The sequence below is a fragment of the Bos taurus genome, chromosome 14 (assembly GCF_002263795.3).
Source record: "Bos taurus isolate L1 Dominette 01449 registration number 42190680 breed Hereford chromosome 14, ARS-UCD2.0, whole genome shotgun sequence".
In the NCBI taxonomy this organism is placed as follows: Eukaryota; Metazoa; Chordata; class Mammalia; order Artiodactyla; family Bovidae; genus Bos; species Bos taurus.
The window spans coordinates 69,855,524-69,999,702 of NC_037341.1; the positions used below are offsets into that span (position 1 = coordinate 69,855,524).

Sequence of the window (144,179 nt, forward strand, 5' to 3'; positions counted from 1 at the left end):
GGGAAGCCCTTGACCACTTTTAAAACATCAGTTCACTGATGTTTCCACTGTGTGCTTAGTCGCTCTGTTGCGTCTGACTCTTTGTGACCCCGTGGACTACAGCCCGCCAGGCTCCTCTGTCCATGGGGCTTCTCCAGGCAAAATACTGGAGTGGGTTACCATTTCCTCCTCCAGGGGATCTTCCCAACCCAGGGATCGAACTCAGGCCTCCCGCATTGCAGGCAGATTCTTAACCTCCTGGGCCACAGTTGGGTACCTAAAAAGAAGGGCTTCCCAGGTGTTGCAGTAGTGAAGAATCTGCCTGCAGGAGACTCAGAAGACCCAGTTAGATCCCTTTGTACGCAAGACCCCAAGGAGTGGGAAACAGCAATCCCCGCTGGCATGCTTGCCTGGAAAATTTCATGGACAGAGGAGCCTGGCAGGCTATAGTCCAGGGGGCTGGGCAGGACTGGGCAACTGAGCACTCACGAACCTAAAAGGAACCTATTAACAAAGTCGTCGAAATTCAGTTCAGTTCAGACGCTGAGTCGTGTCCGACTCTTTTCGACCCCATGAACCACAGTATGCCAGGCCTCCCTGTCTATCACCAACTCCCAGAGTTTACTCAGACTCATGTACACTGAGTCAGTGATGCCATCCAACCATCTCATTCTCTGTCATCCCCTTCTCCTCCTGCCCTCAATCTTTCCCAGCATCAGAGTCTTTTCCAATGAGTCAGCTCTTCGAATCAGGTGGCCAAAGTGTTGGAGTTTCAGCTTCAGCATCAGTCCTTCCAATGAACACCCAGGACTGATCTCCTTTAGGATGGACTGGTTGGATCTCCTTGCAGTCCAAGGGATTCTCAAGAGTCTTCTCCAACACCACAGTTCAAAAGCATCAATTCTTCGGTGCTCAGCTTTCTTCACAGCCCAACTCTCACATCCATACAGGACCACTGGAAAAACCATAACCTTGACTAGACGGACCTTTGTTGGCAAAGTAATGTCTCTGCTTTTGAATATGCAATCTAGGTTGGTCATAACTTTCCTTCCAAGGAGTAAGCATCTTTTAATTTCATGGCCACAGTCACCATCTTCAGTGATTTTGGAGCCCCCCAAAATAAAGTCAGCCACTGTTTCCCCATCTATTTGCCATGAAGTGATAGGACTGGATGCCATGATCTTAGTTTTCTGAATGTTGAGCTTTAAGCCAACTGTTTCACTCTCCTCTCACTTTCATCAAGGGGCTTTTTAGTTCCTCTTCACTTTCTGCCATAAGGGTGGTGTCATCTGCATATCTGAGGTTACTGATATTTCTCCTGGCAATCTTGATTCCAGCTTGTGCTTCTTCCAGCCCAGCGTTTCTCATGATGTACTCTGCTGCTGCTGCTGCTCCTGCTAGGTCCCTTCAGTTGTGTCCGACTCTGTGCGACCCCATAGACAGCAGCCCACCAGGCTCCCCCATCCCTGGGATTCTCCAGGCAAGAACACTGGAGTGGGTTGCCATTTCCTTCTCCAATGCATGAAAATGAAAAGTGATGTATTCTGCATAGAAGTTAAATAAGCAGGGTGAGAATATACAGCCTTGATGTACTCCTTTTCCTATTTGGAACCAGTCTGTTCTTCCATGTCCAGTTCTAACTGTTGCTTCCTGACCTGCGTACAGGTTTCTCAAGAGGCAGGTCAGGTGGTCTGGTATTCCCATCTCTTTCAGAATTGTCCACAGTTTATTGTGATCCACACAGTCAAAGGCATTGGCATAGTCAATAAAGCAGAAATAGATATTTTTCTGGAACTCTCTTGCTTTTTTGATGATCCAATGGATGTTGGCAATTTTATCTCTGGTTCCTCTGCCTTTTCTAAAACCAGGTTGAACATCTGGAAGTTTATGGTTCAGTATTGCTGAAGCCTGGCTTGGAGAATCTTGAGCATTACTTTACTAGCATGTGAGATGAGTGCAATTGTGCTATAGTTTGAGCATTCTTTGGTATTGCCTTTCTTTAGGATTGGAATGAAAACTGACCTTTTCCAGTCCTGTGGCCACTACTGAGTTTTCCAAATTTGCTGACATATTGAATGCAGCACTTTCACAGCATCATCTTTCAGGATTTGAAACAGCTCAACTGGAATTCCATTACCTCCACTAGCTTGGTTCCTAGTGATTCTTTCTAAGGCCCACTTGACGTCACATTCCAGGATGTCTGACTCTAGGTGAGTGATCGATCACACCGTCGTGATTATCTGGGTCGTGAAGATCTTGTTTGTACCTCATTCCTAAAGTAAGGCATAACTTAAGAGCTATAGGTTAAAAAAAAAAATCAATTATGTTTGTATACTATTTTTCGCAGCAGATACTGCTATTCAGACGACCATCAAACTGCACAAACATGTCCATGGAGACGTTCTCTTGATTTAAGAAATATGCTTTATGTGTCCTAGGATGTGGTCTGTAGCCTTAGCATCTACACCATATTTGAGTGTTGGCAGCAAACTTGCGAAAGTGAAAGAAAGTGAAGTCGCTCAGTCGTGTCCAACTCTTTGCGACCCCGTGGACTGTAGCCCACCAAGCTCCTCCGCCCATAGGATTCTCCATGAACCGCAATTCCGAAACCAAGTTGGAAGTGAGCGCTAGAGGAGACACACGAAGGCGCTTGCGCAGTTATGCCAACACGTCGTCCAATTAGAGACGAAGCGGTCACCTCGTCCAATTAGGCGGACCCGGAACTGCGGCAGGAAGCTACTGCGCACGCGCCAGGGACTTGTCCGCGATTGGCTGCGCTGAGGCGGGCGCCTTCAGATGCTCTGGCGTTGGGGGTGTCGCTGTCTACTTCGCGTAGTCCTGGTACCTGGGCCGTCGCTCCCTTCGGATTCTCGCCGGTGCGTCCCTGAAGGGGGGAGGCGTGTAACGCTGTGACAGGCTGTAGGCTTGTGTGGGACAAAGACGCGAGAGGCGCCGGAACGAGGCTCCGAAGGAGGCGGGAGGGCAGGAAGGCGGCGGCGTAGCCGTAGCCGCAGCCGCTTCCTGCGGGTCTGGGAGTGCCGATGGGGTCTCAAGTCTGAGGGGTCCTTGGCGGCCGGCCGTGGGGCGCTGGTGCCGGAGGGCGGGCCGTGGGGGCGCGTTTGTGGTGGGGAGGCCGCCAGGAGAGGCCACTCAGCGCGGTGGTGCCTCCGCTCCCGCCCTCCCGCTCACCTCCTGTGGCGCTTGGGTGTCTTTCTTCAGGATGCAGCTATACTCTCCTGCGCGGTATTAATTAGAATTGACTGAGTAATGGAAGAATTTTTTTGTTTAGCGGTGCCTCAAAAATCAAAGGAGCGACTTGAGCCACGAAGGGAAATACCGGTAACGCGTCTGCCTGCAACGGGGGAGACCCAAGTTCGATCCCTGGGTTAGGAAGATCCTCTGGAGAAGGAAATGGCAACCCACTCCAGTATTCTTGCCTGGAGAATCCCATGGACAGAGGAGCCTGGTGGGCTACAGTCCATGGAGTCGCAAAGAGTCGGACAGGACTGAGCGACTTCACCTTCTTTCTAATGGAGTTGGAAGGCGGAAAGCAGAAACAGCAGGGGAGGTGTGTTGTTGGTTCTTGACTGTTGTATTTGCATTCTTGCATCCTAGAGGTTTGATGATTCTCCTCCCACGCCCGCGTTAAAGCCAAACAGAATCCCTAGATTCTGGTCAATATCTCCTTTGTCCAACTTCATCTTTTGCTAGACCCTCTCTTGGGACCTTCCTCAGCTCTGGTCTCATAGAACGTTATGTGTGAGATATCTAATAGTAATTATCATAGATAGTAACATTACAGATAACATTGAGTGTTTGCTGTGTCAGACTTTATTGTAAGTACTTCAGGTATTTGATTTAACCCCCCGCCCGCCCCCAACCATCTTGGAGAAGGCAGTGGCAACCCACTCCAATACTCCTGCCTGGAAAACCCCATGGACAGAGGAGCCTGATGGGCTGCAGTCCATGGGGTCGCTAGGAATCCGACACGACTGAGCAACTTCACTTTCACTTTCAAGCACTGGAGAAGGAAATGGCAACCCACTCCAGTGTTCTTGCCTGGAGAATCCCAGGGATGGGGGAGCCTGGTGGACTGCCGTCTTTGGGGTCGCACAGAGTCAGACGAGACTGAAGCGACTTAGCAGCAGCAGCCAACCATCTTATGAATAATCATTATTTGTTGTCCTTGTATAGTTGCTAAATCCTGTCTGACCTCATGGTCTGAAGCCTGCCAGGCTTCTCTGTCCATGAGATTTTCCCTGGGGAAGAATAGTGGAGTGGGTTGACATTTCCTTCTCCAGGGGCTTTTTCCCGACCCAGGGATCGAACTCGCATCTCCTGCATTGCAGGCAGATTCTTTACTACTGAGCCACTGGGAAAGCCCAAAGAAGTTATGTAAACCGTTGAAGATCACATGATAGAAATGTCAGTCCATACTTATATTCAGGTATTGGCCTCAAAAACTGTATTCTTAACTGTTGCACAGTGCAGTGGATTAAATTGCCTGGTAATATAGGCCTTCTGATGTGTCATTAGCCTGAATTTGCTACTTTACTTGGGAGAACAGAAAAAGGCAGGTGTTAGAATATAACAGATGTTAGAGTATCACAGTTCAGTTCAGTTCAGTTCAGTCGCTCAGTCGTGTCTGACTCTTTTCGACCCCATGAATCGCAGCACGCCAGGCCTCCCTGTCCATCACCAACTCCCGGAGTTCACTTAGACTCACGTCCATCAAGTCAGTGATGCCATCCAGCTATCTCATCCTCTGTCGTCCCCTTCTCCTGCCCCCAATCCCTCCCAGCATCAGAGTCTTTTCCAATGAGTCAACTCGTCGCATGAGATGGCCAAAGTACTGGAGTTTCAGCCTTAGCATCATTCCTTCCAAAAAACACCCAGGACTGATAACCTTTAGAATGGACTGGTTGGATCTCCTTGCAGTCCAAGGGACTCTCAAGAGTCTTCTCCAACACCACAGTTCAAAAGCATCAATTTTTGGCACTCAGCTTTCTTCACAGTCCAACTTTCACATCCATACATGACCACTGGAAAAACCATAGCCTTGACTAGATGGACCTTTGTTGGCCAAGTAATGTCTCTGCTTTTGAATATGCTGTCTAGGTTGGTCATAACTTTCCTTCCAAGGAGTAAGCATCTTTTAATTTCATGGCCACAGTCACCATCTTCAGTGATTTTGGAGCCCCCCAAAATAAAGTCTGACACTGTTTCCTCTGTTTCCCCATCTATTTCCCATGAAGTGATGGGACTGGATGCCATGATCTTCGTCTTCTGAATGTTGAGCTTTAAGCCAACTTTTTCACTCTCCACTTTCACTTTCATCAAGAGGCTTTTTAGTTCCTCTTCACTTTCTGCCACACAGCAGAGTGCCAAATGGGAAAGGGCTCAGATAGCACTAATTTAAGAAGTAATAAGGACTCAGAAACATTTAGGGGGAAGTATACCAAAGCCTTTGACTGTGTGGATTACAATAAACTGTGGAAAATTCTGAAAGAGATGGGAGTACTAGACCACCTGACTTGCCTCTTGAGAAACCTATGTGCAGGTCAGGAAGCAGCAGTTGAACTGAACATGGAACAACAGATCAGATCAGATCAGTCGCTCAGTCGTGTCCGACTCTTTGCGACCCCATGAATCGCAGCATGCCAGGCCTCCCTGTCCATCACCAACTCCCGGAGTTCACTCAGACTCATGTCCATCGATTCAGTGATGCCATCCAGCCGTCTCATCCTCTGTTGTCCCCTTCTCCTCTTGCCCCCAATCCCTCCCAGCATCAGAGTCTTTTCCAATGAGTCAGTGGAACAACAGACTGGTTCCAAATAGGAAAAGGAGTACGTCAAGGCTGCATATTGTCACCCTGCTTATTTAACTTGTATGCAGAGTACATCGTGAGAAACGTTGGGCTGGAAGAAGCACAAGCTGGAATCAAGATTGCCAGGAGAAATATTAGTAACCTCAGATATGCAGATGACGCCACCGTTACGGCAGAAAGTGAAGAGGAACTAAAAAGCCTCTTGATGAAAGTGAAAGTGGAGAGTGAAAAAGTTGGCTTAAAGCTCAACATTCAGAAAGCTAAGATCATGGCATCTGGTCCCATCACTTCATGGGAAATAGATGGGGAAACAGTGGCTGACTTTATTTTTTGGGGCTCCAAAATCACTGCAGATGGTGATTGCAGCCATGAAATTAAAAGATGCTTACTCCTTGGAAGGAAAGTTATGACCAACCTAGATAGCATATTCAAAAGCAGAAACATTACTTTGCCAACAAAGGTCCATCTAGTCTAGGCTATGGTTTTTCCAGTGGTCATGTATGGATGTGAAAGTTGGACTGTGAAGAAAGCTGAGTGCCAAAAATTGATGCTTTTGAACTAGATGTTGGAGAAGACTCTTGAGAATCCCTTGGACTGCAAGGAGATCCATCGGGTCTATTCTGAGGGAGACCAGTCCTGGGTGTTCTTTGGAAGGACTGACGCTGAAGCTGAAACTCCAACACTTTGGCCACCAAGAGTTGACTCATTGGAAAAGACCCTGTTGCTGGGGAAGATTTAGGGCAGAAAGAGAAGGGGATGACAAAGGATGAGGTGGCTGGATGGCATCACCGACTCGATGGACATGAGTTTAGGTAAACTCTGGGAGTTGGTGATGGACAGGGAGGCCTGGCGTGCTGCGGTTCATGGGGTCTCAAAGAGTCAGACCCGACGGAGCAACTGCACTGACTGAACTGATACTGATGTCTAGCACTTCCTCAGTGTCATGGTGGTAAAGAATCCACCTGCCAAGCAGGAGACCGTGAGAGCTGTGTGTTCAGTCCTTTGATCAGGAAGTTCCTGTGAAGTATGAAATGGCAACCCCCTCCATATTTGTGCCTGGAAAATTCTATGGACAGAGGAGCCCGGGTGGCTACATTCCATGGGGTCGCAAAGAGTAGAACATGACTGAGCACACACACACAATGATATCTGCAGTTTACTCTGAAATGCATCATCAGCAAGTTAGATGACTTGGTGGATGCCTAAGGGCATATGTAAATGGCAGAGCTAGAAATCAAGCCAAGGCAGGCTGGCTCCAGAGTGTTTTCTTAATCCCCACTTTGCTGCTTTTCCCATACTTGCATTCTCATATTCATTAATATTTTCTTTAGTTTAGAGGATAAGGAGAAGGGTTGAAAAATTAGACATGATAGGATTTAGGTGTAGAAAAGTTTAAGGGTTTAAGATAGTGATTCTTAAATGTGAGATTTAGGAGCACCAGTGGCAATGCTTTTGGCCGAGATATTTGGAGAGCCTTTAGAAACTGTCAGCTGAGTCTTAGTAAAGCCATTAGTGGGTTTGACTAAACCAGGGCATTGAGGGTGAACAGCGCAGTGAAAGTGGTGTAGAACTGGCCTGCCTTGTTGAAGTGCCTAGTGAGTAAAATGGGTTCCTCAAATAGTTTTGAAGTTCGAGGGGAGTTCTCCGGCTTGGGACAATCTTTTCCAAATAAGCTTTAGCTGTAGAATGGTAGATTGTCTGTAAGGGGGAAGGCTTCAGTCCAGTGTGAAAATGTACAGACCATGACAAAAACATGTTTTTATCCATAAGATGAAGGAAGTTGTGTGAAATCCATTTGCCAGACCTCAAATGGTCCACTAGTCAGTTTAAAATATCTGGGAGAAGTACTCTCAGGTTCCCTGGGTTGTATTTTAAACAAGTGGGACAAGTGAGGTAGGCACTTTTTTGTGGCCTTGTTAATATTCCTCATAAACATTGATTCATGAACGCTATCATTTTGTCAGTAGACCAAGTGGTATTATGTACAGTGCTTGCAGTAGCAGTTCAGTCGCTCAGTTGGGTCCCACTCTTTGTGACCCCATGGACTGCAGCATGCCAGGCCTCCCTGTCCATTACCAACTCCCAGAGCTTATTCAAACTCATGTCCATTGCGTCAGTGATGCCATCCAACCATCTCATCCTCTGTCATCCCCTTCTCCTCCCACCTTCAATCTTTCCCAGCATCAGGGTCTTTTCAAATGAGTCAGTTCTTCGCATGAGGTGGCCAAAGTATTGGAGTTTCAGCTTCAACATCAGTCTTTCCAATGAATATTCAGGACTGATTTCCTTTAGGATGGATGGATTGGATCTCCTTGCAGTCCAAGGGACTCTTAAGAGTCTTCTCCAACACCACAGTTCAAAAGCATTGATTCAGAAGAATTGATGCTTTTGAACTGTGGTGTACAGTGCTTAGGAGAGGGAATTTTAGAGTCTTTAATAGACTGGGTAGTTATTTGGTCCAAACCAGAGCTTTCTTGATATTAAAATATCAAGCCATTAATTATTGAATTTCCAATCTTGTTTTTCGTTTTCTGAAGCCACTTGTTGGGCTTTTCTAGCCAGTTTTCTAAATTACCATTTAGAAGAATATCCATTGGGACTGTGAAAGAGCTTTGGCTGCTGTTGGTTCCTTTAAGGGTGGTATTTCTTGTGGAAATATCAACAGGGTGATTTCCCTTAGCTTTCAGAGTCAAGTTTAGCAGAATGTTAATAGTGGCTAACGTGGCAGGTAAGAGTAATGCATCCAGTCACTCCTGAACATAGGGACCTTTTAAAAATTTATTTCTCCTGAAGTAAGGAAGCCACATTGCTTCTACAACATTCCAAAATCTTGAGCTGCTCTGAAAGCATATCTACTATCAGTGTAAATATTGACAGTTTTGCCCTTGGCTAAAGTACAAGTTCAGTTTGTTGAGTTGAAGTAGTAAAGGTGCTACCTTGACTACTATCAAAAGGAGTTCCAATATTGTCACTCTCCCAGCCATCAGTGAACCATAAGATGTCAGTGTTACCCAAAGGAATTTTTTTGCAGATCATTCACAAGGAATCAGATGATCCCTCAGCGTTAAGCAGTCGTGAGGGACTTGGTTGATATAGGGGAGAAGAGTAGTGGGGAGGGTCAGCTTCTTACACTGTAGAAGTGTTATGTAAGGAGTGTTTAACAAAAGGACTTCGAGGCAGCTGACTTGGAAATGTTGAATTTAGGAGGATTTCTGCGTCATAAGTGTTAATGAGGATCCCACAACTATTTTCTTGATGGTCTTAACCAAAAGGCAGTGGTAGTAATGGTTGTAATACCCTATGGGTTGTTTGTGGTCCCCGTGTTTTTGGATGAGTATGCAAGGGCATTTCCTTCCTTTTCATACACAAAAAGGAAAAAGGAAATCTGATAATTAGAATGCCCAAGGGCAGGTGGGTTCATGAAACTTGTTTAAGGCCTTACAGACTATGTTTTCCGGTTCTTCCCATAAAATTGGTTCCTGTTGTTCTTTAGTAAAACATATGGAGGATTGGCCATAAGAAAAATTTAGAATGTTATCAAAGTGATAACCGACTAGCTTAAGAAAGCCTCATAGTTGACAGTTTTGGGTTTGGGCTTCCCTGGTGGCTCAGCTGCTAAAGAATCCACCTGCAATGCGGGAGACCTGGGTTCGATCCCTGGGTTGGGAAGACCCCCTGGAGAAGGGAATGGCTACCCACACTAGTATTCTAGCCTGGAGAAATCCATGGCATCGCAAAGAGTTGGACACGACTGAGTGACTTTCATTTTCACTTTGGGTTTGGGGAAACTTAGGCACCCCACTCCACTACTCTTGCCTGGAAAATCCTATGGACGGAGGAGCCTAGTAGGCTGCAGTCCATGGGGTCTCGAAGAGTCAAACACAACTGAGCCACTTCACTTTCACTTTTCACTTTCGTGCTTTGGAGAAGGAAATGGCAACCCACTCCAGTGTTCTTGCCTAAAGAATCCCAGGGACGGGGGAGCTGGGTAGACTGCCGTCTATGGGGTCGCACAGAGTCGGACACGACTGAAGCGACTAGCAGCAGCAGCAGCAGCAGTACACTATGAAGACTCTCTGGATCTATACACCGCCCTTGTTCTGATATCAGATGCCCTAAATAGTGAACCTGGCTTTGGGCAAACTACAATTTTTCCTTGGTGGTTTTATGTCTTATAAGGCTAAAACCTTTAGCAAGTGGATACTGTCTTCCATGGAGGCAGGTTGAGAGGGAGAGCAAAAAAGCAAGTCATTCACATATTACAACAGAGTAGAACCTGTGGGGAACTTTTTATCATACAGGTCAGCCTCTAGGGTTTATAAGAAATAAGGAGGACTCTCATTAAAACCTTGAGTTTTTACTGTCCAGGTGAGTTTTTTCTTCTCAAGTGAGGGCAAAAAGGCATTTCGTAGCTTCAGTCAACTGGAATGCTAAAGAATACACTGATAAATCAGTTACAGTAAATAATTTACTTCCAGTGAGAATGGATTTTAGTAGAGGGTTAGGAACAACAGCCAATGTGTCAAGAGATAGCAGTGTTGTTTATTGCTTGGAGGTTCTAGGGCAGCTCTACCTTTGGCCCTTCGGTTTTCTCACCAGTAAAACGGGAATGTTACAGGAGTATAACTAATACTAGGGTTTGTAAAGTTTGAGCCTTGTAATCTTCTGTTACGGGTTTTATGCTTTGAAGGGCTTCTTTACTTGTAGGGTATTAATTAATTTGGGGGCGGGGATTTGAAGGATCTATTAGGATCTTGATGGGAGTGCGTGTGTGCCTGCAAGCACTTACTAAGTCGCTTCAGTTGTGTCTGACTCTTTGCGACTCTGTGGACCGCAGCCTGCCAGCCTCCTCTGTCCTGGGGATTCTCCAGGTAAGAATGCTAGAATGGGTTGCCATGCCCTCCTGAGTATCTTCCTGACCAGGGATCGAATTGGCAGGCAGGTTCTTTACCACTAGCGCCACTTGTAAATATCTCCCTTGATGGGAGATGCACTGTGAATTTTGCCAACTTCAGGTATAGATTTTGCCCATAAGCATGGTGGTAGCTGATTCAATAGGGACAGATGATCTATGTTTTCTGAATCAGCTCTAGTAACATGAGAGATGAAGCAAATACAGGTTGTCAAAAGATAATTCCATTCACCTGGTTGGCTGCTTTACTACTATAAAAACTCTAGAATTATTTACCCTTTGGGAGAAAGAAGTTCTGGCATGAGACTTTTCTAAGGAAGGATCAACCTAATAAGTGGGTTTGGGCAGAGAAACTAAAGGGAAAAGGGTGTGTATCTCTCAAGTGACCTAAACAAAAGGGTATAGATTCAGAGACAGGAATCAATTGAAGTTCATTAGAGATCCCCACTATTTTCTGGGTGAACTGTGGGAGTTGGTGATGGACAGGGAGGCCTGGTGTGCTGCAATTCATGGGGTCGCAAAGAATCGGACACGGCTGAGCGACTGAACTGAACTGAGTACTCTGAGGCAGAGGCTCCTTTTTGTAGTGGTGTTGAACACTGAGAGTAAGGCTCTGATGTCCTTTAAGACTGGAAGAGACTCATCCTCAATCTGGCAAATGTTTCTCCAAACTTTTAAGAGGAAGAATTGGGAAGAACCCCTGTGGTTTCTCAGAATCCCTTCATTGACAGTTGGGAGAATGTTGGAAAGGCTGGTTAGAGGGCTAATGGCACCTGAAAGTGCTTAAATTTTAAGTCTCTTTCCAGTGTCCTGACTGTTTGAAGTTGTAGCAAAACTAGGAGGGCTTTGGTTTCATTTAGGGTCTAGACTTGAATTTATTTCCTGGACTTGAATATTAAGAATTTTGGCAGACTTTCTTTGAGGTGACTCATCTAGAGTGTGAAAGAGCTGGTTTGCTAGATTAGCTAAATCTGGAATAGGCATAGTTTTCCATCCTATCCTGGTCCATTTTATTAGAAGAGAAAGGTCCTGGTTCAGCCCATTAATGTACTTAGAGTTAAAAGCTACCTAGGTGGAATCAACATCTGAAGGAAAAAAACAGAGTTTTTTAAAAAAACAATTTAAAGTTGGAATAGTTATGAACAGATTCATCACATTTTTTTGTGCAAGCCTGAATTTTGTTCAGATTAACAGTCTTTGCAAAAGTCTGTGAAAATGACTGATGGAGTCACCTGGAGATTGCTTGAGCCTGACCATGTACGTTGGTGGACTGGTCTCCGGGTTGTAATTCTAGAGACCTTTCAGTATTTTCCCAATTAGTGTGTGTGTGTGTGTGTGTGTGTGTGTGTGTTCCTGCCACGCTTGCGTGGCTTGTGGAGTTTTAGTTTCCTGACCAGGGACTGAACCCCAGCCCTGACAGTGAGTGCACCCATTCCTAACCAGCGCACTGCCAGGGAATTCCTCCAAGTCAGCAGTTTTCTTACTGTGGGCCTGACTTCGCTGACACACGTATGAACCAGCTGATACAAGTTGGAGAAACCAGGTTGATAAGTTTGAATGACTATACTAAACTCCGATACAAACCTGTATCTTGGTTTACTTTTGGAAAATCTTTGACTATTGCTTGCAGTTTAGCTTTAGTTTAGGGTTTATAAGAAAGCAAGAGTTTATCCTCTGGGTCCTCAGAAAGCTTAATTTTAAAAGGCAGGTTCTGATATGTTCAGAGGAAAAGGGGATAGGAGACTTTCAGTGAAAAAGGGAAGTTCCACTGGAGAGTTATTACGGGGGAACTGAGGGTGAAGAGGAGGTGTAGGTGGTGTGGAAGGGAAGAGAGATGGTGCCAGAGGGCGGTCCTCAGCATGAGGGCTGAGGAAGAGGGGTAGAGGATTTTGAAGCTTTTTTACCTTTCTTTGTTTGCATCAGCTAAGATGTTATTTTGCAGAGAGACAATTTGAGGTTCCTGATAACATTTGGAAACCTCAGAATAGCAATCAAAATACTCATTTCCTTCAGTTTTGGGAATTTTAGAACTATGATTGTCCAGTTTGGTTTTAAGAAAAGTTAACTTTGGGAATTTCACAAGTTCCTTCTAATGGCCGTTGATGTTCTAAATTGCTTTTGGGTAGGTTGGTCCATTTACCTGGAAATGTGCGTGCAGAAGGACTGCAGTGTTTAAACATAAAATCGGCCAGAGTCCCTGTAGTGGTAGAGTGCACCCTCAAAATAATTTAGGTAACTGGGATCCCATTTCTCAGAGTTTTTTCTCTGGAGTGAAAGAATAAGTTTCAAAAGCCTAAACAGCTCAAATACCTTGTAGGTCTAATACCAGCCAGTTCTAAGGGGACAGCCCAGTCATGCAAGAGCCAAGCTAAAAGCTGCTCAGCAGAACTCTAGTGAACAGCCTAAATCTGTGGGAGCGAGCCCAAAGCTTTAATAGTGAAGTTCCACTAGAACAGCCCATTTCAAAGGGAATCTGGCCAAAGGTTGAACTGGCACATTTCCGGTAAAACAGCCCCTGTTCTAAAAGGGCTCAGGCTGGAGGCTAGTGCAGTTATAGTTGAAACAGCCTGCTTTTTAAAAGTGTCATGCCAAAGTGCCAAATGGGTACTCACAGACAGAACTAGGCCTTAAACAGAAAGAATGAGTTCCTGAAACAGATCCTGAATAAAACCTGGAGAGCTTCAAAACCCAAAGAGGATGTAAGCTCAGATCCAGGAGAAAGACTTACTCTCAAGCCCCAGGGTTTAAGAAGAAAAGCACTGGGCACCAGTGGACTCGGTGTGGGTCCTGCTCACCTGCCTTGTTTGCTCACCAGCCTTGGAGTCATCACGGGTCTTCTCTGGATCCCAGTCTTAAACAAATAGACTGCCAGTTATTTCTCCGGGTAAAATGGGTTTACTCGGGATCAGCAAACAATTGCAGTTTGTGGTTGGCAGTCATGGTGAGCCATGTGCAAAACCTGCACACCCAGGAGAGGAGAACACTTTTATGGGTGGGGGCAAGAATTGAGAAGGCTATTGTAGGACTTCCCTGGTAGTACAGTGGATATGAATTCGCCTGCCAGTGCAGGAAACATGGGTTCGATCCCTGGTCCAGGAAGATCCCACATGCTGTGAGGCAGCTAAGCCCCTGCAGCAGGACTGCTGGAGCCCACACGCTCTAGAGCCTGTGCTCCCGTTAGTAGAAGCCGCGCCAGTGAGAAGTTCATGCACCACAACAAAGAGTAGCCCCTGCTCGCTGCAACTAGAGAAAGCCTGTGCATAGCTGGAGACCCAGCCAAACCAAGAATAAATATAAAAGGGCTAGGGTAAACAGAGTCCATTGAAGGAATTGACAGTTTGAAGTCTAGTGACTTTTCTTTCATTTTTGGGGGAGGGGGCTGGCCCACGCACTGCGGCATGTGGGATTGTAGTTCCCTGACTAGAGTCCACCCTGACGCCTCCCCTCCACTCCCCTCCACAGTGGAAGTGCGGATTCTTAACCAGTGGATCACCAGGTAGGTCCCAGTAGGGACTTTTCATTGGCTGAGTTTTGACAGTTTTATTGGCTGAGTTTTTGCCAGGCAAGAAGAGGGTTCTTCTTCTAACTCTCGGTTGTTGCTATCATCATGTACTGGGAGAGCTTCTCCATCTGGCCTCTGGTCTGTATTTTAGTTGACATTTCTGTTAATTTTTATACTACTGCTGATCCCTCAAACTATATCCAGACTGATTATTTATCAGATACTCATGTATTTCCTCATTTTTACGTTGCTGAAAGTGGGAAAGGTCTAACCAGCAGTGATAGCATGTCCCAGCTTAATTGGCTGTAGTTCTTTTTTTCTTTGTAGAAAATTGGAAATACACAGTAAAGAAGTCAGAAGAAAATAAAAATTACTGGTACTTCTGACATCTAGATATAATGTTCATATTGTGGCATGTGTTTTTCTAGTCTTTTAGAACTCTCTATAGATGTGTAATTTTAAGTTAATAGTTCAATGTGTACGCTTAGATGAGTTTTAACAAACTTGTAACCACACTGCAATATGATGGAGCTTACCTTGATCACACCTAAAAGTTCCCCATGCCCCTTTGCATTCTAGTCTTTAGCACAAACTTACATACTATTTGTTTGTCTTTTTCTATCACTGAAATGTTGCTGAACATGTTTGGTAGCCATTTGTGAAATTAAAATTTACTGTTTTTAGAGCAGTTTTAGGTTTAGCAAGGTGGAGGGAGATGTTTTAGGTTTACAACATTAGGTTTAGGTGGAGATTTCCCATGTACCCATGCCTTCCCTTGTTACCAGCATCCCTCACCAGAATGGTACATTTGGTGTACATTACCATTGACACACATAAGCACCCAGAGTTCAGAGTTTACATTAGGATTCATTCTTGGCCTTGTACATTTTGTGTGTTTGGACAAACATGTAATGACATGTATCCATCATTAGGGCATTGTAAACTATACTTTCTCTGCCTTAAAAAATTTTGTGGTCTGCCTTTTCATCTCTGCCCCTCCCCTAACCCTTGGCAACTGCTGATCTTTTTACTCCATACTTTTGCCTCTGTAGTTTTCTAGGAAGTCACTTAGTTGGAATCATATAATATGTAGCCTTTTCAGATTGGCTTCTTTCATTTAGTAATAGCATTTATGGTTCCTCCATGTCTTTTCATGGCTTGACAGCTCTTTTTCTTTTCTTTCTTTTTTTTTTTTTTGTTAAGTGTTGAGTAACATTCCGTGGTCTGAATGCACAACAGTTTGTTTATTCATTCACCTGAGTGCTTGGTTGCTTTCAAGTTTTGGCAATAATGAATAAAGTTGTGATAAAACATTTTTATGCAGGTTTTTTCAACTCTTTGTTGAAAGGAGTTTATCCTATGATAAAAATACATTCAATTTTTTAAGAAAGTGCCAAAATGTCTTCCAAAGTGGCTGTACCATTTTGCATTCCCACCAGGAATGAATGAAAATTCCTGTTGCCCCACATCCTCACCGATGTTTGGTATTGTGTTTTGGATTTTCTTCATTTTTGATGACATATGATATGGAGCATCTTTCCATGTGCTTATTTGCTATTTGTATATCTTTTGTGATATGTCTTTTAAGATCTTTGGCCCACTTTTTAACTGGATTGTTTTTTTGTTGAGTTTTAAGATTTCTTTGTATATTTTGGATAATAGTCCTTTATCAGATGCATCTTTTGCAGGTATTTTCTCCTAGTGTGGCTTGTCTTTTCATTACCTTGACATTGTCTTTGCAAAGCACAAGTTTTAAATTTTAATGAAGTCTAGCTTATCAGTTATCTCTTTCATGGGATTTTTCCTTGGTGTTGTAGCTAAAAAGTCATCACCATACCCAAGGTCATCTAGATTTTCTTCTGTATTATCTTCTAGGAGTATTTTTGTTTTGTGTTTTACATGTAAGCCTATGATTCATTTTAAGTTAATTATTCTGAAGAGTGTAAAGTCTTGTTTCTAAGTTCATTTTCTTTGTGTGTGTGCGTGCATGCTAATTCACTTTAGTTGTGTCTGACTCTTTGTGACCCTATGGACTGTAGCCTGCCAGGCTCCTCTGTCCATGGGATTCTCCAGGCGAGAATACTGGAGTGGATTGCCATGCCCTCCTCCAGAGGATCTTCCCAATCCAGGGATTGAACCTGCTTCTCTTACGTTTCCTGCACTGGCAGGCAGGTTCTCTGCCACTAGCACCACCTTGTTGTTACTGAGCTGCTCAGTCGTGTCTGACCCTATGTGACCCCATGGACTGCAGCACGCCAGGCCTCCCTGTCCTTCACCATCTCCTGGAGTTTGCTCAAACTCATGTCCATTGAGTCGGTGATGTCATCCAGCCATCTCATCCTGTGTCGTCTCCTTCTCTTCCTTGCCTTCAGTCTTTCCCAGCATTAGGGTCTTTTCCAGTGAGTCAGCTCTTCGCATCAGGTGGCCAGAGTATTGGAGCTTCAGCATCAATCCTTCCAATGAATATTCGGGGTTGATTTCCTTCAATATTAACTGGTTTGATCTTGCTGTCCATGGGACTCTCAAGAATCTTCTCCAGCATCACAGTTCGAAAACATCAATTCAGCCAACATTTGCTGAATCATAGAGAAAGCAAAGGAATTCCAGAAAAACATCTATCTCTGTTTCATTGACTTCGCTAAAGCCTTTGACTATGTGGATAATAACAAACTATGGAAAACTTTTAAACAGATGGGAATACCAGACTGTCTTACTTGTTGCATGAGAAACCTGTATGCAGATCAAGAAGCAACAATTAGAACCTTATGTAGAACAATTGACTGGTTCAAAATTGAAAAAGTGGTATGACAAAGCTGTTTATTATCACACTGTTTATTTAACTTATACGCAGAGCACATCTTGTGAAATGCCACGCTGGGATGAGTTACAAGCTGGAATCAAGATTGCCAGGAGAAATATCAACAGCCTCAGATACGCAAATAATACCACTTTAATGACAAAGCGAAGAACTTAAGAGCCTCTTGATGAGGGTGAAAGAGGAGAGTGAAAAAGCTTAAAACTCAGTATTAAAAAAGACTTAAGATTGCGGCATCTGGTCCCATCAGTTCATGGCAAATAGAAGGGGAAAAGGGGGAATCAGTGACAGATTTCCTCTTCTTGTACTCTAAAATAACTGTGGATGGTGATTGCAGCCATCAGATTAGAAGACGATTGCTTCTTGGCAGGAAAACTATGACAAACTTAGACAGTGTATTAAAAAGTAAAGACAACACTTTACTGACGAAAGTCTGTATAGTCAAGGTCTTTCCAGTAGTTGTGTATGGATGTGAGAGCTGGACCATAAAGAAGGCAGAGTGCCGAAGAATTGATGCTTTTAAACTGTGATGGTGGAGAAGACTCTTGAGAGTCCCTTGGACAGCAAGTAGATCAAATTGGTTAATATTAAAAGAAATCAACCCTGAATATTCATTGGAAGGACTGACGCTGAAGCGTCAATACTTCCCACCTGATGGAAAGAGCCGATTCATTGAAAAAGACGCTGATGCTGGGAAAGATTGAAGGCAGAAGAGGAGGGCAACAGAGGATGAGATGGTTGAATGGCATCACCGACACAATGGACATGGGTTTGGGTGGACTCTGGGAGTTGGTGATGAACAGGGAGGCCTGGTGTGCTGCGGTTCATGGGGTCGCAAAGAGTCGGACACGACTGAGCGACTGGACTGAACTGAACTTGTGGTGGCCTCTCTTGTTACAGAGCATGGACTGTGGGCCATGCAGGCTTCAGTAGTTGCAGCTTGGGGGCTCTAGAGCGTGGTAGTTGCAGCTTGGGGGCTCTAGAGCATGGTAGTTGCAGCTTGGGGGCTCTAGAGCGTGGGCTCAGTAATTGTGGCGCTCAGGCTTTTAGTTGCTTTCAGTGACATGTGGAATCTTCCCAGACCAGACATTGAACCCATGTTCCTTGCACTGGCATGTGATTCTTAACCACTGGCTATCTCTCCATTTATTTAGTTCTTTGATTTTGCTCAGCAGAGTTTTTATAGTTTTTCCTTATATAGATCTTGTACATGCTTTGTTAGATTACCCTTAAATATTTCATTTTTGTGGGGTGCTAATGTAAATGGTATTATGTTTTTAAATTCAAATTCCACTTATTGCTGATAATGTTGGAAAATAATTGATTTTTGAGTTTTAATCTTGTATTTTTGCAACTTTGCTAAAATTGCTGTTTTTAGCCATTTTTTATTTGATGTATAAAAAAGTTTCTCATATCATTAAACATTCTTTTAAAATGTGATCCCCACCCCCCACGCCCCCCCATTCATGGCTGTAGAATTATTTATATAACAAATAGTGAATGCCTTCTTGTGTTGGTACTGGCAATATACTGATGATTGGAAGGTAAGACTTCATGCCTCATCCAGGAGTTTACAACTTGGGGGAATTAATAGGCAGTTTCATTACAGTGTGAAAAGTGCTTGGGTAGTAGACACATAGGAAGGATCTCTAATCCTTCTAATCCAGTCTTTGGGGGAGATAAAGGCGGCTCATAGTTAAGAGTCCTAAAGCATAAGTTGAAGTTCATCAGGCAAAGAAAAATGGTTAAAGGCTGTATCAGAGACCCAACACTGTGTAGGCAGTTTGTTCAAAGACCTAGAGTAAAAGAGAACATGGCTTGTTTGGGAAGTTGTAGCACTACATTTTAGTCATGTAGGAAGAGAGTGTATTCTATTTTATCCAGTACTCTGCTGTAGATATTTAAATTTTCCGTTTTTCTCCTACTATAAGTAATATTGGCATGAAAACCTTATACATAATTCTTTGAGTATATCTTTGCTAATTCCTTAGGGTAAATTTCCGGAAGTGTAATTTCTGGGTTAAGCAAATTATTTTGGTAGCCATGTACATCCTTATTGATACTTTATCTTGTGTATAGTTTTGTGAGATTGCTTTAAATTAGAGTGCTTGCTGCTGTCCATTGCAGAAGCATGATGTATGCTTGTAATGTTCTTGTCTTTTATCTGTCTCACCTGTCCTGTCCTGATGGAAAAAACATTGAGCAAAAGTTTGGAAACATGGTTCTTGTCTCTTGATTTATTTATTTAAAATACCTCACTGCTCTAAAAGGAAATAGGATAGTAAAAATTGAACTCTAAATGTATTCTTTCAATTGCCAGGATTTTATTCACTCATTCAAAAGTATTTGTTATGTATCTGGCTTTGTGGTTGATGCTGCTTACAAAATGGTTAAGAAAACAATGATTGCTCCCCGCATGCAGTTTATGGATTGGGGAATAGGAAAAAAGCCAACATGCTTAATATATGTATGTGAATAATTATGTTTTCTTTGATTTTGAAACTACTATCTAAATTACATTTAAGGCTTTATTGTTTTTATCTAATCTATAGTTTTATCAAAATTGGTACAATATATGTTCAGGTTTGTACCATATATTTTGAATCTTAATACATTTCAAAAGCCTTTTGTGATGGAAAATAAAATGTTTCCAACTGTTGAATTTGTTTTCTAAGGCTTTTTACAGGCTTATTCCCTTATATTTTTAAAGATGTCATGATTATAGTGATGATATATTTGGAGGTAGTTCTAATCAGACTTCTGATGAAATGACTTTTGGGTATTTTTCAGGTTAATACTGCTAAATATGAGACGATCAGCAGCACCAAGTCAGTTGCAAGGAAATCCCTTCAAAAAACCAAAGTTTATATCACCAGCAAGAAGTCATCCAAGTCCTAATGAAGAGGTTGCAAAACTGAATTCAGATATAAAGTTATTTGAGGTAAAAAAAAGAAATATAGAGAAGCATGTATTTTAAAAAATTGCCATTTAAACAGTTAACAATGTTCATTGCCTATAGGAGTTTTCAGTATCTCTGATAAATTCTTCTAAAAACCTTAGATGTAATGGCTAACTATATGTATTTGAAGGAATGGCATAAAGTAAACTTGGGTTAGGTCTATAAATAAACTTTTGGTAACAGTGAAAAATACCTCCACAAGGGAAGGGGTGGAGATTCTTGTTCAAGAAAAAAAGTTATTCTGGATCAGTGTTCTTTTTAAAGGTACCACATAAGTAAATGAAAACTTTGGATAAGGTAATTTAAAGAGAAAACATACATAAATAATGTTTTATATCACTGTTATGGAAACTTCCTTTCCTTTTTACTTATAAAAAGTAAGTGCTCAAAACAGTCTTAATATATATTCTTTGCTTCTAAGTTGAAGAATTATTTAAGTCTTAGGTATAATAGAAGGTTTATAAAGATTATATAGAGCATATGTAAAATGGACAGTCCACACTTTGGCTACTCTACAGTTCTTTGATTTATGTTTTGGAGATTGAAATCTACTAATATTTTTTCTTTTTTTTTATTATGGCAAAATATATATAGCATAAAATTTGCCATTTTACCATTTTTAAGTGTGCAGGTAAGTGGCATTAATTACATTTTCTTAATTGTTCAATAATCACCATTTTCTGTGTTTGAAACTTTACATAGAAACTTCATAACCATTAGGCAATAATTCCCTGTTCTCCCTTCCCTGGTCATCATTACTCTTTCTGCCTCCATGAATTTGATTACTCTAGGTACCTCATATGTAAGTGTAATCATAAATATTTGTCCTGTTGTGTCTGGCTTATTTCACTTAGCCTATGTTTTCTAGGATCATCCATGTTGTAGCAGATGTGAACATCAATGCTTTATGTGATTAAGTAATATTCAGTTGTTTCAGTTTAGTTCAGTTGCTGAGTCTTGTCTGACTCTTTGTGACCCCATGGACTGCAGCATGCCAGGCCTCCCTGTCCATCACCAACTCCCAGAGTTTACTCAAACTTATGTCCATTGAGTTGGTGATCTATCCAACCATCTCATCCTCTGTCATCCCCTTCTTCTCCTACCTTCAATCTTTCCTAGCATCAGGGTCTTTTCAAATGAGTTGGCTCTTTCCATCAGGTTGCCAAAGTATTGGAGTTTCAGCTTCAACATCAGTGCTTCCAGTGAACAATCAGGACTGATCTCCTTTAGGATAGACTGGTTGGATCTCTTTGCAGTCCAAGGGACTCTCTAGAGTCTTCTCCAACACCACAGTTCAAAAGCATCAATTCTTCAGTGCTCAGCTTTCTTTATAGTCCAACTCTCACATCTATACATGACTACTGGAAAAACCATAACCTTGACTAGACGGACCTTTGTTGGCAAAGTAATGTCTCTACTTTTTAATATGCTGTCTAGGTTGGTCATGGCTTTTCTTCCAAGGAGCAAGCGTCTTTTAATTTCATGGCTGCAGTCACCATCTGCAGTGATTTTGTAGCCCCCCAAAATAAAGTCAGGCACTGTTTCCACTGTTTCCCCATCTATTTCCCATGAAGTGATAGGACCAGATGCCATGATCTTAGTTTTCTGAATGTTGATTCAATTGTATGTACGTACATATATATATATGTATATATACACACATATATACATATACATACATACATATGTATATGTATATACACACATATATATTATATATGTATATACATATGCCATATTTTGTTCATTCATTCATTGATAGATCCTTGGTTTGTTTCTACGTTTTTTCTGTTATGAATAATGCTGATATGAACATTGGCATACACGTTTCTGTTTAGGTACCTGCTTTTAGTTCTCTTGTATATATATACCCAAGAGTGGAGTTGCTAGATGATACAGTAATTCTATGTTTAGTTTTTAAGGTACTACCAAATTGTTTTCCATAGGTACCGAACCATTTTACATTCCCACCAGTGATGTGTGAGGGTTCCAATTTCTCCACATCCTTAGCAACAATGGTTATTTTGTTTTTGTTGCTGTTTTTTTGATTATGGTCATCCTTGTTGTTGTGAAGTGGTATTCCACTGTGGTCTTGATTTATATTTTCCTAATGAGTAGTAATTCTGAGCATTTTTTCATGTGCTTATTGACCATATGCTTATCTTCTGTGGAGAAATGTCTTTTCACATCCTTTGAGGCTTTTAACTGTTTTTTTGTCTTTTTGTTGTTGAAAATATCTACTCATTCTTGACTCTGTTTTTTGGTCTGCATCTGTTTGTTTTATCCAACACTGCTTTAGAATTCTGGCCACAATGTAAGGAGAAAACTATGTAAGCATAGTTTTTCATTTTAAATATGGTTTCTTTTTATAAAAAGCAACTTTATTTAAATTAAATGCACATACCTGTAATCTACCTACTACAATTCAGTTGTATTTCATATGGTCAGAGTTGTGCAATGATCACCAAAATCAATTTCAGATCGTTTTAATCATTCCAGAAAGAGAGAGACTTCACATACATCAACCCATCCAAATCCCTCAGCCCTTTGTAATCACTAATATACTTTCTGTTTTATGTATTTATCTATTATGAACATTTCGTATAAATAGAGTCATATAACATGTGGCCTTTTATGACTCACTGTTTTCAGTTTCATAGTGTTTTTCAAGGCTCGTCCAGATTGTGGCATGTATCAGTAATTTATTTCTTTTTATTGCTGAATGTATTAGTTTCCTATTGCTGCTGTAACAGAGTACCAGAAATTTAGTGACTTAAAACAATGCAAATGTATTATCTTATAGTTCTGTAAGTCAGAAGCTCAACGTGGGTCACATAGGGCTAAGATCAATGTGTTGGCAGGGTCGCATTTATTTCTGGAGGTTTTAAGAGTGTTTCCTTTGCCTTTTCTAGTTTCTACGGGCCAACTGCAATCCTGGTGGCCCCCTTCTTAATTCTTTGAAAATTGGTAGTGGCAGTTTGATTCCTTTTATTGACATCTTTTTGCTTCTCTGAAACCGGAACTCATTTGGTTAGATTGGGCCGTCCTGGATAACTCAGGACAGTCTATTTCAAGGTCCTTAACCTTAATTGCATCTTTAAAGTCTCTTTTGCCACATAAGGTAACATTTCCACAGGTTCTGGGAATTAGGGTATGGACATCTTTGGGAGGCATTATTCTGCTTACCACACTGAGTAATATTTCATTGCATTAATATACCATATTTTATTATTCCATCTGTCAGTTGATGGATGTTTGAGTTGTTTCTGTTTTTAAAATTTATTAGGTATTATGAATAATGCTGATGAATATTCATGTGTAAATTGTTGTATAGACATATGTTTTCATTTCTCTTGGGTGCATTCTTAGGATGGAATTGCTGGGTCATATAATAATTCTGTGGTTAACCTTTTAATGCCATGGTGGCTGTACTGTTTCATTCCCATTATTAATGTATGAGGTTTCAGTCCTCCACGTGTTTATTGACACTTATTATTAGCTATTTGATTATAACCATACTTGGAAGGAAAGTTATGACCGACCTAGATAGCATATTCAAAAGCAGAGACATTACTTTGCCCACAAAGGTTCATCTAGTCAAGGCTATGGTTTTTCCTGTGGTCATGTATGGATGTGAGAGTTGGACTATGAAGAAGGCTGAGTGCTGAAGAATTGATGTTTTTGAACTGTGGTGTTGGAGAAGACTCTTGAGAGTCCCTTGGACTTCAAGGATATCCAACCAGTCCATTCTGAAGGAGATCAGCCCTGGGATTTCTTTGGAAGGAATGATGCTAAAGCTGAAATTCCGGTACTTTGGCCACCTCATGCGAAGAGTTGACTCATTGGAAAAGACTCTGATGCTGGGAGGGATTGGGGGCAGGAGGAGAAGGGGACGACAGAGGATGAAATGGCCAGATGGCATCGCTGACTCGATGGACATGAGTCTCAGTGAACTCCGGGAGTTGGTGATGGACAGGCAGGCCTGGCGTGCTGCGATTCATGGGGTCGCAAAGAGTCGGACACGACTGAGCGACTGATCTGATCTGATCTGATCTGATGGATGAAGTGGTATCTGACTAGGGGTTTTGATTTACTTTTCCTTGGTGGCTAATTTTGAGCGTTCTTCTATGTGCTTATTGGCCATTTGTATATCTTTTTTGGAAAATTGTTTATTCAGATCCTGTTTTTTTAAGTTGGATTATTTGCTTTTTATTACAGAGTTGTAAGAGTCTGTATAGGTTCTAAACATAGGTGCCTTATCAGATAAATGACTTGCAGATATTTTCACCTTGTTGTTGATTACCTTTCACTTTCTTGATGGTTTTGTCTGTAGCACGAACATTTTAAATTTTGATGAAGTCCAGTTTATCTGGGTTTTTCTTTTTTGGTGTTGGTAGTACTTGTGATTTTAGTGTTGTATATGAGAAGGTCATGAAGATTTACTGTGTTTTCTTCTAAGAGTTTTATAGTTTTAATTCTTCCATTTTAGTCTATGACCCATTTTGAAATGGTTTTTATGTATGGTGTCAGGTAGGAATCCAATTGTATCATTTTGCATGTGGATATCTAATTGTGTTCCAGGACCATTTTTTGAAAAGACGTTTTTTCCTCCATTGAATCATTTTGACACCCTTGTCTTTAGGTTTATTTTCTGATGGAGGTTCTAAGGACTAATTTGAAACCAAAACCACTGATTTATTCCTTTCCTCTTATAATTATTATCAAGAAGCTAAATAGTTTTCTTTAAATACTAATGAAGTAGGCATTTTTGAAACCTTACAGCTACTTTAAGTAAGGCAACATGTAAAACCTAAAAATATTAGGCTTAGCAGTCAACTTTACTGTTCCCTTTGTCTATTCCATCCTTAAATTTTTTCTTACATTGAATTAATCCATACCAAGAATGTATTGGTTTGGTGACTTCAGGGGTCTTTTATTTGAGTGGTCTGATAAAAATCTGGAACAAATCGAGCATCAAAATAAATGTACTAATGGATAATAACCCACTGAATAATATAGGAGTCTGAATCCATAGTAATATAACTAAATAAGTAGTAAACTCTTTCTCAGAGTGAAATGCTAAATCACAAAAATAAAGGTGATGGTGGTGTCGGAAAATATTATTGGGTTCCAAAACCCATCGGATTAATGGGTGAATGTTTCATCAGGAAATAGGATACTTGAATAGACTCAAGCATCTCCTTACAACATACTGTAAAGACAAGTAGAAAAATACTAACTTGGCGAGAATACCTGGTAGACACCACTTTAATCAAATGGCTGCCTCCAGTAATGGACAGATTGATATTTTGTGCCCTTAATATGGTGAACTATGATATTCCTTCCAAAATATGTAATCTGAAGCTCATCATTAGGAAACATCACACAATCCAAATAGGGGAACATTCTATAAAATAGTTGGCCTGTATTCTTCCAAAGTGTCAGAAATCACAAAAGATGAATAAAGGTGAGGAACTGTTCAGATGAAACTAAAGAAACTTGTTGACTAAATGTATTGTGTGATCTGGGATTGGATCCTTGCTCAGGGAAAAAAACTGTCAAAAGACATTGTTGGGGTAAGTGACCCCATTTGAATGTGGACTGTGGATTAGATAATATTTTACTACCATTGTTAAATTTTTGATTTTGATAGTTAACTGTGATTATGTAAGAGAGTGTCTTTGCTCTTTGCAAACACACTTTGTCATTTTTAGAGGTAAAGGAACATAGTGTCTCCAGCTTACTTTCAAATGTACACACACACACACACGTGATACACATACATGCACAGGAGAGATAGAGGGAAAGTAAATGGAGCAGAATATAAACAAATGGTGAATTTGGGTAAAGAGTACATGGGACTTCCTTGTATTATTTCTGGAATGTTTCTATAAGCTTAAAATTATATCAAAATGTTGCAAAAAATAAAATTTGTGACTCTCATTAATTTATTTCCATGACTTACTTTAAAATCTTATCAGATAGGTTTTTTAATGTCTCTGAAATTTGTTAAAATGAATATTTATAGAGCTATGACAGCTGTGTCTGTTATTGTGAGCTGTTATTTAAAAAAGACATCAAACATACTCTTGTAGACAGAAAAATGATCTTCTAAAAACGTCCATATCCTAATCCGTGGAAACCCGTGAATGTATTAACCTCACATGGCAAAAGGGACTCTTGACTAAGTGATTAATGTTTGAGGACCTTGAGATGGGAGGGAGGGTGGTCATTCTGGCTCATCAAAGTGGGCCTAATATAATCACAAAGGTCCTTAAAAGTAGAAGAGGGAGACAGATGAGAGTTAGAGAAAGAGATGTGATTAAGGAAGCAGGGGCAGAGAGATGCAGAGGCACTGACTGTGAAGTGGAGCCATGTTGGTAGCTTTTAGAAGTTTGGAAAGCCAAGGAAATGTGTTCTGTCTTAGACCCTCTTGAAGAGCCAAGTCAGAGTTCAGACTTAGAGAATTATAAGACAATACATTTGTGTTGTTTTAAGCCACTAAGTTTGTTGTAATTTGTTACAGCAGCAACAGAAAATTGATGCATAATAAAAATAGAGAAAGAGTATATGAAGAACCCCCATGTACACATCACCCAGCCTTGGCAGTTGTCAGTTTGTGACCCCTCTTGCTTCATTTTTACCTTCCAGCTCCCTCCCCCTTTTTTCCCAACTCATTATTTTGACACAGCTTCCAGGAATCTCTTCTCATTTGTAAATATTTTAGTATTTGACTCTAAAATATAAGGTACTGTTAAAACAGTACCGTGGCAGTATATCATTAGCCATGTAAAAAATTAACAATATTTAAGTGTTGCTTTTAATATTGAGAAATTTAGCAAGAAAAATAAGCAGTTGACTGAGAATGGCACATTGTGACTTGTTTAAAACCTCATTTGATCTGTTGCTTAAAATACACTATAATTGTAAGCATAATTTTCATTCTGTGGTATCTTTCAGCTTTTAAAAGTGAAAGTGAAAGTCACTTAGTCCCCTCCAACTCTTTGCAACCCCATGGACTATACAGTCCATGGAATTCTCCAGGCCAGAATACTGGAGTGGATAGCCTTTCCCTTCTCCAGGGGATCTTCCCAACCCAAGGGTTGAACCCAGGTCTCGTGCATTGCAGTTGGATTCTTTACCAGCTTGCAGCTTTTATAACATAATAAAACTAGTTTTAAAAAAATAAAATTATAATTTTAGTTTATTTTAAAATATCTATTCCCTATTTAGATATGAGAAACTAGTACTTCATATTCAGTATTTTAAATTGGAAATCTATTATGTAAAAATATGGGAAATTAGGTTTAATATCAGCATAAAATACATACTTTGTTTTTTTAGGTTGCTGCAAATAAGAATAATTTTCTCCAGCCACAAAATGATCCCAGAACATGCAATTTTAATTTGCCTACTAAAGAATGTGCTAAAGGAATTAATCATGGGGATAATTACAGGGAAAAATATTGTTTGGAAGCATCTACAAAGACAACATTAGACCTCCATCATACAGGTAAGACTGTACAAGTTATACTTGATGAGTCTTATTACAATATTATTTAAATTGATTATATTCAATAATGAATATGTTATATTTGAAAATAGTTGAAACATTAATAGCACCGCTAGATCATTGGCAATTCAGATTTTTTTGTGGTCATAATTTATCTTTAATGATTGAATTAGTAACCATGTCATCTAAATCTTGTATTTTGTAATAGGCATATGTCTAAGGTTATTCATCGTAAACTTATTGGTCAAATAATGGTCTTTACTTCCAGTACCAAAATGAATTGTGTTTAAAGGTTTGATTTTTTTTTAAAGATTTAATTAAAAAAAAAGTCTTAAATGCATTATCAGCATTAAAATTGGAGAGGTGAACTTTAAATGAGTAAAATTGTTAATTCATTATAGTACATTGGAGTAACTTCAAATCAATTAGATTTGAAAGTGTATAACTGTAGGAAAACCAAACATTTAACAAATTCCCCTGCTGCTGAATTGAACTAAAATAATGATTATGGTTCTTGTTGCATTGTAAGAGATTAATATTTTCCAGGTAGTTGAAAAAATTATCTGGAGTGTTCATGGATGTTTATTTGGCCTTTTGAAAGGCACACCATTAAGATTACATTTTTCTAAATTACATTTTATTCATTTTTTGGTTGAAAAGAGTTTCAGGGAGAGAGCCTCATATACTAGTCATATACATATACTAGTCATATACAGAATGCAGCTTCTCTCCCTAAGATACCAATGCAAATCAACACTGTGTCTTAAACTAAACCCTTTTGAAGGAACTTTTTGAGAATTGTGATATTTAATAAATTTTACACGTGAATGGGTTCATTTCTTGTTGGCGCAGAGGGTCTTCTGTGTTTTCCCAACTGGCCAGGATCCTTAGTACCATTTATGTGCTCCTCATAACTTCAGATTTGTAACAAGTTTTAGAATGAAGTTGAGAAGGACTTTTGGAGCTGGTATCAATTTAGTGAGATCCCTAGAGACAGCTCTGGGCACGGGCATGGGCATAGCAGTTTAGCCTCTGCCCTGTTTCACTCATTTACTCTCTTTTTTTATTACTTTCCTTCAGTTCAGTTCAGTTCAGTCACTCAGTCGTGTCCTTATCTCCTTCCTTTTCTCTTTTCTTCCTCCCATCTTTGTTAGGTGAATATCCTATTTTCCCAGATTTTTTTTCCTGTGCTGTCAGCCTGTGGCAGGTAATGATCCATCTATACCTGTTTCTTTTCTATCATGGTATCTAATCTCTTCTCCAAAGGATGATATTAGACTCTAGAATATAATACATTTAATGTTACTGATTTGGGGCTGTTTTTGTGTTCTACTATAGTTTCTCATTCTCTTCCTTACTAAATATGAGAAGGGAATTAAGAGTTAAGATAAATTGAAGTGGGAGTTAATTTACTCAGCCCTTAATCCCTTAATCCTTTCTCTGATTTAGTACATTGACTGGACTGGGGAACCTGTGCCAATCTCCTGATACTCTCCTGCCTCTCATTTAGAGACAGAGGTTAACTGGGGGAAAAAATATTGTGAGAAACATCATGCTTCCTTTGGTGATTGCTGGAGAGGAATGTTGTATATAGAAAAGTATGGAGGTGAAAGACCTATATATTCATCTTTTGACATTCTTTTAACTCTAGGTCTAATCACCTTGGAGTCAGTTACAAGCCTGCATGTCCTAGTGAAAATAGACCCTCATTTCCTACTAGCTTTTTATTTTGAAAAGTTTCCTACATACAGAGAAGTTGAAAGAATAATCCAATTATCATCAAAAATTCAATAGTTTCTAATATTTTATCTCATTTGTCTGTATTCCCCACCCCCCTATGTATGCAATTTTTTTTTTTGGACTCTTTGAAAATATGTTGCAGCTTTCATGCCATTTTACCTCTAAATACTTCAGCATGTATGTCTTAAAATAAATGCTCTCTCCTATCAGATCAGATCAGATCAGTCACTCAGTCATGTCCGACTCTTTGCGACCCCATGAATTGCAGCACGCCAGGCCTCCCTGTCTATCACCACCTCCCGGAGTTCACTCAGACTCACGTCCATCGAGTCGGTGATGCCATCCAGCCATCTCATCCTCTGTCGTCCCCTTCTCCTCCTGCCCTCAATCCCTCCCAGCATCAGAGTCTTTTCCAATAAGTCAGCTCTTCGCATGAGGTGGCCAAAGTACTGGAGTTTCAGCCTTAGCATCATTCCTTCCAAAGAAATCCCAGGGCTGATCTCCTTCAGAATGGTCTGGTTGGATCTCCTTGCAGTCCAAGGGACTCTCAAGAGTCTTCTCCAACACCACAGTTCAAAAGCATCAATTCTTCGGCGCTCAGCCTTCTTCACAGTCCAACTCTCACATCCATACATGACCACAGGAAAAACCATAGCCTTGACTAGACGAACCTTTGTTGGCAAAGTAATGTATCTGCTTTTGAATATGCTATCTAGGTTGGTCATAACTTTCCTTCCAAGGAGTAAGCATCTTTTAATTTCATGGCTGCAGTCACCATCTTCAGTGATTTTGGAGCCCAGAAAAATAAAGTCTGACACTGTTTCCCCATCTATTTCCCATGAAGTGGTGGGACTGGATGCCATGATCTTCATTTTCTGAATATTGAGCTTTAAGCCAACTTTTTCACTCTCCACTTTCACTTTCATCAAGAGGCTTTTGAGTTCCTCTTCACTTTCTGCCATAAGGGTGATGTCATCTGCATATCTGAGGTTATTGATATATCTCCCAGCAGTCTTGATTCCAGCTTGTGTTTCTTCCAGTCCAGCGTTTCTCATGATGTACTCTGCATGTAAGTTAAATAAACAGGGTGACAATATACAGCCTTGATGAACTCCTTTTCCTATTTGGAACCAGTCTGTTGTTCCATGTCCAGTTCTAACTGTTGCTTCCTGACCTGCATACAGATTTCTCAAGAGGCAGATCAGGTGGTCTGGTATTCCCATCTCTTGAAGAATTTTCCACAGTTTATTGTGATCCACACAGTCAAAGGCTTTGGCATAGTCAATAAAGCAGAAATATATGTTTTTCTGGAACTCTCTTGCTTTTTCTATTACGTACAAACAGAGTTAACAATAATTCATAGTATTTAATATCTAGTTCACCAGGAAAACCATTTTTACTTAAGCTAGTTTATATTTGGTTTCTTTACTAACTGAAAGAGCCCTAATAAGTATATTTTCATTCTGTTGAACTTTACTGGACACTTCAAGTCTCTTCAAGTCTGTTGAGGTCATACTGGATTAGGGTGGACCCTTATTCCAGTGGCTGGTTATGAAGAGAGACAGAGAGATACAGAGAGGAAAAGACTTTCTGACAGTGGAGGCAGAGATCAGAGTAAGCTGCAAGCCTAGGAGCACCAAGGATTGGTGGCAATCACTAGATGCCAGAAAGAGGCACAGAAGGATTCTCTCCTAGATCTTCTGAGAAAACATGGCCTGATCTCAGCGAGACAGCAGTGAGTGGTGGTGTGAAGCAATATCTTAATTACCTGCCTGGGAATTGAACCTGGATAGCCTGGATGAAAACCAGGAATCCTACCCACCAAAACAGCAAGGGCTAGGGGCTAGAAGCTGTTTTTCCCTGGATCTTTGCCCCTAATGAGAAATTCATTTATCACGGAGGCAAAAAAGTGTAAATGCAGGTACAGAGTTTGTTATTAGAGACATAGCACAACAGCAAGTGGGAGAGCACACAGAGAAACTGTTTAGTTAAGACAAGCAAGGCAGAGATGGACCCCTGGAGAGAGGGGACGGGTGTTCCCCCTAGTGAGGAGCACAACAGAGAAGCGGTCTAGTCATTTACGTCTGTCAGTTCTTCTGGGTCTTTGTCTTCCGTCAGGCCAATTGTCTGGCTTCTTTTCCCACACCTGACCTACCCTGGGACCTTCCCACCCTGGGACCTTCCCCTGGGGTGGCTTGCGCCTCTCAGCCAAGATGGATCTCGAAGTGAAGGCGTCTTGGAGGAACAAGACACATTAGAGCCTGGCGACATCCCCTGACTTTAGACCCACAGGGAGCCTTTCTGTGCATGTATTGTCTATCCCTTGTTCCAAAAGAGGGGGAGCAGAGATCTTAATCCTTTATTCAAACAGAATTTTGCACCTCTTTGTCCTTGCCATGACTGTTGCCTTAAGGTGTTTCCAAGAGACAAACACGTTTATCCTGTTTGTGTTGTTTCTTCCGATTTGGAGGGCAAACAGGAAGCTGATTGTAAACACCTCAGCTGGAGCCCACCATCTCCTGTCCCAGGAAATGCAAACAGGAGGCTAGTTGTAAATGTCTAACCTGGGGCCCATCTATCTCTTACATCAGGCCCTCCTGACACCTTGATTTTGAACTTCTGGTCTCCAAACAGTGAGACAATAAATTCTGTTGTTCTAAGCATTTGTGGTATTAATACTTTGTTGCAGCAGTCCTTGGAAATTAATAGAGAGCCCTAGACCTCCTGATTCTCATGGCTATTCTTACAGTCTTTAGAAAAACAGAGAAATCTTTGATTCTTTCTGATTCCTTTTCATTGTGATGAAGTATAAGATGAGACCATTAATTCTCCCTCAGGTTGTTCAACTATATTTTATCTATTAATATTTATCTGATTTTCCTTCACTAAACTGTGGCATAAAAAGGCAGTAACTTTGTCCTTTTTGAGTTGTAAGTCAAACAGGATAAATTAAAAAACATTTTATGACTAAATGAAGGGATTTTGAAAAACTTGTAGTTGAGTCTTAGATAAGCCCTTTGGCTCTCAAGTGCTTTAGAGAAGTCAAGAAGTAGCTGCTGGAACATTACAGTTTGCAGGTTTTGGTAATACTTGAGAGTATAGTTTCAGAAAGTGTTTGGAACAAAAGCCGTATTGTAATGGCTATGTGATGACTGGAAACAGGCAGATGGAGGCAGTGTATGAAGTAAATAATGTATGTAAATCAATACGGAAATGTGGTTTCGAAGGGAAGGAGTGGTATCTTGAGGGATAGCAGGGCACCAGAGAGACTTTTTGGTTGGTTTTTTTTTAAAGGTAGTGTGTCGTAGGTTGAAAGGAAAGTGGTATTGAAGAGGGGACGATAAAGGATATGAAAAGGAAATGATAAAAATCTCTCTCAGTTGGCGGGATAAGTGTTTTCCAGATAGGTTTTAGGTCCTTAGAGATGTTTGGACATGTTTTCAGGGGTTTATAAATTCTCAGAGAAACTTAGAATTTTGTGTTTTCTTTTAAATGATATGAGTAAAAGTATGTATGCATATGTTGGATCTTTTGGATGGCCACCATAAAACTGAGTACTAATACAGGATTTCATGTCTGCAAATGAGAACAGAGGTAGACAAAATGGGGTGTTCTACCAAATGAAGTTTTTTCTGTTCACATTAAGGATAGTCAAAGTATTGAGTCTTGGGTTTGCAAAGAGTCTGACACGACTGAGTGTGCACACACACACACATGCACATGTTGTATTGGAGAAGAAGATTGTTGGACATGAAAGAACTCGTGCCGTATCTTTTGGTACAATGTTTATATTGTGATTAGCATTTTAATTTCAGTAAAATATCACTAACATGTTAATGTGATTTTCGAATTTTATTGGTTTTAATTAATTTATAAATGCTTATTTTTGAAATATCTTTTGAGTATATTTAGAACTACCTCATCTTTTTTTTTTTTTGGCTGCTCTGTTTGTCTTGTGGGATCTCATCGTTCTGTGACCAAGGGTTGAACCTTAGCCAGAGCAGTGAGGGACCAGAATCTTAACCACTGGGCCACCAGGGAACTCCGCTACCTCATTCTTTTTAAAACATAATATTCCATTGTGTGAATTTGCCAGTTGTACTTAACCAGTTCTGTATTAATGGATATTTAAATTGTTTGGTATCTTATTACAAACAAAGCTACAATGAGTATCCACGTATTATAATCATAACAAAGCTACAATGAATATCCACATAATATAATCATATGTGATGATATATTCTTAGGATATCTTGGAGTAGGGTCTCAAGGTATGTGCATTTATCATTTTGATGAATAATGTTGAGGAATTGCCCTCTGCAGAGGCTAATACAAGTTTGTATTCTCACCATCAATGTATAAACAATGTATGTCATTTACTGTGATGCTAAATCTATATGTAAGTATATACTTGCAATTTTTGATACTTGACAATCATTAAAATATTTTCTTGAACTTTTTAACTTAAACTTCTTAATGTTATATTTTGAGATTATTTCAAATTTACAGAAAAATTCAAAGAATAGTACAAAGAATTTCCACACACTTTACAACATTTGTGTGTGTGTGTGTGTGTGTGTGTAATTTTTCTGAACCAGATGAGAATAAGCTGCTGACATGGTGCTTCATTATTCTAAAGTCTGCATTATGTAATATTTCCTGAACATAAGGATAAGTTTCTATAAAGTACAAAAGTACAACCATCATAATTAGGAAATTAACATTGATATAATATTATTATCTAATGCACAGATCTCACTCAACTTGAGTGAGTTGTCCCAATGATACCCTTTATGGGAAAAATAAATTAAAATTAAAAAAAATTGAAGTACAGTTGATTACAGTGTTGTGTTAATTTCTGCTGTATAGCAGGGTGATTTGGTTTTATATGTGTGTGTGTGTGTGTGTGTGTGTGTGTATACACACACATTCTTTTTCAGATTCTTTTCCATTATAGGTTATTATATAGAATATACCTTGTGCTAGACAGTAGGTCCTTATTGGTTATCTATTTTATATATAGTATTAGAGTATATATTAATCCCAACCTTGTAATTTATCCCCTTCCTTCCTCTTCAGTAGCCATAGTTTCTTTTCTACATCTCTGAATTTGTTTCTGTTTTGTATGTAAGTTCATTTGTGTCTTTTTTTTTTTTGATTCCATGTGTAAGTGATACCATATAGTATTTTGTTTGTCTGGCTTACTTCACTTAGCATGATAATCTGTAGGAACTTTAAAAAAATGAATATGGGAACATTTTTTCTGCTAGTCCAAGAATGTTGTATATAGTTGTCATGTCTCTTTAGTTTCCTTTAATCTTGAACAACTTCTTAGTCTTTGTTTGTTTTCTGTGCAGTATTTTAATATTCTTAAAATTATAGGCCAGTCATTTATGTAGTGTTCTTCAATTTGCATTTGTTTGGTGTTTTCTCATGAGTAGATTTAGGCTATACATTTTTGGCAGAACTGTCACAGAAATAATTCTTACACTGTATCATTAGGAGGGATATGGTATCAATTTATCCTGTTATTAGTGACAGTAAGTTTAATTATTTGAATATATTGAAGTCTACTGGGTTTCTTCACAGTAAAATTATTAATTTTGCCTTTGTACTTAAAAACTATCTATGTGGAGATATTTTGAGACTATGCAGATATCTAGGCAGCTGTTGGAGAAGGAGGTGCTGGAGCGGGCCAACATGGTGGAGCTGCTCAGGCCGCAGCCGTTCGCGGAGAAGATCACCTACAAGGAGCTCGTGGAGGCACAGGCAGCCTGGAGGAGGACACAGCTCTTCCCGAGGGTCTGCAGGGCTGGCATGGGGGCCCCCTGCAGGAGAGCCCAGCCTAGCGCCTCCGCCTGGAGAGCAGCCTCCAGGACCCCCAGGAAGCAAATTAAAGCACATGTAACCTGAAGCAATGGCACCCCACTCCAGTACTCTTGCCTGGAAAATCCCACGGAGGGAGGAGCCTGGTGGGCTGCAGTCCATGGGGTTGCTAAGAGTCGGACATGACTCAGCGACTTCACTTTCACTTTTCCCTTTCACACATTGGAGAAGGAAATGGCAACCCACTCCAGCGTTCTTGCCTGGAGAATCCCAGGGATGGGGGAGCCTGGTGGGCTGCCGTCTATGGGGTCGCACAGAGTCGGACACGACTGAAGCGACTTAGCAGCAGCAGCAGCAATCTTGTATTTAATCAAACTTTCACCCAGTAGTTTTAGCTTTGATTGTTGCTAAAAGGTGATTTTCTTATTGCATCTGTATTTATTAGTTAGCATTTTGAGGTTAAGCTAGAACTTTTCCTCCTCTCATTTACTTGTTAATTTTTACAGATTCTTAAATTTTTATTTAATGGGTTGTGATCTGTTATTATTTATTGTGATGCTCAGATTGCCTTAGATTTGACCAATGGAAACCTCTTTACAAGGGCTTCTGTATCTTTTTGACAATCCCCATGAATTTTTGAGCACTATCTGACACAGTAAGATCTTCTTTGCCCCAGTTATTGAAATTAGCCAAGGGTCCTGATTCCTTTTTAATGGAAAATACTATTTAAAAACCAAGATCTGGGCACTAAGTAAGCTCATTATTACTGCAGTGTTACTCCTTTTAACCCTTCTGTGATCAGGGTTAGGATATGTATTTATTAATATATTTGTATTTTTTAATCTCCATTAAAAACCATGGTTTCATACCAATACTCCAATTCAGCACCACACGATTCAGTCTAGTCCTTACTCTTCCATAGCTGCAGCACCTTCTTTGATAGTGAGATAAGTGGTCATCATTAACCTAAATATATTTATTTATTAATTCATTTCACTTGTATGGAGGCAGTCTATTAAAAAGGGACCATAATTGGTAGTAAATGTTATAGAAAAAGAGAGTTAGGGATATGAAAAAATGGTTATTTGAGCAAAATCAAATGAAAATTATGGCATTTAAGGCTTCTTTATATATGCTTTTATTGACAGCACCATCATAAAAAGGATCATTTTTGCAAAATATTTGTGGGTTTCTTAACTCTTCCCAAAGGCCTGACATCCTTTGATATTCAAAGCAATCTCTAAGTACCTATCATGTCAGCTTTTTATGGATTCATTTTCATTGTATTGTTATGTGGTCTTCAAATAGACTTTGATATTATAGTTAAGCCTTAAAAGATATTTGAATGGGAACTATGATGTTTTGTTTTTTTTTAAATTTGTGACCAATTAAGTGGTGAATTTTTTTTTCTCTTTAGTGACTCTTTTTAATATAACTGTAAGGAATCAGAGATATCATGTTCTTTTTTTCACCAAAGAAAAGTATATTAAGAATTTAGGAGGCTATCTCGTGTCCTTTCAGGCTCTTTTATGAAGATTTGGATCATGGAATAAGTAGGTCTCTAAGTTATTTCCCAGTCCAGATTATTCACCAATGTCAGGAGCCCAATCTGCTAAACAGGGAAAAGACGACAGGTGTATCCCTACATCTTTTAAAAATACTAGTGAAAATAATTCTCCCCAAAATATTTGCCTGTAGTTCTCAGGATAAAGAATGGCGTTTGAGGAAGCCTATATACTGGGACTATTCTTTTGAATTCCTGACTTGGAAGTGAGTATGTTCAACTTTAACCTGAAATCAGACCAGTAAAAAACAATCCTAGTTATTTGAATACTGACCCTCCTATACGCATCCCTCCAAATATCTTGAGCCTTGTTTGAAATTACTTATTATCCAGGACTCTAGGAGACTGAATTACCAAATTCTCTCCTGAATATAGAGAATTGCTTGCTTTTTTTCCAGAGATGGGCACTCATGGGAATGGGCCATAAATAAGGCTGAGCACTGAAGAATTGATACTTTCAAATTGTGGTGCTGCAGACGACTCTTGAGAGTTCCTTGGACTGCAAGGAGATCAAACCAGTCAATCTTAAAGGAAAGCAATCTTGAATATTCATTGAAATGACTGTTGCTAAACTGAAACTGCAATACTCTGGCCCCCTGATGCGAAGAGCAGACTCATTGGAAAAGACCCTGATGCTGGGAAAGACTGAAGGCAAAAGGAGAGGGTGGCAGAGGATGAGATGGTTATTTAGCATCACTGACTCAATGGACATGAATTTGAGCAAACTCTGGGATATCAATGGAGATGAATTTGAGCAAACTCTGGGATATAGTGAAGGATAGAGGAGCCTGGTGTGCTGCAGTCCATGGGGTTGCAACGAGTCGGACATGACTGAATAACAACAAAACAACAAGAGATTAATCTGGCAATATGCTTTATGCTTTGGGAAAGTTAGTATGGAATAATTGAAATCATAATGGTGTTCAGCCTCTACTTTTTAGAGAATGAACTGTGTTTACATCTTGCCTCTTACTTGAATCCTCATTTAAAAATAAAGTGTGGACAAGTGGTGATTTAAGCAATGTGAAATAGGCAAACAGGATAAACACAATGGAAAGAAAGATTAAAAACTTTTTATATCAGTTAATATGCTTTTCAAAAAATTTATTTTTTTAATTGAAGGATAATTGCTTTATAGAATTTTGTTGTTTTCTGTCAAACCTTAGCATGAATCAGACATAGGTATACATATATATTCTCCCTTTGTTCAAGTATTGGTAAAAATATTGGACTGTGAATTTGAATTTTATTAATATTAGCATATGTAACTAGAAAATACAGGCTTCAGGATTGACTGGTGTAGCAGTTTAAAAGATGTCATTATGAGCCCAGTTTCTTTCTACTTTTTCTGTCCTCCACAAGATTGACTTCATTCTTAGACTGGTTCCCCTCATGTTAAATGATAGATACTGGCACCTCTTGGCACCACACACTTCCTTTTTTCTCATCAATCTGATGTCATATGTATTGCCCCTACTCATACTCATTAAATAATGTGTCTTAACTTTGTGCTGATATTGAGTTACTTCCCTGTGTGCATTGGGTTTCCTCATCTTCGATCTAGGGTACTACAGTGAAGAAGAAGCCTTAGTAGCTTCTGAAAATTATCAGATTCCTACTCTCTGTCTCCTTCCAGGATGTGGGAGGTATCTCACCCACATTTCCTAGCAGTTACATGCTGGGGGAACATCCATATTAACTATACTGAAAAATGATTAAATGAAAAAATGTCTAAAGACAAGTAGCTTTAGCAACATTTTTAGTATACCAAATTTAACAGAAGGCTAGACTCCTCCCAACCAGCTTCTGGGGCAGTCTCCTTTAGCTCACAGTTTCTTACCCCAAAGACAAGACTTGGCCAATGTTCCTTAATAGATGGCTGAGAGCTTTTTAAAGAAAATGTGTGTAAATTTAGATTGTATAGAGATTCACACAGTATGGCTGGAGTAATGTTTTGTAATTTGACTCTGTGAGATAATAGAAAATATCTGTACTGGTCTCTACCCCCCAGTTCTTGGCACAGAGTTCCTAAAACCCTTGTAATTTCCTCAGTGATAAGAGCAGTAGGAGCATCTTTTTTTTTCCTAATGTTTGGCCTTTGACCTCAGTTCCTGACACAGAGTTCCTAAATCCCTTGGAATTTCCTGGTGATAGATAGAGATGTCTTTTGTTTTTATCACTTTTGAGGTGATTCTGGGTGGGCTCCTGGTTGAGGGCTGGTCACCAGAAAGACTAAGCTGTGATTAGAAGTTTGGAATTTTCAGCCTGTTCCCACTGTCTAGAGAGGGGAGATGGACTGGAAGTGGAGCTGATGGTTGATCATGGCAATATGATAAAACCACTATAAAAATCCCAAGAGTTTGGGGTATGGGGCCTCCCAGGTGGCGCAAGTGGTTTAGAACCCACCTGCCAATGCAGGGGACATAAAAGAGGTGGATTCAATCCCTGGGTTGGGAAGATCCCCTGAAGGAGGGCATGGCAACCCACTCCAGTATTCTTGCCTGGATAATCCCATGAACAGAGGAGTCTGGCGGGCTACAGTCCATAGGGTCGCAGAGAGTCAGACACGACTGAAGCGACTTAGCAGGCACTCATGGGGTATGGAGGGCTTTGGGGTTGGTGAACGTATGGAGGTGCTGAGAGAGTGGCAGTGCCCAGAGAGGGCATGGACACTCTAAGCTTTTCCACTACGCCTTGCCTACACATCTCTTCCCTCTGAATGTTCATCTTTTATCATATGCTTTTATAATAAATTTATAAAAGTAAGCAAGCTGTTTTCCTAGGTTCTGTGAGCTGCTCTAGCAAACTGATTGAACCTGAGGAGGGGTCGTGGGAACTCCTGGTTTATAGCTGGTTGGTCAGAAGCACGGCTGAAAACCTGGCTTGTGATGGGCATCTGAAGTGGGGTGGGAGCAGTCTTGTGGGACTGAGCCCCAACCTGTGATATGTGATGCTGTCTCCAGGTAGATAGCATCAGAATTGAGCTGAATTGTAGAATATCCAGCGGGTGTTGGAAGGGGTGTGAAAGTAAAGGAGAAGCTTAGGAGAGCGCCGAGTTTTTCCTTCTTAGATTTCTTTCAGTTCTGTAAGGGTTTTCAAGGTCCCTGTTAACCTGGGTTTTGATTGTCTTTTTTTTGGGGGGGGGGGCGGCCATGCCACCTGGCTTATGACGTCTTAGTTCCCTGACCAGGTATTGAACCCTGGGCCGGAGGTAACCACTGAACCGCCAGGGAATTCCCAGGTTTGATTGTTGTGAGGCTTAGCATTTCAGGGTGTCATCCCCAAAGCACAGTGGTGAAGTATGAGATGTAAATGCTATAACTGAGAATGATTCTCAGGGCTCGGATTCACCCTGGCTTTTAACCCCGTGTGGAAGAATTTTTTAAAAGTCTTAACTTCCTCACATCCTGTGGTGTGAAACATGCCTTCTCGGAGTCTCTGGACACCGTGTGCCTCCTGGACCGAGTGTTCCCTTGCCCTGCCTCTGGAGGCCAGCCTGTGGCTTCACCTGAGCCAGTACCTCACAGTGGCCGCTGCCTTGCAGGTGATGAACCACACTCTGCGAGGGACTGACTCCTTCTCCGCTTCCGATCTTGGATGAAGCACTGCACCACAGAGCTCGAGGGTGGCACTCCGTGCCCCTGTGGAGGCTGGATGACACAGTCTGCAAGTGTGGTAGAGGTTATTCCTAGTGGTGTGAGCTTGGTCTTTGAGGAATGGGAGACAGGAGGGAACCTGCCAGATAAATTCCTCTTTTCCCTCCATGGACTACTCTGTTTCTTTTTATAGTGTGTCAGGTGTTCCGAGGAGAGTACCAGGTGGATGCATTTGCCAAGTGGCCTACTCTGTCTTTTTATAGCTTGTTATAAAGTGGTAGCCAGCACTATAAAAAATAGTATTTATTTGTTTATTGTCCACGTAGCATGCAGGATCTTCATTCCCTGACCAGGGATTGAACCCATGCCTCTTGCAGTGGAAGTGTGGAGTCTTAACCACTGGACCTCCAGGGAAGTCCCCAAGCCAGGACTTTACATGGTTCCTTGCCTCAGTTTACTTTTTTTCACTCTTGATGCCCTGTGTATGCAATACTCAAGGAAAGCCTTAGCATTCCAGTCATCGTTTCAGGCCCTGTTTGCCAGAGAACCTGGGATAAGACAAAGATTAATAAGATAGAAAATCTATACCTTTTTAAAGAAAAAAATCTCCTAAAATACGGAAATAATCTCAGTAGTCATGTACTCTTTTTATCTAACAAGTAGTTCATGGGAAAAAAATCACTACAGCCCCCAACTCTGGGAGGGACTGACTCCTCCTGCCACATCTGATGTTGGATAAAACACCACACCTCAGAGCTTGAGGGTGGCACTCCGTGCCCCTTGGAGGCTGGATGGCACAGTCTGAAAGTACAATAGGGGTTATTCCTAGTGGGATGAGTTAGTTGTTCCTTATTTATTAAATTTAATAGATCTAATTATCTAAATTCTGCTTTAGAAATATGGCTTTGTCCAAACTTCCCACATTTTTAATAGCTAAAGAGTTAAAATATATTAGCAGATGTATTTATTTTTTAAGGGTAATTTTTTGAACGTATAATTTTGAAACATAAAGAAACATTGATACTTTTACATTGACTACCCAACACCAACCACGTAGGTTCCACAATTAAAATTTTATTGTATTTTCTTTATTGCATATCTGTTCATCCTTCAGTCTGTCTTATTTTTAAAAAATGAATTTTAAAGTTGTAGACATCAGTACATTTTATTCAAAATACATCATGCATTCATTGAGAGTAATGTACCTAAATACATTCTCCCCATGCAACTATCTAAAATACTATATGTGAAGCTGTGTGTGCGTGCCAAGTCGCTTCAGTCGTGTCTGACTCTTAGTGACCCCCGGGACTGTAGCCCGCCAGGTTGCTCTGTCCATGGAATTCTCCAGGCAAGAATACTGGAGTGGGTTGCCATGCCCTCCTCCAGGGAATCTTCCCGACCCAGGGATCGAACCTTCATCTCTTACATCTCCTGCATTGGCATTTGGGTTCTTTACCACCAACATCAGCTAGGCTCTTATAAATTTTACCTGTAAGAGATTGGAATTACTGATGTGAGTGGTATATTTCAAATAAATGTCATGCAGTATACATATATCTACCTACAACTTGATTTTTTTCATTCACTAGTGTCAAAGATGAACAAAGCTAGACATTAGTTAAAAACAATTAAAACAGATTTTATCTAATAACTCCTGACAGTGGGGTCAAGAACTGAGCTCCATTCTGATTTCTGCAGAGGTGACTGGGCTTTTGAAGGGAGGATGAGGGAGGCAGAGTGCTCAAGTAGAGTCAGGGAAGTGAAAAATGGCAAAAAGCAGGTTGGTGTAAATGAGATTAGGCACTGTGTCTGCTAGCTGGCAGTTATGAAAGTTAGGATCCCACCTTCTCACCAAGACTGGAAGGCCTTGGCTCTATTCTTCCTGATAATTGCATTTCAAAGGAGTGACTTTCAGGTCCTTGGGAAGGACACTCCTGAGTTGTGGGAGATCCAAAGCATGTCAGCGGGACAGAGGAAGGATTCACAATTGTCAGCCTTTTTAGTAAATGTGCTACCAAACGGAGGTCAAGGGCCTATGGTCTTGGGTGTTGGCTAGAACAAACAGTAAATTCTTTTGGAAGCTCTGAGCTTTTGCGGAATGGAACTCATGGGGAAGCTAGATTGTCCCTGACACAGGGCCTTTAGGCTGCTAGAGGCCATCCTAGGCGTGGTCAGGTCTCTTAGGGCGGGGGTTAGGATGAAGATATTCTCTGCTGAAAGTACTTTGCAGTTCTCACTGGTGTGCTTTGAAGATTTTTGTTTTCATTTTAGAATCCTTTTAGTTGCTGCAGGGTTTACATAGTGTAAATACATCATGATTTATTTACGATTTTATTAAAAACAATCCTACAGTGAACATCCTTGTGCATGTGGTCTTATGAACTTATGCAAATATTTCTCAGTTGTCAGATCATAATGTGTTTAAATTACATTTTAATATGGTTTACTAATTGCTTTCTGAAATGTCTCTGCCATTTAATACAGTTAAATGAAAGGTTCTAAGCTATTCCCCTCACTTTTGGTCTCCTCCCAGTAATAGTTGCTGTCATTGGTTTGGTGTCTGACCTTCTTGACCAAAGCTGCCCAATAGAACTAGAATATAAATCATATGTAAAGATTTAAAAATTTTCTAGTAGCCACGTTAAAGAGAGTATAAAGAAACAGGTGAAGGTAATGTTAATAATACATTTTAATCGACTCAATATGTATGTAACTTCAACGTGTAATTAATATAAAAGTTATTAACTATTATTATTCATACTGAGTCTTTGACAGCTGCCATGTATTTTACATTTACAGCAGATCTCAATTTAGATGCTGAAGTTTTATTTTGCATTCTTGATTAGACTTCATATTTATGAAATAAATAAGTTCTAAACATAGTGTAAAAGTTCACTAGCTGAATTGAGTTTTTAAAAAATTTTGATTATATTCACATCTCCATCAACAAAACTATCTCATCTTTTACAGAAGAATTGATTTGACTTGGAAATAAAAGCATGTAACTTTCAAAAACATGTCTGTCCAAGTTAAGCAGATTTACTAATTCTTGTGTCAACTCCATATTGTTAACACTGAATTCATAAGAACATTGTATAAATTTAAAAGCAGCTCTAAATTTCAAAGTCAACAAAGTATTTTTCAAATTTTTCTTTTAGTTTTTTCATGTAATTTAAATAAAACTCTTAATTATAATTAAAATTTCTGTCAGTTTATGTTAGAGGGATATATAATGTCAGTTACTGATTTGTATTTTTATGAAAATTTTTATTTTAAACATATATTATTTTACCTATCTCACCAGGTCACAAATATCCCTTTCTTTTCTTTGGAGTTTCAAATTTGACTCAGTCATATACCGTATGATATTTATGAGAAAACATAAATTACATTGCCATTTTTTGCTTTTGTTCTTGATTTTTGAATGTTTAGCAAGTGTCCCTTTTATTTTTTTAAAAAATCTTTGGTTCAGTTAAAAGTCTTGGGTTGGTTGGATTATTGGAGTTATGTCCCATAATCACAGGCAATAAAAATTATAAATTTTATAGATAGTACAGTAATTTATAAAACTCTTCATGACCCAAACAATGAGCACTGGCAAAACACCAGAAACATTAATAAATAAATTGTGTTCTCTTTTTAACCAGTTCCAAGAATTTATATTTCTATATGTATTCCAAGTGTTTTTTTTTATGCTCAAAATTCTCCAAGCCAGGGTTCAGCAATACGTGAACCGTAACTTCCAGATGTTCAAGCTGGTTTTAGAAAAGGCAGAGGAACCAGAGATCAAATTGCCAACATCCGCTGGATCATGGAAAAAGCAAGAGATTTCCAGAAAAACATCTATTTCTGCTTTATTGACTATGCCAAAGCCTTTGACTGTGTGGATCACAATAAACTGTGGAAAATTCTTCAAGAGATGGGAATACCAGACCACCTGACCTGCTTCTTGAGAAACCTATATGCAGGTCAGGAAGCAACAGTTAGAACTGGACATGGAACCACAGACTGGTTCCAAATAGGAAAAGGAGTCCGTCAAGGCTGTATATTGTCACCCTGCTTATTTAACTTCTATGCAGAATGCATCATGAGAAACGCTGGACAGGAAGAAGCAGAAGCTGGAATCAGGATTGCCCGGAGAAATATCAACAACCTCAGATATGCAGATGACACCACCCTTATGGCAGAAAGTGAAGAGGAACTCAAAAGCCTCTTGATGAAAGTGAAAGAGGAGAGTGAATAAATTGGCTTAAAGCTCAACATTCAGAAAACGAAGATCATGGCATCTGGTCCCATCACTTCATGGCAAATAGATGGGGAAGTAGTGGAAACAGTGTCATACTTTATTTTTTAGGGCTCCAAAATCACTGCAGATGGTGATTGCAGCCATGAAATTAAAAGATGCTTACTCCTTGGAAGGAAAGTTATGACCAACCTAGATAGCATATTCAAAAGCAGAGACATTACTTGGCCAACAAAGGTCCATCTAGTCAAGGCTATGGTTTTTCCAGTGGTCATGTATGGATGTGAAAGTTGGACTGTGAAGAAAGCTGAGCACCAAGGAACTGATGCTTTTGAACTGTGGTGTTGGAGAAGACTCTTGAGAGTCCCTTGGACTGCAAGGAGATCCAACCAGTCCATCCTAAAGGAGATCAGTCCTGGGTGTTCTTTGGAAGGACTGATGCTAAAGCTGAAACTCCAATACTTTGGCCACCTCATGTGAAGAGTTGACTCACTGAAAAAGACTCTGATGCTGGGAGGGGTTGGGGGCAGGGGGAAAAGGGGATGACAGAGGATGAGATGGCTGGATGGCATCACCGACTCAATGGACATGAGTTTGGGTGAATTCCGGGAGTTGGTGATGGACAGGGAGGCCTGGTGTGCTGCAATTCATGGGGTCGCAAAGAGTCGGACACGACTGAGCTACTGAATTGAACTGAACTATTTTATTACTTTTCGCTTCACTGGGTCTTTGTTGTTGCGCATGGGCTTTCCCCAGATGCAGTGCTTGGGCTCCTCGTGGTGGCTTCTGTTGCAGGGCATGGGCTCCAGAGTGTGGGCTCAGCAGTGGTGTATGGGCATAGTTGACCCCAGGCACGTGGAATCTTCCCAGACCAGGGATCAAACCCCTGTACCCTACATTGGCAGGAGGATTCTTATCCCCTGGACCACCAGGGAAGTCCTCCAGATATTTAGCAACATATTCGTGACACTCGTCATAGATTCTGCGAAAGTTGAACAAAGTATTTTCATATGTATATGGAACAGTAATAAATGAAATATTAATTCTTGTTTTAAAATTTCAAGAAATCTGGGTTTTTAGACTTAACAGAGCAGCATCTATTGTAGTAGAACTGTTTTTTGTTCCATGTCTAGCTGGAATTCTTTGACAGATATAGAAGATTAAAATATAGCTGTGTTATGAGTTCATATATCTGTTTGGTCATGAATTGGTAACATTTCTCTGTAACTTTGAAAATCTTTTGAGATAAAATGTGACTCATGTTAATAGGGCTGCTGCTGCTAAGTCGCTTCAGTCGTGTCCGACTCTGTGCGACCCCATAGACGGCAGCCCAACAGGCTCCCCCACCCCTGGGATTCTCCAGGCAAGAACACTGGAGTGGGGTACCATTGCAGTATCTCTTTTATCATAGAACTCAATTAAAAATAAAGGATTTAAATGTTAGCAATTTAAAAAATATTGAATCAATTTATGTTCGATATGTTAGGTCTCATATTCTATAGGCAATTGTTGGTTGCTTAAATGAAGGTCTTTCATTTTTAAAATATCTTTTAAAATCTTTTCTCCATAATTTCTGATAAAATTTCCACAACTGAAATAATATATATTTTTACCATCTCTTTGTCTAAAAATGGTTTTCTTTTTTTTGTGAGTGCAAGAAACCATTTTATAGCTGACCAAAGTTGCCAGATCAGACCTTGCTACATATTATTTAAAAATATTTCTGGATATTTAATTTTGATTTGAGGTGACTAAACTTCCTCAGTTTTTGTTTGTTGAGAGGAAATTGCTTGTCAGGTTTATTATGTTTATGTTGACACTGTCTCTTAGTATTGTTTAGTTTACTTTCTTTAAGCTTTTAAAATGTATTGGGCAACTTATTCCTGTTCTGCTTAGTAAATTGCATTTGGTATTCAAAGTGAACTAGGTGATATGCTTTAGTTCTGTCTTTTTTTCTGTATTGTTTCAATAAGAGTACTAGCTTCTGCACCTGCATTTAACTCTGCATCAGTAGGGACCAGGTGGGGGCGACACGGGCTGGGATCCACTGCCCATAGCACCTTCTTCCTCTTAAAACAGGAGTTTGGGATTGACGTGTACACACTGTTATATTTAAAACAGACAACCAACGAGGATCTCCTGTTTAGCACAGGGAGTGCTGCTCAATATTCCTTAATAACCCAAATGGGAAAAGAATCTGAAAAAGAATAGATACATGTGTATGTAAAGCGGAATCACTTTGCTGTACACCTGAAACTAACACAACATTATAAATCAGCTATGCTTCAATTAAAGAAACAAAACAGAGGAGGGGATTGCATCTGTAGGGGAGATGCTCTTGAGTCCCAGACCTTATCTGTGTTTAAGGCTCAACTAGAGAAGGCAGTAGCACCCCACTCCAGTACTCTTGCCTGGAAAATCCCATGGATGGAGGAGCCTGGTAGGCTGCAGTCCATGGGGTCGCTAAGAGTTGGGCACGACTGAGCGACTTCACTTTCACTTTCATGCATTGGAGAAGGAAATGGCAACCCACTCCAGTGTTCTTGCCTGGAGAATCCCAGGGACGGGGGAGCCTGGTGGGCTGCTGTCTCCGGGGTCGCACAGAGTCGGACACGACTGAAGTGACTTAGCAGCAGCAGCAGCAGTGCACTTTTTTACATTAAAAATTTTGCTCATTTTTTTTTAGCTAGAAAATTAATTCTAATTAAGACAGAATAAGTAATTCACATTAATAATCAATTACAGTTTACACAGGGTGTCAATGTAATTTATGCTGTTTGCATAAAATATTCAAACAAATCAATTAAGTGTTATATCAGTGCATAGAAAAAATTCATTCAAGCAGAATCTCTGATTTAAGATTGACTACACTGGTGATCTGATTATGTGTAGTGTCAAGAAAAATTGTACTGACAAGTTAAAACAGGCAAGAAGACTGTACTCAAGACTGTTCCAGCAGGGGAGAGAGACTGAACTCAGATGCTACTACAACAGGGGTTTGTAGCTAATGGGCAGGGTAAGGCAGTCAGGTAAAAAATTACTGAGAAAAACTTGGTTAGGTATTAAAGGTGGGAGTGTCAACAGTTTGGTTAGGTTTCAAGGGTAAGGGGATTGTCTGTAAACTGGTTTAGTAGGATTCTTGCTAGTTGAGAAGAAGGCTTAGAGGAGCCTGATTAAAGTTTGGCGAAGGAGGGAGTTCTAATACTAGAAACAATAGAATCATTTATGACAAAAGGGTTAAGTAAAAATGTAATCCTATCCAAACAATGAAGTTGTGTTTAATGGAATAATATGCTGCTGCAGTTAAAGAATTATGTTTTTATCAGTTAAAAACTAGGGCTTCTCTTGTAGTTCAGCTGGTAAAGTATCTGCCTGCAATGCAAGAGGTGCCGGTTGGATTCCTGGGTCAGGAAGATCCCCTGGAGAAGAGATAGGCTACCCACTGCAGTATTCTTGGCCTTCCCTGGTGGCTCAGATGATGAAGAATCTGCCTGTAATACGGGAGACTTTGGTTCAATCCCTGAGTTGGGAAGATCCCCTGGAGGAGGGCATGGCAACCCACTCCAGTATTCTTGGCTGGAGAATCCCCATGGACAGAGGAGCCTGGCAGGCTACAGTCCCTGGAGTTCCAAAGAGTTGGACATGACTGAAGCACAGCATGGCACAGTTAAAATTCAGTAAAATAAAAAAATTCAACCTCTTCATCCCATTGACCACATTTAAAATGCTCAGTAGATGGACTTCCCTGGTGGTCCAGTGGTTAAGATTGTGCTTCCACTGCAGCAGCTGTGGGTTTGATCCTTAGTTGGGAAACCTAGCCCACGTGCCGCAGGGTCAAAAAAAAAATTGCTCAATAGCTGCCTGTGGCTCATGGCTCCTGTAATTAGACAGTGGAGTTCTAGACCTTTTTGGAGTGTCATTACCTGTGTATTGACCTGCATTCTGTACCTAAATATATATTTTCTGTACCCACAGAAATATTTAGGTTTGGGTGTTTTTGATAAGCATAATGGAATTATATTGTATGTATTTTTGTTTTACTTGCTTTTTTTTTTTACTTGCCATTTATTTTGGAGCTTGTTTTGTGTCAATACATAGAAATCTGCCTGTTGCATTTTAGTGCTGCCCGGGGTTGACCATAGTATGGATATACTTTCGTGACTTTAACTTGTTCCCAACTGATTGCTCTTAGATTGCTCCCAGTACTATGCATCTACTTGTGTGAAGGCCTTGTGTGTTTGAGTATTTTTCCAGGTAGAGTCTGAGAAGTAAAATTACTGCAATTTTAAAAGTTTTTGCACATGTAAACTATGAATAGATACTCTCAGATTGCCATCACCAAAGCCATTTTACACTCCCGTGAACATTTCCTGAATAGTGCTTTGTCCTGCACCTTCATCCGCTCTTGACATTTTCAGTCATTAAGAATTTTGCGAGTCTTATGAATGAAAATCATTTTTGGTATACATTTCCTTGATAGTGAGATTGAATGATTTTTCATGTTTTCATTAGCACTTCATTTCTTAACACAATGCTTGTATTTAAAGATAGTATATATCCTGTGTTCTTGCTTTCCTTTAAGTAACTGATCAGGTGGCTGGAGCAGGTCAGTTTTCAGTTTGCTTCTCTATGCACCAGAATCATTTACATGACTATTTTCTGCAGTCTTACTCAGCGATAAAACTGCTCAAAAACAGTGAAAGGCTAGAGACACTGAAGAATCAGATTACCCTCTAGAGCATGCCAGAAAACACCTATCATCCTACAGTGCACCCGGCAATCTTTCACTTTTTTTCCTGACAAATAACATGTTTAAAGCTTCTAGCACATTGTCTGGCTCAGAGTGAGAACTTAATAAATTTAATTCTCTTCCATGGAAAGAATGAAAAACAAAGTAATTGAAAATGTATGGCATTTCTGTAGAGCTGCAGTTCTTTGGATAGGGTCTGTATCTAGATTTCTAGATTTGGGCTTCCCTGACAGTTCAGTATTTACCTTTGTTTTCCTTGGGTCTTTCTCAGTGCTTGGGAACATTATTATAGGTAGGTGTTCAGTAATTGTTTGATTGAATGTAACTGTTTTGAAGTATGTTCTAATTCATTCTCCTGTCTGGAAAAACATGTGTATCACGAGAAAATAGGCTTGTTTGTTTACTTTGTTATTTATCATGTTTTCAGACAGAGATTAGGAAACATATCCTAAACACACAAATGGATAGCCTTGCAAATGACTAGACTGACTGTTCGCTTTCATAGTCCAAATTGTGTGAATATAGCTAAACAGAAATCCTCCTCAGTACTGAGAGCCAATGTGATTTTGTTGTGTGCACTCTCAAGGCATTATTATGCAGTTCTCTCTGTGAATGGTGTTTTCTACACGTGGTAAAGCAGGCTAGCTTATTCAAAGTACGTTACAGCTGGAATAATCCATTGCTTTAAAAATAATTTTTATCTGCTTTTTAGATTTAGTGTTCAAATATTTTTTCATAAGTAACTGGGGGAAAGAAATACACGGTGGCTACTGAAGCCTGTAAAATGAAGGAGAAGCTTAGCTTTACTGTGGAGTCTGAGCTGGGTGTAACCTAACTAGCTAGAGGATATGCAATTCCTGATTGACAGCAAGACCAGCATTAGGCAGATTTTGTAAGAGAGAGCAGCAGCTCAGAAACCGTGATAAGGGCTCTGTTAGGAAGCACTGCACTCACCACTCATATCTTTAGTTTTTTCATTTTTCTGCCTACTGGATTTGTAAACAAATAGCACAAAACAGTTCCTCTTTTGTTTTTATTAAAGTGATACTGCAATGCAGTTTCAGTCTATCAGCTAGGCAAACGTGTCGAAATTTGATATTCTCACTAAATTAGCCAGTTTTTAGCTGTGTTCCATGCTTATCTCTAGACCTTTGTGTATTAAATCCTATCTCGAGCTGTTCTCTTTATAAGCAAGTGTGTTTTGCTTGTGCCTTCCTGTCTTCTTCAGTGAGAAGCTTTATGTAGGTCAGGCTTGGCTTAAGCAGATTTCCTGAACCTGCGTCAGCTTAAGCTGGAGGAATTTTAATAAACCCTCCCCTGTAGGCGTGGGCCTAAATGAGGCTAGCCTAGTTAAGCCTGATCTTTCTCTGTTTGTGAAAAGAGCTGAGCAGAGCTGAAAGCTGCATGGTGGTTTCAGAAACTGCCTAGTTAATTAGAAAAGAACAATGGTAGGAAAAGCTAGATCTTCCAATTTTACCTTATCTGAAAAGCTTGATTTGTTAAAGCTTGTGAAGCCATATGTTAAAATTCTGGAAGAGCACACTAACAAACATTCAGTGATAGTGGAAAAGAATAGATGTTGGGATATCATAGCAGTTAACTATAATGCAATTGGAGTAGACCGCCCTCCTCGAACAGCGCAGGGCCTACGCACTCTTTACAAAAGGCTCAAAGAATATGCCAAACAGGAGCTATTGCAGCAAAAAGAGACCCAGTCAGACTTTAAAAGCAATATTTCTGAGCCAACCAAGAAAGTTATGGAGATGATTCCCCAGATTTCCAGTTTTTGCCTGGTAAGAGACAGAAACCACATACAAAGGTAAGCTTTATTTTATTTTGTTGTGGAAAATTATGGCGCCTCCTATCTATTGGGCTCTGGCTTAGTTGTGATAGAGATATGCATAGTAAACATCCCCACTACGGGAGTAGTGAATAGATTCTTTGTTTTGCATTCTTAGACAAGAAAAGTGAGGCTATAAGGAATTTTTCTGCTGCATTTGATTTAAGCCACTGTTGATTGTCTTCCCTTCCCCCTTCCCTCCTTCTGTAGTTTCTAAAAAGTAAAGGTTAGGGAGGAATAAATGGGATGTAATTTGTGACATTACCTCATAAACTTTTGAAGCTTTAATATTAATTTATTTAATTAGCTTCTGAGAGGTACCTTTTTCTTATTTCACTTAAGATTACATTTCATTGGATTTTCAGTTTTGTATAAAGTTAGCAGTTTCAGGAGAAATGGGACTCTGGCTTTATTATGAATTTTCACTGTCTACAGTTACTGAATATTAATTGAGCTAAAAACCTGAAATGAACAATTAAGTAAACTTGTTAGTAGCACCATTGCATATGTATATGTTAAGACAGTTTAAATTATTTTTCTAATTTATACTCAAAAGAGACAGGGAAACACAGGAAAAGGTGTTAATGCGTAATTAAGAATTCAGATTACGTAATAAAAGCTTTTGTTGCTTTTATGTATTAATGGTCTAGTTTCACTTTAAGCTCTCCCATAGTGTTTTGCAAGGGTATCAAAATATGAATTTTAATATGTCAGTAAGAGCAACTGGATTTGAAGCAGGTTTTTGGTTGAATTTTGTGCTCTACATAACCACTTGCCTGGAAATCTTAAAAGACTATTATCTTACTGCTAAATTCAGATTTTAACCCCCAGCAAAAGATAAAAATGGCAGCTTCATGCTTTTTCTGAATCATTTGGAATAATTTAAGCAAACCGTAAACTCCTTGCTAGTTGAGAAACCTTTCAAACTTAACTTTACAAAGTACTTTCCTGTTGGTGAAAGAGTCTTTATATAAGCAAAATGATTAATTACCTGTGAAATTCTTTTGAAGTTAGGGAGGAAATGGGAAAAACCTTCTTAGTCAAACGTATTTGTTATTTTGATAATTTACTAGGATAGTATTTTTGAGCCCAACTTCTTACAATATACTTATTTCTAGTTGATAGCATAGTGAAAGATAACACCAGTGGGAATCCAAGACATGGATACACAGTACATTAATTCATGGGGTCACTGCTTAAACTGTTCACTGTGATGACAAATGATTAAATCCCAGTATGGTGAATGTCAAAACCCTTCACAGTGAGACTGCTTTATACTCATTCAATTTTTATACCTCTTTGAGCCATAAAGAACATTGGCTTTGCATTATAGGTATTAAACTACCTTTTGGCTGTAGGCTTTTATAATTTGAAAACTAAAACTAAATGTAGTTTTATTAAGTTGTGTATTCTAAAAATACAGTAATGTAAAAGAGAAATAATATGAAAGATACAAGTATCTGTTTACGTATATATGGTATATGTATACATACCTACACAGTCAGTCTTTTGGGACACCAACATTTCTCTGATAAAATGAGTTAATTGATTTACACATTTCTCTGCCTACTGTTGAAGCAGTTTTTCAGTTTTTAAAGGTAAGAGTATCAGAAATATGCCACTTAAAACATTCGTGTCAGCATGTCTGCACTGCCACTTTCTCCATACTAGTATTTTCATTTAATATATTTATATATTTAATGTACTTATTTGACATCATCTTGACTCTTAATTATCTCGGAAGTTTATAATTACAGTATCTTAATTATGCTTCTATATAAATATGCCTGTTAATCTCATCAAACTCTCTATACTTAATAAGGAAAATGTTACTACATATTTTTTTTAATGTATTTCAAGATATGCAACTATTTCATAAGGCTGTTTCTGCAATTCACATTGATTTATGTCTTTATTTTTGCCTCTCTTTAATATCATTATATTTTGTGTTTTTATAACCAATCTGATCCTCAGAATTCATATTCATAAATTTTAAAAGTCCTTTTCTGTTTGATCATTTTTGTGACTTTCTCTAAGTCATTTTTAGACTTTGTTATGCCTTATTTGTGATGTTTTAAACTAAAATAGCATGGAATATAACAGTTATAAGGCATATTTTAAATTTACATGGGAGTATATTATCTATGTTTAATTGTGAGTCTTACAGTCTATTATACATACTAATTTGGAAAAGTAATTATGTGGGTTTTTAAAATTTCATTTGTAGCTGTAGTTTTAACTTTTTCCCACTCGAGGGTTTAGAGATGTTAGTAAAAGTAAATCTTACTAATTTGAATTACATTTGTATTCCTTTTTTTGCTTTCAAAAATCATAAAATCACAAAGGCAAGATTATAATTTATATAATCTATTATACAAATAGATTTTTCATAACACATTAAATATCTTATTTCATTTGTACCTCTTAGACAAATATCTGATATTTCTGGCAATTTAATGCTATTAGTGACATATAGAGAGTTTGAATTCTTTTCCTTTTGTTCTACTTGAACTTGTTCCAGCATTTTAATCACCCGTGTGGAATGCATTCTTACCTGTATTACTTATTTATGATTTATAAAATGTTCTTTCAATAATATTAAGTGTAGCATTTCCATTAATGTTCCAATAATCTCTTTCACCTCTATAACTTTTGTTTTTAAGTTAGGCAGAGACATATTTTTAAAAAAACCTAAGAAACATGTATTCTTAATTCACAACTTAATATTATACATGAAATTATTTAAAAACCAACAGGATTTTAAGGAACATTGTGTTTTGTCATAACAAATATTGGTATATCAAAATTTTAATTACGCCAAAACTGTAGTTGCCTCTCATAGGAATGCATGTTTTATGGAAATTTCATGTAAATTTAATAAACTATCAATATATAGAGGCCATTAAAAATTGCATTAAAAACACCATTTCATTTATTCAGTCTTTCAGCATATGACGAGTACCTACTAGATTCCAAGTACTAGTATGATGCTGGGTACTGAGGATTCAGTGGTACATGTAAACCCTTGCTCTTGTACACTTCACCTGGCCACTGGTTAAAAGGCTTAAAGAGCACCTGAGTCGTGTGGTTCTGGATAAGTAAGGGGGAAACGCCACTGTATTTGAAATTGGAAAGTTAGGAGAACCCCCTGCTAGTGGAGCACACCCCAAATCATACACAGTCTTGATTTTCTGTGTGCGACAAATGCAGACATCAGTACTTCTCAGAGACTGCCTTGTGTTGTCCACTGGCCCTCCACTGTCCTTCCAAAGTCATGGACCTCAGTGGGTTTTAGATTAATCAGTTCAGGAGAGCAGAAATAGGAGGTCTAGGACTACCATGTGAGGATAGTGAGGCCCAGAATGAGTTAAATGACTCTTTACAGCATTTAAGAACCTCAGGCTTACAGGGACAATTGATAGCTCTTTGAGAGTGTTAAAAATGCCACTTTTTTTTAATTTACCTCCATAGCCTTGTTTAGTATTTGTAATTTACTGTTCTTTCAAGAGCCCAATTTTAAAGTTAAGGATAGGGGAGAGCCATATATATATATATAATGAATATATATATATATATATAAAATAATTAAAATCCCAGCCTTAGTCACTTTATTATTCCAAAGATTAAAAAATATTTTTTGTTTCATAATTTGCTTTTTACCTTGATAATTTAGTGTATATTAAATATGAAATTATGTTTTAAAATGTTCTTGTCTTCATTTGATTTACATTTTATAATGGTTTTTTATGTGCTGTAGTGCAAACTTGGATGAGGAAGCACAGGCTGGTACCAGTTCACTACAGGTAATGTTGGACCGCCATCCAGTTGCTATTACAGTGGAGGTGAAGCAAGAAGAAGACATTAAGCCCCCCCTTCCACTGGTTTTAAATTCTCAACAGAGTGATACTTTAGAGCAAAGAGAAGAACAGGAATTAGTGCGTGTAATGGAAAGATCTTTGTCACCATCACTTTCCTCTGTTGATATGAGAATGACATCGTCTCCATCTTCTATTCCAAGGAGAGATGATTTTTTTCGGCATGAGAGTGGAGAAAATTTTAGGTCACAATTAGGGTATGATCCTCAGATTCTACAAATGCTGAAAGAGGAGCATCAAATAATTTTAGAAAATCAAAAAAGTTTTGGATTATATGTTCAGGAGAAGAGGGATGGATTGAAAAGAAGGCAGCAGCTAGAGGAAGAGCTGCTAAGAGCAAAAATTGAAGTTGAGAAGCTGAAAGCAATTCGACTACGGCATGATCTACCTGAATATAATAGTCTCTGAGATTTTTTTTTCAATCTTGCAATTTGATTAATTTTGGCCTGGTTAGTTTCATTTGGGAATATCCTGAAGCAGAGTACATATTCTTAAAACATATTGTTAATCTCTGTTATGAAAAAGGCTTTTTTGACATGATTTTCTGATTATTTAATTTTCCTTTGAAATATAGTAAAACTGATGGCATGCTTATAAATTTTTTGTCTTCCTGGGCTTTACAAAAGATGTTTTATTTTGATTATTAACATATATAAATGCATATGTATATACATAAATATTCTTTCAAAGTTCTGAATCTTCAAAGTTTTTAATTAATACTTTGAAAGCTGTATGTAGTTCAAGATGTTTATTAATAAGTTAGTCTAATTTAGAAGCAATACTAGCTTCATAGAAGCTTGTCTGTATGACACTGATTTTTATGCTTTCATTCTTTGAAGGAATAAGTTCTAGAATTTTAGGGACTAAAATAGAAGGTATTTGGAGAACACTTTTCCCATCTCAATTTAAGGGTAATAAAACTGAGGGCAAGGGAAAACTCAGTGATTTACTTGGTTTAGCAAAGCTCTTTATGGCATAGCAAGGACCAGCACTCGGTTTTTGTTTCTCTGTAATTTCCTCCCCCTACGGTTTCATAGAAGAAAAAATCCGCTAAAGTATCCTACATGGTAAAAAATTAGAAACATTTATTTCATTAAAATTGTCTTTAAAAATTGGTGGATTGTGAAATCAGGGGGATTGTGTCAATTACTCCCATCCTCCTTTTTTTTTGTTGTTCTGCAAAATAAGATATACTGTTGGAGCTGTTATATATTGAGGTGGCCAAAAAAGTTAGTTTGATTAGTGAATACGTTGTACAGTAAATATGTCTTTTATTTTTACTTAAAACCGAAATAACTTTTTGGCCAATCCAATATGTTGACTCTGAGATTTAATATGTTGATTCATTTTGAATGTCTTAGTCTGAAAAAGATTTCTTTCACAGTAAAATCACAGTAAACTTTAATGAACAAAATTAAAATTTTACTTAAAAATAGCAAAACATTATATGTGTATAACTTATGATATCTGTAGTCTTATGTTTCTGTAAATATTACTGTTTTAGTATTTGTGGAAATAAATAAAACCTTGATTCTTAAAACACACATACACATTTTGTTAAATCTTTAATATGTGTACTACTTAAGGATTTCTATTTTGGCTAGGGGTTTGTTGAGGAAGGCTATTTTAAGCTAAGCTTTAAAATGGGGTAGGTTGGATTTCAACACTTTTGGGGGAAAAGGCTGTTTATGTCAGAGTGAGCAGCATGAAGAAAGGCATAGAAGAAGAGAAAAAGTGGGTCAAAGTGTATAAGCCCAAATACAGTGCTAAGCCAGGTGATTTTTAAGTGATTTTAAGTGAACACAGAGCCAGTTAGGGCTGTGATAGTCTGGATGAGGACATATACCTTGACTAATTGGGGTTAGCTACTCTTCAGCTCTAGCAGAATTTTTATATGCAGAAATAAGCAAGAAATCTGCATTTTTATGAGAAATTTTTATATTTAAGATATTTACAAATAATTTAAATGTTTAAAATAATAAATACATAAAACATGTGAGTGGGCCTCATTCAGCCATTGGGTTTCTGGCTCCTGGCCTTTGGTGTAGACCAGTGGTTCACCAAGAGTGCATCTTGACCAGCAGCATCAGTATCACTTAAAAACTTGAGAGAAATGTAAATCCGTTCCTTTTGGATCAGTGACTCGAAGGGGAGAGTCCAGCAGTTTGTTTTAATAAGCTCTCTAGAGATTTCTGATGCAAGCTATAAAGCCATTCAAAGAACCGCTGAAACAGAGTATTTTGAAACCTAACATGATGCATAAATCATTAGAATTTCAAAAATTTGTGTTGAAGAGTGGGTGAAGGTAAACTGAGGGATATCATTTTGGAAGTTGGCAACTGGTGCTAGATTATGGATTACATTAAAAGCTGTTTTAAGGAATCAAATGTGATTGTATAATGGGAAACCTTGTAAGGCTTTTGACTAGGGGCATATGCCTTAAGCTCTGTCTTAATGTCATAATAACAGCATTTCAGAGTGGGCATTGTAGTGAGGAGATGAAATCCAAAATTTAGGTTATGGCTACAGGAATAGAAAGAAAGTAAATAAAATAGACCCTTATGGTACTGTTTGAGCCTGTTGACTGCTTAATTTCATTGGCGTTTTATATCTGCTATTAGAGTTAAATATTACAAAAATGTCTTGAATGTATAATGTGATGTATCCTTTTGACAATTTCATCTTCTTTAATCTGCTCTCTGACTTTTCTTTCAGTCCAAAGACTTTAAAATTCTTATTCGAGATGTTTTTACAGTATAATTCTCATAAGTCTTTACAGTAGTAAGCTTTAACTTTTTTAAATTATTGAAAGCAAGTTACCATACAAAATGTAATAATTCATATTATAATCTTAGCATGGTACTACTCAGAATTGTTAATGAATGTTCAATTAGAATGCTAACTTTGTACAGCTAAATCAGAGTTTTCCAAATTGTTCTGTGGAATAGTCATTCTATCAAATGTCTTTATTAGCAAAGTAACATGTTCAAAAAAAGTACAATATACATTTTTTTGGTGATTAGATTCTAAAATAAGTGTGGAAGGTAAAAACATAGACTATACAAAATCGTCCTTGAATATTTTTTTTGCTGCCGAGAAAACGTAGTCTGCTTCAGTAAGATTTTTCACCAGCAGTGTTCAAGATTGTTGTTTCATTGCTGATATCATGTGACAAATGTGTTAACGTTTAGGGCTGAATAGAATAGAAAACCTTAGTTTTACATATTTTTAAACACCAGCATTCCACTCATTGCAGTGGAGTTCACTGCAGCAGTTTTTCTGAATCACTGTTGTTTTATTTTAATCTGCAAAACTTAAAGTGAATATGATTCTGCTTCATTTTTATTGCTCCACCTCCTCACCCCAGCAACTATAGTTAGCATAGGATAGTTTTTTGAAAAATTCTGTGTGAAAAAGACTTGTTTAACTACTGAACTGGTTTTGGAGGCTGCTTATTGTTATCTTGCAGACTATCTTAGGGAAATTCTGAGCTAAAGCTTTTTTCTTTTCCTTTCTGTATTGAGAATTTTTTGAGTTTTTGGCTACTTACCAACTTAACATTCACAGTTTTTGCTGAGGACAAGTTTCACTAAGGGGCATATGTAAGGGCAAATTCTATTAGTGCAAATAGAATAGAACTGAAGCCCCCTGACATCTTACATACTACAGAGAACTGTTTGGGGCCATGAGCTTTACTTATGAAATGTAATGCTGGGAAAACATAGAAAAGAGTGATTTTATTTTTTAAATGTAGACTTGGTTCTGTATAAATACATTAAATTTGAAAAATATACTAAGTCATAAGACTATTTCATCCAATATATTAGTAATTTAGATAGTGCATATGTTATTCTTGTCATCTTGTCTTTTCTTACTCATTTGAACTCAAATGGGTATGTTGGTGTTTTTTTTTTAACAACTTATGACTTTATAAAACTAGGTATGATTTATAATAGCACCCTGAAAAAGTTTATGAAGTTCTTTCATTTCTAACAAATGCCAGATTTCTTAAAATACTCAAATATATTTCTCTTTTGTGTAATGAGACATCAACTTGGTGCAATTTAATTTTGAAAGATTGATTCTACCTTGTTGCATCATTACTTACATGAAAATGTTTAAAATATGAATTATTTTTCATGTGCCTTCTTTTAGAATAATGTCAAGTTTTAACTGAGTGTGGTAAATTGTAATTAAAATATAGATGATAGTGGTTAAATGGTTTGTTAACACATGTTCTTTTAAATACATGGTAACACATTGTATTGACTTGTGTACTCTTTTTGTGTGCCATAAGTCAAAGAATTCAGTACTACACAGGTAAAATTTTTTGATGAGACATAATTGAAATACTGACATTTTTTTAGGTGATTGTGCCAGTGGTTGGTGGTGGTTTAGTTGCTAAGTCATGTCCGACTCCTGTGACCCCGTGGAGAGAGGAGCCTGGCAGGATACAGTGCACGGGATTCTCCAGACTGGAGTGGGTTGTCATTTCCTTCTCCAGGGAATCTTCCCAACCCAGGGATTGAACCTGGGTCTCCTGAATTGTTGGTACATTCTTTACCAACTGAGCTACAAGGGAAGCCCTTGTGCCAGTATAGTTGCCAAATATACCATGTCTAAATTTCATAGTATATTTATTTTTTCAATTGTTAAGATTCACAGATTTTCAAAATCAATTGAACATTTGATGGTGACTTTGATTGTAAATAGTAAAAGTAATTAGATGAAATATGGTTGTAATACTTAACAAAGAGAAAAAAGCAAATTTTAAAAATATGCAACCTAATTAAACATTAATAGTCATACAGATCTTTGTATACGATTTTGAGAAATTGGTCCCATATTTTTTATATATCTTCTATAAGTTGTTTTCACTAAAAATAGCAGCTATGATGTGAACTTATATTATTTATCTTTAGTTTTCAGTTCCTTTGTAAATAGTGGAAAGCAAAGTTAATAAATAGATAAATAAAAATGTCACCCAAATTAGCCCACACTTAACTAACATGGATATATCATTAGACTTGCACTTATCACATAGTTATCCATCTATATCCATCCATAAATTCTTTTTTTTTTTTTCTTTTAAGGAAAACTTATTTTAAAACAAGTTGCAGAATTAAAATACTTTACCCATAAGCACTTCAGCATGAGGATTATGAACTGGAGTTCAATATTTATTTGTGTGTGTATGATGTTTTTAAGTAAGATTTGCAAACAGTGAAATCTTAAATACACCATTTGATGAGTTTTGACAAATTACACCTCTGTAGCTTAAACCCACTTTAAGATTTAAAAGGTTATCACCCTATTCTTTGCCAAGATCAAGTGTAAAAAGTTATCACCCTAGAATGTGCTCTCCTGCCCCTTCCTAACGAATCCACTGGCACCTCAGGCAACCATTATTCTAATTTTTAAAAAAACATAGATAAATTTTTCTTGTTCTAGAACTTAATATTACTGAGGTCAAACAGTGTGAACTCTTTGTTTCTGTTTTCTTTCATCCATCTTAATGTTTTTAATATTCATCATCCTTTTATCAGTAGTTCATTGCTTTTTTTTTGTTGCTGAGTAATATTCCATTTTATAAATACAGTACAGTTTGTTTATCCTTTATCTTTTTTAAAAAATTCTTTTTATTTATCTAATGAATTTATTTGGCTGTACCAGGTCTTAGTTGAGGCATATGGGATCTTAGTTCCCTGACCAGGGATCGAACCCAGGCCCCCTGCATTGGGAGCATGGAGTCTTAGCCACTGGATCACCAGGAGAGTCCCCATCCATTATCTTTTGATGGACTTCTGGCATTTTCCCAGATTTTGGTTGTTCTGTATATTCTCATATAAGTGTGTCATGAACTTAATGCTGGCTTAGGGAAGATATATGTTTAACTTTTTAAGAAACTGCCAGACCTTTTCTCAAAGTGATTGTACCATTTTACACTTCCATCAACAGTGTATGGATTATTTTTTAAAATAAAGTTTGCATGTTTATTGATTGGAATGTCAGAATTGAAATTGATGAATAAATTTTTTATATTTAAATGAATTAAAAATGTTGGGCAGATAGTTTAAATATCTGGGAATATTGTAGTTTGTTGATTTTTTTTTTCTGTTTTAGCACTAATTGCATATATGCTTTGTCATAAAGAATTGAGAAATATGATGAAATGTATAGTTCCTGCCATCCTCAAAGTATCATTCTGAAAATGATCTTTAATGCAAAGAAGTATCTTTTAGGTTTATTTTATACATAATGATACTTGCAGTTAGTTGACATGCAGTCTGTTTTGTTAGGTAGAGAAAACTATGGATGTTTACCAGTTTGAAGAATTTGTGTATTCATGTTTGCATATTTTTTAGTGTAATAAAAACCGTATCTTTCAAATCTCACATTTATATTGCAGTTATATGTTAATGCATGTTAAAAGTTCTGATAGCTTTTGGTAATTTTGAAACTCAAAAAATATGGTTTGTAAGAGTATTTATATTTTTTGTTGAATTTGATGATATGAGACATTTTAAATTCCATTTACTCCATTAAAAACAATGTATATATTTAGAATTATTAAAAGAATATTAAAGGTTTGGGTTTATGGAATGTATAATTAAGCCACGTTATCTTAGAGTTACTATGCTTAGGACTCATCCATTAAGATGATAATATCCACTATTAATATTTAAATGACCATGTCTCTGCCTTCCTCTTTTGTCAAAGCATGGTTTTAAGCATTCTTACCCTGTGAATTACCTTGTGAGTCTTGCTCTACACATTCAAGCCTCTGGCTTATGAAGACTATTTTTGGCATTGATTTGGAAAGCACATTACAGGGTCAAGGGAGAAGTAGATCAGAACCAAGTTTAGAAATAAAAATGAATAGCATGCGTGCTCAGTTGCTTTAGCCGTGTCTGACTCTTTTCCAGTCCTGTGGGCTATGGGCATTCAGACTCCTCTGTCCACGAAATTCTCCAGGCAAGAATATTGGACTGTGTTGCCATGCCTTCCTCCAGGAGATCTTCCTGACCTGGGGATCAAACCTATGTCTCCTTCATCTCCTGCATCGCAAGTGAATTCTTTACCCACTGAGCCACCTGGGAAGCCTGGGAAAAATTATAGGTTAGAACGGAATTGTTAGTGGTGGTTAGTCTGGAATGTAGCAAATTAGTCATTATTTTATATGTTACAAGTAGTCTAGATAAAGGAAGTTATGCTCCTAATATGTTTAATTCCTAATACCTTCATTCTGCTTTTTTGCAGTCATTCTCCTTTGCCTGCTCTATGTGTTAGTCCTTCTCAGTTGTGTCTGACTCTTTGCAACCCCGTGGACTGTAGCCCACCAGGCTGCTCTGTCCATGGGATTCACCAGGCAAGAGTACTGGAGCAGGTAGCCAGTCCTTTCTCCTGCCCTATGCCTCCATTTAAAATGGGACTAAATGGGAAAGGGACAAGTGCACGATGACGATGATGGTCGTCAGCATTTGGAGAGCGCTTACTGCATGGCAAAGACTGTTCTAAGCATTTTACATGTATTAGCTCGTCTAATGCAACAACTCTGTGATGTAGGTATTAGTATTGCATTCATTTGACAATTTATAAGCACAGGGGTGAGTAACTTGTGCAGGGTCATGTTGCTAGCTAGGGCAGACTCAGGCTTCAAGTGCAACCAGTCTGGCTCCAGAGTTTATGCTTTTATTCCTTCTCCTTTCTTTCCTGCAAAAGAAAGGCTGTATCTAAATCTGAGACTCTTATGTTATTTCAGTTAGTATAAGGAATTCTGAATTCTTAGAATTTAACTACTGTCTTTTGTTCTAGTTAGTTTTTTTTTTTTTTTGCAGGGGCAGGTTTGGACATAACAGGCAGCTCTCCTGGGAATACAACAGGATATTTGACTCTTAAGATATCTTTCCCAGCCATTTTTGATGAAGACAGGCTTTTTGTCCCTTCTTTAACAGCAATCCTGAGGAATTGCATTTTTCTCTTAACCAAGTGAAAATCAAGAACAAATTTGAAAAATACGGAAAGCTGCTGTCAGTCTTCCATTCAGTGCACAGTGACTGCTACTAGTAGAAATAGTGTATAAAGAAACTAAAATTGTCTGAACTTGCACATCACAACATTTTTTAGAATTCAAAAACTGATCAAAGCATCCCATCTTTTTCATTAATGCTAAAACCCTCAAAACTTTATCTGGAAAAATTAAAACAACAAAAATAACACAGGACAACTAACTTACCTAAAAACTGGTATCTTTTTGACTAAAAACTAATGGAGTAATACAGTCTTCATAATATTTTAGCAAAATTTGATTTAGCAAAACTATTTGGTAGAAATTATGATTATGAAAGAATTTATGTTGGCAAAAATTAAAATACATAAAGAAGTGATAAATCTTTCTTATAACATTTACTTGGAAAATAATCCTGAATGTATACGGTGTACAGCTATGCAGCTGAGTTCAAAGTTAATTTCTAAGGCTACTTTCTCATGAAAATTAGTGTTAAGGTAATTCTATTTTAATGTCTTTATAAACATGAAGTAAAAATGTGCCTAGAATAATAATGGCAGTTTTGAAAACTCCCTGTTGTTACAGGAATATGGTGATGACCAAGATCCAAAGAGGCCCTCCTCTCAACACTTTACAGTTTTGTGGGAAAGGCTGACATTAAATAATTTGTCACATAATTGCTGAGTTAATGCTGAGATAACACAACTTGATGTAGTTTTGCAGTCAGGGAAATTTAAACTGTAAGGAAGGGTGACTAGAAATTAATTTAGATAAGCATGTTGAAGGAAGAGAAGTAGAAGGAACTTTGGCTGGAAGTAATGTTTTCTTCAAGACCTTTAAGCCAAGTAGATGATTAGATTCACATTTAAAAACTCATGTGTGTAAGCTCAGTCACTCAAACTTGTGAGACTCCTCAGTCCATGAAATTTTCCAGGCAAGAATCTTGGAGTTGCCATTTCCCTCTCCAGGGGATCTTCTCAACCCAGGGATTGAACACGTGTCTCCTGCATTGGCAGGCAGATTCTTTACTACTGCACTACTTTGGAAGCCCACATTTAAAAATAAATACAGTATATATGGAAAATGGCTTTGGGTGTAGGGGTGGCAAGAGAAGACTTCAGTAGAACTGTTGAGAAGACCCTGCAATATTTCCGTAGTCCAGAGATGATTATTGGGAAAGAGTAAGGACAGTGCAGAAGGCGAATAGTACACAGCTTTGAGAACCATGAAGAGGGTAGAATCGTGTGGATTTTGTGGTTGATTGGCTCAGGAACTGAGAAAATGAATGCCCTGGATGATTACCAGTTTCTTGGCTTCTTTCACTGAGAAATGGAAAAACTGAAAGAGGAGCAATTTTTGAAGAGAAGATAAGTGGACCTGGTGAGTTTGTGACATTTATGAGACATGTAGACCCAACTGCATGTACTGGTTTATATACAAATCTAGAGTTATGATCTGGGCTAGAGGAAAACATATAACTTAGTAAAGTAATGGTATTGAAGCCTTGGGAGCTAATTTAAGGAGATTTGGTACATAGTGAGGGGAGGCAGGCTTAGAACTCAGGGCTGAAGAACTCCAGTAAACAAAGGTTAGACAGGAAGTAAGAACTGGCAAAGATGATTAAGAAATAGCAATCAAGGAAGAGGAAAATTTGAAGTGTGTTAGAAGCTATAAAAATAGAATTCAGTATTTCAGGAAGAAATGGTCACTATTATCCAATACTTTCAGGAACTTTGGTCAGGACTAAAAAGTAAAGAGCTCCTTTTTTGTGTGTGGTTTCTTATTTCTTTTTTTTTTAATATAAATTTATTTATTTTAATTGGAGGCTAATTACTTTACAATATTGTAGTGGTTTGGCCATACATTGACACGGATCCGCCACAGGTGTACATGTGTTCCCCATCCTGAACGCCCCTCCCACCTTCCTCCCCATCCTATCCCTCTGGGTCATCCCAGTGCACCAGCCCCAAGCACCCTGTCTCATGCATCGAACCTGGACTTAGTGGCCTTTAACACAGCAACTTTGGGGCAGGCCCGACTGGAAGCCAAGTTGGTGAAGTTGAGAAGTTGCGAATTTGAAGAAACCGAGGGAGTAAGTGGTTATTCAGATGATTATAGTGGAAACAGTGGGGACAGGCAACTCTTTCAGGCAATGTAAGTTCCCTTTTTATGCATGTGTTTTAGTTTATCCCTGAACATACACATCACAGAATAACTTTATTTTTCCATGCTATGGCCTTTTCCTGTGATTTACTGTGGGGAAAGGATTTTAGTAGGGGGAAGTCAGTGATCTTTTTAAGAGCTCTTTCTTACCCCTAAAATAATGCACTGGTTCTCCCTCCAATCCCATAGTTTCTCATTAAAAAAGGAATCAGCCTTTTGACCTGTTAATAAAACATAATCATTTTTTGAATTACAGTATAATGTTAAATAATTTCTAGTGAGTGGGCTTATGTCAACCTGGCGCATTTTAATCTGTTAAATTCTATGTGTTGCCAAAACATATGGTTTTCTTTTTTTTTTTTAGGGGGGAGGGATAGAGAAGAGTGTTTAAATAATCTGTGCCTATTTAAAATTTCACAAATTATTTGAAATTTTATTATAATAAAAGGTGTAGTGAATTCCTTATATTAAAGAGGATATAAGTGGACTCTTGATTCTTCTAGCACATTCAACACTTAAGTATTCGCCTTTTACATATTAAAATACAATAGTATTTTATTTAAATTTTAAAAATTTTTAGTTTTTTTATTCATTTAATTTTGGTTGCACTGGGTCTTCATTGCTGTGCACAGGCGTTCTCTAGTTGTGGCGAGCAGGGGCTACTCTTTCCCTGTGAGGCTTCTCACTGCAGTGGCTTCTTCTGTTGCCAGTGCAGGCTGTAGGCATGTGGACCTCAGTAGTTGCAGCACGCTGGCTCTAGAGCTTGAATTCAGTAGTGGTGGCACAGGGGCTTTGTTGCTTCACGGCATGTGGAATCTTCCTGGACCAGGAATCAAACCCTTGTCCCTAGCTTTGGCAGGTGGATTCTTATCTGCTGCGTCACCAGGAAAGTCCTTTACTTTAATTTTGACATAATTTCTTACTAATTCAAGTTCTCTTTAGTGCCCGTTTTCTACTTATAGATTTCACTGAAATTTTGCAATAAGAGTTCGAGTTTAGATTGCATTTTGGGCAATCTGTAAGTTGTTGGATGAATGAATGTTGAGGGTTTTCAGATCAGATTGAAAATTCAGTTTAAAAAGGTGAGGAACTTATTTTGCTGCTGCTGCTGCTAAGTCGCTTCAGTAGTGTCCGACTCTGTGCGAGCCCATAGACGGCAACCTACCAGGCTCCCCCGTCCCTGGGATTCTCCAGGCAAGAACACTGGAGTGGGTTGCCATTTCCTTCTCCAATGCATAAAAGTGAAAGTGAAGTGGCTCAGTCGTGTCCAACCCTCAGCGATCCCATGGACTGCAGCCCACCAGGGTCCTCCATCCATGGGATTTTCCAGGCAAGAGTACTGAAGTGGGGTGCCATTGCCTTAGGTACATCCTTTATAATATGAAATTAGAGAAGTCAAGCAAAGAGGAAATGTAACTATATATAAAAAAGGTCTTACGACTAATAATAAAATTCAAATTACCATGTTAAATGCCATTTCTATCAAATTGGTAAAGATGAATGTTCACACAAAAATCTGTACATAAATGTTCATAGTAGCTTTGCGATAGTTAAGAGCTATTAATGGAAACACCTCAATAAATAATAAGGAACAAAATAATAAAGAACAAAGTTGATATATAGACATCAACTTGGGGTAAATCTCAAAGACAATACTGAGTGGGAGAAACCAGCTTGAAGGGTGGTATACTGTATGATTTTGATTTGTTTGAAACATTTTTGAAAAGACACAACTATATTGGTAGAAAAACAGATCAGTAACTGAATAGGGTAAGGGTGTGACCAAAAAAGAATAGCATGAGAGAGTCTTTTTTAAAAAAATAACTTTTATTTTTGGCTCTGCTGGGCCTTCATTGCTGTGCAGGCTTTCCTCTAGTGGAGAGCAGGGCTCCTCTCGCTGCCATGAGCCAGCTTCTCTTGTGGGTCTTCTCTGGCTGTGGAGGATGGGCTCTAGGGCACGAGGACTCAGTAGTCACAGCTCCTAGGCTCTAAAGCACAGTCTCAACAGTTGTGCACAGGCTTACGTGCTTTGAGGCATGGGGAATCTTCCCAGATGAGGGATCAAACCCATGTCTTCTGCCCTGGGAGGCAGAGTCTTTACCACTGAGCCAGCAGGGAAGTCCCATGAGGGAGTCCTTTGGAGTGATGGAACTACTCATCCTGACTGTGGTAGTGGGTAAATCAATTTATACCTGTGTTAACATTCATAAAACTGTACACCAAGAGAAAGTGTCAATTTTACTGTATGATAATTGTAACATTAAAAAATACAGTTAAAAATTGGTAAAATGATAAATATAGTAGTGAAGTGGATCCTGTCTTTGTGGGAATATCATTGGTAATACATTATGCAGATGTTTTGGATCATGGAAAAAGCAAGAGAGTTCCAGAAAAACATCTGTTTCTGCTTTATTGACTATGCCAAAGCCTTTGACTGTGTGGATCACAATAAACTGTGGAAAATTCTTCAAGAGATGGGAATACCAGATCACCTGACCTGCCTGTCGAGAAACCTATATGCAGGTGAGGAAGCAACAGAACTGGACATGGAACCACAGACTTATTCCAAATAGGAAAAGGAGTACGTCAAAGCTGTATATTGTCACCCTGCTTATTTAACTTCAATGCAGAGTACATCATGAGAAATGCTGGGCTGGAAGAAGCACAAGGTGGAATCGAGATTGCCAGGAGAAATATCAATAACCTCAGATATGCAGATGACAGCACCCCTATGGCAGAAAGTGAAGAGGAACTAAAAAGCCTCTTGATGAAAGTGAAAGAGGAGAGTGAAAAAGTTGACTTAAAGCTCAATCAGAAAACGAAGATCATGGCATCTGGTCCCATCACTTCATGGGAAATAGATAGGGAAACAGTGGAAACAGTGTCAGACTTTATTTTCTTGGGCTCTAAAATCACTGAAGATGGTGACTGCAGCCATGAAATTAAAAGATGCTTACTCCTTGGAAGGAAAGTTATGGCCAACCTAGATAGCATATTCAAAAGCAGAGACATTGCCAACAAAGGTCTGTCTAGTCAAGGCTATGGTTTTTCCAGTGGTCATGTATGGATGTGAAAGTTGGACTGTGAGGAAAGCTGAATGCTGAAGAATTGATGCTTTTGAACTGTGGTGTTGGAGAAGACTCTTGAGAGTCCCTTGGACTACAAGGAGATCCAACCAGTCCATTCTAAAGGAGATCAATCCTGGGTGTTTATTGGAAGGACTGATGCTGAAGCTGAAACTCCAGTACTTTGGCCACCTCATGTGAAGAGTTGACTCATTGGAAAAGACTCTGATGCTGAGAGGGGTTGGGGGCAGGAGGAAAAGGGGACGACAGGATGAGATGGCTGGATGGCATCACCGACTCGATGCACATGAGTTTGGGTGAACTCCAGGAGTTGGTGATGGACAGGGAGGCCTAGCGTGCTGCAGTTCATGGGGTCGCAAAGAGTCGGACACGACTGAGTAACTGAACTGAACTGAACTGAAAGCATCATTTTACTGTTTAATGATACGAGAAATTTATTCAAAATAATATATGAAAAGAATACAATAAAAAACTACACCATATTTTCTACATTAGAAGTGTATTTTCCCTCAAAGAAGTGTATAAAATTACTCTTTGTTCAAACACCCTTATTTGTGATAGGAAGGCCAGGAAACTAGAGCCACCGCCCTTCAGTCCTTTCTGTTCTTGACTGTTGTGTTTGGGATTACAGCAGCTAGAATCCTTTCAGGGGATTAAGTTGTTGGGCCAAGCATTCTGGACACAACTTCTTAGCTGCACGTCAATCGTTTTCTTAGGAAAAAACCTTGCTGGTTTCAGATAGTCAAAATTCACTTTCTCAATCCATGAATGCCAATGATGCACAAATGAATTATCTGAATTCTAATAGTGACAGTGGTTTTTCAGACTTTTAGGAGACTGATGTACCTGGCTTGAAGTTGTACACATTTTTTTTTTTTGTTTGGTTTTTGGACATGTGTTTTCTTCTCTCTTTAGTAAATATTTTCCAGTGGAATGGCTGGTTATAGTAGGTGTATGTTTAACTTTTTAGGAGTCTGTCATACTGTTTTCCAAAGTTATTGTACTATTTTACACTCCTTCTAGTAGTGTGTGATATTTCTAGGCGCTCTGTACTTTTTTTTTCAGTTATAATTGACTTTCAGTTCAGTTCAGTTGTTCAGTCATGTCCGACTCTTTGCGACCCCATGAATCACAGCACGCCAGGCCTCCCTGTCCATCACCAACTCCCGAAGTTCACTCAGACTCACATCCATCGAGTCAGTGATGCCATCCAGCCATCTCATCCTCTGTCATCCCCTTCTCCTCCTGCCCCCAATCCCTCCCAGCATCAGAGTCTTTTCCAATGAGTCAACTCTTCGCATGAGGTGGCCAAAGTACTGGAGTTTCAGCTTTAGCATCATTCCTTCCAAAGGAATCCCAGGGCTGATCTCCTTCAATTAAGATAGTTTTAAAAATTTTAGTCAAGTTAGTGTGTGGTGTTATCATGTTTTTAAACAAGTTCATTGAGTTACAATTCACATTCCACGTAATTCACTCATGACAGTGAGGCCTGGCATGGTGCAGTTCATGGGGTCACAAAGAGTCAGACATGACTGAGCGACTGAACAACAGCAACATAATTCACTCATATAAAGTATATAGTTCATAATTTTTTAGTAGTATATTTACAGTTATGTGCAGCTATCACCACAATTTTAGGATGTTTTCAGTACTTCAAAAAGAAATCCTGTGCTCTTGAACTTTAAATCCCCATACCTCGTGCCCCTAGTCTCACCCTCACCTCCTAGCCCTAAGCAACCATTAAACTGCTTTCTGTCTCTATAGACTTTCCTGTTCTGTACATTTCATATAAATGGAATCATGTAATGTGTAGTCTTTTGTGATTGGCTTCTCTCACTTAACATAAGTTATTAAGGTTTATATGTGTTGTAGCCTGTATCCATTCTTTAATGGCTGAATAATATTACGAATAATATCACTAATAATAACGTGATGTACCACAATTTGTTTATTCATTTGTTTGTTGAATGAACATTTGGTTCGTTTCTACCTTTGGGCTATTATGAATAATACTGCTATGAACATTCATGTGCAAGTTTTTTTGTGTGGACATGTTTTTCTCTGTCTTGAGCATATATCTAGGAGTGGAATTGCTGGATCATATGGTAACTGTAATCTTTGAATCGTGAAACTGTTTTTTAAAGTGGTTGGACTATTTTACATTCCCACCAGTAGTGAGTGAGGATTCCAGTTTCTTTACATCTGCACCATACTTGCTTTTATCCATTTGAGACTAATCTTAGTAGATGTGAAGTGTATCTTGTATTTTTTGTTTGCATTTCCCAAATGGTTAATGATGTTAAAGATCTTTTTATGTACTTACTGACTTTTTGTATATATTCTTTCCTGGATTATCTGTTCATGTTTTTTTGCCCATTTTCTATTGATTTGTTTGACTTTGTTTTCTTAATGGCATCCTTTAAAATTTTTGATAAAATTAAACATATATTTTATTTTTAATGTTTTATATATTTGTATTCTAAGAAACCTTTGCCTTCTTCAAGATTACAAATATCTTCTACTACAGTTTCTTGTAAAAGTTTGTAGTAAAATTTTACATTTAAGTCTATGATTCATTTTTCATTAAATTTTGTATACAGGGTGAGTTAATGGTTGATGTTCATCTTTTTTCTGTGTGGCTATCCAGTTAACTCAGCATTTTTTGAAAAGGCTTATTCCCATTGAATTTGTTTTGCCAACTGTGTTGAAAATCAGTTTGTTTTGCCAACTTTGTTGAAAAATAGTGGTCATACACAGTGGCCACTATTTTGTTGCATTGATCATTTTGTCTTTCTTTTAAATACCAAAGTATCTCCATTTTTGTTACATGATAGTTAACTTTGAAATGAGGTGGAATAAGTCATTAGTTCTCAGTCCTTTGTTTTTAGTTTCCCTGTGGATTTCTATGTAGACAGTTTTATCATCCGCACATAGGTACAGTTTTACTTCTTCTCTTCCTTTCTGATCTTTATACTTTTTATTGCCTTATTGCATTGGCTAAGACTTGCCAGGACAACACTGATTAGAAGTGGTGAAAGTGGGAATTCTTTTTTTATTCCTAGTCTCAGGGCTTTTTCTTTTCCTATTTAAGTAGGTGGGTGAATTTTAAAAGATAAAGTAGTAATTTGGCTTTTGTTTTGTAAATTCTTTTGTTTTGATAGCTTTGGAGGTCAAGTTGTGTATTTGGTAAAAGATACAGTGAATAGCTCTTCAATAACGGGGGAGTGAGATTTTCCTCTCTTCAGCTGGAGTAAACTTATCTAGTCATTGAAAAATACAGTATAAAAGTTAGGTGAGAAGCAAGAGCTAGGGCTCAGTATGAGGATGCTTTATATTTCTCACGGAAGTGCTCATGGTTAACTGCCAAGGGGAAAAGAAAGAATAAGACCGAGTAACAAGGGGAGATTTTGTCTTTAGTGTCAAGTGTGCTTTGAGTTAATAGATAACTTAAGAGTGTTTTTGCTTCAAAGCACTAAAAGAGATACCATTATATAGAATATCATATACATACCTCTCAACCTATTCTGTTATCCTTTGTCTTATTATGTTTTGTCTTTTTTGTCTGTACTTTACATGCAATAAAATTTATGGCTCTAAATGATCCGCAATGATTTCTGTTAATTGTATTCACCTATCCATTCTGAAGGAGATCAGCCCTGGGATTTCTTTGGAAGGAATGATGCTAAAGCTGAAGCTCCAGTACTTTGGCCACCTCATGCGAAGAGTTGACTCATTGGAAAAGACTGATGCTGGGAGGGATTGGGGGCAAGAGGAGAAGGGGACAACAGAGGATGAGATGGCTGGATGGCATCACTGACTCGATGGACGTGAGTCTGAGTGAACTCCGGGAGTTGGTGATGGACAGGGAGGCCTGGTGTGCTGCAATTCATGGGGTTGCAAAGAGTCGGACACGACTGAGCGACTGATCTGATCTGATGCAACTATCACCCAGACAAGTTCTTCTTTCCTGCCCCTTTCCAGTCAATTTCCCAACTCCAGAGCCAGTAGCCACTTTCTGGTTTCTGTCACCATAAATCAGTTTCATTGCTGAAAAAGTTTCTCTGTTAGACTCTTTGCATATGTTTTTGTAAGGTGATACTGGGAATGTTTTCAAGAAAAGTATAGACTTTCATAAGGAACTTTTAATTTCCTGATCATATACTACTGAATTCTCAGAATCAGTGACCCAGCCTGACAGCTAGCTCCCTAAGCTAGGAGACAAGAATATATTGATGAAATTTTAGTCTGATTGCTGCTTTAATGTCTTCAGTTCAGTTCAGTCGCTCAGTCGTATCTGACTCTTTGCGACCCCATGAATCGCAGCATGCCAGGCCTCCCTGTCCATCACCAACTCCCAAAGTTCAGTCAGACTCACGTCCATCAAGTCAGCGATGCCATCCAGCCATCTCATCCTCTGTTGTCCCCTTTTCCTCCTGCCCCCAATCCCTCCCAGCATCAGAGTCTTTTCCAATGAGTCAACTCTTCACATGAGGTGGCCCAAGTACTGGAGTTTCAGCTTCAGCAGTTTTACCTTTGTTCTTATTGAAAAAGCTACAGGTTTTTCTTTTAGAGAACTCTGTGATAATGTATTACTTTTCCTTGATATATCTTGTTACGTGATTTTAGGTATTTTTCCATGGATGCTGAAATTTTATCTTTAATTACTAGAGTTTTAAAATCTTACCAGTGATTATATTTTTCTACTTGTACTAAGTTTGTATGATAAGAAATTTACATTCTGTTTTCGTGGTAATGCTAGAAGCTGGTATTTGAATTTCCCAGTTTATAGCATATATATGAAAAAATACTTAATACAATCCAATTTACTTGTGCTTTTATTTTGCTGAGTGATTTTATTACTTAAATATTAATGTCATCTATAATAATTGGTTTTTATTTTGTTTATATTCTAGTTCATTCAGCCCCTAAAGAAATAACAGTGTCTAAGGGACAAGAAGAGAAACCTGATAGCCTAGTTAAATATTTCAGTGTTGTTTGGTGTAAAGCTTCAAAGAAAAAACACAAAAAGTGGGAAGGTGATGGTGTTCTTATTGTAAAAGGAAAGTCATTTACATTAAAGGATTTGGAAGGCAAAGACATTGGAAGAGGTATTGTGATATTACCTGATGTTTATGATTTGGTCTAAAGTTAATATATGTATCTGACTACAAAACTGAAATGTAACTGTGTTTTATGAAGGTGTTCTTTGTTGACTTTCATGTATAAATTATCTGATAAACATAAATTTATCTTGTAATAGCAATTCTGACAATCTTATGTATACTCAGTGAGATGAATCTCATCCCATGGTATCGTTTTCATTGAATATAAAATGATTAGCTAGATATATACAGTTATATTGGCATTTTTCTGAGATTAAGCAGTTTTTCTTTGTGTGTTTTTCATCTTTTTTCTTTTTTTCCAGAATGCTGAGTGATTAAAAGTTAAAAAAGATGTGGGTATTAGGAATAGAATGATATCTAACTTCAATGATACCTAATAAATATTTGAAAATAGCAAGGCGATAATAGCTAGAGATAACTTAGATTAATGCATCTAAATTGGAGGTAACTGTTATTTCCATTATAAAACGTTGCCAGCATGATTTATTTGCATAAGTTAGCCCACAAAATCAGAGTATGTAAAGTTATCATGGTCTTTTTATATTGTCTCTTAAATTACTCTTCAGTTCTGAGTGTGGCCCATAATTATAAAGTCTGTTCTACATGTTGGAAATAACATAGTTTGTAGTTTCAATAACTATGCTAGGAGTAAGCATTCAAAGAGGGTTATAGTTTGTAGTTTAGTAGGGACAGGGCAATGTAATTGATAATTAGGAAGCACTAAGATAATTGTTTCAATGAGAATGTTTGCTAAGTACAATAGGAACATATATAGAAGGACCATGTAAATCAGCCTACGAGGCTAAGGGAAAGCTTCAAAGGAGTTATTGTTTAAGGTAATATGTGAGGGATGAGTAATTTTGTAGGGAATGAGAAAGGGGCATAGCATATGTACAGGTATAGGCAAGAGTGAATTAAAACTACTTCAGTGTTTCAGGAATATAGTATGCGAAGGGCAGTGACAGAGGGGCATGAGTTGAGGCTGAATGGAATTATCTGCAATAGAATTTTTTATTATGAAAATATTGAATACCATATATCCAATATTATGCTTAGTATTTAGAGAAATTAAAAAGAAAATTAGCAATACACATTCCATGTTAGTTAAGGTGTTAGTAGCTCAGTTGTGTCTGACTCTTTGCAACCCCCTGGACTATAGCCCACCAGGCTCCTCTGTCCATGGAATTCTCCAGGCAAGAATACTAGAGTGGGTTGCCATTCTCTTTTCTAGGGGATCTTCCTGACCCAGGGATTGAACTCAGGTCTCTTGCACTGCAGGCAGATTCCTTACCATCTGAGCTACCAAGGATTGAGGCTAAATTTTTTTGAGAACTTGTTTATACTTAATTAGTGAAATTATATTCTAAAGCCCCCTAGCAAGGAAAAAATTACCAAAATTACCCTGGAATATCTGTTACCCATAACTATAGTATATATGGTTTTGAGTATGTGTAGTTTGGATTAATAATAAAATGATCTCTCAGTTCCAAGTAGTGGAAAAAAGTAGAATCACCTCTATACAAGTAGAATCACCTCTGGTGCTTTTAAAAAATGCCAGTGCTTAGGCCGTGATCTCTGAGGCTGTGATTATTTGGTCTGGATGATGGGGAGAGGGACTGAACATCCATATATTTTAGGTTTCTGGATGACTCTCATATCCAGCAGGAGTTGAAAATCACTGGTTTAAAAAATTAATTTATTGGCTTTCAAAGTGTAAGCTTTCAAATATAAGACTTGGTTGCTTAATTATAATGTTAATAATATATCAACCTGGAGTTAATCTTGCAAGTTATCACCTATATACAAGCAGTTTTTCTTTTAAATAATTTAGATATTCAGCATTTAAATATTATTACTATAAGGATAAACACTCCTAAAAACCTGAAGGCTGGAATGCTGAAATTGCTAATAGCTTATGATAATATAGTCAGATTCAGTTGATTTTTATTCCACATACCCAGCAAAGAACAAGTGTGGGAAACAAAGTTCAGGAGTTTAAAGAAAGTCTTCTGGAGATGTAGAGATGTTTGAGACAGTCATCACTAGGGAGCAAAGTGAAACGAGAGATTTTGGAGTTGCAGGGCCTCTTGAAGGTGCCTCAAAGTTAAATTTATTCTTATCTCCCGTTTTCATGTAATTAATGGTAATTGGATTAATAGAGTTAGATTCAGTATGAAGATAAAACAGTTATCTTCATTAATATGGAGAGGTTAGGACTGCTGTTGAATTGAAATAGCTTGGGAAATGGAGGGCTGGGTCTTTTAGCATTTAGGAACACCAGCCAAATAACTATTTGGCTTCATCTTAGAGCTTTATCATTAGTAACTGAAAAATGTATATTACGTAGTTCCCAGTTGTCAGAGATTGTAATTATTAGCCCAGTGTTAATAGGGAATTGTAGCAATTTTCCAGCTAGTTTAAAAGGGTCATGTAATGTTATCTAAATTATGATGATCTTTTATTTTTTGTTTTTAGAAACTTGAAAGTTTTTGGTATACACAGTTTTGCCCCTCACAGTGGCACAAAAATCATGCATTTAATGTTCCAAGCAGAGGAGTATAAAATTCCCTCACTCTATCTGATTAATGAGTTCATTTTAAGCAGACCGTGATAACTTACTCATATTTATATTGCATCAACACCTTACACGTGGCAGCACCTAATAAATGTCTGTTGAATTAATAATAATTCAAACAAGTGTGGTATTATAAAATATCCTGCTTTTTATTCAAGAGCGAGAACTTGGACTATCCGTAGCGTCTGTGACAAATGTAGTTTTACTATGCTATCGAAGGTGGACGAGTACAGTACTAGTTCTGTTAGAAACTGCTTCTATTGCGAGTTCTTCACATTTGCACTTGTTTCTAAGTGGAAATAGAGCTGCCCTGGCATTTGTCTAGATTGTTCACAAGAAAGGAGGGTCCATACATAGCCTACCAAAACCCTTCTTCGCTTGATTTTCTATAGACAGCAGATGGCAAAACCATGAATACAGTAGACTGTATTTTAAGTAATTAAAAAAAAGCCTTGGGTCTCTAAACCTTACCTAATTTTTATAACTATATAATTATTTATTCCTTTTGATTTTTGCATGTGTGTATTTTTACTAAGAGGATAAATTATATTTTTGTTCTGGCTAGTGGGTTATTATATGAGGCTATTTGCATTCAAAGTAGTTTTCATTCTGTACAGTTATAAGAAGAAACTCTGGTTTTGCTAATTAAGTCATCTTAGAGTGTCAATAAATTAAATTAATTTTTTCCTTCTTAATTTAAAGGCACTGGATATAAACTGAAAGAGCTTGAAAAGATTGAAGAGGGTCAAACAATGATGATTGGTGGAAAAGAAATAGAAGTCATGGGTATCATCTCTCCAGATGATTTCAACAGTGGAAGATGTTTTCAGTTTGGAGGAGGATGTTCTGCTATCTTAAGTTCTTCTCAAGCTGCCAAGAAGTGTTTCTCTAACCCTTTCAAAAGTGTCTGTAAACTCAGTTCAAAGGAAAATAAACAGAACAGTTTCCAAAGTTGCAAACCACGCCATGACCCATATGCGCCAAGTAAGATTTAAAAGCTTAATTTGAGTTTTCTGTTTTTACTGTCTAAAGATATTTTGGTATGTGAATTTAAAGTTGAAATTTTGTTTTAACACTTTCAGGTAGAAGTATGTATCATTTTTCAGATATATAGTCTGACATAAGGGATAATGTTGAAGTTGAATAATAATATAGTTTGAGAAGTATTTTCATAAATAAATGTTCAATTGCAAGAGTATATTAACCAAAATACATGTGTTGAAGGAAAATTGTGCAAATTATAGATGTATAAACACATACATGTGTATGATTTCAACAAAACCTTATTGCTTTTGTAGGGAGAAAAATTAGTAAATTTATAAATTAGGTAAATTTATAAATTAGGAATATTTTTGAACTTCCATTTTGAAGATTGTATGCTTTGATCACAAGTATTAGTAATTAGTGACTTGCTGCTGCTACTAAGTCGCTTCAGTCGTGTCCAACTCTGTGCGACCCCAGAGACAAGAGCCCACCAGGCTCCCCCATCCCTGGGATTCTCCAGGCAAGAACACTGGAGTGGGTTGCCATTTCCTTCTCCAATGCATGAAAGTGAAAAGTGAAAGTGAAGTCGCTCAGTCGCGTCCGACTCTTAGCGACCCCATGGACTGCAGCCTACCAGGCTTCACCATCCATGGGATTTTCCAGGCAAGAGTACTGGAGTGGGGTGCCATTGCCTTCTCCCAATTAGTGACTTAATTGAGTATTAGAATATTGAAAGGTGAAAAATACTGAAAGGTGAGATTTCATGTAAAGAATTCAAATTTTATTCATGAGAATCCAGTCAAGTTAATTTTCACATTAATGAATTTAATTTAAAAATTGCATCAAAAATAAAACCTAGTCTGTTTATGACTTTTTAAGATTTGATTGCTCAGTCAACAAGTATTTCTTGTGTGCCTTTTATACATTGGGCCCAGAGGTAAAACTGTCATTACAGAGCTTCTCATTTGGTGACGTGACAGACATAAAATTTGAATTATATTAAGTCTGTGATACATTTTGCCTGAAATAGTGTGTACAGGGTGAGTTAATGATTGATGTTCGTCTTTTTCCACGTGGCAGTAAGAATGGCAGTGTATATGCTCAGTTGTGTCCGTCTCTTTGTGTCCCCATGGAGTGCAGCCTGCCAGGCTCCTCTGTCCATGAAATTGTCAGGGCAAGAACACTGGAGCAGGTTGCCATTTCCTTCCCCAGGGGATCTTCCCAACCTAGGGTTCGAATTGTCCTCTCTTGCATCTGCTGCATTGGCAGGTGGATTCTTTACCACTGTGCCATCTGGGAAGTTCTTTCCATGTGGATATCCAGTTAATTCAGCATTTGTTTGAAAAGACTTATTCTTATTGAATTTGTTTTGTTATATAGAAGTTGGAGAATAGAGTAAGCTTTTCTCATAATGGTAGTAAAAATACTGAAATAATTATAAAAATATCTCTTAAAATAGCTATAAATAGAAGTGTTAAGGGCTTCCCAGGTGGCTCTGGTGGTAAAGAATCTACCTGCCAATACAGAAGACATAAGAGACACAGGTTCATCCCCTGGGTTGGGAAGATCCCCTGGAGGAGGGCATGGCGACCTACTCCAGTTTTCTTGCCCGGAGAATCCCGTGGACAGAGGAACCTGGCGGGCTACAGTGCATAGGGTCACAAAGAGTCAGACATAACTGAAGGGGCTTAGAATGCACGCATGCTTGCAAAAAGTATTAAAATAACTATTTTCCCCTCTTGCCATTTTGGGGACAGAATTTTTGAAATAAAAGGACCTTTTAGATAATTTAGACCAATCCCTTCACTTTGCATTTGAGGAAACTGAGTACCAGAAGAATGAACTGACTTGCTTAAAGTAGGTATTGGCATAATTTGTATTAAAACCCCCAAATTAAAAACTCCTTGCTTTATTCTAGCTCATTTGAGACTTAATTGAAATTTAGAGAGTGGGGGTTTCTGCTTCTGATTTTTCTCTTTGTGTGAATATTTTGTCTGTCACACTGGCTCATAAGCCTCCTTCTGCCTTTATGCTTCTTTCTCTTCACCTTCCTGTTATGTAGTAGAGAGCTGTGGTGAACTGAAAGGAACACTGTGCTTAGTCAAGGGCCTGAGTTAGAGTCCTGCTTTTGCCACTAAACTACTGATTCTTCGACCAGTTGAGGTAGTCACTTACTTCACTATATTTTGCCTCATGTAAAATGTGGGTTTTAATAACTACCATAGAGATTTAGAGTGCCTGGTATATACTGTATACAATAAATATTTGATAACTGAGTGAATGAAAAATTTTATTATGATAATTTGTATATATGTGTACATGAGTGTGTGTGTGTGTGTGTGTGTGTGTGTAAGCAAGCCCTTTTTGTAAGTGGTAAATACTTGATTATCCTCTCTCTTTTTAAATCTTGTTAAAGGTAGTTCTAACCTGTAGACTTAAAACTAAAGCAAGAGAGATTTTGTTAGCATTAAATGATGCTTCATGATCATGAAGGGCATCTAAAGATTTAAACTGATGTCCTATTGCTGTGGTGCTTTAGGTTTTATTTTTCTCGAAGCTTCGTGCTTTGTTAGATGACTTATGATTCTATGGTCCTTGCTTGAGCTGTGAATCATCTTTACCTCTATTTTCTTTTTAATTCCCTTTGTCCTTTTTAACTAATTTTTTAAAAAGCTTGCTTTCTTTATTTATAGCTTCACTGAGCCTTAGTTGCTGCGTGTGGGCTTTCTCTAGTTGCAGTGAGCAGGGGTTACTCTAGTTGCTGTGCAGGCTTCTCATTGCAGTGGCTTCTCTTGCTTACGCTTGGGCCCTACAACGCACGGGCTTCAGTAGTTGCAGAGCGTTTGCTCAGTTGCTCTGAGGCATGTGAGATCTTCCCAGACCAGGGGCCATACCTGTGTCCCCTGCATTGGCAGGTGGATTCTTAACTGCTGGACCACTAGGGAGATCCTCTTTTTGTTCTTTTTTTTTTTAAAAAAGGAACCATTTCTTGGTTGGAAATCCACAAGACATACTCTCTTCTTTACTACTGGGATATGGAGGAAACTCAGGGGCTGAGTTTTCCGTTTTCACACTCTATTCCCCTACCTGCCAGGAATTCACCTTGAAAATGAGAGTTTCTTTTGGTTGCTCAGAAACCTGGGAAGATCCACAGAAAACCTTCCTCCAGGTAATTACTATCAGTAAACATGACCAGACTCTCATTTCTGTGACTATATATTTCCACACTGAGGGTTATTTATTAAATCCCCTGTGGGTTTTTTTTTTTTTTTTGGTTGCCCCACACAGCTTGTGAGATGTTAGTTCCTGGACCAGGGTTTGAACCCGTGTCCTTAGCAGTGAAAGCACTGAGTCTTAGTCTCCTGGAACCTGTTGTTTTTTAATCTCCTTTTCTCATCTTTGTTCTCTTTTTTCATATTTTAAAAAATCTATTTTACTTTTTTTAACCATGATGCAGACATACAAATATATCCAAAAAATTACTTTGATGGGTTTATTATCTGATTTCAGATTTATCAATTCATACCAGCTTTCTAGTTACATTTGGTTTTGTTTTTTGAATGATTTTAAATCTTTTAAATTGTATTACCATATTACTAAAGAATTACATTGTTATTTGACAGTTACTCCATGCTGCTTTGTCAAGATTCATGAATTTTACATTTCATGAATGAAGTAATTAATTTTAAGCAAATAATGGTGGTGAAGTCAATGGAAAATTTGTCATTCTTTCTCAGTTCTTCTGATTAATAGGGGTGATAGACATTGTTAGTCGGCATAGGAATTAAAATAAAGGAAGCCTTTATATTAAATTTGGAAAGCCTTTCGAGAATAAGAAGCTATGAGTATTAGTAAAGGCCATCTCGGCAAAATTCCAACCTGTGCTTTCAGTTGGAAATAGTTCTCTTTGCTTTGAATACTGAACTAGTAAGTGTTGTGGCTTGATGAATTCTTTATGAAACAATAGTGAATTTTAGTGGTTTCAAAGCACTTTTGTGCATGAAATTTGGAAAGCTCTTTGCCATTCTTTGCATGAATCTTACATCAATAAGGCATGGGATTTTATTTTTAAAATTTTGTACCTTTGCTTCGCATTGATGTTACTGAATTTCAAAATTATTGTGTTTTAATTTTTTTTTCTTTTTGAATTTCAAAGTTTTTGATTTTTTTTTGTTGCAAATGACTGCAAACAGTTGTATCTTCTGAGTAATTAGAGCAAGATAATGTAATTACTGACAGAGTGAAATACATTTATAATTATACTTTTCCCTTTCTCTTAAGATTCCCTTGTTATGCTCCGACCAGATAAGAATCACCAGTGGCTGTTCAATAAGAACTGTTTTCCTGTTGTGGATGTAGTGATAGATCCTCACCTCGTATATTACCTTCGACCACATCAGAAAGAAGGGATCACATTCCTTTATGAATGTGTAATGGGAATGAGGTAGGAAAATAATTTGTTTGATCTAATCAGAGCTTTGATTTACCTGTAACATAATGGTTTCTAGGATGAGCCTAATATATAATGAGTCTCAATGAGTGCAGCATACATTTTAGTTGATAGGAATGGCAAATGGTAATGTGTATGTTTTATTCCACAGGTGGGTTCTTTTTAAAAAAATAATTTTATTAAAAAAAAAATTTGGCTGTGCCTGGTCTTAGTTGAGGCAGGCAGGATTTATAATCTTCATTGCAGCATGCAGGATCTTTTTTTTTAATGCAGCATGCAAACTCTTAGTTGCAGCATGTGGGATCTAGTTCCCTGACCAGGGATTGAACCCAGGCCCCTTGCACTGGAGCCCAGAGTCTTAGCCACAGTGGACCGCCAGGGAAATCTCCACAGGTAGTTCTTGAAGGATACTGTATGCTAAATATCTTGCTTGGAACTGGACACACAACTTATGAGGATTTTGCAAAAAAGTTTCCTTCTTATCTCACCTCTGTTTACACACACACACACACACACACAGGAGTCCCTCTTCCTCTTTTATAATTGAGTTTTCTTAAAGAATTATAGTCAAAATACAGTTGAAGTAGAAGACACACACATAAATTCAAACCAAAGAGGGTTAAAAGAATCAAAGGTCTCTGCTAACATATTAGTACATTTCCTTCCAGGCCTTTTTTGTTGTTTTTGATGCATAGGACCTCGATTTTTACATTGGTCATTGCCACTCAGTATGCCTCAGTTACTAGGAAGCTGGGAATGTAAATTCCTTCAAGTTCTAAAGAACCCCTTGAATGATGCTGCTGCTGCTGCTAAGTCGCTTCAGTCATGTCCGACTCTGTGCACCCATAGACTGCAGCCCACCAGGCTCCCCCATCCCTGGGATTCTCCAGGCAAGAACACTGGAGTGGGTTGCCATTTCCTTCTCCAAGGCATGAAAGTGAAAAGTGAAAGTGAAGACGCTCAGTCGTGTCCGACTCTTAGCGACCCCTGACAAGGGGAAAATTATCTCCTGGAAACTTTCTAGATGCATGTTCTTTCAAATATGCTCTTCTTTTTTGGAGATCTTACTTCAGTTGGCCTGAGAATCATCTTTTATTTCTTTTCTCTCACCTTCTCTATCTAATCACACCTAAGCTTTTGAATATTTTGACTTCCTAAATACCATTTCTAACCTAATTGTTTCTGGCCCTCACTATAGCAGTTCTAGTAACTGGTGTCATAAAATTATATTTTATCTGGACTATTGCAACAGCTTCTAACTTGTGTATCTGTTTCTGATGCTCCTCAGATTCCTTCTACTTATTGCTGCCAGTTTGATATTTCTGGAAACAGTTCTGAACATGGCATTTCCTTGCTTAAAATGATTGCAATTCTCAGAACTTAGAGCAATGTTTCCTAATCTGTGGTATGCACTCCACTTGGGTGGTGTATAGAATTATTTTAGGTGTACATGGACAAACTTTATTTTTTACTTTTAATCATAGCATATTTAGTTAGTGAATAATTGGAAAGAAATAGCACATCAAACTTTTGGTTTCACAAGTAGATTATGCTTAGAAAGAATTTATTTTCTTTTCAAATAAATCTAAGTTAAAAAGTGAGTTGATTTAGAGAAAAATAATAAATAGTAACATATAGTATCACATATATGGCAAAGCAGTGTAGTCATTCTTGGAAGACTGATGTTGGGGAGACACTGACTTACAAGATACAGTCTGAGCTTTCAAGGGCAAGTATCCTTATCTTCTGTCTTCTACCAATCTTGCCAGCTTCCTAACCTTGTATTTCTTTGCTTGGAATTCAGTTCAAGCTCCAGCTGTGCTGATGTGTTAATACTGATTAATGTAGTGAATTCCTGTTTTCCTTTAAAACTCTGCTCAAGGTTCATCTTCTTCAAGGGAAGCCTTTCTGCTCTCTTCGCTATACCTGAATGCTGGATCACTGTTTTCTCTCTGCCACTCACTATATCTCGTTTAGCTGGCATCTTGCAATGGCAAAATATAAAATAATCTAAAGTAATAATAAGGGCTATGCTGCTGCTAAGTCACTTCAGTCGTGTCCGACTCTGAGAGACCCCATAGACGGCAGCCCACCAGGCTCCCCTGTCCCTGGGATTCTCCAGGCAAGAACACTGGAGTGGGTTGCCATTTCCTTCTCCAATGCATGAAAGTGAAAAGTGAAAGTGAAGTCGCTCAGTCGTGTCCGACTCTTCGAGACCCCATGGACTGCAACCCACCAGGTTCCTCCGTCCATGGGATTTTCCCAGCAAGAGTACTGGAGTGGGGTGCCATTGCCTTCTCCGAATAAGGGCTGTAGTAATCTAAAATAATAATAGTGGCTATAATTCATGTTTGTAATTTTTTCTCTATATTTTAAACTGGAAAACATAAATAAAATTGGTTTTGGTTGCTATTTCTACTAGTAAGAAACAGAATGGATTAACAAACTATACTTATATATTTCCTTAATTCCTTTGGATTTTGTAACTTTTAAAGTGTTTATCTAATACCTGTCAAAGAGCTTTTAAAACTATAAAGTGGTATAAATGCCAGTTACTGATAGTATTCCTTATAATGTTTAATTTTCAATTGCATGAACCAAATAGACTTGTAGGACAAGATTTTTACTAAATTATGTGTATTAGATCAAATAGTGTTTAATTTTTCTTACAGGTCAAGGAGCTATTTTGGTCGAGGACTTCATTTATTGCAAGAAAATCATAAATACAGATCACTAGGTCTTTCTGGTTTATGTTTCATTACATTTTAAAGTGTTTTGATATCTAATACTGAAACTGATAAAAACTGCTCAGCTGTCAGTGATGAGAAGCACAGTTATAGTTAAATTATTTAACTGTAGATATGAAATTGGCATTCATTTCTAGTTTCTAAATATGGAATCATTATAGTAACAGATTTAGATTCAACTGTAATTTCAATTTGTTTTAGTAATTTAGTTGACAGTAAATATATAATGAATATAATTAGCACAGATGCAAAATGTCATAAATCAGCTGAATGAAAAGCTAGAAAATGTGTTTAGTGGGGGCTAGAATTCATCCTAATTACAAAATATCAGCTTCTGGTTTTTGACTAATAGGTGATGATGTTAGAGGCATAAAATATTTTCCTTTTGTAGTTGAAGGAAATATAATTATTTCTAACAGGGTGAATGGCAGATGTGGAGCCATTCTTGCCGATGAAATGGGTTTAGGGAAAACACTGCAATGTATTTCGCTTATCTGGACCCTGCAGTGTCAGGGACCCTACGGAGGCAAGCCAATAGTAAAGAAGACACTTATTGTCACACCTGGAAGCTTGGTGAATAATTGGAAGAAAGAATTCCAAAAATGGTTAGGAATCGAAAGGATCAAGATATTTACTGTTGATCAGGTAAGAGACTTTTGAAAATTTAGATTTGGTTATTTACTAAATCTCTAGTTTTTCAAATCGGTGCTGCAGCTTTCACTATCTAGTAGTTTTTCAAGCATATGTAGTTCTCTTTTTTCTGATAGATGGAATATTGCCTTACAATTTAGTTATGAGTTAATATATTCTAATACCTAGATAATAGTTTTCAGGAATATGCTGCTTTTATTTAATTTCACACAATTTTTGCCCATGATTTGTTAAAGGTTACCTTTTTTTTTAGGACCACAAAGTAGAAGAATTCACGAAATCTCCATTTTATTCTGTTCTTATCATCAGTTATGAAATGTTACTTCGTTCCCTGGATCAAATTAAGAATGTAAAATTTGATCTTCTAATTTGTGATGAAGGGCATCGTTTGAAGAACAGTACCATTAAGACAACTACAGCCCTCATTAGCCTCTCCTGTGAGAAAAGGATAATTTTAACTGGTCTGTATTTACTTTGGGTGAGATATGATGGAATTTTGCCTAATGAACATGCAGAACTTGTAGTATGATGTTTGACATCCAAAGAATTGATGATATTGAGTGAAATTCATACTAATCAACCTGGGTTAGTTGAGTCTCGGTAGGATTCTGAATTATCAAATTCCTGTGTAATGTTTCCCAGATTTTGGATTCTTTGAGGAATAAACACGATGGTATCATGATAAAGAAAGTAGAAGATGGGGCTAGACTGCTTGAGCTTGGTTTCCCAGTCTGACATTCATTTATAGCTGTGCAACTTTGGGCAAATTATACTTCTCCATACCTCAATTTTCTTATGCGTGAAATAGATTCCTTATGTTTTGAGGGTCAAATGAGTTAATTCATGTAAAGTTCTTGGAAGACCACCCTTATATGATAAGTGTTTAATACAAATATCCTTTATTTTTCCATGTTTGTGCTGTATGCATATGGTTTTTTGCTGGCCAAAGCTTCTAGCCCAGGTTGTCTAGAAAAGTGGGATAGACTATACAGTAAATACAAGAATATTTTTCTGCCTTATCCTTTTTAGCTTAAGGCCTAGACTAGAATTAGGCCTGAATGACTCAAAGGAATTATTTTCCCACACCTCATTTTGGTCTTGTGTGGTGCTTTCAACTTACCATTTTGGTAGCAGGAGAAAAAAGTTGTCATTACTAATGTTTACATCCCTTCTGTTTTCTGCTCAAGGCTCCTTTTCCTGATCATCTTTTATCCTTTTAGAAAGGACGGGCAGGGCATGGTTATTTTTCTTGCATCATATCCCACGTCTTTGTCCTTCATGCATGTCAGAGCTCTGCTCTGAAGTTAAAATGAGGGAGAGGGGGTGTGCCCAACAGCTTATTCCTCCAGTATACACCTTCAGGGTAGGAGTGTGCCCTGGAGCAGCAGAGAACCCGCCCCCTGCAGAGGGTGCCCACCTTCAAATAATTTATGGCTATTCGTGTAGAAGGATTGTATTACCATTACCAAATGTGATTTTAAAGACTGTATATACTTTTTAGAAATGATTTGGGGAACTGTTAAATGACCTTTACGTTCTTCATATTTAGTCAAAGTGGATTCTTTATACTTCTTGACTAGCCTTTGATTTTGAAATCCTTGGGGCCAGAAAAGCAATGGAAAAAAAAAGATTTAGCTGAATTTAGTTACATTGTAGGAAAAGCAAAGCGGAGATTATTTATTTTTACTGCTCAGTGTGGTGTCAATATTGCTTACCTAAATAGTAGTAACAGCTATAGTGTTAAAAAGATTGGCATTCAAGGGGGAAAACAAAGAGTGAGAAATTTAGATTACTTTTGGGTAATAATAATAGAGCAATAAAAAAAAAATAGGACTTCCCTGGTGGCACAGTGGATAAGAATTCACCTGCCAACGCAGGGGACACGGGTTTGATCTCTGGTCTGGGAAGATTCCACATGCTGTGCAGCAACTTAGCCCGAGCACCACACCTCCTGAGCCCAGGCTCTAGAGCCCAAGAGCCACAACTGCCGAAGCCCGGCTAGAGCCTGTGCTCTGCAGTGAAAGAAGCTGTCACAGTGAGAAGCGTGCACAGCATGATGAAGGAGTAGCCCATTTACCACAGCTAGAGAAAGCCACACGTGGCAACCAGACCCAGACCCAGTGCAAAAAAATGGATTCTCTTCTATTTGACAATCAGATAATGTCCTTTAGCAAAAGCGAACAGTTTTACTACTATTCTCAATTATAAGAAAATACCAATTTAACTAGCGTTACAAATTAAATTTTATTTTGTTGTTGCTGTTCAGTCACCCAGTCGTGTCTACTTGTGAGTTGGACAGTTGCATTCAGTGACTCCCATGCTAGTAAGATCATGCTTAAAATCTTGCATGCTAGGTTTCAGCATTATGCGAACCAAGAAATTCCAAATATCCAAGCTGGGTTTAGAAAAGGAAGAGGAACCAGAGATAAAATTGCCAACATTCGCTGGGTCATAGAGAAAACTAGGGAATTCCAGAAGACATCTACCTCTGTTTCATCCACTACACTAAAGCCTTTGATTGTGTGGATCACAACAAACTGGAAAACTCTTAAAGAGATGGGAATACCAGACCATCTTACCTGTCTCCTGAGAAAGCTGTATGCGGGTCAAGAAGCAACAGTTAGAACCCTGTTTGGAACAACTGATTGGTTCAAGATCCAGAAAGGGGAACCACAGAGCTGTCTGCTGCCACCCTGTTTGTTTAACCTATACGCTGAGCACATCATGAGAAATGCCGGGCTGGATAAGTTACAAGCTGGAATCAAGAAAGGTGGGAGAAACATTAACAACCTCAGATATGCAGATGACACCACCCTTATGGCAGAAAGTGAAGAGGAACTAAAGAGCTTCTTAGTGAAAGAGAAGAGTGAAAAAGTTGGCTTAAAGCTCAACATTCAGAAAACTAAGATCATGGCATCCAGTTCCGTCACTTCATAGCAAGTAGATGGGGAAACAGTGGCAGACTTTATTTTTGGGGGCTCCAAAATCACTGCAGATGGTGATTGCAGCCATGAAATTAAAAGACGCTTACTCCCTGGAAGGAAAGTTATAACCAACCTAGACAGCACATTAAAAAGCATAGACATTACTTTGCCAACAAATGTCCGTCTAGTCAAGGCTATGGTTTTTCCAGTGGTCATGTATGGCTGTGAGAGTTGGACTATAAAGAAAGCTGAGTGCCGAAGAATTGATGCTTTTGAACTGTGGTGTTGGGGAAGACTCTTGAGAGTCCCTTGAACTGCAAGGAGATCCAACCAGTCCATCCTGAAGGAAATCAGTCCTGAATGTTCATTGGAAGGACAGATGTTGAAGCTGAAACTCCAATACTTTGGCCACCTGATGTGAAGAACTGACTCATTTGAGAAGACCCTGATGCTGAGAAATATTGAGGGCGGGAGGAGAAGGGGACAACAGAGGATGAGATAGATGGTTTGATGGCATCATTGACTCAATGGACATGAGTTTGAGTAAACTCTGGGAGTTGGTGATGGACAGGGAGGCCTGGCGTGCTGCAGTCCATGGGGTCGCAAAGAGTCGAACATGACTGAGTAACTGAACTGAACTGATAATGATTTTTAATTGGGGGAAAGTTGCTTTACAGTGTTGTGCGGTTTCTGCTGTACAACAATGCAAATCAGCTATAATTATACATATATCACCTCCCTCTTGAGCCTCCCTTCCCTCCCTTCATCCTACCCTTCTAAATTGTCACAGAGTGCTAGACTGGGCTTCTTGTGTTACATAGCAACTTCTCACCAGCTATCTGTTTTAGACTTGGTAGTATATATATCGGAGAAGGCAATGGCACCCCACTCCAGTACTCTTGCCTGGAAAATCCCATGATGGAGGAGCCTGGAAGGCCGCAGTCCATGGGGTCACTGAAGGTTGGACACGACTGAGTGACTTCACTTTCACTTTTCACTTTCATGCATTGGAGAAGGAAATGGCAACGCACTCCAGTGTTCTTGCCTGGAGAATCCCAGGAAGGGGGGCTTCCATCTGTGGGGTTGCACAGAGTCGGACACGATTGAAGTGACTTAGCAGCATTGTATATATATCCATGCTACTTGCTCCATTCTTCTGCTCTCTCTTTACCCCACTGTGACCACACATCCATTCTCTGTATCTGTTTCTATTCTTTCCCTGAAAATAGGTTCATCAATACCACTTTTCTAGATTCCATATATATGCATTAATATACAATATTTGTTTTTCTCTTTCTGACTTATTTCACTCTCTATAACAGGCTCTACATTCATTCACCTCACTAGAACTGACTCAGATGTGTTCCTTTTTATGGCTAAGTAATATTCCATTGTATATATGTACCACATTTTTATTCATTCATCTGTTGATGGGCATCTAGGTTGCTTCCATGTCCTAACTATTGTAAATAGTGCTGCAGTGAACATTGGGTACATGTGTCTTTTAGAATTGTGGTTTTCTCAGGGTATATTCACAGTAGTGGGATTGTTGGGTCATATGGTAGATTTATTCCTAGTTTCTTTTTTTTATGGAATCTCCATATTGTTCCCCTTAATTGTTGTATCGGTTTACATTCCCACCAACAGTGCAGGAGGGTTCCCTTTTCTCCACATCTTCTTCAGCCTTTTTGTTTGTAGATCTTTTGATGATGCCCATTCTGACCATCGTATTAAAACCTAGACAGTGTATTATAAAGCAGAGACATCACTTTGCTGACAAAAGTCCATATAGTCAAAGAGAGTTGGACCATAAAGAAGGCTGAGTATTGAAGAATTTATGCTTTTGATCTGTGATGCTGAAGAAGGCTTTTGAGAGTCCCTTGGACATCGGGGAGATCAAACCAGTCAATCCTAAAGGAAATCAACCCTGAATATTCACTGGAAGGACTGATGCTGAAGCTGAAACTCCAATACTTTGGCCACCTGATGTGAAGGGCCAACTCACTGGAAAAGACCCTGATGCTGGGAAAAACTGAGGGCAGGAGAAGGGGGTGACAGAGGATGAGATGGTTGGATGGGCTTACTGACTCAATAGACATGAGTTTGAGCAAACTCTGGGGGATAGTGAAGGACAGGGAAGCCTGATGTGCTGCAGTCCACGGGATTGCAGGAGTCAGACATGACTGAGTGACTGAACAGCAACAATTCTGACCAGTGTAAGGTGATACCTCATTGTAGTTTTGATTTGATTTCTCTAATAGTGATGTTGAGCATCTTTTCATGAGTTTATTAGCCATCTGTATGTCTTCCTTGGAGAAATATCTGTTTAGGTTTTCTGTCCAATTTTTGATTGGGTTGTTTGTTTTTCTGATGTTGGGCTATATGAGCTGCTTATATATTTTGGAGATTAATAAATTTAATATTTTCAGTAGAAAATGATTCTGGGACTCCATTCAGCAGGACTATCCCAATGATGACCAATAAGGTCATTTCCTTGCCCCCTTTATTTGTGCTTTGTCTTCTTTACCTTGTTTCTGCTTTCTTTCTTTCTTTTTTAAAAATATATTTATGTATTTGGCTGCATTGGGTCTTAGTTGCAGATCTTTGTTGCATCATGTGGGACCTTTTTTGCTGCTGCTGTTGTGGCAAGCAGGCTCTCTGGTTGCTCCGTGGCATGTGGTTAGTTCCCCAACCAGGGAATGAACTCAGTCCCCTGCCTTGCAAGGTGGATTCTTAACCACTGGACCACCAGAGATGTCCCTGTTTCGGCTTTCCTGTCCTGGTCGCTCCTGCTCCTGAGCTGCGAATTTAGGTGAAAACTAGCACTAGGTAAGCTCTCATATTTAGAAATGCTTATAGTTGGTTTTCATCTGCTCAGAATTGCCTTAATAAGTTCTTTTTAATAGTGGCATGGTATCTTACTCCCAAGGTGATTTGTGTTTTATTGTGGAATTAACATTCGATTATGAGTATGTGCAGTGCTGCATACATAATAGGTGCTCAAAAGCTATCTTAAGAATCCAATGAAAGTAATTTTGATTTTGTTTCCTCCTCTTATCTGGCCCTGTGCTGTGAAGAATATTCAGTTAATATTTCCTCCAGGAAAAGTTTTAATATTAAAATTAAATTAAAATTTAATAGAGGTATATTAAACTTCTAGGGATGCCATAACAAAATACCACGGACTGGGTGGTAAATTTCTTCAATGACAACAGAAATGTATTTTCCCACCATTCTGGAGACTGGAAGTCCAGTCTCAGGCTGTCAGCAGGTTTGATCTCTTCTGAGGCCTCTCTCCTCGCCTTGAAGATGCCTGTCTGCTTGCTGAGTCCTCTCATGGCCTGTCCTCTGAGTGTGTATATCCCTGTGGGTTTTTTCTTCTTGAAAGAATACAAGTCATGTTGGATTAGGGCCTCACCCTTATGAGTTTCTTTAACTTTACCTCCTTAAAAAGCCTGTTTTCTAATATAGTCACACTGGGAATTAGGACTTTCAAGATACGAATTTTGAGGGGACACAGTCAATTCATAACATCTCATTATGTCAAATAGCCTTCATTAGATATTAGATATCCTTTATTTATAGTATAAAAAAGAAAAATATGAGATTTGAAGCAAAATTCTTATTGAAGAATAAAAGTTAAAAATATATGCAGACATACAGATACATATATGTACTGGTGTATTATGGCATGCTTAGAAACTAGAGAATGGAAGTCATCCTTTAGTCTCAGTTTCTTAATGAGCTGTTAGCATTTTGTCATGTTTCATTATTCTCTGTCACACACACACACACACACACACACACACACACACAGAACATACATGCATATTTCTTTATTTTTTGTACATATTGGGTTGGCCAAAAAGTTTGTTTGGGTTTTCCCATAAGATCATATGGAAAAACCTGAATGAACTTTTTGGCCAATCCAGTACATATAAAGTCCATCTTTATTCATTGACACACATAATGCACATCAAAATACACTTAATGTAAACATTTTTCTATTATATTGCATAATTTTGAAATGTGATGAATATCTACAAGCACATACTTTTTTCTATGTCGACTGCTAAAAGTGAAATTATTGGATCTAAAGGAAAAATACACAGAGGAGTATGTATAAAGAGCTCTTACACCTTTTTATGGAGATCAGAGACACGGATATAGCTGTAGGTTATTGGTAGTGTTCCTGTACTTGGGTTGGGTGGTAGATTTATGTCTCCTTAAAAGTAAACAATGAAACAGAAAGCTGTTATTGCTGGGATAGAGGTAGAGGAAGAGGAAGTTCTCTTAATTTCACTTCCATAGCTCTGAAAATAATTTTAGTAAATACACAAACTTGAAAAATCTTTAGTGTTTCCTTTTTTCTTGTCATCGGACATTGCTGCTTACTTAACTTTTATTAACGTTATATTATTTAGCTGCTTCTACAGGTTCTACATAGTCTAGAATTAGAAAGGAATACTAAAAGCAGCGAGCTGGGAACTAAAGTATTTCTAGACATTTGTGACAACTTCTCGGAATGATACTATCCTAGTGTATTGCCTAGCTTCTAGCCCCTTCTTTTCTTTTTTTAAGAAGTTTATTACTTTTTTGCTGCACTGGGTCTTTGTTGCTGTGAGCGGGCTTTCTCTAGTTGTGGTGAGCAGGGTTACTCTTCTTTTCCATGCCTAGGCTTCTCATTACGGTGGCTTCTCTAGCTGTGGTAGTTGTGGTACCCAGGCTTAATTGCTCCCTGGTGTGTGGAATCTTCCTGGACCAGGGATCAAACCTGTATCCTCTGTATTGGTAGGTGGATTCCTATCCACTGTACCACCAGGGAAATCCATCTTTTCTTTTTCTTCTTTACTTCCTTCTTATTTTTTGCCCCAAATCTTATGTTTCACCTTTTTTTTTTTTCCAGTTTTGCTTTTGCCTCTTTTCCTTGCTTATCAGGGTGATTTCAGCTGCAAGTAACAGATACATGAATTAAATGTGCTTATTCTCCCACACAACTGTAAATATAGAGCGAGGACAGGTTCCGGGGGTGACCCAGCAGCTCAACAGTGTTGTCAAGGAGTCTGGTTCTTTTTCTTCTTTGCTGTGCCATGTTTGGTGTTGACTTCATCCCCATGCTTGTAACAAGTGGCCAGAGCAGTTCCAGACATCACAGCTAGATGTGGTGATGTTTAAAGGAGAACAGGGGCTGGCTCTGCCTTTTTCTCCTGACTTCCTCTTATGTCTCACTGGACAAGATGGATTGCATACTTTTGGCAGACACTGTCGGTGCCCTCCCTAGCTCCCCTTTTCTGAGCTGTCGGACCCACCCCTTAGCTGCTGGGGCTGTTGGTTAAAGAACTCTCCTGCCTTATCTGGAGAATTATCATTGGTTGAATGAGAGCTTCTTCTCTTCCTTGCATCTCAGTCAATGATTGACTCATATAGAGCAGCAAGTGAAAAATGCCAGCTCCTTCACCTTAGGATAATTTCAGGAGCAACTTTATATGGTGCAATTTTTGCTCTAAGGCTCCCTGTAATTTAACTCAAGCTACATTGTTGGTTTCTTCCCCTGCATTTTCTGATTCCCTTTCTCCTGAGTCATTTCTCCATAAATCATGTGTAGCTAATCTGTATCTCAGGCTCTACTTCTGAGAACCTAGTCTGAGACAAACTCTTTCTTAACATCAGTCGTTGGCAAAGGGGACAGAAGTACCAGGATTAGCTTGGATTAATCGTTTGGATGACTGCCTGGAAGCCAATCACAGTGAACCGTGTACCTTTTGTTCCCTTCTTGCTTTTCCTGTTTCCCCACTTTTTTATTAATCATTGTCATGGATTCTTTTAAAGGCTTAACAAAATGCATATCAATATAAATGTATTTTCTTAAATGTGATGTGTCTAAAAAAATTTAAAACTAACTAGATGTATTAAAAAAATTAGTAAGCATTGGTCCAACCTCGGTCTACCCATTTAATTTCAAAGAAAGTGATTGTGAAACTCTCTAACATTGTAAAAGTTTGTGTCATCTGTTACTGAAATAAGTGCATTTTAATGTACATCTTACATTATTTATATCTTTGGACAACTTTTTATAGTCTCTTGTCTGAAACTCATCTGAAATTATGCTGTTTTACTGTGCTGATTTATATATTCATTTGACATTATTATAATTATTGAAACATGCTAGTGTCTCTTTAAAAATTAGTTAGCCAAAAGTTATTGAGCATGTAGTATGTGCAGGGTGTATCAATCCATTAGCGTCTCTGTCACTCTTTAGGATTAGTGAAGATCCCAATTTTATCTGATTACTTTGTAATGGATTAATATTAGGTACCTTTCATTGTGTCTATTAAACGTTAGGCACTTCACATCCTTTGTCTTTACTTTTCTTTGTAATATCACTGGGAAATTATTATCTTTACACTTTTTTAAGTGAAAAAACAATCCCCAGTTTAACTTAAAAGAACTTAAGCAACTTTGTCCAGAGTCCCACAGTTCTAATAGTAACAGATAACAGCTATGGAACATTATTGTGCTGCAGGCACTGTTCTTAGTGCATGAATTAATTCATTTGATCCTCACAACCCTAGTACTTCTATTATTATTCCTATTTTACAGCAAATAAAATTGGTGTAAGTAACTTTTCAGAGTTACTCAGAGAGTAACAAATTTGGGATTTGAACCCAAATAGGCAGACTCTCCCTGGAGGAGGGCATGGCAACCTGCTCCAGTATTCTTGCCTGGAGAATCCCCATGGACAGAGGAGCCTAGTGGGCTACAGTCAGTGGGGTCACAAAGAGTCAGACACAACTGAGTGACTAAGCACAGCACAGTCAGACTCTAGAGCCTGTACTCTGCCAAAATGCTGTATTAAATAAGACTTCAGTTCACAGTTACAACCGGAGTTAAAAATTTACATGTTTATTAATTTTTAAAAACTTCGTTTAGCTGCTCTTTCTTAATTTGAGACTTTGCTTATATGTAGTCCTCTTAGGGAAGAGAGTACAAATTTCTTTAAAAAACTGATATTGTAAAACACAAACTTGACCTCTGATCACTTTTATCTCTTTAGGTACTCCAGTTCAGAATGATCTCCAAGAATTTTTTACATTAATTGATTTTGTAAATCCAGGAATATTAGGCTCTTTGTCAGCTTATAGAAAAATATATGAAGAACCCATTATCATATCAAGACAACCTTCTGCTTCTGAGGTATAGTTTACTTTAATAAGTAAGTTAAAAATGACCAGTTTATCTAGGAAAATCATCCATAACTTGGGTATTATTTTAATTTAGGAAAAAATAAATTAATAGAGTGAATTTTTTATTTTCTCCACAATCTTTCAACTCCTCTTGCATTTCTTACTTTGTAAAATGACATTATCACTTAAAAAGATTCATTGGTAGGTCCTTCACAAAGAATTATAAATGACAGTAAACATATAAAAATGTTTATCTTTACTGACTTTGAAGAATGTAAATAACTGTGAAGTGATTTTTGTACTTTTCTATTGATGTTTTAGTTGGTTAGATTTGCACTGTAATAGCAAATGTACCTAAGAATACTGTCCTCTACTGGTTGAAATAAAAATTGGTATGATTGGAAGATAGTTTGCCAATATGTGTTAAAAGCTTGTGGCCTAGAAATACCAGCTTTAGGAATTTATTATAAAGAAATAGTCATAGATTTTTATTAAATGCTTAAAGATTTAGCTGTAAGGGTAAAAAAAAATAGATAAAACTAAGGAAAACAAACTAATTGGAAATAAACATTTCTGAAGATAGGAAAATCTAAGTTAGGTGCTACATGTTGTACATTTCATTGCATCTAGGATACTGTTAATTCTAGGATGCACCATTGTTTTTTGTACCAGTAGCAAAACATACTGTCAGTTGTAATTGTAAGAAGTCATCAATTGTAAAAGCATCCTATTTCAGAGAAGTTAAAGTGAGAAAAAAAGTAAATCTCAGAATCAATACAATACTGTGATTAGTTAACAGATAGTTACTGAGCATTTTCCATGAACCATGAACCATATAAAAATAATTATTTCATATATTTCATAGAAAGGAAAATGTTTATGATACATTATTTAGAAATAACATCACATACATTTATTCTCCCAGTATTTACATATGAAATCCCTGAAGTGGGCCAAATGCTAAGCTCCAGACATGGAGGACTGTGATGATAAACCAAACTGGTTTCTAGTTTCCATGATGCTTTATCGTTTGAGATCATGTTTTTTGTAACAAATAAATAAAACATCTATTTGCATATTTATGCAAACAAAATGATTTTGAAGATATTTGTAAAAAGTTTTGACAACATTTGCTATTTCTGGTTAATAAAAGTTGGCTTTAATTTTCTTATTTTTGCATCACTGTACTTTCTGACCTGTGACCCAGTTTTTTTGGAATAAAAATTGAAAATAGTTTTAAAATATAAGGGAAATTTTCCATGATTTATATAAAAACAAATATGTACTTATACTGTGAAGATTGTGATGTAGAAGATTAGAAGATTCTATGTAGAGAATTTAAACATATATTTCACTCATAGTGTATTTTGACTTTAAAGATGTACTATTATATAGTTAACAAACAATGTGTAATGATTTTGAAAAAGTCAGCAGCGCCTTGTGCCAGTAATTTCTTAAAGGCTTAGTTTTAGGATCAGTAACTTGTCAAAATATTTTCTTCCAAGAATTTGCTTTTTTAGTGCTTTGATAATGATTTTAAGACTATTGAACCATCGTATCTTCACATAAAAGCTTACTTTCAGATAATTCAGTTTGTAGATTATTGATTTCCAGTGGTTCTCAGTGGTGGCAATAGCCAAACAAGCAAGGATTCGAAGACTTTGGCTTCCATTAATTAAATGATTATGCTAAACATTTAAAGAGATGATTGTTGGTTTTTATATTCTAAACTGTATTTCAAATAATTTTTGTTTAAAATAAATCTGAAGGGAAGCAATTAGTAAATGTTTGATCATGATAAAATATTTAATATTCTTTTTAACTGCATGTATTATTTTTGTCTAAAACACTTTTAAGTCTGCTATTTTTCCATAGGAAGAAAGGGAGTTAGGAGAGCAAAGAGCAGCTGAACTTACTTGCCTCACTGGACTCTTCATCCTTAGAAGAACCCAAGAAGTCATAAATCAATATCTCCCTCCTAAAATAGAGAATGTAGTCTTTTGCCGACCAGGAGCCCTACAGATTGCACTTTATAGAAAACTGTTAAATTCTCAGGCCGTCAGATTCTGTCTTCAAGGACTGTTGGAAAATACTTCTCATCTAATATGTATCGGAGCTCTTAAAAAGCTGTGCAATCACCCCTGCCTTTTGTTCGGCTCAATAAAGGTAAGTAGTATGTGAGACTGTGTCAGGAATATGAGCTGAGGGTTCTATGTCATATGAACCCAAGAGGGCAGATGAGACTGATCTCTGAGGTTACATTTGTGTGTTTTCCAAAAGCTGTGCAGCCTCTCCGGTGTGATTCTTCTCTAGAGCTCCTCCATCCTTCTGCTTGTTCTTCAGAGCATGTCCTTATTCATGGAGCTGAACGAGGGGTGAACTGGGCTTCAGGGTCTTCCTTCTGGATTTTGTGTCCTGTGCCCCCTGGTGCCTCACCTAATGCTTGGTCCTGGTTTCCCTTCCTATTTTATATTAACAAAGCCAGTCACTTTGTTTGGTTTGACACATACAAAATCCACCATTAAGAAATAATTTATTTTTTCCTCATTGTAGAAGTAATACATTATTATTGTACAAAATTTGTGAAAATCACAAAGAAGAAAATAAAAATCATCTGCTGGTTAGAATGTAAATTGGTCTAACTGGGAGACAGTTTAGTAATGTGTATCAAAGACCTTAAAATTTTGTGTAACTTGTGGCCTGGCAATACCACTTTGAGAAATTTGTTATAAAGAGGTAAAGCTCTTCAGCTAGAGAAAACCACATTTGGTATTAATAATAATAATCTTAGTTGATGCTTATTGAACATTTACATATATCAAACACTAAGTACTTTTCAAATATTATTTTACTTATTCTTCACAGAATTTTATGGAATAAGTATTATTACCATCCCCATTTTTTGGTGAGAAAATAGGAGCTTAAAGATACACATGTGTAGTCTTTTTCTAGAGAAACTTAATTGTAATGATGCTATGCTCATTATTTAAAAATCTGTTTTTTTAACTAAATAAATTATAGTCACTTCCCCACATTAGATGCCTTCTACAAATACAGTTTTTAATGGCTACGTAGTTGAGCTGTCCATTTGGATTTGAACATAAGGCAATTTGGGCTACAGTGAGAACTTTCTGTTTGGGAGTTGAAACTAAGTATCAGTCCCTACTCTGATGTTGTTCAGTGCAGTTCAGTTCACTCGCTCAGTAGTGTCCCACTCTTTGCGACTCCATGAATCGCAGCATGCCAGGCCTCCCTGTCCATCACCAACTCCCGGAGTTCACTGAGACTCACGTCCATCGAGTCAGTGATGCCATCCAGACATCTCATCCTCTGTCTTCCCCTTTTCCTCCTGCCCCCAATCCCTCCCAGCATCAGAGTCTTTTCCAATGAGTCAACTCTTCGCATGAGGTGGCCAAAGTACTGGAGTTTCAGCTTTAGCATCATTCCTTCCAAAGAAATCCCAGGGCTGATTTCCTTGCAGTCCAAGGGACTCTCAGGAGTCTTCTCCAACACCATAGTTCAAAAGCATCAATTCTTTGGCACTCAGCTTTCTTCACAGTCCAACTCTCACATCCATACATGGCCACTGGAAAAACCATAGCCTTGACTAGACAGACCTTTGTTGGCAAAGTAATGTCTCTGCTTTTCAATATGCTGTTTAGGTTGGTCGTAACTTTTCTTCCAAGGAGTAAGCGTCTTTTAATTTCATGGCTGCAGTCACCATCTGCAGTGATTTTGGAGCCCAAAAAATAAAGTCTGGCACTATTTCCACTGTTTCCCCATCTATTTCCCATGAAGTGATGGGACCAGATGCCATGTTCTTCGTTTTCTGAATGTTGAGCTTTAAGCCAACTTTTTCACTCTCCTCTTTCGTTGTTGTTACTTAGTCACTAAGTCATGTCCAACTCTTTGCAACTGCATTGGCTGCAGCATGCCAGGCTCCCCTGTCCTTAACTGTCTCCCGAAGTTTGCTCAAATTCATGTCCATTGAGTCAGTGATGCTATCTAACCATCTCATCCTCTGTCACCCCCATCTCCTCCTGCCCTCAGTCTTTCCCAGCATCAGGGTCTTTTCCATTGAGTCAGCTCTTCACATCAGGTGGCCAAAGTATTGGAGCTTCAGCTTCAGCATCAGTCCTTCCAGTGAATATTCAGGGTTGATTTCCTTCAGGATTAACTGGTTTGATGTCCTTGCAGTCCAAGGGACTCTCAAGAGTCTTCTCCAGCACCACAGTTTGAAAGCATCAATTCTTTGGTGCTCAGTCTTCTTTATGGTCCAACTCTCACATCCTTACATGACTGCGGGAAAAACCATAGCTTTAACTATATGAACCTTTGTTGGCAAAGTGATGTCTCTGCTTTTTAATACACTCTTTAGGTTTGTCATAGCTATTTTTCCAAGGAGCAAGCAATCTTCTAATTTTCTGGCTGCAGTCACCATCTGCCATGATTTTGGAGCCCAAGAAAAGAAAATCATCGCTGTTTGCACTTTTTCCCCTTCTATTTGTCATAAAGTGATGGGACCGGATGCCATGATCTTAGTTTTTTAAATGTTCTTAGCTTTTTCACTCCTGTTTCACCCTCATCAAGAGGCTCTTTAATTCCTCTTTGCTTTCTTCCATGAGAGTGGTATCATCTGCATATCTGAGGTTGTTGATATTTCTCTTGGCAGTCTTAATTCCAGCTTGTGATTCATCCAGCCCTGCATTTTGCATGATGTACTCTGCATATCATGCAAAGTACATTGGAAAAGTCCCCGATGCTGGAAAAGATTGAGGGCAGAAGGAGAAGAGGGCGTCAGAGGATGAGATTGCTGGATGGCATCACCAATGCAATGGACATGAACTTGGGCAAATTTTGGGAGTTGGTGAGGGATAGAGAGGCCTGGAGTGCTGCAGTCATGGGGTCACAAAGAGTCAGACACAACTGGGCGACTGAACACCAGCAACAGCTCTGCATATAAGTTAAATAAGCAGCATGACAGTATACAGCCTTGACATACTCCTTTCCCGATTTTGAACCAGTCCTTTGTTCCATGTCTGATTCTGTTTCTTCTTGACCTGCATACAGGTTTCTCAGGAGACAGGTAAGGAAGTCTAGTATTCCTGTCTGTTTAAGAATTTCCAGTTTGTTGTGATCCACGCAGTTAAAGGCTTTAGCACAGTCAGTGGAGCAGAAGTAGATGTTTTCTCTATGATCCAACAAATGTTGGCAGTTTGAGCTCTGGTCCCTCTGCCTTTTCTAAACCCAGCTTGGACCCCTGGAAGTTCTTGGCTCAGCTATGGTTGAATCCCAAATTGAAGGATTTTGAGCGTAACTTTGTTACAGTGTGAAATGAGCGCAATTGTAGGATAGTTTGAACATTCTTTGGCATTGCCTTTCTTTGGGATTGGAATGAAAGCTGACCTTTTCCAGTCTCGTGACCACTTGTGATCAGCAAATGCTGACATATTGATTGCAGCACTTTAACAGCATCATCTTTTAGGATTTGAAATAGCTCATCTGAAATTTCATCACCATCACTAGCTTTGTTCGTAGTGATGCTTCCTAAGGCCCACTTGACTCCAGGATGTCTGGCTCTAGGTGAGGGACCACACCATTGTGATTTTCTGGGTCATATAAGACCTTTTTTGTATAGTTCTTCTGTATGTTTTTTACCACTTTTTAATCTCTTCTGCTTCTGTTAAGTCCTTACCATTCCTGTCCTTTATGTGCCCATCTTTGCATGAAATGGTCCCTTGCTATCTCCAGTTTTCTTGAAGAGATCTCTAGTCTTTCCCATTCTATTGTTTTCCACTATTTGTTTGCATTGTTCACTTAAGAAGGCTTTGTTATCTCTCCTTGATATTCTCTGGAATTCTGCATTCAGTTTGGTATGTCTTTCCCTTTCTCCCTTGCCTTTTACTTCTCTTCTTTTCTCAGATGTTTGTGAAGTCTCCTCAGACAACCACTTTGCCTGCTTGGATTTCTTTTTCTGGACTACTTATTTAACTAAAACCAAGTTTAACCATGGCCAAGTTATGTCTGTGAGCCTTAGTTTGTCTTAACTGGAAGACAGAGATAATAATAACCTCCTGATAATGTTATTGGGGCAATTTGATGAAAGAATATGGAAAGAACCTTGCAGAATGCCTGGTCATGGAAGTTGTACAGTAACTATTAATACCCTATTATCCCCAACTCACCCTTAATTTTTCTTCTTTTATTTTTCTTTAAACAGTAAAATAATTTGCAAACAAATGAAAAGAAAACCTGTGGGTGCTATGTTATGTGGAGGTCATTAATTATGTATTTAGGAGATGTAGTGTTCTGTCACATTTCTCCATGTTTATTCCTACAGTGGATTATATTTACATAGTTCATCATAGGAGAAGTCAGCTTTCTATAACTCTGCAGTCAACAGGATTATAACAATTTATTAATCAACTTTTAAAGGAACAGATTCTATACACAGTGATAAAAATTAAACTCTTTGGGCATGATGCCCAGCAAAAAAAGAAGCCTGAATTCTTCCTTAAAAGAAAAAACCTATGATAGCCCAGAATGTACCGCTTAACTAATAACAGGCAGAGTATACTACAAACTTCAAATATAGTACATAATTTACCATCCCTCTAACATCATAGCAAGTAAGGATCAATAAAAAAATGATTGAAATGAGCCTTTCACACATATAAGTAATCTTTAAGCAATGGCTTAATAAATGTGTTCCAACTGAAACTAGATTGTTTTCCCAAATTCAGTCAAAATGATGGGTTTCTCTTCATGAAATGTGCATGGATATAACCAATAAAAATATTATAAGTCACAACTTTTAAGAGTTGTGTATTTCTGTGTATCTTCTTATATATGATGTATGTGTATCTTCTTATAAGGAGAGTATTGGGTTGCATAGAGTCAGAGAAGAGATTGCCCTGTCTAGTTGATTTGGAAAGTCTAACTGGTAAATCTCTGTGATCCACCTCCATGAATCAGGCTGTCTCAACATAAAGGTGTTATCTCTTAATTGCTTCTTAATTAGGAGTATACATTACAGTCTTCAGGGAAGCTCTTAAGAGTACATTTGTCCACTCCAGACACTTGTGAGCCAGTTCAGATTCTCTGAGAGTAGGACCCAGTCATGAAGATTTTGAAAAAGCTGCCCCAAGTGATTCTGATTATGTGCTCCTGGCTAAGAACTCCTGTGCCTTAGGATCATTCATCTCCCTTGTATTTTGGTTTAATGTTCACCAGACAACTTAGTGCTAATAACTTGGCTTCCCCATGGACCGTTTATAGGACAGAATACATAGACCAGTTGGTGTAAATAGGCAGGTCTCATTTATAGGTCAATGAATTTATATAGTTTATAGTCTGATTTAGTCTCTTAATTTGGTTAGTATGGCTCATTTCCCTAGAGCTTAAGCATATGCGAGTTTCTGAACATGAAAAGCTGCAGATTGGACCCGGGGTCTGTCATCCTTTGATAACCCTGCCAAGGTGTAGGCATTGGTGTAGGAAACCTAACCCAAAGCAGCCAGCAACCATCTCTCCTCTTATATATATCCCAGTTATGTAAATATCTTAGGGTTCCAAGTATTTTTAATCAAGTGATTTTACGCAAATATTGCTATGTTTTGGGAATAAGCCAAGTTAAAATTAGTACTTTGTGCCAAGCATTTTATGCTACAGGATTCACTGCCCTTAAGATGTTTCTAGTATTATTAATGAAAGATTATAACACACATCAAAGCATTAGGGATTTATTAAAAAATTGTTAATTGTACAACTAAATAAATTCAAAGTTGAAATGTACTGTGTAGCCATAAAATTTTAAGACTCAATGTCCCCACAAAGGTGTCTGAGTAATCAGGTGGAATTTGCATTGGGTCCTCAAGTGTTTATAGGGGTGGGATAATTGGGCAAAATAAAAAAAGTGACGGAACATTCCAGGCAGGGGACATAGGCTGAACAAAGTTTCAAGAACAGTGATAAATCTGGTAAATGTGGGAGAGAGTGAGGAGACTGCCAATCCCAGAAATTTAATCTAAAAAAGTGATGCAGTCATTAACAAATGTAATCTCCAGTTTTGTGTTCACATGTAAGTTTTGGCAGGGGAATTTCGGAGGTAGTGATAATCTCTTTGGAATAATATACAAAAACTTTTTGTAAAAAAGCCAAAATACTGTAACTGACAGTAAATTTCTCTGTTAACGTGTTGGCAGAATTATTCCTTCTTGTAGAAGAAGTGGATAAGACTGAGTCAACTATTGTGTTTGAGTTTGTGTATCACCTGGGAGGTGCTGTGTGAGCCTGCGAATCAGAGAAAAAAGGAACAGCAGGGAGAGGAGGAGGGAAGAAGAGAGAAAACGAGGCAGCAGTGATGAGGATCCTCAGGGTTTTGGAGAGCATAGATTTCCTAGTACTGTCTGCCCTCTGTTTTCCTCCTGTTTATTTCTCACTTACCCGCCTCCCTCTCCATCACACATCAGCAATGATACTGCACTTGTGGGGTTCAGGGAGCAGGCATTTTGGAGACATCATTAGAACTGCTCTGTAATCAAACATGGCCAAATTGTGACCTTTAAAGATTTACATAACAATTAGAGTGGGCTTTTCAGGTAGCTATTAAGCTTCAGTTTTTTTACCCATAATTTTAGCATTTTTTTCCTCCCTGTCTAAAAAACATGAACCAGGGTTGACAATCATCCTTTTGAACAGGAAAAAGAAAGCAACTCAACTTGGGATGAGAGTGAAGAAAGAAATCTCTATGAAGGCCTGATGAATGTGTTCCCTGCTGATTACAACCCGATCATGTTTACTGAGGAAGAGTCCGGAAAACTGCAGGTGCTGTCAAAACTCTTAGCCGTTATCCGCGAACTTCGTCCTGCTGAAAAGTAAGAGGGCAGTTTAATAAACCGCTTCTATGTGCTTATGGAATTTCAGCTTAGACCATGTCTTTACTCCCTCCTCTCACTGCCTCTTTTTGAAAAAAAAAAAAAAAAGAAAACATTAAAAATAAGTTTTCTTCTTCTTTGGGGGCATGCTCAGCTCCTAGTCTTTTATAAACTTATCATTACCAATGTGCCTGTAAGTTTTTATCTAAGAAAAACTAAATGTAAATACCTATATTTAAAAAACCCTAGAGATATCTTCTGATATGTAATACCTAACTTGTGTCTTTTTTTTAAAATTTTCTATTTTTGAATTTGTTGACTTTTGGTTGTGCTGGGTCTTCATTGCTGCACGGGCTTTCTGTAGGTGCAGCGAGCAGGGGCTCCTCTCTCGTTGCGGTGCACAGGTGTCTTGATGCGGTGCCTTCTCTTGTGGAGCATGGGCCCTAGGCATGCGGGCTTCAGTGGCTGTGCACGTGGGCTCAGTGGCTGCAGCTTTTAGGCTCTAGAGCGAAGGCTCAATAGTTGTGGCGCCCTGGCTTAGTTACCGCACAGGATGTGAGATCTTTCTGCGTCAGGGATCGAACCCATGTCTCCTACCTTGGCAGGTGAATTCTTTACCACTGAGCGACCAGGGAAGCCCCTAAGTCATTACTTTATCTCTTTAAGAATCATTCTTTTTCTGTCCTTAAATGTTGATACTCCTGAGGACATTCTCTTCAGCTTCTTTCTCACTCTAAACATCCTTCCTGCCTCAGTTCTATTCCCCTAGTTTCAGCTGTCAGCCATATAGTGTTGATTCCAAATTGTATCTCTAGTTCAAGCCTCTATTTAATGGTATCTAAATCTGTTTGGATCTCGGCCTTCTCATGTACCAGACCAGCTTCATCACTTTGCCATTGCAAGCCTAAATCTTTTTTCACCGTTCCTTGGCTTGATGAATGGTACCATACACAAAGAAAAAGCTTTCATCATTCTAGACTCACTTTTCTCCTGCACTTTCCCAATGTCATCAGTCACTACGTTCTATTGGTTTTATTTCTTAATCTCAGGAATCTTTTTGTGTTCTGGTACCAAGATTTTTTTTAGCACCTGTTTTGAGTTTTATTTTAAATTTTTTAAAAAATTTATTTTTGAGGTCTGGTTGGATTACACTGTTGCGTTAATTACTGCTGTTCAGCACCAAGATTTTTGTTTTGATTCTTGTTATTACAATTGGGTTGTGGTAGTCTTGTATAAACTATATAAACTGTGTCCTCTGACTTTCAATCCCATTGCATGTCAGTATGCCCTAAATTGTATATTTTTAAAAATACAAATGTGAACACATCCCTCCTTTTCTTAAAAATCATTCAAAGATTCCCAGTAGCCTCCCAGAAATTTCTCAACTCTGTGGCACTTTGGTCAAGACTCTTCATGACATGGGTGATGCCTCCTTTTCCAGCCTTATCCCTCTTGACTCCTTCACACTTTCATGTTGTCCAATTATACCAGAATCTATTTGCAGAACCTATAATTTGCTCTGCTTCTCACCTCTGTTCTTACCTGTTGCAGGTTCCTATACCTCCATTTCTCATGCTTCTGGCCAACTTTCTCTTCATTAAGACTCAGCTCAGATGCTTTCTCCCCTTGGAAGCCCCGGCCTCATACTGAGTTCGCAGCCTCTCTTCTGTACACCCCTGGCGTCATGTCCCTGCCTCTGGTGGAGCTCTTCTCATGTTATCCTGTGATCAGTAGTTCTCTTCTATATCAGCACCTATAGTGCAGGGACTGTGTCTTAATTATCCTGGTAAGAGATATTCAAACGTATTGAATGCAAAAATACAGAGAAAAGTTTGCAAAATAGTAATTATATTTAATTGTCAAGGAGTCTGCTTCACCTCTTTGGAGCATTAATAGTATCATTTGCTTTTATCATAATAATGAAGTGACCAAAATAAGGAAACTTTCTATGAACTCTTTAATACAGTTGTATTAAAATGTTTTATTGGATAATATTTTATATATACTAGTGTGTTCAGTTCAGTTCAGTCACTCAGTCGTGTCTGACTCTTTGCGACCCCATGAATCACAGCACGCCAGGCCTCCCTGTCCATCACCAACTCCCAGAGTTCCCTCAAACTCATGTCCATTGAGTCAATGATGCCATCCAGCCATCTCATCCTCTGTCATCCCCTTCTCCTCCAGCCCTCAGTCTTTCCCAGCATCAGAGTCTTTTCCAATGAGTCAACTCTTCATGTCAGGTGGCCAAAGAATTTGAGTTTCAGCTTTAGCTTCAGTCCTTCCAAAGAACAGGACTGATCTCCTTTAGAATAGACTGGTTGGATCTCCTTGCAGTCCAAGGGACTCTCAAGAGTCTTCTCCAACACCACAGTTCAAAAGCATCAATTCTTTGGTGCTCAGCTTTCTTCACAGTCCAACTCTCACATCCGTACATGACTACTGGAAAAACCATAGCCTTGACTAGACGGACCTTTGTTGGCAAAGTAATGTCTCTGCTTTTGAATATGCTATCTAGGTTGGTCATAACTTTCCTTCCAAGGAGTAAGCATCTTTTAATTTCATGTTACCACCTGTCTAATTTCTGTCTCCATGAATCTGATTACTGTAGGTACTGTACATAAGTGAAATCGTATGATGTTTTGTCTTTTTATGACTAGCTTATTCTACTTAGCATAATGTCCTCAAAGTTCATCCATGTTCTAACACGTGTCAGAATTTCTTTCCTTTTTAAGGCCGAATAATAGTCCACTGTATATATATGATATTTTGTTTACCCATTCATCTGCTGATGGACAGTTGGGCTGCTTCCACCTTTTGGCTGTTGTGAATAATGTTGCTGTGAACATGAGTGTATCAGTGTCTTTTTGAGACCCTCTTCGATTCCTTTGGATACATATCCAGAAATAGAATTGTTGGATCATAGGATAATTCTCTTTTTAATTTTTTAAGGAACGTCCATACTCTTTTTTTGCAGTGACCACACATTTTACATTCTCACCAAGAGTGCACAAAGGTTCTAGTTTCTCAACAGCCTCACCAGTATTGCTATTTTCTGTTTTGTTTGTGATGTCCTAATGGGTGTAAGATGATATCTCATTGTGGTTTTGATTTGCATTTCCTTAGTAATTAATGGGGGCTTTCCAAATGGCACAGTGGTAAAGAATCTGCCTGCCATTGCAAGAGATGTAAGAGATGTGTGTTTGATCTCTGGGTCGGAAAGATCTCTTGGAGTAGGAAATGGCAACCCACTCCAGTATTCTTACCTGGAAAATTCCATGTACCGAGGAGCCTGGCAGGCTACAGTCGATGGGGTCGTAAAGAGCTGGACACAACTGAGCGCCTGAGTGCACACCTGCGCCTACACACCCACAGTAATTACTGATACTGGGCAACTTTTAATGTACTTGTTGACTATTTGTATATTTTCTTTGGAAGATGTCTATTCAAATCCTTTGCCCATTTTTTAATTGGGTTTTTTTGTTGTTGTTGTTGTTGTTGAGTTGTAGCCCTTAATGTTTTTTCTCATATGGCCAATTGGGTATAGAGGTCAGGTTTTCCACAGCTGAACTGCCTCTGCACAAACATCTCCCAGACCTTTAAAATATGTAGCTGTAAGTTGCTCACAGTGTTTGACTCAGGGATAGTATTGCTGTCACTTGACCTACTGTGCTGTCATTAACCGGAACCGGGTAGTATGTTTCAGGTCCACAGGCTGAACTCTTCAACAGTGCTTTTGTGTATGTTAAGATGAATTAGAGCTCCTAGCTTGTCTGGATGGTGGCCCTTATATGGAATTTCTAAAAAAGATACTTCAAAATTTAAAAAGTTCCTCTTCCCTCTTGGTTGTTGCATTTATGCATGGCTTGAAACCTAGTGAGCAGAGTTCATGCTGAATTCCAGCCTCCATACATCTTGGTTGGACACTCCTGTGCTGGGTACACCTTGCACTCTACCTCACATGGCAGCCTTGCCTGCAGATTTCAGCTGCTTTTAGGGACAGTAAAGTAATCATAAAAATACTGTCCTTATTTGAAAGTGGTATGTATGTGGCGGGGAAGGGAGAGCTCTCGACCTCTGAAAGGGGATTGTCCAAGACTCCTTACCAAGATAATCACTGCTCCTGTTAGTCTACAACTAGTTTTATAAGAACTTGTTTGGGAAAAATATTCTAAACCAGACTTCCTCCAGTCCAGTAAAGTTGTGTCAGAAAAACTATGTTTGGATAATGTTATTCATCCACACAATAGTATTGAAAAGGAAGGGAAAAAGTGACTGAAATATTAGTACTGGAGTGTTCTTCCTATACTACTTATAGTAGTAATAATGTTGTTCCTATATTAGTACAGGCAGATTCTTTTTATAGGAATGTTGGTAGATTGCAACCAATGGTCTCAAGTTCTCCCTCCCTCTATCCTTGTTCCTTTGCTGTGTAACTTTGGGTGATATCCCATTCTGACTCTGAGCTCAGCCACCTGACTTGGATTGGCCCATGAGATGCTGGCAAATGTGGCAAAACAGGGGGCTTGAAAAGATCTTGTGCAGTGGGGCTTGCCCTCCCTTGGGGTTCCTGGAACCTTCTTGTTACCATGTGAATAAGCCTGGGCTAGCCTGCTAGAGGATGAGAGACATGGGAAACTCAGACTCGCATTTTGGTTTGTTGCTATATCTCTACCTTCTGGAGTTCCCTGGTCTAAGTTTCTTTGATTTACTTTCCACAGAGAATAAGTATTCTAGTTGAGAAAGAGAAGTCAACTAGTTTCATAGGAGTAGGGCCTGGGATCTACTTAACTTTGTTCTTGTAATAGCTGCAGTCTAAACCCCTTCCTTCTGCGCTGGCTTTATAAGATGTGACTGTGTGAATGGACTTGTATATCCCTCTTTGGGCACTTAGATTTCACTCCTAAACACATCACCATTCCACTAGTTTCTGTTTTCGTATATAAATCTCTCCTTGTTTCATCAGAGATAGACTTTGTGTTTCTGTTTCTTATTCTCCTGCTGTTCTTAGGGTGACTTAAGAAAGTAACGAAAGCAGAAAGGTGTTTACTCCCTTATCTTTATACTGAAAGTCTCTTAGATTTCTTTGTTTTGGCCACACCATGTGCCTTGTGGGATCCCAGCTCGCCAACCAGGGATTGAACCCATGCCTTTGGCAGTGAAAGCACAGAGTCCTAACCACTGGACTGCCAGGGAATTCCCTCTTAGATATTGACTTTAAAATGGAATTTGAAAGAGAATCTATGTTTTAATTATACAGAGTTCTCTTGGATATTCTATAAATATCAGTGATAATATTAGTATTTTTCTCTAATTAAAAGAATCTAATACTGCTTCCAAGTTGTATATGAAGATTCTTTCTTCTTGATTGACAGAGTTGTGTTGGTATCCAACTATACACGAACCCTGGATATTTTACAAGAAGTCTGCAAGCGTCATGGATATGCTTATACAAGACTTGATGGACAGACCCCAATCTCTCAAAGGCAGCAAATTGTTGATGGCTTTAATAGTAAATACTCTTCTGATTTTATTTTTTTGTTAAGTTCAAAAGCTGGTGGTGTGGGGCTTAACCTTATTGGAGGATCTCACTTAATCCTCTATGACATTGATTGGAATCCAGCTACTGATATCCAGGTAGGACTTTTTCTATATTAAACAAACATTATAAAATGCCGAAGGGGGATACGATGCCTGCGGGCATATGAGGGTGATGATGAAGTATAAGAACTGCTGCATATTCAGCCCTTATTTTGTATCAGGCATTCTACTAAATGCTTTACATCTGTTCAGTCCTCACAGTAGTCCTGCAAGTGTGCGTGTTGTAAGCTCTGTTTTGCAGATGAAGCTATGGAAGCTTGTTCCAGGTCACATAGCTTATAAGAGGCAGAGCCAGGATTCATACCCAAGCCGGTATGTCTCCAGGCCCTACTTGGCTCTGTAGTTAGCTAGCCTTCAGGATGCCCGTGACCATCAGGGGAGGACAGCAAGGTGTTGCAGGTGCCATGATCGGTGTTTGTGCAGGGTATGGTGAAAAGGCAAAATTAGCTTCCTTAGGAAAATATCTCAGAAGCAACATTTGGTTTTCTTCAGAGTACAGTCCATCTTCACAGATTTTGAGGTTTCTACCTATAGATTTGCGCCTCACCTGGTAGCTGTGTTAGGGGACCGGGAGACGACCCTCAGGTTCAGTGATTCACTAGAAGGACTCACAGAATCAGGAAAAACAGTTATACTCAAGTTAGGGTTTATTACAGTGAAAGGATACAGAGTAAAATCAGCACAGGTGAAAGGTACATAGGGCAGAGTCCAGGAGAGAGCAGGTACAAGCTTCCGGTTTTCCTTTCCCTATGGGATTGTATGGATAACACTTAATTTTCCCAGCATCAGTGAGTGACAACACCCATGGAATTTTGTCAAGCAGAGAAGTTCACTTGAGCCTTGGTGTCTAGACTTTTTGTGGGAGGTTGGTCATGTAGGCACGAATTGGCCTCTGCAAAGGTCAAACTGCCCCAAGTCCCCACCTAAATCACATCGTTAGCATAAACAGCTTGGTGTGGCCCAAGACCCCAGGTAACCTAAGATGCTTTTATCAAGCACGATATTCCAGGGGCTTCCAGAAGCTGGTTGAGGGCCATAATTTTATTTGGAATGTTCAGGGTTTGAATATCAACCTTTTACTAAATAGTATCATGGATAAATCTTAAAACCTCAGGGATCTATCTAGGGCCTGAGCTGATTGCAGTTATCCTAGGGTTCCTTAGAGGTGAATCATTAGCCTGTTGGACTGAGAATAAACCCTCCATGCCCATGCTATCCTTGGTTCTTTGCATTCTTACTTCCCAAACTTGCTATCCCATTTGTTTTTTCGATGCAGATAGCCCCTCTCACTGTTGCAGGGCACCCTGTGGTTATTTTACAGTACCATAGTGAGGTGTTCATTCATCCCTTTCTTTAACTCAGGAAAAAAATTGAAGTAGAGAAGGCTTAGTTATGCCTGGGCCTTGTTTTTTGAAGCTGTAAGTGAAATCTAGAATTCCTAGTCTTAAATTTATGAATACAAGTTGCTTATGTGGAGAAGGTTATTAGTTTCTATTGTACTTTCAGAATTCTCATTTATTTTCTACAGGCAATGTCTAGAGTGTGGAGAGATGGTCAGAAGCACCCTGTACATATTTACAGACTCCTAACCACAGGTAGTAACCCTCCAGTATGAAAAAAGATGCATTCTCTTTGAGTAAATAAAGGTATTTTGTGTGTTAAACTGGGTTTCAGTACCAGGAATATTATTTTGTTAGCTAGTATAATAATAAATGTATTTTACCCTACCAAAATGACAGTTGTAAAGATCTAAAGGAAAGCTCATGAATGTTTTCTCTTCAGGTACCATAGAGGAAAAGATCTATCAAAGACAGATCAGTAAACAAGGTCTTTCTGGGGCAGTTGTAGACCTATCCAAGACATCTGATCATATTCAGTTTTCAGTGGAAGAACTTAAAAATTTGTTCACATTGCATGAAAGTTCACATTGTGTTACTCATGACCTGCTTGACTGTGAATGTACAGGAGAAAATCATACAGGTTAGTTGCATTTTACTTCTGTTATGATGAAGTTAAGTGGTCACTCTTGAGCAGTTGAAAATATTTAAAAACAGAATAACTAAAATATTGACCACTTGCATATGTTAGTTTTCTTTTTTCTTCAGGTCTTAGGGCAGCTATGACCTGGATATTTGAGAAAAAAAATTTTTTTTTGCCTCCTCCCCTTTGTTTTTAATTGGAGGATAATTGCTTTACAGTGTTGTGTTGGTTTCTGCTGTACTACAACATGACTCAGGTATAAGTGTACATATATCCCCTGCCTCCTGAGCCTCCCTCTTATCCCCTCCCCACCCCACCCCCAGGCCACCCCAGAGCACCCAGCTGAGATGCCCGTGCTGCACAGCTGCTTCCTGCTCAGCAGTCTCACACGTGGCGCTATTTATTCGTCAGTGCTGCTCTCGCAATCCATACCCACCCCCTCCTCCCCAGCTGCTCCTCAGTCTGTTCTCTACGTCTGCGTCTCTGCTCCTGTCCTGTAAATAGGTTCGTCAGTACCGTTTTTCTAGATTCCATATGTATGTACTAATATACGATATTTTCCTCTTTTTAACTTAACTTCACCCTGTATAACAAGCTTCAGTTTCATCCACCTCACTTCAGCTGACTCAGATTTCTTCCTCTTTATGGCTGAGTAACATTCCATTGTATCTATGTGCCACAGGCTCTTTTAGGTCAGTGGACATCTAGGTGGCTTCCATGTCCTAGCTCTTGTAAATAGTGCTGCAGTGAACATTGGGGTACATGAGTCTTTTTGAATTATGGTTTTCTCAAGGTTTATGCCCAGTAGTGGGATTGCTGGGTCACATGGTAGTTTTATTCCTAGTTGTTTAAAGGAATAGTGGCTGTATCAATTTGCTTTCCCACCAGCAGTGCAAGAGGACTCCCTTTTCTCCATATCCTCTCCAGAATTTATTGTCTGTAGATTTTTTTGTTGATGGTCATTCTGACCAGTGTGAGGTGATACCTTATTGTAGTTTTGATTTGCATTTCTTTAATAATCATCAATGTTGAGTATCTTTTCATGTGTTTTCAGTGTTGGGTATCTTTTCTGTTTTATTGAAACTCAATTTTTCTTTCTTTTTTTTTTTTCTAATTTTATTTTATTTTTAAACTTTACATAATTGTATTAGTTTTGCCAAATATCAAAATGAATCCGCCACAGGTATACATGTGTTCCCCATCCTGAACCCTCCTCCCTCCTCCCTCCCCATACCATCCCTCTGGGTTGTCCCAGTGCACTAGCCCCAAGCATCCAATATCGTGCATCGAACCTGGACTGGCAACTCGTTTCTTACATGATATTTTACATGTTTCAATGCCATTCTCCCAAATCTTCCCACCCTCTCCCTCTCCCACAGAGTCCATAAGACTGTTCTATACATCAGTGTCTCTTTTGCTGTCTCGTACACCGGGTTATTGTTACCATCTTTCTAAATTCCATATATATGCGTTAGTATACTGTATTGGTGTTTTTCCTTCTGGCTTACTTCACTCTGTATAATAGGCTCCAGTTTCATCCACCTCATTAGAACTGATTCAAATGTATTCTTTTTAATGGCTGAGTAATACTCCATTGTGTATATGTACCACAGCTTTCTTATCCATTCATCTGCTGATGGACATCTAGGTTGTTTCCATGTCCTGGCTATTATAAACAGTGCTGTGATGAACATTGGGGTACACGTGTCTCTTTCCCTTCTGGTTTCCTCAGTGTGTATGCCCAGCAGTGGGATTGCTGGATCATAAGGCAGTTCTATTTCCAGTTTTTTAAGGAATCTCCACACTGTTCTCCATAGTGGCTGTACTAGTTTGCATTCCCACCAACAGTGTAAGAGGGTTCCCTTTTCTCCACACCCTCTCCAGCATTTATTATTTGTAGACTTTTGGATCGCAGCCATTCTGACTGGTGTGAAATGGTACCTCATAGAGGTTTTGATTTGCATTTCTCTGATAATGAGTGATGTTGAGCATCTTTTCATGTGTTTGTTAGCCATCTGTATGTCTTCTTTGGAGAAATGTCTATTTAGTTCTTTGGCCCATTTTTTTGATTGGGTCGTTTATTTTTCTGGAGTTGAGCTGTAGGAGTTGCTTGTATATTTTTGAGATTAGTTGTTTGTCGGTTGCTTTATTTGCTATTATTTTCTCCCATTCTGAAGGCTGTCTTTTCACCTTGCTAATAGTTTCCTTTGATGTGCAGAAGCTTTTAAGGTTAATTAGGTCCCATTTGTTTATTTTTGCTTTTATTTCCAATATTCTGGGAGGTGGGTCATAGAGGATCCTGCTGTGATGTATGTCGGAGAGTGTTTTGCCTATGTTCTCCTCTAGGAGTTTTATAGTTTCTGGTCTTACGTTGAGATCTTTAATCCATTTTGAGTTTATTTTGAAAATGAGTATACTACCCAAAGCAATTTATAGATTCAACGCAATCCCTATCAAGCTACCAACAGTATTCTTCACAGAGCTAGAACAAATAATTTCACAATTTGTATGGAAATACAAAAAACCTCGAATAGCCAAAGCTATCTTGAGAAAGAAGAATGGAACTGGAGGAATCAACCTACCTGACTTCAGGCTCTACTACAAAGCCACAGTTATCAAGACAGTATGGTACTGGCACAAAGACAGAAATATTGATCAATGGAATAAAATAGAAAGCCCAGAGATAAATCCACGCACATATGGATACCTTATCTTTGACAAAGGAGGCAAGAATATACAATGGATTAAAGACAATCTCTTTAACAAGTGGTGCTGGGAAATCTGGTCAACCACTTGTAAAAGAATGAAACTAGACCACTTTCTAACACCATACACAAAAATAAACTCAGTGTTGGGTATCTTTTCATGCGTTTGTCTTCTTTGGAGAAATGTTTGTTTAGGTCTTCCACCTTGTTTTGGTTGGATTGTTTGTTTTCTGATACTGAGCTGCATGAACTGCTTGTATATTCTGGAGATTAATCCTTTGTCAGTTGCTTCGTTTGCAATTATTTTTTAACATTCCAAGGGTTGTCTTTTCATCTTGTTTATAGTTTTCTTTTGCTTTTAATTAGGTCCCATTTGTTTATTTTTGGTTTTATTTCCATTACTGTAGGAGAGAAAATTTTAATTAGAACCCTGTTGGTTCTCTCAATTTAGCTTATTTCAGAATCAGTTTTGGAAAATTTGACTTATTTAGTAAAAATCTTTCAAATCCTGATAATGATTTAAGAATTAGAGAAATGTTTTTAATCCTTATTTCTGTTTCACACACACACACCCGACAGGCTAATCCTACTGTTTATTTTGTGTACAACTTATTCCTAATGAGGTCATACTTTGTGGACAGTACGCATAAGCCACCATGCTTCTTAGTATCTCACACACCACTTGTGCTGCTTAAATGAGGCTGAAAGTGTCAACCCTCCAGAATGAACACCATTCAGATAGGAACTCGATTTGGAGTAGTACTTGAGCAAGCAATGTCCGGAAGTTGGAAGTCACTTGATAATTGTATTGAGATGAGTTTAAGAAGTGAAACTGTATAAGACTAGCATGAAATAATCTATACTTTATATAGTCAACATTAATCTCCTCTGTTGTATGTTTTTTCCATTTTAGTGATTTCTATTCTAATTATTTCTTTTCTTTTGCCCTGTGTTTATCTAATTTTTTCCCTTATTTTCTAAAGTTGAATCCTTAGGTTAATGACTTTCAGTCTTCTTTTCTAAAATGGCTATTAAGGCTGTAAATTTTCTACTAAGCTGAATCTCATAATTTTGATATGCCATCTTAATTATTTTTCAGTTCTAAATATTTTTTATTTTCCATTATGATTTCTTCTTTGGCTCATGAGATATTTAAAAGTATGCTTAAAATGTATTTTAGTTTTTGTTATTGAATTCTGGCTGCTGCACTGTAGTCCCAGGTATGGTCTGCATGACATTGATTCTTTGGCAACTGTTGAGACTTGGTGTATGTGTGGCCTGGTGTGTTCAGTTACTAAATGTTTCTCTTGTGCATGAAAATCATTTGTATTCTCTTAATTACTTAGTTTAGAGTTCTGCCGTATGAGTCAAACTTTCTGTTACCAAATTACTTTTTTCTTATTTTAAAGATTTAAAAATTTACTAATTTAACTGGAAAATTGCATTGAAAAATGTAATGTTTACATATGAAAGCTATTTGAAAGTATAAAATGTATATGGTGGAAACACTTCCTTCTGTAATGCCCTCATCTGTCTAGTTTCTAGCCCTGCTGCCCCATAAAAAACTACTGTTACTAGTTTTTTGTGTATCCTTCTAGATGTATTTTTATACATATGCAAGGAACTCTGAATAAATATTATTTGCCCAGTTCCCTCCAGGCCCCCATAAGGGATTGTGTAGTATGTGTATGATTCTGTACCTTCTATGCCTTTTTCCCCAAGAAAAAGAAACACAAAAAAGCAAAATGGCTGTCTGAGGAAGCCTTACAAATAGCTGTGAGAAGAAGAGAAGCGAAAAGCAAAGGAGAAAAGGAAAGATACACCCATCTGAATGCAGAGTTCCAAAGAATAGCAAGGAGAGATAAGAAAGCCTTCCTCAGCGCTCAATGAAAAGAAATAGAGGAAAACAATAGAATGGGAAAGACTACAGATCTCTTCAAGAAAATTAGAGATACCAAGGAAACATTTTATGCAAAGGTGGGCTCAGTAAAGGACAGAAATGGTATGGACCTAACAGAAGCAGAAGATATTAAGCAGAGGTGGCAAGAATACACAGAAGAACTGTACAAAAAAGATCTTCATGACCCAGATAATCACGATGGTGTGATCACTCACCTAGAACCAGACATCCTGGAATGCGAAATCAAGTGGGCCTTAGGAAACACCTCTATGAACAAAGCTAGTGGAGGTGATGGAATTCCAGTTGAGCTATTTCACATCTTTAAAGATGATGCTGTGAAAGTGCTGCACTCAATATGCCAGCAAATTTGGAAAACTCAGCAGTGGCCACAGGACTGGAAAAGGTCAGTTTTCATTCCAATCCCAAAGAAAGGCAATGCCAAAGAATGCTCAAACTGCCGCACAATTGCACTCATCTCACACACTAGTAAAGTGATACTTAAAATTCTCCAAGCCAGGCTTCAACAATACATGAACCATGAACTTCCTGATGTTCAAGCTGGTTTTAGAAAAGGCAGAGGAACCAGAGATCAAATTGCCAACATCCGCTGGATCATGGAAAAAGCAAGAAAACAGAAAAGCATCTGAAAAAGAAAAAGAAAACAATAAAGCAGAAAAACATCTATTTCTGCTTTATTGACTATGCCAAAGCCTTTGACTCTGTGGATCACAGTAAACTGTGGAAAATTCTTCAAGAGATGGGAATACCAGACCACCTGACCTGCCTCTTGAGAAATCTGTATGCAGGTCAGGAAGCAACAGTTAGAACTGGACATGGAACCACAGACTGGTTCCAAATAGGAAAAGGAGTTCGTCAAGGCTGTATATTGTCACCCTGCTTATTTAACTTCTATGCAGAGTACATCATGAGAAATGCTGGGCTGGAAGAAGCACAAGCTGGCATCAAGATTGCTGGGAGAAATATCAATAACCTCAGATATGCAGATGACACCACCCTTATGGCAGAAAGTAAAAAGAAACTAAAGAGCCCCTTGATGAAAGTGAAAGAGGAGAGTGAAAAAGTTGGCTTAAAGCTCAACATTCAGAAAACGAAGATCATGGCATCCGGTTCCATCACTTCATGGGAAATAGATGGGGAAACAGTGGAAACAGTGGCTGACTTTATTTTTTAGGGCTCCAAGTCACTGCAGATGGTGATTGCAGCCATGAAATTAAAAGACACTTACTCCTTGGAAGGAAAAAGTTATGACCAACCTAGATAGCATATTGAAAAGCAGAGACATTACTTTGCCGACAAAGGTCCGTCTAGTCAAGGTTATGGTTTTTCCAGTGGTCATGTATGGATATGAGAGTTGGACTATAAAAAAAGCTGAACGCTGAAGAATTGATGCTTTTGAACTGTGGTGTTGGAGAAGACTCTTGAGAGTCCCTTGGACTGCAAGGAGATCCAACCAGTCCATCCTAAAGGAGGTCAGTCCTGGGTATTCATTGGAAGGACTAATGTTGAAGCTGAAACTCCAATTCTTTGGCCACCTGACGCGAAGAGTTGACTCATTGGAAAAGACCCTGATGCTGGGAAAGATTTAGGGCAGGAGGAGAAGGGGATAATGGAGGATGAGATGGTTGGATGACATCACCGACTCAATGGACATGGGTTTGGGTGGACTCGGGGAGTTGGTGATGGACAGGGAGGCCTGGCGTACTGCGGCTCATGGGGTCGCAAAGAGTCAGAAACAGCTGAGCGACTAAACAGAACTGAACTCTACCTTTTTCATTTAATAGTATATCTCAAGATCTTTCTGTATCATTACAGAACGTTTCCTTATTCTTATTTTCCCCTCAGTTATATAATCCTTCATTGAATGAATAGACCATAATTTATTCATCTAACCTCACAGCTGTGTAATTAGGTTCTTTTCAGTCAATATGCATCTTCATTCATACATCTTTTTCCACATGTTCAAATATCTCTGTAAGGTTAATTATCAGTTTTTCTCTGTCAGAGAATATGTACATTTGTAGTTTGATAGGTCCTGCTAAGGTGCCCTCCACTGGAGTGGAGGTTGTATCATTTATACCCCACCAACAGTATACTGTTTCCCCACAGCTTTCCCAGTTTAGGATTATCAGATGTTTGGGTTTTTGTCAGTCTGAGAGTAAAAATGGCTCATTTGTCTAGTTTTAATTTAATTTTCTTTTGTTATGAGTGAAGTTGAGAATGCTTTTCTATGGTTAAGAGCTGTATTTTCTTTATGTGAACCACCTGTTCATAACATTTGCCCATTTTTCTGTTAATAACCTAATTCTTTGTTAGATGTATTATTAAGAAATACATTAAAATCTTACAGTATGACAGTGAAGTTTTCTCTTTCTCATTGTTCTGTCAATTTTTGCTTTATATACTTTATATGTTGTTTGTGAAATGTTTTCATTATTGTTTCATTATTATTTATATTTTCATTATGTAGGGATTGCTTTATCCCTAACATCTTTTGCTTTCATTTTGTCTTATGTTAATATATTACACTGACTTTCTCATTGTTAGTATTTATCTGATACATCTTTTCCCATTCTTTTACATTAAATCTTTCTGTATCATTTTAGGTAGCTCTCATTTAAATAGCATGAGCCTGAATTTTCTTTTTTCATCCGGTCTGATGTTTTCTTTCAACTAGAGCATTCAGTCTATTTACATTAATTATAATTACGGATATATTTTGATTCATTTCTACTGTCTGTCTTTTCATTTTTTGTTTTTTTCCCCCAACAAGGGTCTATTAGTGATTAAGTCTCTCAGTATTTTATTTTTCAAAGTGTTTTTTCTCTTTCTTAAATTCTGTCTTTGCTGGGTGTACAGTTCTAGTTGATAGGGTTTTTTAATATTTGGGGTGTTTTTTTTTTTGGTCAGTACTTTCAAGGTATTTTTCTACTGTCTCCTAGATCCTCAAAGCAGCCTCAGCTTTTGTATCTTCTGCTCTGTTTGGTTCTTCTATTTTCTAGCTCTTGTTAAACTTCTCACCGTTCATCTCCTGAGTTTGTTGCACATCTATATGATTATTATCTTGAACTCTTTATTGGGTTGATTGATTATCTCTACTTCTCTTACTACGTCCTCTGGGGTTTTATCTTATTTCTTTGCTTGGAACATACTCTTCTGTCTCCTCATTTTGCCTCTGTGCTTATTTTTGTGTGTTAAATAGGTTGGGTTTTTCCTGATCTTGGAGAAGTGGCCTCTATTTCCTATAGTCCTCTGGCTTTCCCATATGCAATTCCCTCTGGTCTTCAAAGCCAGATGTTTTGGGGGCTCATCTTCCCTGTGCGGGACCCCCAGGCTGGAGAGCTTGACATGGGCCACAGGCCCCTTGGTCTTTGGGGAGAACCTCTGCAGTTGTGATTATCCTCCAGTTCGTGGGTCACCTACGTAGCGGGGTGGGTCCTGACTGCATCTCTGCCTCTCCTACCCATCTCCTTGTAGTTCTTTCTGTCTTTAATTGTGGAAAATCTCTTCTGTTGGTCTTCACGTCCCTCTCATAGAAAGTTGCAATTTGTAACAATTACATAGTCCTACTTTTGGTGTGCCCGTGGGAGAAGGCGAGCTCAGGGTCTTCCTACTTTGCCATTGTGGCCACTCTGTCGTCCTTCAGATCTGAATAACACAGGTCAGCTTCTCCTGTTGTACATGCTCACAGCCCTCTCTGTCTTAGCTTCATACCCTTAGCTCTGTTTGTAATGTGGCTCCATAGTTCCTTATTTCCAGTTTTGAAATCTAGAAAGCTTGAAAGACCAAAAGTTGTCACCCCGCCCCCTGACCCCGCACCTTCCCCCTTATGGCTCAGCTGGTAAAGAATCCGCCTGCAATGCAGGAGACCCGGGTTTGATCCCTGGGTTGGGAAGATCCTCTGGAGAAGGGAAAGGCTACCCACTCCAGTATTCTGGCCTGGAGAATTCCATGGACTGTATAGTCCATGGGGGCGCAAAGAGTCGGACACGACTGAGCGACTTTCACTCACTTCACTTTCATAAATTTGCAACAATCTTATTTGGTGGCAGATACCTTAGCTAAATTAATGTGAATTTATTGATGGTCTTCAATCTCTTTTGTACAACTGTTCTTGCCATAGCTAATTAATGAATTTGATTATGGAGTGTTATCCCACGTTGTTACAGTTGTATTCTAAATTAGGAAACCTATCTGGCCCCACAGGCTTTTAGATGAGAAATTGTGGACCTATAATACATCTATCTCTCTGGATGATTATTTGTTTAATGTGTAGTTCTCTTGTTAGATCATAAGGTCCTTGAAGTCAGAGGCCATGTCTATTTTTGTTGACCACTTTGGCCCTCTTTGCTCAAGTTAACACATAATAAACAATTTATAAATATTCGTAGAAGGAATGAATTAATTGAATTTGCTCATCTTAACATGAACTATGGTAATCAAATGTAATAAGTCACACAAACTCATTATATAATAAGAAAAGTATTGTATATAATAGAGTATTGATTGGCCTAAGGATTTTCTTATTGTTTTACTTGTTTCAGGTGATTCATTGGAAAAACTCCCTGTGTCTAGAAATTGTCAGCTTGGTCCACATCAACAGAAGTCTGATTCCCTGAAACCTCTCTCCATGTCACAACTGAAGCAATGGAGACATTTTCCTGGAGATCATTTAAATCTTACAGATCCTTTTCTTGAAAGAATAAGAGAAAATGTATCATTCTTTTTTCAAAATATAACCAATCAAACTACTGCTATATAATGAAATATTACTTTATGACGTTACTTTGCTTCCCCCTTTAAAAAGTTAATCTAGTAAGTAAATGTACTTCTGGAAAACAAATAGAAGTATTTTAATTATAATAATGTATTTTGTTGAACACTATATTATAGTTTTGATATGGTAGTCAGAACTGACTTGTTTAATGTTTTGTATATGTTCCTAAATATTGAAACATTAAAGACATACTTCTATCATCTTATAATTGCTTATCAATAAATCCATAATTTGTACACTTTATTAAGTGCTTTCTAAAGAATTTTCATAAGGAATACTAAAAGGTAAAATGCCCAGTTTCTTGTCTTTGGGAAAGCTAAATCGATTAGGAATTGCAGCCATAGATGTGGGAGACAATTGAAAACTTTGATAAGTTTAAACTATAGCTCAAGGGAGAAAGAAAATGAGAGATTGGGATTACAGATGCTGAAGATGTGATGCAGGCAGTTTGGATGAGAATGGTGTGTAGGTTGTGTCAGGATGGGGAGGAGCATTGGACCCTTCAAAGCACTGGTTTCTAATCTGGGACCTCTGACTCCTAGGGGACTGACACGCGGTCTGTAAAGCCATGTCCACCAAGCACTGTGTATACACTGGACCATGGTTCAGCTACCATCATGTTGAAGGTTTCTCGGGTAATTGTTGGCATTAGTGTACAAAGCAAGCTTTACAAGACTGAAGTTGCAAAGAGAAAGGAATTACTCATTTAATCTCCAGTTAGGGCTCCTATAATCAGCTTTTGATTCCTTTTAGGGAAATTTCTTTTAGACCAAATATGGTCTTAAGGTTTTGAGTAAAGACTCAATTATCATCAAATCTGAGTTCATTAGATCTGTAGTGCCATGCCGGGCATTTGTGGGCTTCCTTAGTAGCTCAGATGGTAAAGAATCCGCTTGCAGTGCAGGAGACCCCCTCGATTCCTGGGTCAGGAAGATCCCCTGGAGAAGGGATAGGCTACCCATTCCAGTATTCTTGGGCTTCCCTGGTGGCTCAAATGGTAAAGAATCCACCTGCAATGTGGGAGACCTGGGTTCGATCAGTGGGTTCAGAAGATCCCCTGGAGAAGGCAAAGGCTACCCACTCCAGTATTCTTGCCTGGAGAATCCCCATGGACAGAGAAGCCTGGCAGGCTACAGTCCGTGGGATCACAAAGAGTCGGACACGACTGAGAGACTAAACACATATACACATGCACGCCTGGGCATTTGTACATCTATGATTCATGAACTGGCATTTTGGGGACCAAGTTTTTCAGAAAGGAAGTAATCAACTAATAAAAAGCGAAAATGGCATTTCTGGACTCTGTTTACAGGCTTCTTATATGAGGCTTAACATATAAAGCTGTCTTCAGTATGTACCTTGTATCACATTCTCAGGTATAAAATCTTTTTAAAAAGGTAAGAGACTAGCTGTGTTATTGTCTTATGTTAACTGTAGTGGACACTAGGGTGTTCTGCCCAGGTTGCCCCCTTTAGGATCAAGCTGCTCGTTTATCCAGCTGTTGGGAGTGTCACCAGCGACCACTCATAGCCAAGTCTCTCTCCAAGAAGAGCCCACAGCTGAAAGGAGCTGCCTTATGCAAAGTTCCCGTCCCTCCCCTAGGTGACTGGCGCCCACTGATCTGATGATGTAGGGTAGAAAGGCCCAGCCCCTTGCCTCAGTCTGGGACAAGCCTTCAGGGCCCACTCCAGCTCTAGGCCCTCCGTTGAGGCCTGTGTTGTTGCTTCACTGCCGTTCAGCTTGTCTCTGTGTCCAGACCTGCTTCCTTCAGTGCCTTACAGACGTCACTCCTGACAAACTCCCTGCGTGCACATCTGCTCGGTCTGTTGTCCAGGTGACCTGACCTAAGACATTACCCACAGAGGCATCACCGAGGAAAAGCACTTGAATAATTATGATTGATGGCATCCAGTTGTCACTAGTTGTTGGCAGAATAATCGTTGAATGGAATGAGCTGATACATGAAAACATTTTTAAAAGTATAATAAATTTTGCATCATACCACCTTTGAAAAACAGACCACGTCGAAATGAATTACTGTCTGTACACTCACAGTGTTGTACAGTCATCACCACTATCCATTTTCAGAGGAATTCTCAGTGTCTCTGTCCCCAGTACTAGAGGCCTCTATCCAGTCATTCCCCAGTTGACAAATGCAATGAACTCTTTTCAATCTTCATCTTGACTTCTGTTCACATTAGGTATGGGTGAACCGCTTGAAATCCCTGCCTTTCTTAATTTTGATTAAATTCATCATTCCACAATTATTTATTGAATACCTAGTACATGTTGGACATCGTCTTAGGAATTACACATATAGCAAAAAATAGATGGTCTCTGCCTTCACTGTGCTTTCATTCTAGCATCATGAGAATAATACACATATGTAAGGGAGGTGTCAGGTGGACGTGCCAGGTGGGGCCACTCAGAGGGACCCCCAGCTCTGGGGAGGCGGCCCCAGGAGCCCAGGCCTACAGCTCTAGGCCAGGAAGCCTTGAACTTGGGCCTGCTTGGTCAGGATGCATGTCCTCTCCCAGGAGACCCCCCTCCGGCAGTGTTCTCAGGTCTGCCCATGAGAGCCGGTCAAGCTGGTCCCCCAAGGAGCAGGCATCATGCACTTGCACACGTGTGACCTTGGAGCTGTGCGCAGAGTTGGTGTGCCTGGGTGTGTGTCTACTTCTGCAGCCCAGAGTGTCCTGAGTAGGAGCCTGCTTTTGTAGATAGTTCTGTGGTTTCAGAGGGCTTCCCAGGTGATGCTAGCAGTAAAGAGCCTGCCTGCCAATGCAGGAGACATAAGAGATGCGGGTTTGATCCCTGGGTCAGTAAGATGCTCTGGAGGAGGAAATGGCAACCCTCTGCAGTATTGGAGCATCCCATGGACAGAGGAGCCTGGCAAGCTATAGTCCATAAGGTCGCAAAGAGTTGGACACAACTAAAGTGACTTAACAACGTAATATTGCACATGGTGATAAGTACTATGAACAAAAATAAGAATAAGGGAGATATTAAAGTGAAGATGGAGATTGCTATTTATATGCGGTGGATTTATGCAGAAGCCTGAAAAAAGTCAGGGATTGAGACCCATGACATTTTCTGGGAAAAAGTGTTCCAGATAGAAGGAACCACAAGTCAAAGGCCCTGAGACAGGTGAAGGAGTATTGACGCATTTGAGAAACAGCTTGAGGCCACTGTGGAGAGAGAAGTGTAGTAAGAGATGAGGTGAAAGAATCGCAGTGAGGAGGTCAGATGTTACAGGGCATCGAAGACCATCTTGAAGGCTTCAGCTTTACTCAGAGGGAGATGGAAAACCACCGGGAATTGAGCCAAGGAAAGTCACAAGATGAGTCGCTCCGTGATGAGAACAAACTGGTGGAATGTGGGCTGGAAACAATGAGATGATTTTGGAGGCTCTTGCCATAATCTTGTCAAGAGGCGTTGGTGATTGGACCAAGGAGGAGCAGGGCAGTGTTGGATTGTGGATATTTTTGAACACAGAGCTGACAAGATATCTGAATGGATTGAATTTAAGGTGTAAGAAAAAAAGAAAAAGTGATTTTGGAATCATTTGGAATGATGCAAGGTTTCTGGCCCGAGCCAAAGAAGAAATGGAGTTGCCAGTTACTGAGATAAGAATACTGTGAGAGGAGGTTTGTGGGGGAAAAGCCCAAGTTCAGACTTGATTATGTCAAGTTTGATAAGCCTATTAGGTAGCCAGTGGAGGTGTCAAATAAGCAGTTTGGTATGAGCTGAGTTCAGAAACATTGGTCAAGGCTAGAGAGAAATTCAGGATTTTTCAGCATGTAGATGGTATTTAATAAAGGCATGAGACTGGGAGATACTACCTCAGTGGTACATGTTGCTACAGAAGAGAAAATGAATGTTATAGTGATAAAAATAATAATGGCTAACATTAAGTTTTTATTATTGTGTTCTAAATGCTAAGTGCTTTGCATACATTAGCAACCTATGACACAGCGTTAGTGTCTTCGATGAACTGAGTTTTACTGTCTGTTCAGTGATATGTCCGAGGGTAGTTGTGAAACTTACATGAAATATATAGCCAGCCATGTAGAGAAATATTATCTTTTTTTGGAAGTATAGTTGGTTTATAATGTTGTGTTAGTTTCAGGTATGGGTATACAGCAAAGTGATTCATTTATATATATATTCTTTTTCAGATTCTTCACCATTACAGACTATTACAAGATACTGAGTATAGTTCCGTGTGCTCTACAGTGGGTCCTCGCTGCTTACTATTTTATATATAGTTCTGTGTATATGTTGATTCCAAACTCCTAATTTATCCGTCCTGCCCCTTTTCCTCTTTGGTAACCAGATGTTTGTTTTCTGTGTCTGTGGAGAAATATTATCTAGACTACATCAGAATTCCTCTTAGTTTTTATTTGGAAAAACACCCTATTCAAATTTGGTGAACCTTTCAACAACGTGGGTGTTGGTTGCTATCAAAGTGGAATAGAGGAAGGAAAATTTGTAACTTTGGAGACAATCTGAGCGGGAAGGATGGAGGGGATAAAAGTGAGAATGTGGAGGGAGGCTGGGACTGGGTCAGACAAGGGACGTGCCCTGTGATGGGAACCAGGGAGGATGTTTGAATTACAGTTGTTCTTCACTTGACTGTTTGCTGAGTAGTGTGGAAAGTAACCCTCCTTGATCTCTGCCTGACCCCGAAATCTTGCCAGAATTTCAGAAGAGAGGCTGAGTTTGCCAAGAGCCTCCATGTGACACGGGACCAAGGCCGCCTGCAGGACACAGGAGCCCCGAGGCTGAGAAGACAGTGCTCGGCCGTTGGGGATCGAAGAAGGCTTTCAGGCCAACAGGCCGGGGATTTGTGGGGGATCAGACTCAGTGAACCCAGAGTTTAAGGAGTGTCCAGTTAACATCTGGGTTGTACATACACAGCACCTTTCCTGTGGTTGATACTCAATTTATAAGAATTCTTTTGTCTGTTATCTACTCTGAGATAACAGTTTGTAGCTGTTATTTTGTAATACCTGGCTCCCTCTTAACACTAAGCTGAATTCTCTGAGGACGGGGATTTTATCATATTCATCCTAGTATCTCAGTACCTTGTATGGTCCCTGGCACAAGACTTGCAACTGAGAGATGAATGAATAAATGAATGAGATACTTCATCCGCCCCTACCCCCCTGCCCCTGCCACACGCACACTTTAACTGCCATGACTGGGTTCCTTGCTCAGAGATCTCACTTTGAGGGTATTTTTTAAAGCCGATTGCTGAGTGTGGGACTGTGCTTGGCACTGAAGAAGGCAGAAAGAAAGTGAAAGTCACACAGTTGTGTCCGACTCTTTGCCATCCCATGGACTGTAACCTGCCCAGCTCCTCTGTTCATGGAATTCTCCAGACAAGGGAGTCCTGGAGTGGGTTGCCATTTCCTTCTCCAGAACGCAGAGCCAGTGGGTTTTCTTCCCTTCTGGCAGCACAGAGACTTCCCTTCTTACTTCCATGATTTCTGGAATCATGTCTGCAGAATGAGCTGACAAAAACTGTCAGTGCAAAGGGTACTATTTGAGTCAAGTATTTGATTCATTTCTAATTACACAAATGCACCTTTGACATATCTTCATGGGAATATCTTGCTCTAAATGACAGCATAAATACATTTGAATCACGTTCTCATTAGGACTGAATCACTGATGGATTAAAGTGTGAGCAGCTCGGATTGGTAGAATTCAGCGTCCCAAGAGCTCATCCATCCATTTAGCAGCGTGTATGATAAAGGAAGAAGTCAGATAAACCTGCTGTCACTGTTCCTGCATGTTGCCTTCAAGGCCTGCTTCACATCGTCTGGCAACTTACTGACAAGATTGAAATTCTGTGATTCGCAGCAAATGACATGTATAATCAGTAGATGGCACTGTTTCTCTGAGTTGCTTCCAAGTTATTATGTTGAGCCATAGAGGGGTTTGTAGACATGCTATTTTGTTGTTGAAGAAAGAACTCAACAAAGGGATATAATTTTCTCTTACCTTGTGTGACAGAGGGCTTTTTTGGTTTAGAATAGTTTTCCTGAAGCCTCTTCTACAGCTGATCCGTGTTCTCTGCTTCAGGCCATTACAGACTAACATCCCTAAGAGCCTTATGTTGTTCACCAGTTCAGCATGCAGCTTTTATGATAAAAACAACTGTGGGGGAAAATCCTTACTGACTCAGACAGAATGGTTTGTTGGAGTTTGTTACACTTACTTGAAAACCTAAAGTGTTAAATGTAGGTTAATCTTTATAATTTCTTTAATTTATAAAAAATGATAAATCTCTAAGAGATGAAAATCCAATCAAACAGACAAAAACAATTCCTTTATTTCTATGTTTTAAAGAAATGTCAGAAAATACTAAAGACATTTTAAGTAGTTTTAAATCCGTATAATGTCAGAGGTAGGGATGCAGCAAGGGGACGGGAGAGAAGCTCGTTTCCACAGTTTCTCCCTCATCTTCGCTGTGGTCTTTGTCCTTAACTTCATGGGAAAACTTGGTCCACATCGCTGTTTCTACTGGCACAGGGCGGTGTGGAAATGCTGCTCTCCCACCAGCGCTGTTGGTCTGATTGCACCTCCTGTTCTGCTCAGGTTGCTCAGATCGACAAACACAAGACACGACAGACTGCTCTGAGGTTTCCTTATACACAGGGTGAGCGCTTCCCAGCTGGCTCAGCGGTAAAGCATCTGCCTGCCAAGCAGGAGATGCAGGTTCGATCCCTGGGCCAGGAAGATCCCCTGGAGAGGAAAAGAGCAACCCGCTCCAGCATTCTTGTGTGCGAAATCCCATGGACAGAGGAGCCTGGCGGACTACGGTCCATGGGGTTGCAAAGAGTCGGACACGACTTAGCAACTGTACAACAATATGCAGGATGGGGAACAAGAAAGCCTGTCCTGTAAAATGGAGCAGAAGCTTCCTGACTCCGGGCAAGGCCTCCAGATGCCCCACCCAGTCTGCACTTGGGGAGCATGTGGTCATGGGACGTAAGACTGAGGGGGTGTGGACAACCTCAGTTACCGGGGGGTCCTTCAGCCTTTATACCTTTCAAGGTTGAGAAATAAAGAGAAAATATGGAGGCTAAGGTACCACTTTTATTATCGAGAACAGCTTACTTGGTGGACTTAGCTTGAGGTCTGTTACCCAAGTGAACGTAATACTGACCTCTATCTTGCCTGCGAGGAAATGCTTCCCTGGGAAAGCTGTGATGCGGAGGCAGGGAAAGGAACCCTGCTTTCTGTAACAGGCTCAAAGCTCCCGTCCCAGAGGAAGGAGGTGGAAATATTTTTGAGGAAAAATTCACATAACATAAAATTCACTATTGAAAGTAATTTATTGAAGTAAGGTTCACATAACATAAAACCCAATCATTTTAAAGTGAATGACTCAGTGCCATTTATTCAGCTCAGTTCAGTTTAGTCGCTCAGTCATGTCCGACTCTTTGTGACCCCATGAATTGCAGCACGCCAGGCCTCCCTGTTCATCACCAAGTCCCAGAGTCCACCCAAACCCATGTCCATCAAGAAGGTGATGCCATCCAACCATCTCATCCTCTGTCATCCCCTTCTCCTCCTGCCTTAAATCTTTCCCAGCATCAGGATCTTTTCAAATGAGTCAGCTCTTCACATCAGGTGGCCAAAGTATTGGAGTTTCAGCATCAGACCTTCCAATGAATGCCCAGGACTGATCTTTAGGATGGACTGATTGGATCTCTTTGCAGTCCAAGGGACTCTCAAGAGTCTTTTCCAACACCACAGTTCAAAAGCATCAATTCTTCAGCACTTAGCTTTCTTCACAGTCCAACTCTCACATCCATACATGACCACTGGAAAAACCATAGCCTTGACTACACGGACCTTTGTTGGCAAAGTAATGTCTCTGCTTTTTAATATGCTATCTAGGTTGGTCATAATTTTCCTTCCAAGGAGTAAGCGTCTTTTAATTTCATGGCTGCAATCACCATCTGCTGTGATTTTGGAGCCCCCAAAAATAAAGTCAGCCACTGTTTCCCCATCTATTTGCCATGAAGTGATGGGACCAGATGCCATGATCTTAGTTTTCTGAATGCTGAGCTTTAAGCCAACTTTTTCACTCTCTTCTTTCATCAAGAGGCTCTTTAGTTCTTCACTTTCTGCCATAAGGGTGGTGTCATCTGCATATCTGAGGTTATTGATATTTCTCCCGGCAATCTTGATTCCAGCTTGTGCTTCCTCCAGCCCAGCGTTTCTCATGATGTACTCTGCATAGAAGTTAAATAAGCAGGGTGACAATATACAGCTTTGACGTACTCCTTTTCCTATTTGGAACCAGTCTGTTGTTCCATGTCCAGTTCTAACTGTTACTTCCTGATTGCATACAGGTTTCTCAAGAGGCAGGTCAGGTAGTCTGGTATTCCCATCTCTTTCAGAACTTTCCACTTATTAATATTGTATTAAAAATTTTTGCTTAGTGATCACCATTCTCTTACCCTAGAACATTTTTGTCACCCTCTAAAAGATACCTTGTGCCTGTAAGGATTTACTTCCAGAGCTGGGTAGACTGTTACTATTATGGTCCTTCTCATCTTCTCTAAATCAGTGGCAAGGGAAGGAGGGTGACTGAACAGAGAGGTTATTCTTCAAGGTGGCTTTGGGCGGAAAGGAGGATTGGAAGTGATGGTGTGCTGAGCAAGGCTTCCATCTGACCATTCTGGCCCGTTAACTCCCCTCCCGGCTGTCAATAAACAAATTCCAACACCTTCTAGTGCAGGTTTCTTTCTCTGCTGCTTCGGGTCTCAACTGCATCATGTGAGATCTTTGGTTGTGATGCGTGGACTCACTAGTTGTGTTGAGAAGGCTTATTTGCTCTGCATCAGGTGGGAGCCCAGTTCCCCGATCAGGGATCGAACCTGTGTCCCCTGCGTTGTATGGCAGATTCTTAACCACTGGACCACCAACTTTCCATTTGTATTACTGTTCTCTAGAGAAACAAAATGAGAGCAGTCTGTCTGGCTGTCTGTCTATCTTATCTATCTCTCTGTTGACTCATGTGATTGTGGGGGCTGGTGGGACAAGCCAAAATCTAGGGCAAGCCAGCAGCTGGAAAAAGCAGACAGAATGTTGCAGCTTTGAGGCAGAATTCCTTCTTCTTTGGCAACTTTAGTTTTTGCTCTTAATGCCATTTGTTCTCCCACATTAAGGAGGATAATCTATTTTTTTTGTTGGTGTTCAGTAGCTTAGTCATGTCTGATTCTTTGCGACCCCATGGACTGCAACATGCTAGGCTTCCCTGTCCTTCACCATCTCCTGGAGATTGCCCAAGTTCATGTCCATTGGCTCGGTTATGCAATCCAACCATTTCATCCTCTGTCATCTCATCCCCTTCTCCTCCTTTCTTCAATCTTTCCCAGCATCAGAGTCTTTTCCAATGAGTCAGTTCTTCGCAGCAGGTGGCCCAAGTATTGAAGTTTCAGCTTCAGCGTCAGTCCTTCCAATGAATATTCAGGACTGATTTCCTTTAGGATGGACTGGTTGGATCTCCTTGCAGTCCAAGGGACTCTTAAGAGTCTTCTCCAACACCACAATTCAAAAGCATCAATTCTTTGTCAGTCAGCCCTCTTTATGGTCCAACTCTCACAGCCATACATGACTACTGGAAAAACTGTAGCTTTGTCTGGACAGACGTTTGTTGGCAAAGTGATGTCTCTGCTTTTTAATATGCTGTCTAGGTTGGTCATAGCTTTCCTTCCAAGGAACCAGCGTCTTTTAATGTCATGTCTGCAGTCACTGTCCGCAGTGATTTTGGAGACCAAGAAACTAAATTCTGTTACTGCTTCCCCCTTCTATTTGCCATAAAGTGATGGGACTGGATGCCATGATCTTAATTTTTTGAATGTTGAGTTTCAAGCCAGCTTTTTCATTCTCCTGTTTCACCTTCATCAAGAGACTCTCTAGTTAGTTCCTCTTTGCTTTCTACCATTAGAGTGGTTTTATCTGCATATCTGAGGTTATTGATATTGTCCCTGGCAATCTTGATTCCAGTTTGTGATTCATCCAGCCTGGCATTTCTCATGATGTACTCTGCTTAGAAGTTAAATAAGCAGGGTGACAATATACAGCTTTTCTCCATTTGAACCAGTCTGTTGTCCTGTATCTGGTACTAACTGTTGCTTCTTGACCCATATGCAGGCTTCTCACAGACAGATAAGGTGCTCTGGTATTTCCGTCTGATTTACAATCAACTGATGGTAAATCTTAATCGTATCTAAAAGGTTCCTTTGCCACAAACTCTAGACTAGTGATTTACTAAACAACTGGGGTTTGAGCAGGGGCTTTGGCCCCACACCAGTCACCTCCCTAGCCAACTTGACACAAAATTAACCATCACCCCATTCATTCTTCTTAATTTTTAGTTAGTAGCACCTCTATATTATTTACTGTGTGCTAAAGACTTTTCTAAGTGCTTTATTAATGAAGATCCATTATAGACATACATGGATGTAAATCTTAGTATCTGAATACACTTCATGGCTTGCTAGGTTGTTCCTCGAATATGTGCGCTGCCCGCCACCCCATTCATCTACTTTTTGTTCACCTTAATCACGTCCCTGTTCTGTTTGTACGTATTCACTGAGTCCTCTTCCTGGGCTGCATCTCCGCCTGCTCCTGCATTCCTAGACTCCGCTGTCATTCTGTGGCTCCGATTATCAGAGAATCCAAAATAACAGGAGTGAAAATGAGGCAGAAGTTGATTTCTTAAGTAAAAGTCTGGGGTCTGGGTTGGTAGTCCAGGCCTGTGCGACCTCAGTCACCCTGGCTCCCAGCTTGGTGCTGCTCCTCTGTTCTTACCATGCAGCTTCCACCTCGTGGTCCAGACCGGCTGTAGCAGTCATCTCCTTCCAAGTGTTATGGGGAATAAAGGAGCAAAGGGAGGCAGGAGCTATATTCATTGAGCCTTCTTCACTGGAGTACTGGGGCAGAAGCACATTCCTCTAATAATGATCAATCCACACAATCTTTATTTTTTTGGTATATGTATATATACTATTGAAGTATAGTTGGCTTACAATGTTTCAGGTGCACGGCAAGGTGATTTAGTTATGCAAGTACACATATATTATTTTTGAAATTTATTTTCCATCATCTCCATCCTCCACAAGACTTTAGAGCTATGCTGGGTGGGAATTCACACTGTCCAGTCTTGTACCAAATAGAAGCTCCTCAGCGAGACATCCAAGGAATCAGTCTCAACCAGCGTCGAGCAAGGAGACTCCATGGCTTTGCTTACTGTCTTGGCCTAGACGAGAAACCATTTCCACTAATTGTAACGGGGAACAGCCCTGTTGGTTACACTCCACCTTGAATGCATTTAATGGTGGCAGAAACAAATGATGGATAACTTTTATTGCTCTCAAACTCATCAAAAGAAGGAAATTTCAAAGCTTAGAGGGAAATCACATGTACTTACATCTTATGAGAAATATCATGGAAATACCACTTCTGTCATTTCTTGGGAAGAAAGCTGTTATCAGGTGTTAGTGGGACATCCAGGGGACCTAATTTGTTTACATTGGGTTGGCCAAAAAGTGCCTTCAGTTTTTTTAGTAAAAATAAAAGACACAGTTTTCATTTTCACCAAGAACTTTACTGAACAGCGTATCTGCTGTTTCATTCCACTGCCTTCGGCTCTTCTTCAGGCAACATCCTAATTCCATCTTCCCTAAGTTTTTTATCTTTTTGAGCAAAGAATTGTTCCAGGTTCCTTCTACAGTCTTCCAGATTCCATCTTCCCTAAGTCTTTTTATCTTTTTGAGCAAAGAATTGTTCCAGGTTCCTTCTACAGTCTTCCAGAGAATTGAAATTTTTTCCATTAAGAGAAATTTTGTAAAGACCGGAATAAATGGACATTCGAAGGTGCAATGTATGGTGAATACAGCAGATGAATCAGAACTTACCAACCAGATTGTAACAGTTTTTGCCTGGTCATCAAAGAAACATGCATTCTTGCATTATCCTGATGGGCACTCTTTACCTATTGAGCCACCAGGGAAGCCTGGTGGAAGCTGGGTATAATCCCAGAATGACGTGGCTTTGGAATGCACTTGTATTCTCCAGCCTTAAACCTGTAAGCTAAATGAAAATTTAAGGAATGTCTTGTAGCAGTCAGATCACATGTTCTCAAGGTACATTTACCAGAAAAATTACCTCCAAAAAGCAAGAGTTTAGGAGCTTATGAAGAAAAATGGAGGTAAGAATAGAAGAGAAGGAAAAAAACTAGACCTATTTATAAAAGAAAAAATCATATATAGTAGATATTTTAAAAATTGTTACTGAGGCTCCATATGAAAGAGATTTGTTATTAGGTAATAATTATTCGCAGTGGTAAAGAATCCATCTGCCAATGCAGGAGACGCAAGTTTCGATCCCTGGGTTGGGAAGATCCCCTGGGGAAGGAAATGGCAACTCACTCCAGTTTTCTTGCCTGGAGAATCCCATGGACAGAGGAAGCTGGTGGGTTACAGTCAATGGGGTTGCAAACAGTTGGACACGACTGAATGACTGAGCACTTACATAATAATTATTTATCCTGATTAAGGAATCTTGTGTTCAAGAAATATCTGTAGAGGAGTTGGAAACAAAGCCGAGAGCCAAGGGGAAAATATCATTTTGTGAGAGTGACCTGCTGGTGGCAGCAACAGATCACAATTGTCTCTCATCCCATTAGGCATTCCAAGCACAGCTTCAAACATGACTTTCCTGTTTTTATAAGATTTCAAATCACAGGCTGCTGTTATGATAGCCATAAAAATTGGAAAATCATTCTAGCTATCAATATGACTGACAGGCTTATTTTCCAGAACACTTTCTATTCCAGAATTTACATTCATTTCTTCCCCTGTTGGTTGAGGGAATGGAAGGGGGTGGGTATTACTAATTAAGTGAAAATTGTGCAAATGTTTTAAAAACTGAGGGACCAGACCACTGAAATTGGTAACACCTTAGTTATTAACCTCTGATTTGGTTGCAAGATGAATAAAGATTTAATAAACTGATTGCACAGAATGAAATATTTACTGCTTTGTTGAGAATGTTTTGAGAGAGCTCCAGTAATGATTTTTCAGTTCTCTTTCATACAAATGATTAAGGAATGCTTTGACTGTCCGATGGCTTTGAAAACATGGAAATAATAATGTTAATTCTATAAATAGTAGAAGATAAATGAGTGTTTTGGAGGTTGTATCTATGCCTAAGGAAGTGCTCATAAAGAGAAATTGGAAATGTCTACAATTTCTGAGCTTTGAAGAAGGCCAGTCTCATGTCTCACTCCCATCGTTATTTTTGGAAGCCCAGGTGTAGAAGGTTCTTAAGGTCAGACAGTAATCCTTTGACTTGGACACTGCTTTTTCTCTGAGTAGCTTAGCCCCATAGGCCTTGCTACCTCTGAGCTGGGTTTCTGATTCTAGAGTACTGCTGAGGAGGAGATAGGAAAGTCACGCTTTTTATTAGTAAAGTGTCAGCAGACCACATCTGGGCTCCTCGAATGGAAGGAACAAATGCTGGGTCTTAAAGGATGCTGAGTGCCTTGTAGATAAGCGATCTAACCCAGCATTGCATCTGGATGGAGCCCTTAAACAGGTGAAATATGATAGACCTGGAAGGACATGTTAAGCTTTCAATAATTCCTATACCCTGAGATATTGATGGCACCAAGCAAGTGTGCAATTTAGGTGAGTTAAATGAAGAAACAAATAAGACAAATAACATAATGCAAGATAACCCCTTTCATTTCTTCCGTAAGGAGCTCTAGGTCTATCTCATTCATTTATTTATTCTTCTGCCATATGTTATTTGAGCATGCAGATATTCGTGCTAAAATAATAGATTTTATTAATACCTAGATTCAAAGATGGGGCATCCCAGGTGGCGCTAAGTGGTAAAGAACTCGTCTGCCAGTGCAGGAGAGATAAGAGACACCAGTTTAATAATCCCTGGGTTGGGAAGATCCCCTGGAGGAGTGCATGGTAACCCACTCCTGTATTCTTGTCTGGAGAATCCCACGGACAGAGGAGTCTGGCAGGTTTTAATCATGGGGTCGCAAAGAGTCAGACACGACTGAAGCAATTGAGCATGCACATGCAGATTAAAAAATGCTAATTTTCATTTCTGCAGGTTCTTTCATCTATAATTTGGGTGGGAAGCATGAATCAGGAATCTAAATTTTAGAAAAAACAAAATTTTTAAGGTGGCCAATTGTAACTGCACTTAAACGATTCATTTTCTGCCAGTTGATGAGATATGCCATTTATATGCTATAGGGTTATTTCTGGACTTCCTGTGTTTTGAATTGATTTGTCTGCTCTTGAACTTAGACAAAGTATTTTAATTACTATGGATTTACAAGATTTATTAATATTTGGTAGATAGACCTCCCTATAATACCCATCTTTTTAAAATGTTTCTTTGGTTATGAATATTCTGTCAATTACTTTTCTGGATGAATCTTAAAATTATTTTGCCAATTTGGGGAATGGACATGAGTTTGAGCAAGCTCTGGGAGATGGTGATGGACAGGGAAGCCTGGCATGCTGCAGTCCATAGGGTCACAAAGAGTCAGACACGACTGAGTGACTGAACTGACCGAAGGGTCCTCCTGTCGATGGTTATTCAACAGCTAGTTACGATTTTGGTGCTCTTGTGGGATGCTTGTCCTTCTATTCTGCCATCTTGAACCGGAAGCCTTCCATATTCTTAACTGGACATTTAGATTTCCTCTTCTGTACATTGCCTTTTTATTAGTGTCCATTTCCTTACTGTTTTCCTTTTACTGATATTTAAGGCTGAAAATACTCAGGTTGATTTAATTATTTAATATTAACATTACTTATATTTAATGTTTTGGTTGGTCACTAATCCTTTGTCAGTTGTTTGCATTACAAGTGTAACTTCTTCGCAATCTTTTGTTTCTTTATGTATATCATTCTTAAGTTTTAAAGTAGCCAAATTTGGATTTTCTTTTAGAGTTCGTGATTTTGTTTGCTTATTTGTTCCTTTATTGAAGAAGTTCTTTCTTGCCCTGAAGTCGTCAAGAGATTCTGTAATTTCTGCTGAAGTTTTTTTTGTTTATTTGACTGCCGGGTCGCAGTTGCAGCACGTGGGATCCCCGATCTTTGTTGTGGCGTGTGGGTTCTTCAGTTGTGGCAGGAGAACTCTTAGCTGCTGCATGTGAGATCTGGTTCTCTCACCAGGGCTTGAACCTGGGCCCCCTGCCTTGGGAGTGTGGAGTCTTAGCCCCTGGATCACCAGGGAAGTCCTCTCCTAAGGTTTTCAGTTTTATGATTTCCATTTAGGTCTTTAATTCACCTGTAATGTATTTTTGTAAGGGATGTAAGATAGGAATCTATGTGTTTTTTTTCCTGATTGCATAATTAATTGTCCTAATAATATTTGTTGAACAAATTTATCCCTTGGAAACTAGAATGTAAGGGCTTCCCAGGTGGCTCAGTGTTAAAGAATTCACCTGCCAATGCAGGAGATGCAGGAGACCCAGGTTCTGTCTCTGGGTTGGAAGATCCCTTGGAGGAAGAAATGGCAACCCACTCCAATGTTCTTGCCTGGAGAATCCTATGGACACAGGAGCCTGGAGGGCTACCGTCCATAGAGTCGCAAAGAAGTTGGACACAACTGAGCGACTGAGTATGCACTCAGTAGAAGGTAATGTCACCTTGGTCACAGTTGAAGTTTCCACCGTGCATGGAGAAGGTCTGCATTTTGTATTCTTTTATGTTGGTTTGTTAGCTTAACCCTAATACTATGTTTGTTCAATTTACGTAACTTTGTAACAAAGCTTGACACATGAATGGAAAGCTCACCCATTTTGCTTAAAATTTGTATTGACTTGTTTTTGATCTTCTGCTCTTTTCCATTAATTTTAGTTTTTGCTTGTAAAGCTACATACAGCCATTGACATTGTTTTTTAGTTACTCATTCTCTATTTAGTCCATGTTAATACTAATACAAATGTCTTAAGAAAGAATGGAAAACATCTTATCACTCTGGAAAATCACTATAATTTTTTAATATTGATAGCTAGCCTGGTTATGTCTTCTTGGCTGGGACAGTTTCTTCTCTCTGTCTCCCTCCCTCTGAATGCTTGTCCCTGACTCTCTTCTTTTTCTTCTTTTTGCACCAATCTTTGAACATTTTCTAATAACTCAGACTCGTTATTAATTACATTAAGAAACCCCAATTTGCAGCTACTTAAATACAGTCTTTCTGAAAAATGGCCCACATCCATCTTTATTCCCAAATCTTAGTTGAATATTTTGTTCTTTTGAGCTGACACCTTAGGCTTAGTTTTGTGTCTAAGTTTTTCCAAATCTTAAGTAAAACGATGTCAGTGGTTCTGAGATTTCTTAGGTCTTGGAAGAATGTTTACTTGTTTTCTCTGGAGAGTAAAATAAGTTTCTTCTTATCTGAGATGCCATAATTCTGTTGTTTCTTTGGCTGTAAGTAGAACTGCTAGGTGGACACAAAATTGCCATAAAACAGCATAAGATTTTCTACTTTGCTAAAAGCGCCAATGGGATCATTTCGTGTTCTAGGTTTTCAGGATGGGTCAGCATTATTTTCTACCTTTAGTAAATTAAAAAAAACAAAAACAAAACTGTAACTGATGTTTGGAGTACACTTTTATAATGTAGATAAAATCCATGGAAACTTGGAAACATAAACAAATCCTGGCAAGATGCTTTTAGACAATACCAAAATTGAATTGTGGGGATAGAGCGGAGAGGAGGGTGTTCTCTGAAGGAGATAAGCCCTTCTCCTGGGATTCAGAGCTTCATTTGCTTCTGCTCAGAACTCCAAGTGCTCTGATGATTAGATTGGATCAGATTCTTTCCGTCTCAGAGATGATTTCGGGTGTCTCCCTTGGAACAAATCCCCAGTAGCCAGAACAGAATCCAATTTCCTCCTTGCAGCACTGCCACAGTGTACTTCTTCACCGCTGACTCAGAAATTTCAGAGTGCTTTGCCATCAGCTGCAGTTTGAGATCTGCCATGCCCCATGGCCATGAGCAGAAATCTTGATCAACAGAAATCTTTCTATTTGAGCTGGCAGAGCTGATTAACTTATACCTGTGTAAAGAACTCTGATGGTTCCCAGACTGGGGAAACCTCTTCTATGAGTAAAATAATGGGATTTAAATTTATTGTCGATAAATCAGCTGCTTGCTCCTTTTTCCACACTAGACCCTGTGAAAGACGTGCTATTCGATGTGATATCTGACAGTCTTCTCTGTTCAACCCGTCCTGCTCCTTTCACCCAGCCTGCCTAGTTACATGTGTGCGTTCACATGTCTTCATTCTTTACTGACTTGATCACCTGGGTCTTTTCCCTCAACATTACTTCTGCCCTGGTACCTGTTTATACCACCTTTTTCTTTTTAAAATTATGAAATACTGTAAACATACAAAAAAGGTATATAGTACAATATAGTAGTAGCTACCTCTACACATCACACAACTTTCACTATAACATTTTGCTGGCTCGCTTTAGATGTTTTTTCCTTAAGAAATAAAATCTACATTAAAAAAATAAAGAGAAATAAATTTTTTTAAAAAGAAACAAAATCTTACAAATACAGTGAACCCTACTCTAACCTCATTCCTCTTCTCAGAAATGACTGATATCCTGAATTTTTCCATAAAGGTTTTAAAGTATTGTTTTGTGGGCTGTAAAACTTTATGTAACTGTTATAGCACTGTGAGTATTCCTTCAACCTACTCCTTCTACTCTACATATTTAAAAAAAATTATCCATGCTGATACAAGTTGCTCTGGTTTCTCACTGTAATTGCTGAGTGATATTCATAGAGTGAACACATCACTATTCATTGTTTATCCTATGATGAACAGGTAGGTTGTTTCTAATTTTTTTTCCTCTGTAAACAAGCTCCCAAACTTATTTTTGCTCATGTCTCTTTAGATACCTGAGCAAGACTGTCTAAAAGATGGAATTGCTCAGCTATAAGCTATTCCATCCTTATGGAAAAATTACTCTCCAAGTGGTTTTTGCCAGTCTCTGTGGAACTGAAATCTTATCTTAGGGAAATTGTATTTAACTACAAGTGGAATTGAGTGTATGGTCATATTTTAATTGACTATTTACTCTGAGAATTGTCCACTTTAAACACTGAATTTCTGTTTTACTTGTTTTTATGAACCTTTTACATATTCTGAACACTAATCTTGTGCAGCTGCATGTCAAATTATCTTATTTGAAGTAGTTTGTACCGTCATTTTGTTACTAGAATGCTTTGATGTGAACTTTCCGAGTGGCTCAGCGGTAAAGAATTCATCTGCTCTGCAGGAGACACAGGAGATGTGGATTCAGTCCCTGGCTCAGGAAGATTCCCTGGAGGAGAGCATGGCAACCCACTCCAATATTCTTACCTGGAGAATCCCATGGACAGAGGAGGCTGGTGGGCTATAGTCCATAGGATTGCAAAGAGTCAGACACGACTGAAGGGAATTAGCACATGCTTTGATGTACAGAGGTTTTTGGTCTCTTTTTTTTAAACTTTGTATCATTTTGCTCAATAAATATTTTTAATTTTATTTTTAAATTTATTGGAACATAGTTAAATCACAATGTTGTGTTAGTTTTACGTGTTTCAGCAAAGTGATTCGGTTGTATAGAGGTTTTAAAATTCAATCTTTCCTTATGACTTCTTGGTTAAAAAGTCCTTCTTTACCCAAAAGTCATGAATATATTTTTCCATATTTTAGTGTAAAAGCTTTAACGTTTTCCTTTTCACATTTAAGCATTTAATCCACCTGAAATTTGTTTTTGTATATGCTGTTTAATCAGGATCTAGGCTTTTTTTCCCCCTCTTAAGGATCACTGCTTATTCCAATACTATTTACATGTTAGTTGATAATTTCCCCATGATTTTCAGTGCTGTCTTTGAAAATATCCAGTTTTTATATTTATGGTTCTGTTTCGGACTTTCTGTGATGGCTCATGGATATACTTGGCTGTCCTTGTCCTAAGCGCTATTAATCACTACAGCTTAATGCTCAGATGTGTTCTTCAGAATGCTGTGGCTGCTTCTGGCCCTTTGCTTTTCCTATAAATTTCAGAATTAGCTTGTCAAGATGCAGAGAACAGTCTTGGTATTTTGATTGGGTTTGCACTAACTTTCCTAGATTGATTTTGGGAGACTTGCTCTCTTGAAGATGTGAGGACTCCCCACCTATGAATATCATCAATCTGTTTCCATTTATTTAATCCTTCAATTGTGTTTGGTATCCTTTGGTATTGTTTTATAGCCTTTTCCACAGAAATATCGTGCATAAATGATAGATTTAGTCCTTGGTATGCGTGTGTGCTCAGTTGTGTCTGACTGTGCAACCCCGTGGACTGTAGTCCGCCAGGCTCCTCTGTCCATGGGATTTCCCAGGCAAGAATACTGGAGTGGTTACCGTTTCCTACTCCAGAGGATCTTCCTGGCCCAGGGATTGAACTTGCATCTCTTGCATTGGCAGGCGGATTCTTACTGCTGTGCCACCTGGGACGCCCAATTCTTGTTATAGGTAGTATTTATTTTTTTGTGAAAAACATGCTGTTAAAAATTGCTCTGGCTCTTGTTTGTTACTGGTGCATAGAAAAGTCATTGATTCAGGCCTGTTGATCTTGCTGAACTCTAAGAGTCTGTAAGGACTCTTTGCTTGTCTGTTGACATATCATCTGGTAGTGACAGTTTTGTTATTCATTTGTAGCCTTTCTATTACTTTTTCTTGTTTTACAATGTCTTCCAGTACAATGTAGGATAGAATCAGTAATAATAGACATCCTTTACTTTAAAGAGGATAGACCTAACATTTACCATCAGATAGGATGTTTGATATAAGAATTTGGTTGATCTCCATTCTCAGATTAAGGATATTTCTATTCTTATTTTTCTATGACTTAAAAAACTTATGAATGGGTTTTCATTTATATCAATGCATATTCTGCAACTATTGGAAGCCTCATAACTTTTTTTGCTTTGTTAATTAGGTAGAGTACATTAATAAAATTTTAATATTAAGCCATATTTGTATCCCTAGAATAAACATAGTTCAGCCAAGAGGAATTTTTAATATACTCATGTATTAAGAAGCATTTCATTTAGGACTTTTGCATTTATATTCATAAATGGTATTAGCCCATAATTTCCCTTTTTTATGCTCTCCTTAGTTTGTTTTAGTATAATGGTCATATTGTTTGTTAAATGAACTGTAGAATTTGTCTTTTCTATGCTCTGAAATATAAGACTGAGATTGTCTATTCTTTGAGGATCTGCTAGAACTTTGCTGGTGAAACTCTTCAGGTTTGGTGTTTGTGTGTGTGTGTGTGTGTGTGTGTGTATGTTTAAGAGGGGTAGATTTTTCAAACATTGAAATGCTTTCTTTAATGGTTGTTAAGTTTATTTAGGGTTAGGAAAAATGCTCCTTATGTCAGTTTTGGTAAATAAAATTTTTCTAAAAGTGTCATTTTCAAATATATTGGCATAAAGTTGTATATTTTATGATTTTTAGATATCTACTTTCTTTATAGTTCTATCACTTTTTCATTCCGGGTGTGTTTTTTACTTTTCTTCTTTTTCCTGATGAATCTTGCCAGATTCTGTTTATCACTCATTTTGTCTAGGTATATTATTGAATTCATTGTTTTAACTGTTGCTGAGTTAATTATTGAGGTATAGTCCATATTTAGTAAACTGCATAGGTATAAAGTGTATAATTTGATGAGTTTGACACATGTATATAACCATGAAACCATTACCACCATCAAAATGATCACTTCCAAAGTTTCCTCATGTCATTTAGTGACTCTCCCTCCCTCCCTTTCCCTTTTCCAATGCCTCATCTTCAGGTGACCACTGATCTACCTTCCATCACTGAAAACTGGTTTGCATTTTCCAAGAATTTTATATAAACGAAAGGATGGAGCATTTATTCTTTTATGTCTGGATTCTTTCACGCAGCACAGTTATCTTAAGGCTCATCCATGTTGTTGCATGTGAGAGTATTCAGTCCTTTTTAAGACTGAGTAGTACTCCATTGCGTATATACACCGGCAATTTGTTTATCCGTTCACCTATTAATAGACATTTGGATTGTTTCCAGTTTTTGGTTCTTACAAATAAAACTGCTCTGAACTTTTGTGTAAAAGTCTTTGTATGGGCTTTTACTTTTACTCTTCTTTGGCAAATATCTAGGCATGGAATAATTGGATCCTTTGGTGGGTATGTGCTGAAAAATATTTTGGCATGTTGTTCTTAAGAGGACAATTGAATTACCCAAGTTACCAGCACAAGAAATAGAAGTCCCCTGTGTTTTTCCCTTGTACTTTTGTGGTTTCTTTTCTTTTTTTTCTATTTAAGTGTCTGGTTCCACTGGAATTATTTTGGTATAAGAAGTGAGTTATCTAATTAATTTTTCTCCAGATGGTAAGTTAATTATCCCAACACATACATTTGACAGCAATGTAAATAGATTGAAGCTAGAATCATACTCTTAAATCTCATCACAATATTGGCTAAAGATTTGGAAATCTTGTTAACCCAAACTAACAGGAACAGGGGCTTGTGGGTTGCTTGGAAAGTCAACAGGCAAGTGAACCACTCCCAAATGAAACATTAATTATGGTTATTTTGAGGATATTTTTTGCTGTATTTAATAGAACAACAGAAAACAAAAGACATTTTAACCTCAAATATTTACCTCAGACAATAACTTCTTGTAGTCTATAATTTTTCTTCAGTAACAATTATGTAGTTAAAGAAAACAAGGTCATTATTTTGAATTTTTATCATGTTAGTTAAATGTGAAATGAGGATAAAAAATGAAATAGTCAAGTTGACCAAAGTAAAAAGATAGAAAACACAGAGTTTCTGCAATTTTCTCACATGATTCATAGTCTAGAAATGAACATTTCTCCTTATTTTGATGTTCTGATGATTGCTTAAGATAAATCATCCATGTAGGGGCAAAACTGATATTTCTCCACTGAAAAAAGAAGCTTTGATTGCTAATTCTTTTAGATAGCCATTCTTTCCCAAAATACATGTGGTGTAACTTTTTGATTACCATATTAATAAAGATAATGCTCAAATATTTTAGATCTCAAACTTATTGTAATTACTATAGAGGAGAGATAATAAATCTTGCTCAAAAACTGGATTGCACCTGGGATTTGAAATATTCAATATTTTGATAGAAAATGACTTTAGTATAATGCATGATTTGTGCAAAATATAAATTTGTTTTTAAGAAGATTACCTGAACTTATTTCAAAAACTACAAACTATTACATTCCTTTTCCTCTTTCTTTTGTTTCTGTTACAAACATCTCTAAACTTTGTGCTATTTTAATCCAAAAGTACTTCGATTTGTTTATTCAATTAATATGTTTCTCATTTATTCGACAGTTGTTTGTTGACATTATGTAGGCACTATCCTGGATGTTGAGATACAATGTGGAATAAAGATGGACAAGGTTCCTGATCTTATGGAGTTTATGTTTCAGCAGGACAAACAGACAATAGACACATGAAGACCCAAATAAGAAGAAAAGCGAAAGTGAAAGTCTCTCAGTCGTGTCCAACTCTTTGTAACCCCATGGACTATACAGAGAGTCCATGGAATTCTCCAGGCCAGAATACTGGAGTGGGTAGCCTTTCTCTTCTCCAGGGGACCTTCCCAACCCAGGGATCGAACCCAGGTCTTCCGCATTAATCGTAGGCAATAATGATGCAGAAGCTGAAGCTCCAATACTTTGGCCATGTGATGCGGAGAATCTACTCATTGGAAAAGACCATGATGCTAGGAAATTTTAAGGACAGGAGGAGAAGGAGTTAAGAGAATATGAGATGGTTGAATGGCATCAATGACTCATTGGACATGAGTTTGAGCAAACTCTGGGAGATTAGTGAAGGACGGGGAAGGAGCTTCATCTGCAGTCCATGGGATTGCAAAGAGCTGGGCATGACTTAGGACTGAACAACAAGGCAATAATAGAGACTGGGAAGAAAATTACCCGTGTGACATGAGGGAGAATTATGGAGGTGGGCAGCATATAACGGTGTAGCCCCTAATATGTACTGAGCATCCATGCCAGGCCCTCTGGACTTTGTGAATCCAAAATCGTGCCTGAGATCTGGGCTTTGGAGAAGAGCAGACAGAATTATGTCCCCATAATTCATAATTATTTTCCACCCAGAGGCAGATTTATGAGTCACGAGCTAATGCTGGTTCAACCTTGGAGCGCCTCGCTATTACAGCCCCTGTGAGTGAAGGGAGTTGCAGAATGTTCTAGATGGTGAGGGGAAGCCAGGTAGCAACCAGGAAGCATTTTCTTTGTAAGCATTTCAGGGAAACTGTCCAAAGCCGTCTCAGGAGACTTCCATACCTAGAATTCAACAACTAATTGTGATTTCTTTTTTCAGTTT

At 38.7% G+C, this 144,179-nt stretch overlaps 2 protein-coding genes and 1 non-coding gene across 6 annotated transcripts; all 3 read left to right on the plus strand.

Annotated features, from left to right (window-relative positions):
* Positions 1 to 2,767: 2,767 nt before the first annotated feature.
* RAD54B (RAD54 homolog B) lies at positions 2,768 to 120,933 on the plus strand. Of its 4 annotated transcripts, XM_015474537.3 has the most exons (17): positions 2,768 to 2,855; positions 3,269 to 3,547; positions 19,826 to 19,976; positions 27,339 to 27,507; positions 73,112 to 73,306; positions 76,599 to 76,880; positions 79,975 to 80,049; positions 81,162 to 81,324; positions 84,497 to 84,722; positions 84,982 to 85,189; positions 94,707 to 94,846; positions 96,712 to 97,002; positions 103,537 to 103,712; positions 109,085 to 109,346; positions 110,839 to 110,905; positions 111,093 to 111,290; positions 120,458 to 120,933. In XM_015474537.3, exons 2-17 carry the CDS (start codon positions 3,429 to 3,431, stop codon positions 120,673 to 120,675), a joined length of 2,940 nt encoding a protein of 979 aa, XP_015330023.1. In that variant the 5' UTR covers positions 2,768 to 2,855; positions 3,269 to 3,428; the 3' UTR covers positions 120,676 to 120,933. The 4 variants fall into 4 exon arrangements, with proteins under 4 accessions (XP_015330023.1, XP_015330024.1, XP_010810528.1 ...); XM_015474538.3 differs by lacking the exon at positions 79,975 to 80,049; XM_010812226.4 differs by lacking the exon at positions 3,269 to 3,547.
* On the plus strand, positions 50,602 to 61,336 carry FSBP (fibrinogen silencer binding protein). The gene is made up of 2 exons (XM_003586908.6): positions 50,602 to 51,045; positions 54,824 to 61,336. Exons 1-2 carry the CDS (start codon positions 50,672 to 50,674, stop codon positions 55,347 to 55,349), a joined length of 900 nt encoding a protein of 299 aa, XP_003586956.1. The 5' UTR covers positions 50,602 to 50,671; the 3' UTR covers positions 55,350 to 61,336.
* Positions 120,934 to 127,366: 6,433 nt separating the features above from the next.
* On the plus strand, positions 127,367 to 127,437 carry TRNAG-GCC (transfer RNA glycine (anticodon GCC)). Its single transcript has one exon. It is a non-coding gene; the product is annotated as a tRNA-Gly (tRNA).
* Positions 127,438 to 144,179: the final 16,742 nt, after the last annotated feature.

Coding starts and splice junctions, on each gene's coding strand:
- RAD54B (XM_015474537.3), top strand. CDS start 3,429: ATGGACAGAGGAGCCTGGTGGGCTACAGTCCATGGAGTCGCAAAGAGT. Junction 27,508..73,111: donor ATTAGACCTCCATCATACAG/GTAAGACTGTAC, acceptor TTTATATTCTAG/TTCATTCAGCCCCTAAAGAA. Junction 85,190..94,706: donor GAAAAGGATAATTTTAACTG/GTCTGTATTTAC, acceptor TTATCTCTTTAG/GTACTCCAGTTCAGAATGAT.
- FSBP (XM_003586908.6), top strand. CDS start 50,672: ATGGTAGGAAAAGCTAGATCTTCCAATTTTACCTTATCTGAAAAGCTT. Junction 51,046..54,823: donor GACAGAAACCACATACAAAG/GTAAGCTTTATT, acceptor TATGTGCTGTAG/TGCAAACTTGGATGAGGAAG.